The sequence below is a fragment of the Pygocentrus nattereri genome, chromosome 1 (assembly GCF_015220715.1).
Source record: "Pygocentrus nattereri isolate fPygNat1 chromosome 1, fPygNat1.pri, whole genome shotgun sequence".
NCBI classification, from domain to species: domain Eukaryota; kingdom Metazoa; phylum Chordata; class Actinopteri; order Characiformes; family Serrasalmidae; genus Pygocentrus; species Pygocentrus nattereri.
In genome coordinates, this window is record NC_051211.1 from 17,184,668 (window position 1) to 17,322,823 (window position 138,156).

General features: G+C 38.5%; 9 protein-coding genes across 13 annotated transcripts; 4 read left to right on the forward strand and 5 right to left on the reverse strand.

Moving 5' to 3' along the window:
- The first annotated feature begins 12,358 nt into the window (after positions 1–12,358).
- Positions 12,359–19,350, forward strand: LOC108413797. Of its 2 annotated transcripts, XM_037539906.1 has the most exons (4): positions 12,359–12,535; positions 12,798–13,282; positions 13,394–13,701; positions 18,894–19,350. In XM_037539906.1, exons 1-4 carry the CDS (start codon positions 12,513–12,515, stop codon positions 19,104–19,106), a joined length of 1,029 nt encoding a protein of 342 aa, XP_037395803.1. In that variant the 5' UTR covers positions 12,359–12,512; the 3' UTR covers positions 19,107–19,350. The 2 variants fall into 2 exon arrangements, with proteins under 2 accessions (XP_037395803.1, XP_037395801.1); XM_037539904.1 differs by lacking the exon at positions 18,894–19,350 and having other exon boundaries at positions 13,394–14,158.
- Positions 19,351–27,572: 8,222 nt separating this feature from the next.
- Positions 27,573–33,178, reverse strand: LOC108441222. The gene is made up of 2 exons (XM_017720639.2): positions 32,415–33,178; positions 27,573–30,990 (listed from the first exon to the last, which is right to left on the reverse strand). Exon 2 carries the CDS (start codon positions 30,983–30,985, stop codon positions 28,916–28,918), a length of 2,070 nt encoding a protein of 689 aa, XP_017576128.2. The 5' UTR covers positions 30,986–30,990; positions 32,415–33,178; the 3' UTR covers positions 27,573–28,915.
- Positions 33,179–35,791: 2,613 nt separating this feature from the next.
- LOC108441226 lies at positions 35,792–38,517 on the forward strand. Its single transcript, XM_017720643.2, has 3 exons — positions 35,792–35,814; positions 36,487–36,971; positions 37,083–38,517. Exons 1-3 carry the CDS (start codon positions 35,792–35,794, stop codon positions 37,604–37,606), a joined length of 1,032 nt encoding a protein of 343 aa, XP_017576132.1. The 3' UTR covers positions 37,607–38,517.
- A 7,227-nt stretch (positions 38,518–45,744) lies between these two features.
- On the reverse strand, positions 45,745–54,413 carry LOC108441221 (SUMO-conjugating enzyme UBC9-like). The gene is made up of 7 exons (XM_017720638.2): positions 54,063–54,413; positions 53,756–53,836; positions 53,259–53,342; positions 52,494–52,566; positions 50,234–50,343; positions 49,372–49,451; positions 45,745–47,562 (listed from the first exon to the last, which is right to left on the reverse strand). Exons 2-7 carry the CDS (start codon positions 53,819–53,821, stop codon positions 47,499–47,501), a joined length of 477 nt encoding a protein of 158 aa, XP_017576127.1. The 5' UTR covers positions 53,822–53,836; positions 54,063–54,413; the 3' UTR covers positions 45,745–47,498.
- Positions 54,414–56,881: 2,468 nt separating this feature from the next.
- Positions 56,882–61,479, reverse strand: mpst (mercaptopyruvate sulfurtransferase). The gene is made up of 2 exons (XM_017720637.2): positions 60,852–61,479; positions 56,882–57,774 (listed from the first exon to the last, which is right to left on the reverse strand). The coding sequence occupies exons 1-2, from the start codon at positions 61,438–61,440 to the stop codon at positions 57,476–57,478; spliced, it is 888 nt and encodes a 295-aa protein (XP_017576126.1). The 5' UTR covers positions 61,441–61,479; the 3' UTR covers positions 56,882–57,475.
- Positions 61,480–64,343: 2,864 nt separating this feature from the next.
- LOC108441219 lies at positions 64,344–75,056 on the reverse strand. 2 transcript variants are annotated; one of them, XM_017720634.2, is made up of 4 exons: positions 73,620–75,056; positions 70,602–71,052; positions 69,137–69,535; positions 64,344–68,818 (listed from the first exon to the last, which is right to left on the reverse strand). In XM_017720634.2, exons 2-4 carry the CDS (start codon positions 71,049–71,051, stop codon positions 64,925–64,927), a joined length of 4,743 nt encoding a protein of 1,580 aa, XP_017576123.1. In that variant the 5' UTR covers position 71,052; positions 73,620–75,056; the 3' UTR covers positions 64,344–64,924. The 2 variants fall into 2 exon arrangements, with proteins under 2 accessions (XP_017576123.1, XP_017576124.1); XM_017720635.2 differs by lacking the exon at positions 73,620–75,056 and having other exon boundaries at positions 70,602–71,084.
- Positions 75,057–75,514: 458 nt separating this feature from the next.
- mief1 (mitochondrial elongation factor 1) lies at positions 75,515–83,695 on the forward strand. 3 transcript variants are annotated; one of them, XM_017720632.2, is made up of 7 exons: positions 75,515–75,610; positions 78,773–79,095; positions 80,340–80,523; positions 80,795–80,975; positions 81,232–81,267; positions 82,064–82,323; positions 82,483–83,695. In XM_017720632.2, exons 3-7 carry the CDS (start codon positions 80,377–80,379, stop codon positions 83,299–83,301), a joined length of 1,443 nt encoding a protein of 480 aa, XP_017576121.1. In that variant the 5' UTR covers positions 75,515–75,610; positions 78,773–79,095; positions 80,340–80,376; the 3' UTR covers positions 83,302–83,695. The 3 variants fall into 3 exon arrangements, with proteins under 3 accessions (XP_017576121.1, XP_037393088.1, XP_017576122.1); XM_037537191.1 differs by having other exon boundaries at positions 80,376–80,523; XM_017720633.2 differs by lacking the exon at positions 81,232–81,267.
- A 5,204-nt stretch (positions 83,696–88,899) lies between these two features.
- Positions 88,900–98,890, reverse strand: napsa (napsin A aspartic peptidase). The gene is made up of 9 exons (XM_017720631.2): positions 98,681–98,890; positions 98,110–98,314; positions 96,748–96,871; positions 96,219–96,337; positions 94,696–94,895; positions 92,203–92,325; positions 90,894–91,038; positions 89,817–89,915; positions 88,900–89,560 (listed from the first exon to the last, which is right to left on the reverse strand). The coding sequence occupies exons 1-9, from the start codon at positions 98,746–98,748 to the stop codon at positions 89,399–89,401; spliced, it is 1,245 nt and encodes a 414-aa protein (XP_017576120.1). The 5' UTR covers positions 98,749–98,890; the 3' UTR covers positions 88,900–89,398.
- A 28,325-nt stretch (positions 98,891–127,215) lies between these two features.
- LOC108441210 (NLR family CARD domain-containing protein 3-like) lies at positions 127,216–133,886 on the forward strand. Its single transcript, XM_017720622.2, has 6 exons — positions 127,216–127,245; positions 127,749–129,604; positions 130,554–130,727; positions 131,311–131,484; positions 132,198–132,371; positions 133,696–133,886. Exons 1-6 carry the CDS (start codon positions 127,216–127,218, stop codon positions 133,871–133,873), a joined length of 2,586 nt encoding a protein of 861 aa, XP_017576111.2. The 3' UTR covers positions 133,874–133,886.
- Positions 133,887–138,156: the final 4,270 nt, after the last annotated feature.

Below are 138,156 nucleotides of genomic sequence, written 5' to 3' on the forward strand. Positions count from 1 at the left end.
AACCCCATGAGGTAAGGAGTTATGATGACTATTTCCTAGTTTCTCATCATTTGCTTAAAAAAACAGAGTTGAATTAAGAGGTTGAAAGGCTAATATTATTTATCATTTTCTTAATATTGATTTTATTATGATAGCATGAAAAACACACATGCATTGAACTACAACAACATTTGAAATCTTTATTTTACTTGATCTTGACTTGGTCTCGCTCATTCCTGGTCTTGGTCTTGCCTCTCAGTAATACATAATAAGAGCAGTACAAATGCTCTGGATAATACCTGCATAATAATACCTAAAGCTGCACTGTGTAGAATGTAAGGATTTGGAGACCTCTTTGTTGGAAATGGGTAACTGCATACAACATGCTGAGGAATATTTTGTAACATCAGTTGTGGGCCTAGCAAATGAATCTGATCTTTGCGAGGTCATTGAGAGAGTATCGAAAAAGATCTCTGCCAAAATGTAATGAAGGACGTCTTCTGTGGATGTAAGTGAATTATCTACTATTATTATTATTATATCTTAATCAGCAAAATGCTGATTTTGTATTTTAGACCTAACCATCAAGCTGGACCTCATATCTGAGTCTGTGCATGTAACGTTAATACATAAAGATCTTTATGACAAAACTCCTGCAAAATCTGACACGATGCCTCTGACTTCTAAATAAATATTTCAGGCTTCATGAGGCCACTCACAGAAGTACATGCGTCTCCTGTATTTTAGCGTGTTTTTTTTCCTCTTAAATCACAAAGGAGCTTTACAGAACAATCAGTATTACTGAAAGAAAAAGAAAAGAAAAAGAAAAATCCAGGTCCAAGCCCCCATAAGCAAGCCAGCAGCGATGGAGGCTAAAGAGGAAGAAACTTTGAGAGGAACCAAAACTCAGAAGGGGAATCCATCCTCCTCTGGTCGACACTGGATAGTAATGCTAAGGCTAAATCAGAGAGATATAGAAATACTAACATTATCACACTAATGCTTCGTATTTGGTGAAAATGTGCATTTGTCTCACCAGGAAAGATGTCGGTGCGCAGGCAGTGGCCCAGCATGTGATAGTTTCTATGCTGATCAATGAAGACTGAACTGGAGTCAGAGTAATGAGGAACACAGAGCGAAGGAACCAGCGGAGCCTCCATCTTCTGCGCCTTCATACACACAAACACACACAGAGACAGGTGAGCCATTTCACGAGATCCGTGCCAAAGAGGCATGTTTTTTCATGTCAGGAATTAGTTGGCATTGTGGGCTGGAGGTTAGGGAACCAGCCCTGTGACCGGAAGGTTGCCGGTTTGATCCCCTTGGCTGACAGTCCATGACTGAAGTGCCCTTGAGCAAGGCACCTAACCCCCAATTGCTCCCTGGGCGCCATGGATAGGGCTGCCCACTGCTCTGGGCAAGTGTGCTCACTGCCCACTAGTGTGCATGTATGTGGGTGCTTTACTGCACAGATGGGTTAAATACAGAGGTCTAATTTCACAGTGTGCAAACACAGTGACAAATGTTTGTTAATTTTATTCTATAAAAGTTTGTCCTCTATATATTGCTCTACCCAAAAATAGACTTTTTCATTTCAGTAACCAATTTTATACTTTTGTGCAAAATAATAATGAGCATTATGTCCCCATCACTGAACTTTGAAAGACGGAATGTGACAGGATGGAATATTTCAGGCTAGACTAGCTACCATGCTCGCTGTTGAGTTACATCAGTTTTTCAACAGTTAATTACGACTTTTCTGTGAATTCTACAGAAAACCATAAACATAGTCTTCTTCCTCTGTTTTTTGGGTGATGAGGTAAACATGTTATGCATGATGATGAAACAATAATTATAAATAGAGGTGATTCTAAAAGCTCAGACTGACCATGATTTGCGTTCTGCCGGACAGAAGGCCTAAATCTGCTCATAAAGCTTTATATTGTTGCGCCATGCTTGGACATTGACGATCACTGTTTCTAATTTGTGGATGGCCCCAGAGCTCTCCACGGTTTCAGCAGTCCTTTGAGTTTTAAAAGAATGGTGCGAAATGCAGGCTGTCAGGCATCCCCTAACTCACCTCTTTGACCCCCTCTAAATGTCTTTATGTCTATGACCGGGATACCTCTGAAAACTTTATAATATGTCATGGAATATTTGCGAATCTGAATAATTGTCCAAATTTCCCAAAAGACTGGTGAAAAGAATGAACTGTTACTCATTTGTTAAACTGAACATGAAAGAGATGTGTATGATCTCAGTTAATGTGTGGAGGAGCGTATTATTAAACAAGAAAAGAGTATTTCCAAAAGAAGGAATGTTAAGCCAAGCATTTCAAATGCGGTGTTAGAAATGCTTATACATGCCTTTATTTCATCTCATTTAGACTATTGTAATGCTCTTTTTTCTTTGCTGACTATGCTTGCTCTTGCTCGTTTGCAGGTTATTCAGAACGCTGCTGCATGACTACAAGGTCAAATAGAAGGTCCCATATAACCCCCTTACTAAAATGTCTTCATTGGCTTCCTGTTGCATAAAGGATCCAGTTTAAAATTCTTCCTCTCACTTACAGAGCACTGCATGGGCAAGCTCCTGCTTATGTGGCTGATTTACTTCACCCACATTTATCAGCTCGCTCTCTCAGGTCTAATAATCTAAGATTATTGTCTGTGACACATACTCGCTTAAAGAATTGTGGTGATCCAGCATTTGAGGTTATAGCACCTAGATTATGGAATGCTCTGCCCGCTCTTTTAAGGTCTGTCGATTCTGTTGAGACTTATCTTTTTAAACAGGCATTTGGGTCTGTATTAGGTTTCTATCCTATGTGTATTTATTTTATGTTTGTCTTTTGTTTAACGTTATGTTTTTGTAAAGCAGTTTGTGACCTATGCCTGTGAAAAGCGCTGTACAAATAAATTTTACTTACTTACTTACATTTTGTTGCCGTTCAAGCTGGCATTTGAGTTAGCAGCCAGCCAACGCTGGAGCACACAGCCAATATGGGACCACTCCAAATACTAGGGGGTATTTTGCACACGGTTTAAAAGGCAATCTTTGCTTGTTATTTCATGTGAAAACTAGGTGGGAGCTGATTGTTTTATTTACCTACAATCAGGGTCGGGAGGGTTACATTAAAAATGTATTCTATTAGATATTACTGATTACCTGTTAAAAAATGTAACTGTAACCTAATCCAGAGGGTTATCATATTAATGTAATCTGATGACTTTTTTTTGATTACTTCACTTTTTAAAATTGTATAGTTAAATAAAGTCAACAGAAAATCATTCAAACTAATTTTAACAAGACTTTTTTTTTTAAAGAAGAATTTAACTTCAGTGTGTTATGAAATTTCAGTGTATTATGAAGGAGAAGAATAGATTATAGGTGACTTAAATGTTGTGCATCACACAAACGGTCACATCAAGTGAAATGGTCAAATCTATGTGGAGAAATATATGGAAATATTTCAAATACAAGGATAATAAACTTGTTTATGTATACTCATAAGCAGTGAAAAAGGTGCAATTTTCAGAAATCAAGGCAAAATTCCCCAGGCAAAAACTGAGTGACAAGAAAATGAAGACTAAACGGGAACACAGGGCAACAAGTAATCGCTAAAGAATGATCCAGTTCTTTGAGTTCAACATACAAATTCAATACAGTTGAAAACTATATTGAACCCTATATTGATTGCCGTATTTGTTAAAAATCTGTTATTTATCATGCCAAATTCAAAAGACGAGTCTGGCAAAAATCTTTGTTTGAGACGCCTCATCAACAACAATTATAAATACAGACAATGTGTTCTGCCTCTTTAAAGGCCTGCAATGGCTCATAGGGTTTACTGTTCATGAGTTGTGCTGCAGTTTACTGCATTCATTTTACAGGAAAACGAAGTGGAAGCTGATCATCTTAGTTAGAAGTAATGACAATTTATACATATTAACATTTTGCACCCATCATTCAAAACTTACAAGAACAAGAAATTGTTCATGTGAAAACAAAATGAACTACACAGATCAGGAGACGTCACTCTCATTTCAGATTCTGGAACTGTTGGTTAATGTTAGATCACTTCAGCATTAAAACCTATTAAAATCTATCAGGTTAGCATTCACAAAAGCTAAATGTATAACTAGTCAAACTGTAGAATTTCATGGAGCAACATGGAGAATAAAATAGTTTACTCCCAGATCAGATTAGTTTGCTGATGCAGAATCAGGCGATATGTAATACACTAAAAATAAAAAACTTGCTAAAAGTTCTGTTGACCGGCTGAACAAAAGACATTAACTATTGCTGGGGAGGTGGATTCTTCAGAAGCCTCTCCTGTCAGCAGAGGCCTACTTCCCTCCTCTCCTCTTCCCACAGTTAAAAAACTCTTCAATTCTACACAGTTCACAGGACACATTTATCATTAAAATGTCAAATTTCAACAAAAGGCGCTAAGTCTGCATGTATGTGGTAGGAATGTCTTTACATGTATTCTGTGACTACCCAACCCTGCCTATAATGATCCTTTACTCGTATTAAAAGTTTTGTACCCATTGCTCTCAAACTGCTGAAGAGAGAAAGCAATACTAAAACCAATAACTTCACCGCTCATGAGACTCCTTGCCAGTTTTGTGGCTCTTTTCCATGTTATTCTTCTTAGCTCACGTTAGCTAACTTTCAGATATTAGCAAATGTTTAATTTATAGCTACTCATAACTATAACAGCCACAAACAACAATAAATGTCTTTGCTGCTATAGAATCAGACGTTGTGTAAAACCAGGGTAAATGTCTAACAGAAATATCTTTGGGAAAACACTGCAATGAAAATTACTTGCTAAGGTTTTTATAGATTGGAAGAAGAAAATACCAGTAACTGTTTCTAAGAAGATTCTTCTTCAGATTTCTCTTCCCAAAATGAAAAACTCTTCAAATCTCACCTTCAAATGTGACATTTATCATTCAAAATGGCAAATTTCAACAAAAGGCAACAAGTTTGTGTGATTTTAATGTAGTCCTTCCAGTAATCACCCTGTTTATATAATGTACCTGTACTCTGGTAACTGTCTTTTTTGCTGTATTCTGTTAAATTGTACAATTGAGTTTTTATATGTTGATTATATAACAGCGTTACATGTATTTCGTTACTACCCAACCCTACATGTTACATCAAACCACAGCATCTGCTGCCCAGCCCCGATTAGTAAGATATTAACAAAATGCTGTGTGCATATTGTAATTGATCATTATGACTACTTTTTTGGATGACTAGTGGACTAGCAAAATGTTTAGTCGTGCAATCTGACTGAACTGATCTGAAACATTAACTTTGTAAAAATACAATGCTAAGAATAATATTTCACTCTATATCAACCGTTTTCATGTTAATCAATGTCAATCACTGGCTTATTTATGACAGGATGTACTTTATTTTAGAATGCGACTTTTGACCCTGTATTTTTTTAAATCCTGTATTTCCTTCAAACAAAAATAAGGACATTTATATCTAACATTCTGTCATTTTTTTACATAAACTATTTAAGAGTTCCAGGTTTAAAGAAGTCACCAAAGGCTCCTTATGTGTCCCAGGCTCTGGTTGATCTGTAGATGTCATCCTGATGCAGCTGAACTCCAACCCTTTAGATCGGATTCTCCGCAGATTCTCTAGAGGGAGGGCTGAATCCGCTGTGGTGGGTCTACATTGGGTATCACCTGGAATTGAGCACATCAGGTTATATTATAGTTAATAAAGCTTTTGTGCAGTGCTGCCCTCTGGAGGCAACACAGCACACCTACACCACACAACTCCCCACAACTCTGTGTGAAATGATAAAATCAAACAAGCAACACCAAAATATAAAACTTTCTCATGATAATTTTGTAGCTAGCAGTAAACTAGCTGTTCCAGAGAGGAGTTCAAAACCAACATTTCTGCACAAAAAGACTACACTTCACAGATCAAGACACCAAGCAACAGCCAGCAATATTCTTTATTGTTTTTGATTAGAAAGTTCAAAATCAAGTTGGGGGCAGTGAAATTGTGGCTACATTCTGCATGGTTTCTGCTCAAAATTCACCTCTTGATGCAAATTTGCTATTAAAAGTTCTCAGGGCAGTAACCCCATACCCAGGGCCTAGCCACGATGCTGACTACGAGAGGGGAAAAAACTGTAAGAAATCATAACTATAAAAGTTTAATCTGAATCCGAAAATATAAACAAATAACTTAAGAAGGAATTACTCACCCTAGTCTCTAGCGAGGTGGCAGCAGTTTGTGTTTGTCTGCTGAAACTTTACCTGCAGATGAACTCCACATGAATAAATGATAGGATTTCTAAAGCACCTAAAGCATGCTCACATCCAGTGATGTCATAGTGGCAGAATAATGTAATAACAGACAGTGTACAGGTCAACAGAATGATGTCATAATACGTGGATGATGAGTTTCTGTTCTTTAACCTCACACTGAATTTCAAAGTTTTACAAGTCAATATGTCATATTTTATTCAGGTCACACAATTGATATTTATGGCACAAATTATATTCATGGCAAACACACTCTAAAATGAAAACATTAAAAATAAATACATTACATATTGTTTTGAGATCAAGAAAGCTCAAAACAATGCATTTATTATGTATAGGGTTGATCTGCCAGACCCAGATTAAGCCTAAACCAGGATTAAATGAGATTTTTCATGATTAAACTAGGGCTGAACAATTTGGGGTAAAATATCTGACTAGAGTCTTTCCGACTAACATGGTGACAGCAATTAAACATGTAATTGTTTTTCTACAAATGAAGGTACGGGCTTGTTTTTTGCCAAGCTCAGCGTTTTTAAGTACAATTTCCCCAATTATAGCTTGTCAAGGCAACACTGATGATAATGTACGCTATAACGAAGATTGCACTCTTTTTAAATTGTGATTTCCACATAATGAGAATTCATACCACTGACATCACAATTTAATCCAAGCCTAGGCTTAATCCATAACCATAAAATCAGTATCATTCATTGATACTGCTTCCCTTAAATAATAAAAAAAAAGATTAATACATTTTACAACTCATACATTTGTCATATTTATTGTAGTCACACAAAATGTATATTCATGTCATTTAATATATCTTTAGAGTAAACAAATCCCCATATTTATATATTTACACACAAACTCCTTTGATATCTCTTCCACTGGTGGCCCACTGACAGCTGATCTGAAACAATTCACAAATTAAATGCTGATGTCAACCATCAAAAAAAAAAAACCAAACACATACTGTACAAGACCAGCTGCCGATAGCCAATCCTCCTTCCACGTTTGTTGGTGCTATCCAATAAAGATATGATCCACTGGCAACTTTACCAGTGGCTGTTGAACCAAATAATAAAACCACTGCCGTCCACATTGTTTCTTCTGAAGTTTATCCAATGTAGTCCCTGTTGTAGAAGACCGTTTATTTACACAGCTTCAAAGTCTGTATTGTGTACTGACTTCAGGTCATATTCAGGCTTCTCCCAAAGCCAAACCGGAGAAATCCAAACGCAACTCAGACTGTAAAACCAGAACATACACTTAAGAAGTTCTCAAACCTTTTGATACACAATAAAATGAGAGTTCTCAAACAGAATCAGGATTGATGTTCTATTCATGGTTCCAATTCTAGGAGCAGAACACAGATGTGCTCCATCTTGCTGCAGAGTCCAAACTGTAGACTGTGGATGCAAAGCTCTATGCTGGAGCAAATCTTTTGGTTTGAGCCCTCACTCGCTTCTCGTAGTCCATCCTATTCTGACTGTTATGCAAAAAGAGAAAAAAAAAAAAAAACAACATTAAGCAAATAGCTGCTCAACGCAGAACACAGCACATAAGCATTTATGCCATTTATGTACAAGGACATGGACACATTTCAATGAAATTGCTAGAAAACCTTGCATCTGCACAACAGGTGGCTTTCATGTAAAATCTGGCTCCTACCACCATCTAGAAAGCACAAAGGCGGTTGTTTACGTAAAGACAAATAGTGAAAAAAAAAACTAATGCCAGACTCTCTCAGATCTTCCCTTTGGCAAACATTTCCAAAGTATAACAGCGGCATCACCCACCTCAGGAAATGGCTTCTTCTCCCTGGCCATCAGAGCTCTGAAAAGCTAAACACTAAATGACTCCGTCTCCCAATTTCCACCCTGCAAAACCTTTTGCCACTGCACTTGTACATACTGTAGCATAGTCTAACTAACTAGTCAATTGTATATATAGCATCTCATGTATATGTTGTACCATACTCCAGTGAATTGTATATTACAGCATTACACTGTACTTTTCAATAGTTTACTATATACCATGCAGTGTTATTACTGCCTACCTCATTCCTTTACTGATAACAGGCTGAGTGGTTTTTAGCCCAGAGGACACAGTGTCCATGATTTCCAGAAAGAATTTCAAATTCTGATTTGTCGGACCACAGGACACTTTTCCACTTTTTTCCACTTCCCCATTTCTCCAGATTCTCAGAATCTTTTAGTGTTGTTATGTACCGTACACGATGAAAAGCAAACGTTCTTTGCTATTTTACATTGAGAAATGTTATTCTTTGTTATCTTTCTATCACAGAGTGGTGAACCCCTCCTCATCTTTACTTCTGAAAGACTCCACCTCTCTGAGATGCTCTTTTTATACTCAATCATTTTCCAGGGGCGGCACGGTGGCGTGGTGGGTAGTGCTGTCGCCTCACAGCAAGGAGAGGCTAGGTTCGATTCCCCGGCCGGTGTCCTCTCTGTGTGGAGTTTGCATGTTCTCCCCGTGTCTGCGTGGGTTTCCTCCGGGTTCTCCGGTTTCCTCCCACAGGCCAATTGGACATGTTACATTGCCCCTAGGTGTGAGTGACTGTCTGTCTGCCCTGCGATGGACTGGCGACCTGTCCAGGGTGTATCCTGCCTTCCGCCCAAAGACTGCTGGGATAGGCTCCAGCACCCCCCTGCGACCCTGACGGAGAAGTGGCTTAGAAAATGGATGGATGGATAACTGTTCCTGCCTTTTGTTGCCCAAGTCCCAACTTTTTGGAACATACTGTTGGCATCAAATTCAAAATGGGCATATCATTTTCAAAAAACTTTCAAAAACATTTCAATACTTGACGTGTTGTCTTTGTACTATTTTCAACGAAATATATAGGGTTTAAATGATTTGCACATCATTGCATTTTGTTTTTATTTACTTTTTGCACAGCGTCCAACTTTTTTGGAAATGGGGTTGTATGTCGGAGCATGCTACTGTAGCATTTCAATAAGAATTTCATTGCATTTTGCCCTGTATTCTGAATACATATGACAATAAACCATTCTCTCTTAAAGCTCAGGCTCAAGTGCAGCTGCTCCATAACATCCCATTCTATTGGTCATTGCTTTTCTACAGCGATTATACAAGTAGAATGTGCAGAACTAACAACTTGTGTCAGCTGTCTGGATATTTTTGGAAATATAGCGTTTATGGCATGACCGGGGCTAGCTTGAATGCACAGTTTAAACAACAATCATAAAGTCAATAACTTGCAGCTTTTAAGCTTTTTTGTTTAATGTTATAGCACTATTAGCTAATAAACATATTCACAGGTTATAATTTAAGGCTACACCCAACAGAAGTAACTTCAAAACTCCAAAAATATTAAATAAATAAAAATAACAGTTGTAGCCTACCTTACAATCTATTCAAATATCCATCATTTATTGGAAATTAAATGAACCTTTTCACTACCAGCAATGCTTCAATGTCATTAACATTTTTAGTACTTAGTCAACTTTACTTTTCCTGCATATACACAAGAAGGCTTGTGTAATGTGTTCCTGTTATCTTGCCTTCAGACAGTGTAAATGAACAGAATCTTCTCACCACTAAGCCTCAGCCTGTGCTGGGTCCTGTATGTTGGGTTCATTCAGCAGCTCTTGGATGCCCAGTAAAATCTGCCAAAACAAACACATACAGATACTGAGCTGTTCTGCACAAACTGATAATGTTATTGTATAAACCATGAACCATTTAATTCAATTATTTTTGCCCTTTTACAGTATCATCCAATTAAAAGTGGACTTCCAAAATTTCCCTATTTGTTTTGCATTATTCTAAATAAACAAATAAACCATTCACAGTGGTTTGATGTGAAATGGTCTGGAGAACCTTACAAAGTCAGGACTGTTCACAGGACTGTTTAATGCCTCTAAAACCTACACTACATAAAAAGTATTACATGAAATGCTTACAAATACACAGCCTGATGCCTTAGACGACAGTTCAGGATACATTTGGTGAAAAAAAAATGTATGCACTCAAACCCAAATGCTACATACAAGGTATAAAAGGCAAAAGAACAATTTTTGGTCAAAATGAAGAGAAATAACAAAAAAACAAGAAAAAAGAAATATAGTCAGTGCACTGCAATTTTTCAAATGTTGGCCTCAATAACATTTGCAGACATAATACAGCCTTTAAATGTAGAGAAAAATTATGCAATAACTGCTAATGTAGTTTTTTGTTTATGAGGCTACAGATAAATTTTAATCTATGGCTCTTCAGTTAATATAATCAAATAGAACATAATTCGATGGACAGGAGCCAATCTGCCAATAAATATCAAGTTTTTAATTAGCTATGGATCATGGATTTATATGGTGTGGCCTCTTCAGAATTTGTTTAGAACAGTAAAATTTTTTCTTTTAATTGATTGATATTCATCTGCATGTTGCTTAGGCCCTGCAGCCACTTGGAGGCCCCCAAGTAACTCCTGAGTTGTTATTGTACCATTATGTTGTCTGATATGCTTGAGTGAGGGGGAAAACTAGTTAATCCTGGCTCAAAAAAAGTGCACACCTGGAGCCAAAACATGGAGAAGAAAAGAGAAGATGAGGAGAAAATGCTTAAAGATAAAGGGATGTTTTGTTTTGTTATGTTTTGTGTTAATGTTATGCGATTTATTTTGATCAACAAGAAGTAATCAGTTTAGCTGTGTCTAACACAGCACAGGATCAGCTTTGATAGGTTTTCTGGCTGAGTTTCAGCTTCACAAAACCAAACAAACACAGATTCAGTAAACACTTTTCAATGCTAATCCTAAGTTTAGATACGAAGACTTTGAGGAAATATTGTGATCATGCACGTGACAACATGACCTTTATAACAAACAGCCAATCATTTGAAACATAAGGAGAAGTCACCAAAGAAGCACAAATAAATCATACTAAATATGTTGAAAGCAAGGTATTTATAACAATGAAAAAGCTATGCTGTCACCACTGCCATCACGGTAAGCTTAGAATAAATTGTTTAAGCACAAAAAAATACAAGCATGCTGATAAGGTTCCCTGTAACAACGTTAAAATGACAAACGAGTATCTAATCATCAGCAATAAACAAAACAGCCAGTTATGAATTGACATAGTATAGACAGCTTGTGCTTATCTTGGGGAAGATGAGGGGACCCCCAAAAATCCTGCTTAGGGCCCTCAAAAGACTAGAGCTGGCATCTGACTATGTTTTAGTTTTTTTTTTGTTTTGTTTTGTTTTGGTTTTTTTACAAATTTGGAAAAGTGCCTAATCCAGTAACTGACTTTTGATGTATTGCCTCCCCTAACAGCTATCAAACTGTAAGAAAAGTTATTGCTATTAAAGGATGTCAAATTTTGAATCATGTGACCACAGAGCAGTTTGCCATTCTGCCTCTTTACATTTTAAATGAGCTTTGGACCAGAGAAGACAGTATTGTTTCTGGATTGTTTTTGATGTATGGCATCTGCTTTGCATAATTCAACTTTAAGGTTGTGGACTGCATGGCGAACTGCGTTCACAGACAGTGATTTCTGCAAGTGCTCCTAAACCCATGCAGTGATTTCCAGTACAGCATCATGCTGTCCTAACTTTTTAGACATATGTTGCTGCCATCAAGTTCTAAATAGGTTAATGTTTTTAATGAAATGGTCAAATGTTTCACTTTCAACATTATTATATGTTCTATGTTGTATTGTGAATAAAATATGGATCTATGTATATATATATTTGCAAATCAATGCATTCTGTTTTTATTTACATTTATTTCCATTTTACACAGCACCCAATTTTGTGGAATTGGGGTCATAGTTTAATGTTGTATTTTATAATATATTTTGTAAATTATAACATTAAATAAAATAAAGCATAAAAATTCCAGTTTTCAGTTACTTATGATGGAGATTTTGCAGTCTTTTTTGAGAACAATTTTGAGTTTACCTTACCCCAAGACTGAGACAGTGACCATGAATTTACTGTCTTGAGATCAAACTCAAGTAGTACAACACTAAAGAAGGTATTATTTATATGTCAAATTAATTCTAGCGTTTTTTAGTTTTGTTTGTTTTTCAGTTTCCTAAAACATCTTATTAATCTAAATATAACAGATAATGTTACATATTATAATGAGTGTATCTTACTGTGGCCACCAGATGGGCTCAATGTCTCTATTTTTGATAACGCATTTACTTTCTGTTCCTCTTTTTCTGTCAGACCAACATGATCAAACTCCGTCCTTCTAAGTAAGTTAAATAATAACATCCACACATACAAAATAACAGAACATTAACACAAACATTTTATATTAAATAAATTATTTAATTATTTAATTTACATAAATGTTATGTTATGGTTACATTAATGTCCATTTTTTATAGTCACTTTTAAATGCAAATACAAATCATTCTTAGATTTTCTAGGAAATTGGTGTCACAAATGAAATTGCTCAAATGTTGATGAGATTTTAGATTTTCTTCTCTTCTCTTTCTTTCTTTCTTTCTACAGTGTTGTGGTGAAGAACTCAAATGCAGCATTTATTGAGCCTCTACAGGATGGCCTAAACTCCATCAAGAAAGTATGTGAGGCCCTCAGTGAAGCAAATGTAAATGCCTTTAGTGGGCAGTGCTCCAACTACAAGTACATTAGAGAGCAGATTGTGCAGGCCCAGCAGAGCCTGGAGCGGTCAGAACAGGCAGCCGCTACAGTGTTAAGGAGTCTGGATGAAAGAATTGAGATCCTTACACAGGATGAGGGAAAACTTGAACAAGAGATGACTGCTACACAAGAAACCTTAGAAAACCTGAAAATACAACAGTTGTCTAATGAAAAATTACTGAGTGAGTCGAAAGGTGCTCTGGAGCTGGCCAAAACAAATCTGAGCACAGCAAGAGAAGCACTTCAGGAACTGGAAGAAAGGAGAGACTATGCTGAGTCTGTGAGGAATGCTGGGTGGGGAGTGACATTAATACCCATAATCAGATGGATTGCTGGTGAGAATCTCATTGCTCATATAAAAATACAGTAACTGAACTTCAACCGTTTTACATACAGTTTATTTTTTATGACAAACCTAAAATTTTGTTTATTCTCTCTCCATGCAGGTCCCATCATGATTGCTGTTGGAGAAGCAGAAATAGCCCAAGCTACAGAAGCTATTGAAGTGGCTGAAAAGGAAGTGAGAGCATCAAAGAAAGAAAAGAAAAAATACAAAAGAAAAGTCTCAGACTACAAGTCCGAGATTTCTAAAACTGAGCGCAACATCAAACAAAAACATAAAAAGGCAGACCAGATCCATGAAGAGATTGGAAAAGTGAATCAGCAGAGAGACGTCATCGCTGAGTTCCAGGAGAAAGTGAGAAGTGCCGTCCGCGTCCTGAGTCAAATGAGTGGGACGTCCAGAGTGGCTGAGATTCAGACCCGCAGATTCGTCCTCCAGGAGCCAGTGATGAAGGTGATGGAGGATCTGATGAAGGCAGCTGATAGAATCACAGAGAACTGGCTTTGCTTAACTGACTGCGAAGATGAAAATGCAGGCAGGGCCCGTGTACCTTTCTTGAATTGGCTTTACCGTTTATTTTCCCGCAATAAAAGAAAAAGGAGAACAACCCTATTTTCCAATTAAAATAATGTAAATATTATTAAATTACGGAAAGCAAGCTGTCTTCCACAACATACGTTAACTAAACAAGATATTAAAAAAGAATATGAACAAAAACAAATGAAAATATAAAGGTTTTGTAACTTGTTATGGGCTGAGAGGCAGATTGTTGCAAGAGTCCAATGTTTTTAATGGAATTGGGATGCAAGTCTGTCCTAATTTGTGATGATTTCTGTTTCACTGCAATAAAATTGGTTTTATATTGGCATATTCAGATTTTGTTCTTCAGTAACTTGCAAATGGTGCATGCGCAATGGCTAATACTTGCAAATTATTATTGCTGCAAGATATGCAGCTACACCAAATGTATGCCTTTTGAAAGCCATGGAACATGCTGAGTTCTACAGGCTGCCATGAGAGCTAAGGGACTGTCTACAAATTACATTACAGTGAAGACACCCATGACCATCAGTGGGGTCCAAGCACTCCACACTTAGTTTTATTTTTGAGCCTTATGAGCCACAGTAGGTATTTTTGATAATAATAAATGATGAATCCAGAGGTTTTAGAAGTTTTGTTTATAAGTATTGTTTTTTTTAACAAAAAAATAGAGAAAATTCAAATTTAATATTACATTTTTAAAAACAAATACATTTAAACTAATGGTAAAATATTCATAAAAATAAATACTACTTAGTACATCACTTAGACCGGAAACTTTATCTTCTGTTGAATTCTAATGACAATTTTTTATTAAGTAATTTATATAGCTCTGTTGCCCCAAAACAAGTTTAATCTCAGTAGCTTTTGAATGGTTGACCATGTTGACCCAGAACAAGTTGTATGCAATCAAGTGTGACCTACATGACATACTATACTTCTTTTATTAGTAAATATAACTTCTGCTGCTTTTGAAAAAAAAGGTAAGCAATGAAGTGCTACATGTAAATACTGCACTTCTCGGTAACTTGGTAATAGTTTTTTTGTGAATTAATTTTTATAGATTTGAAATTCCTCCGAAACGAATTGTACAGCATCAAGTACAACCCACATTACATACTACAACTCTTATAGTGGCAACTTGAACATGCATCAAATTATGATTTTGTGAATTAATTTAAATAACTTGCCTTCCGCCCGAAGACTGCTGGGATAGGCCCCAGCATCCCCCCGCGACCCTGACGGAGAAGCGGCTTAGAAAATGGATGGATGGATGGATGGAATTTAAATAACTTTTAAAAATAAAACAAAATGTTCAAGAACACAATGAACTCTGTTTTTATGGATTCATTTTAATAGGTTGGCAATGTGGTTCTAAAATATGTTATACTTAATCAAGTGCAACCATGTGACACTATGCCTGTGGTTTTGGCAAATTTAATCAGCTGATTGTGGGGATAATTTTTAAGTTTATTTCATTTTTAAGTTACAACTCCTTTTTTTAGATTGTGACTTTACTAATGTAGTGTGCAAATTTAATGTGCAACTGTTCTTTGGGCAGTAAGTAGGTGCTGCAATTAATTAACTGTATAGAAATTATTTTATTCGTTTACATATACACTCACCGGCCACTTTATTAGGTTCAATTGCTTGGTAAAACAAATAGCTAATCAGCCAATCACATGGCTGCAACTCAATGCATTTAGGCATGTAGAGGTGGTCAAGACAACTTGCTGAAGTGCAGACCGAGTGATGTGAGAGGTCAGAGGAGAATGGGCAAACAGGAACTCAAATAACCAACCAAAATCTCTGAAGATCGTTTCCAACACCTTGTTGAAAGTGTGGCATGAAGAATTAAGGCAGTTCTGAAGGCAAAAGGGGGTCCAAACTTTTACTAGCAAAGTGTACCTAATATAGTGGCCGGTGAGTGTATAGTAAATGAATGTACCTGATTCTTTAGTAAGACCTGTGGTTTTCAAAATGACAACCACAATTTTGTTCCAATCCCAAAACTGGAATGTCTAGCAGGCCCCAAAGTCCAATTTCAGGACAGCTGAATTAGAGAATCTCATGGCATAACAGTACAATTTTGCCTTATCTAAATATCTGGTCTTTTCCAGACTTGCAGACTTGCAGACTTAACATGCCATACCTGGGTTTATTGAAAAATGTTCTCTTCACCCTCACCCTTGTTCATTTTCCTAGTTTCTTTCTGAACATTCTAAACACAACTACAAGCATTGAAATATTAATGTTGTTATATTAATAACAAAGTAGAAGTGATAAGGAATGTCAACAACTCAGCCACGAAGTGGTAGGCCACATAAAATGACAGAACAAAGTCAACGGATGCTGAGGCAGAGAGTCTGTAGAGGTCAGCAACTTCCTGCAGTCAATCACTACAGACCTCCAAACTTCATGTGGCCTTCAGATAAGCTCAAGTACAGTGTAGAGAGCTTCATGGAATGAGTTTCCATGGCCAAGCAGCTGCATCCAAGCCTTACATCACCAAGCACAATCCAAAGCGTTGAATGCAGTGGTGTAAAGTGCTGCCACTGGACACTGGACGTGTTCTCTAGAGTGATGAATCACGCTTCTCCATATAGCAATCCAGTGGAGGAGAACAGTAATTGTCTGACTGCGTTGTGCCAAGTGTAAAGTTTAGTTCGGCCCCTTAGCTCCAGTGAAAGGAACTCATGCTTCAGCAGACCAAGAGATTTTGGACAATTTCATGCTCTCAAAACTTGTTTGTGGACGGCTCCTTCCTGTTCCAACATGACTGCAAACCAGCGCACAAAGCAAGGTCTATAAAGACATGGATGAGCGAGTTTGGTGTGGAAGAACTTTACTGGCCTGCACAGAGTCCTGACCTCAACCCGATAGAACACCTCTGGGATGAATTAGAGTGGAGACTACGAGCCAGGCCTTCTCGTCTAACATTAGTGTCTGACCTCACAAATGTAAGAATGGTCAAAAATTCCCATAAACACACTCCTAAACCTTGTGGAAAGCTTTCCCAGAAAATTTGAAGCTGTTATAGTTGCAAAAGGTGGGCCAACATTATACTAAACCATATAGATTAAGAAGGGGATGAAGTGAATACTTTTGGCACTATAGTGTACTCTGGCCTTATGGCCATAGAGGAAATAAGGTGAGACAAGGGGCCCAAAAATCCTACCAGAACTCCTATTTTAAGATATTTGATTATATTCTGGGTTGTACAGGTATATATTATGGAAAACATTGCTACTGTTTATGGGATGTACACAACACATAGGATTTATAGGGTACCCATGAACTCTGACTTACTTACTTAAGGTAACAAGGATTCTGAGTCTAACTTAGTAATGCTATTGCTAATCTGTTTTATGTTAGTTTTCAGTCACCAGCATAAAAGAAGTTGTCCAGAGATACCGACGCATTCTCCACTGCAAAGAATGCTGTAAAGGGTGCAGCAGCCATTGCAGTTTTGTATCTCACTGAAAGGTTGCTTCTCAGCAGTTTTAAAGGACAGTACAGGACTCTCGGGGCCTGGCCCAACTTTATAAATAAAAATTGAAGAAGCTGATGCTTTTGCTGCAAAGGTAGCTAAAACAACATTGCTGTCAATGTTGAGAGTGAATTTTGAATAAGGGCGGTTGAGCACCTTTCACAAACCCAAGGTCATGTAATTTGAATTGATAACGTAATATTGACACAAAAGGAACGCAAAAGGCGAAACTTTGCCATGTGCGGAAGGGCAGGGTCAGGACAGTCTGTGGCAGCACACTACATTAAAAGCAAGTGCAGGGGTCGCTATCCAAATGTTAATGAGAGTCATTTTTTACTTTCAGCAAAAATCAACCCACCTCTGGAGCCACAACACTTTGAGTCCATTTTACCATCTTGGCTCTGCGTGAGTCTCAATACATGCTAATGTTCTAGTGTAGGCTAAAAATATAATACAAACAAAATTGCACTTACTTTGACTTACCTTGCTCTGCTTTAAGCTTTAGCACAGCTGTAGCCGCTGTACTTGCATTACCATCAGGAAACTTTTCCCCAAATTAGAAAAGCTTTTGTAAAATGTTTCTCAACGTTCTACTTTTTACAAGGCTGAAGTCGCTTCTTGTGCTCCAGCTTCTAATTTGAATTTCCCCATGCCACCTTAAATGATGCCTGAGGCACCAGAATGTAACTGCTGCACTATTTAAGGTGGAACAGCAAAATTCGAACAAGAAGCTGGAGAACGAGGAACTGACTTTGGCGTCATGATTTTATTAGTGTTTAACAGTTTCTCCTTGCAGATTAAACATATATCATCCCCAAATTATCGATGTTCATCTCAAATCTTTCTCTTTGCCTTTTCGTTGGCTACTGTCTAGCTAGTTGAACTAGTAGTTATAGGCTACATTAATTGAATTTATTTTACTGTAAAAGAGGATTATTTTATTTTTGCCTAGAAATCTAACTCTGATGTGGAGCTGCAGGTAGCCGACCCTTAAGCTAGCGTATGGAAGCACTTCTAACCAGTTGAGGTGGAAAACCATATTATATATTTCCACCCGTTTTCCACCTGGTTATAGTTGCTGGCAACCAGAGGACTATCAATCACTTTTATCGCCAAGGATTTGCATCTGTACTCAATCTTTGAGAATCAAGCTTTTGCGCTACATTGCACACTTTGGAGGCGAGAAACAGTGTCCTGGCTCAAAGATATTTTACTGACACAGCGACACCCATCCCCACACACACACACACACACACACACACACACACTGTCTACAACAAGACCATAACCAAAATGATAAAACACTAAAGAAAATTGGTGGTATGGCTATAACGTGTTGCGTGGACATCCATTACCACAGGATCTTATTTCACTGCGACTGTGCATTTTATCCCAGATGAGTGGCAGCAGCATCTCATGTGCTCCAAATAAGAGCAGTGAATGAGAGCCTTCCAGGTCACTTGCCACATCACTTTTATTTGATTTATTAATAAAAGATATTGGGATTAAATTCATTATGGATCATTACAAATACTTCCTGAGTCAAATGAGTGGGACGTCCAGAGTGGCTGAGATTCAGACCCGCAGATTCGTCCTCCAGGAGCCAGTGATGAAGGTGATGGAGGATCTGATGAAGGCAGCTGATAGAATCACAGAGAACTGGCTTTGCTTAACTGACTGCGAAGATGAAAATGCAGGCAGGGCCCGTGTACCTTTCTTGAATTGGCTTTACCGTTTATTTTCCCGCAATAAAAGAAAAAGGAGAACAACCCTATTTTCCAATTAAAATAATGTAAATATTATTAAATTACGGAAAGCAAGCTGTCTTCCACAACATACGTTAACTAAACAAGATATTAAAAAAGAATATGAACAAAAACAAATGAAAATATAAAGGTTTTGTAACTTGTTATGGGCTGAGAGGCAGATTGTTGCAAGAGTCCAATGTTTTTAATGGAATTGGGATGCAAGTCTGTCCTAATTTGTGATGATTTCTGTTTCACTGCAATAAAATTGGTTTTATATTGGCATATTCAGATTTTGTTCTTCAGTAACTTGCAAATGGTGCATGCGCAATGGCTAATACTTGCAAATTATTATTGCTGCAAGATATGCAGCTACACCAAATGTATGCCTTTTGAAAGCCATGGAACATGCTGAGTTCTACAGGCTGCCATGAGAGCTAAGGGACTGTCTACAAATTACATTACAGTGAAGACACCCATGACCATCAGTGGGGTCCAAGCACTCCACACTTAGTTTTATTTTTGAGCCTTATGAGCCACAGTAGGTATTTTTGATAATAATAAATGATGAATCCAGAGGTTTTAGAAGTTTTGTTTATAAGTATTGTTTTTTTTTAACAAAAAAATAGAGAAAATTCAAATTTAATATTACATTTTTAAAAACAAATACATTTAAACTAATGGTAAAATATTCATAAAAATAAATACTACTTAGTACATCACTTAGACCGGAAACTTTATCTTCTGTTGAATTCTAATGACAATTTTTTATTAAGTCATTTATATAGCTCTGTTGCCCCAAAACAAGTTTAATCTCAGTAGCTTTTGAATGGTTGACCATGTTGACCCAGAACAAGTTGTATGCAATCAAGTGTGACCTACATGACATACTATACTTCTTTTATTAGTAAATATAACTTCTGCTGCTTTTGCAAAAAAAAGGTAAGCAATGAAGTGCTACATGTAAATACTGCACTTCTTGGTAACTTGGTAATAGTTTTTTTGTGAATTCATTTTTATAGATTTGAAATTCCTCCGAAACGAATTGTACAGCATCAAGTACAACCCACATTACATACTACACCTCTTATAGTGGCAACTTGAACATGCATCAAATTATGATTTTGTGAATTAATTTAAATAATTTGCCTTCCGCCCGAAGACTGCTGGGATAGGCTCCAGCATTCCCCCGCGACCCTGACGGAGAAGCGGCTTAGAAAATGGATGGATGGATGGATGGAATTTAAATAACTTTTAAAAATAAAACAGAATGTTCAAGAACACAATGAACTCTGTTTTTATGGATTAATTTTAATAGGTTGGCAATGTGGTTCTAAAATATGTTATACTTAATCAAGTGCAACCATGTGACACTATGCCTGTGGTTTTGGCAAATTTAATCAGCTGATTGTGGGGATAATTTTTAAGTTTATTTCATTTTTAAGTTACAACTCCTCTTTTTAGATTGTGACTTTACTAATGTAGTGTGTGTGGGTTGCATTTAATGTGCAACTGTTCTTTGGGCAATAAGTAGGTGCTGCAATTAATTAACTGTATAGAAATTATTTTGTTTGTTTACATATACACTCACCGGCCACTTTATTAGGTTCAATTGCTTGGTAAAACAAATAGCTAATCAGCCAATCACATGGCTGCAACTCAATGCATTTAGGCATGTAGAGGTGGTCAAGACAACTTGCTGAAGTGCAGACCGAGTGATGTGAGAGGTCAGAGGAGAATGGGCAAACAGGAACTCAAATAACCAACCAAAATCTCTGAAGATCGTTTCCAACACCTTGTTGAAAGTGTGGCATGAAGAATTAAGGCAGTTCTGAAGGCAAAAGGGGGTCCAAACTTTTACTAGCAAAGTGTACCTAATATAGTGGCCGGTGAGTGTATAGTAAATGAATGTACCTGATTCTTTAGTAAGACCTGTGGTTTTCAAAATGACAACCACAATTTTGTTCCAATCCCAAAACTGGAATGTCTAGCAGGCCCCAAAGTCCAATTTCAGGACAGCTGAATTAGAGAATCTCATGGCATAAAAGTACAATTTTGCCTTATCTAAATATCTGGTCTTTTCCAGACTTGCAGACTTGCAGACTTAACATGCCATACCTGGGTTTATTGAAAAATGTTCTCTTCACCCTCACCCTTGTTCATTTTCCTTGTTTCTTTCTGAACATTCTAAACACAACTACAAGCATTGAAATATTAATGTTGTTATATTAATAACAAAGTAGAAGTGATAAGGAATGTCAACAACTCAGCCACGAAGTGGTAGGCCACATAAAATGACAGAACAAAGTCAACGGATGCTGAGGCAGAGAGTCTGTAGAGGTCAGCAACTTCCTGCAGTCAATCACTACAGACCTCCATACTTCATGTGGCCTTCAGATAAGCTCAAGTACAGTGTAGAGAGCTTCATGGAATGAGTTTCCATGGCCAAGCAGCTGCATCCAAGCCTTACATCACCAAGCACAATCCAAAGCGTTGAATGCAGTGGTGTAAAGCACTGCCACTGGACACTGGACGTGTTCTCTAGAGTGATGAATCACGCTTCTCCATATAGCAATCCAGTGGAGGAGAACGGTAATTGTCTGACTGCGTTGTGCCAAGTGTAAAGTTTAGTTCGGCCCCTTAGCTCCAGTGAAAGGAACTCATGCTTCAGCAGACCAAGAGATTTTGGACAATTTCATGCTCTCAACTTGTTTGTGGACGGCTCCTTCCTGTTCCAACATGACTGCAAACCAGTGCACAAAGCAAGGTCTATAAAGACATGGATGAGCGAGTTTGGTGTGGAAGAACTTTACTGGCCTGCACCTCTGAGTCCTGACCTCAACCCGATAGAACACCTCTGGGATGAATTAGAGTGGAGACTACGAGCCAGGCCTTCTCGTCTAACATTAGTGTCTGACCTCACAAATGTAAGAATGGTCAAAAATTCCCATAAACACACTCCTAAACCTTGTGGAAAGCTTTCCCAGAAAATCTGAAGCTGTTATAGTTGCAAAAGGTGGGCCAACATTATACTAAACCATATAGATTAAGAAGGGGATGAAGTGAATACTTTTGGCACTATAGTATACTTTGGCCTTATGGCCATAGAGGAAATAAGGTGAGACAAGGGGCCCAAAAATCCTACCAGAACTCTCATTTTAAGATATTTGATTATATTCTGGGTTGTACAGGTATATATTATGGAAAACATTGCTACTGTTTATGGGATGTACACAACCCATAGGATTTATAGGGTACCCATGAACTCTGACTTACTTACTTAAGGTAACAAGGATTCTGAGTCTAACTTAGTAATGCTATTGCTAATCTGTTTTATGTTAGTTTTTTTCAGTCAGCAGCATAAAAGAAGTTGTCCAGAGATACCGACACATTCTCCACTGCAAAGAATGCTGTAAAGGGTACAGCAGCCATTGCAGTTTTGTATCTCACTGAAAGGTTGCTTCTCAGCAGTTTTAAAGGACGGTACAGGACTCTCGGGGCCTGGCCCAACTTTATAAATAAAAATTGAAGAAGCTGATGCTTTTGCTGCAAAGGTAGCTAAAACAACATTGCTGTCAACGTTGAGAGTGAATTTTGAATAAGGGAGGTTGAGTAACAGTTTGTTTTAGGGCTGTTTGAGCTCATTTGAATCTACCTGGTTGAAGAATGACCAGTAATTGAAAAAAATAGTTTCTACTGCATTTAGTCTTTACAGAATGTAAAAAGTTTTGAGAAGTTGTTCAGAGATAGAAATAACGCTGTAGAGAGAATCTCAAGTTTTGCTTTTTTATATTTAACTGACATGTATGTGTGTACATTGAAATGTGGATGCAACCAAACACCTCTTACTTTATTTTAGCAGTTCAGTTGTGCATCTTGATACTATAAGCAAGTGAATTCTCAGAGATTCAGTGGACAGATAACTTATTCTTTGTTGACTGTCAAGAGAAATACAACGTACACCATGTTGAGAGTCTGATCTGTGGTTGTTAATAAATAATATAATGCTGCACTGTTAAGATTGACTGTGTTTTACTTTATTTGGATGGTCCAAATGACAAAAGACACTTAAATGTAGAGGTGTGTGATGGGGGGGGCGGTCGATTCTTAGATGCAGCGGACGTGGACAATTCTGAATCAATTCACAAATGTAAAAAAACAATTTTCTAAATTTTATAATAATATTATACTAATAATAAGTTTCATTTATATAGCGCCTTTCACAAACCCAAGGTCATTTAATTTGAATTGATAATGTAATATTGACACAAAAGGAACGCAAAAGGCAGAACTTTGCCATGTGTGGAAGGGCAGGGCCAGGACAGTCTGTGGCAGCACACTACATTAAAAGGGGTCGCAATCCAAATGCTAATGAGAGTCATTTTTTACTTTCAGCAAAAATCAAACCACCTCTGGAGCCACAACACTTTGAGTCCATTTTACCATCTTGGCTCTGCGTGAGTCTCAATACATGCTAATGTTCTAGTGTAGGCTAAAAATATAATACAAACAAAATTGCACTTATTTTGACTTACCTTGCTCTGCTTTAAGCTTTAGCACAGCTGTAGCCGCTGTACTTGCATTACCAGCAGGAAACTTTTCCCCAAATTAGAAAAGCTTTTGTAAAATGTTTCTCAACGTTTTACTTTTTACAAGGCTGAAGTCGCTTCTTGTGCTCCAGCTTCTAATTTGAATTTCCCCATTCCACCTTAAATGATGCCTGAGGCACCAGAATGTAACTGCTGCACTATTTAAGGTGGAACAGCAAAATTCGAACAAGAAGCTGGAGAACGAGGAACTGACTTTGGCGTCACGATTTTTTTAGTGTTTAACAGTTTCTCCTTGCAGATTAAAAATATATCATCCCCAAATTATCGATGTTCATTTCAAATCTTTCTCTTTGCCTTTTCGTTGGCTACTGTCTTGCTAGGTGAACTAGTAGTTATAGGCTACATTAATTGAATTTATTTTACTGTAAAAGAGGATTATTTTATTTTTACCTAGAAATCTAACTCTGATGTGGAGCTGCAGGTAGCCGACCCTTATGCTAGCGTATGGAAGCACTTCTAGCCAGTTGAGGTGGAAAACCATATTATATATTTCCACCCGTTTTCCACCTGGTTATAGTTGCTGGCAACCAGAGGAGTATCAATCACTTTTATCGCCAAGGATTTGCATCTGTACTCAGTCTTTGAGAATCAAGCTTTTGCGCTATGTTGCACACTTTGGAGGCGAGAAACTGGCCTTAAAGATATTTTACTGACACAGCGACACTCATCCCCACACACCCATCCCCACACACACATACACACACACACACACACTGTCTACAACAAGACCATAACCAAAATTATAAAACACTAAAGAAAATTGGTGGTATGGCTATAACGTGTTGCGTGGATATCCATTAACACAGGATCTTATTTCACTGCGACTGCGCATTTTATCCCAGATGAGTGGCAGCAGCATCTCATGTGCTCCAAATAAGAGCAGTGAATGAGAGCCTTCCAGGTCACTTGCCACATTACTTTTATTTGATTTATTAATAAAAGATATTGGGAGTAAATTCATTATGGGTCATTACAAATACTTGGCTTTAAAAGTTCCCAGTCGTCACACAGTGAGAAAAAAATCCTGTATAGAAAAAAAAGTATCAAAACATCAAAAAAAGCATCAAAATGTATCAATAATCATTTTATAATCGCATTGCAGCCCTCTGATTCGTGAGGTGCATAGAGATTCCCAACCCTACTAAAAAGGTGATCTTTTGAGTCTCAAAAAGCATGAGATACAGTGGAGACATAAAGTTGAGAGTCAACTGACACACATCATATCATAATTATATCAGTTTTATGCCACTAAATATTATATGGAGGTTTAAAAGAGATGCATGGATGTCTTATTGCACTTACTTAAAACTCAACAGACAGAATGTTGCTATATGTGACTGAAAATGTATTGATATACAGCTCACTTGCTATAGAAAAGATGTTGAGAGGTAGTTGACAGTCATCTTACTGTCTGTGCAAATTGTTAACATTTAAGAATGTAGATGTTAGTGTATACTGCCATAAAATAATTGACATTTGATTGATAGTTAACATACAGTCAGTTTAGTGTGAAAAACAGACCATCCAAATAAAGTGTTACTCAGATTTGTCTAGAATGACAAAGCTGTAGATTGTAGACTAAATTTACATAATATCTACAACAAAATTATTTCACTGAATTAATATTCAGAACACCTGGTGTGTCAAAAGCAGTGGTCTAATTCCAACGCAGTAAAATTTCAGAAAATAAATTGAAATAGATCATTTCACTAACCTGTTTATTTCTTATTGTTTCCTAACATATTTAAACACTGAGTAAAACATCTACTAACACACTTTGATGACTAGTATGTGATATTTCAATCATTTTACATTTTTTGTGGATTTCAGCTCAGCTATTAATACTTTTAATCTTTCTTCACCTATGACTGCTTCCCCATTCACTCTACCCCATTCACATTATCAAATTTACAGATGATATCACCATAAAAGAAATGATATCGGACAATGAACAGGCAACCTGCAAGGAGGAGGTTCAGTATCTGACAGAAGGGTTCCATTAACATAACCTGGATTTCTAAAATCTAAGGAAATGCAGCAGGTGATGAGGGCAGCAAAGTGTGCCATTGGTATGACACAACCCCACCTCAGAGACATTTACTCTGGTCAACTCCAAAAAAAAGCCAGCCATATTTCAAAGGACCCCACCCACCCTGGACATAACCTGTTTCCTCCCTGCCATCAGGAAAGAGATTCAGATCAAAGAGCAAAAACAGATTAAAAACAGCCTCTTCTCACAGGCAGTTCTCCCTAAGACTCCTCCCCTCCCTAAGACTAAGACTGAGGTATTTTCATCTTGCACTAGTATGTCTGTATATATTAAATCATTGTGTTTATCTTTGTCTTTTCCTTGCTGTCAACTGACAAAGTATCCCATTTCATATGGCTTCAAATCTTTGAATGGTAGTTTATGGCTTTATAGGTTTCTTGGCATGATTATCACAGCCTGTGCTTATCCTGTGTCAGAAAGCATGTAAAGCTTTCCCAATTATTCTTTAACCAGATAAAAGTGACTGAATCATTGTTATTATTCGTGCTCTTGAAAGTAAAATGTTTATTTCTAATGGGGAAAACATCATGTGGAGTGTTCAAACACTGTGAGAACTGGATTACTATCTAAATGTAGATAAATATAAGGCCCTAGAATACCATATATTAAAAAAAAATGAAATAACAGACTGCGAGTTATTTCAACAAGACCTGTTTCAGTTTAGCACTGTTCACATATCTACCAGGGGGCGATACAGCACAACTACACAGTTTGAGATCTTCTCTGTAGACTCTTGCAGAGGTGGTTTAAAATGTGCTGCCCAACATGTTTTACGTTTGTTCATATTCTGTATTATGTTCAACTGTGTTTAAGCATATTAACCTTATTACATAAAAATGTCTTTGTGGCATGCCCTCTCCGCTTTCTGCCGGCTCTCTCGGCCGTTATTGTCGCGGGGCCCGGGGGGCAGGCGCATGCCACAGTCCTGAAACCTAACAGCAGGGGGTGTTTGGCATAGACGATAACAGTCTCAAACTAAACCAAAATTACTAAATATTCAGCCATGAATGTGGCATTTAATATTTTAATGTCAGCAATTCCCAAATTATAGTTCCTTAACGAGCAGCTTGTTGCCATGTAAGAGTATCGAGCTCTGCAGTTCATTCTCCAGCTCGACACAGACCAACTGACTGTTTGGGAATTTAGTGTAATCTCATCTTAAGAGTCTGACCAAATCGGCTGTGGGTCAAATGTCATCTTAAGTGCACATTTTCTGTTTGTGGCAAAGTAAGAAGTAAAAATGTTCAAATGGTTTGAGCGTCTACTACAGCTGTCAAAGTTGTTGCTTGGCAATGGTCTCTCAGCAGAGTGATAGTGTTTATGAAAAACCTGTGATGTTAAGGTGAAATACCAGCACAGTTAGAACTCTCCTCAACCAATCAGCTTGCGTGGCCAGAACTAACTATTGTATAAAATGAAATGTCCACATTACAGAAGCAGTGTAGCGTGATACCATAATATCAACATGACACTCTTTTAGAGTCTTTGTGCATTTTTAGTTAGTGTTATATCCAACTTTGAACAACACTTTCCTGTTTGAGCTACCTGAATTCCTACCTGGATTTGTCAGTAACACTTACCTCTGCCGTGACACAAGGCTGAAGTTGTCTTCCTATTCAAGTTTCTTATTTGAATTGTCTGTTACACCTTAAACGGCACAGCTGTTACATTCTGGTGCCTGTACAAGTATAGCTAATTACTGCATACATTAGGATCAGAGTCATAATATAATACAAGTCAAATATATTAATTGGTGTTCCGTTCCCCTCAGATGTAGCTAGGGAGAGAGGGGAAATAACATGGCATGTAATGGGAGATGGAAGGAAAGGACACTAGTACACAGTAGCGGCGTTTGCATTAAAGACTTTTACTTTGCTTCCCACTTGCAATAGAGCATTACTTATATGGACAGAGAGGTGGTGCAATACGCTGAGCAAAAACTAAATATAAATCAAAAGAAAAAATAATAAAAAAAAGATGACTAACCATAATCAGTATACAAAATATAAACTAGTGAAGCTTAACCAACCACAAGGGTGGACTATGGACGGTGCCAAAGAAATAAACCAAGCAAACGAATCTAACCTGCCTAGCCGTAAGTCTAATCCTCACCAAAACACAGCGGGTGGCACTCGCCCTTTACCTGATGTGTCTAAACAATCCAGCCACTACAGTGAATGCATATATGTATAAGCGCGCCCAACTTGCCTGTCCACACCTCGCACTGGAGAGGGGAGAAAACAGAGAGCTAGAAAGAGAGAGAGCACAGGAGACTCATGTTACTGGCTACATCTTGACAAATAAAGTAGGACAGTTTTCCACTGAGTCTCAAACACACTAAATGCTCTCTTCTTCATAACTGGCCACAGGTGAGTCCTTTTATCTGCCAAGGCCCATCCCTCAGCAGAAATCAGCCATTCGGATTGGTGGAGAGAAGAGCACTGCCAAGTATTCAAGATCCACATTAGTCCATTATGCGCACAGTTGCACCTGATCTGGTTGGGGAGAAAAAGGAGAGAGAAAAAGAAAAAAAAACAACATACGTGCAATGCTGGCACGTAACAACTGGTTAAATAAATTGTTCAAACATTGCATTGTGTTTATTCAAAGGGACTTTTTTGTATTTGGTCTGTTCTTATTATTGCAGTAAGAAATATTATCTCCATTAAGTTTATATAATTAAGATTAGATTCTCGTTCTATTGTCAATCACAATGCAAAACATTATATAATGTGTTAAAATGTTTGCTTCAAAGGTATATAAGATTGGCAAATTATAATTTCTTTTTAAAATATGTTTAGTAGCATTAAAAACCATGATCAAAACATAAAAACAAGTTGCTATTTTTATATGTTTGTTTAAATCAGTTTTATGTTTTTAGGTGCAGGAAAGTGTACAGGTATATGTTCTGCCATCTGGTGGATCTTCATTTCTTGTACACTATGTAAAACCCTCTGTTTCATATTTACAAAGTAGTGAAAACACTGATTAGATGAAGTTCAACCAATCAAGGAGATTAAAAAGTAAGATGCTTTTGTTGGTGGCAAAAATTAATTAAAAAGATAATTAGAAACGAGATAAAGAAAAGGATAGCATTACGTTTAGCAGGAAAATATCAAGGTGAATTAGTAATTACCATTAACATTAATGTAATTTTGGGATTAAATGACAACCAATTTTTCGAATACACTCAGGAGTATAACGCCTCCTCATCTTCTGTGAATCCACTTTGAACAGCTGCTTGGATGCTCTTCATCTCTTCTGGAGCAGCAGAGGGAAGAATGGCCAACAACTCTGTGTCAATCTTCTCCAGTCTTGAATCAGTCTTCCTTTCAAACTCATCCTTATTTTTGAGGACAAGACGTAAAATACCTTTCTGAGCTTCATTACAGCTGTTTTGTAGCTGCAGACGCTCCTGTTCAAACTCTGGTTTTGTCTTGTCCATGGCCATAAGTTTCCCCAGTGAGCTGACACGATCCATGAGATACTTGTCAGACACTTCAGTGTAGGTTGCTGAGATCATGTGGACGAGGCTGGCGATGTTAGTGGCCTGAAAGGCTTGACTGTAGAGCAGATCTTTGGAGAAGAGCTTTGAGTTGTAGGAAAGTGACTGAGTCTTCTCAGATGTGGAGACAAAATCTTTGAGAGTTGTGGTCAGGCTGACTTTCACAATGTTGGACACCATCTGAAAGAAGCGCACCATCTTCTCCCATTGCTCCTTCACTCTGCCCATGGCATCCATCCCTCTGACCAGCATTTGTATGGTGGTGTTAAAGTCTATCTCTTTTAATTCACATTTTTGCATGGAGATCAATATTTCAGTGAGTTCCTTTTGGTTTTTCTCCATGTTCTCAACACTCTTGTCATAGGTCTCTCTAGTGTTCTTCAGTTGAGCTCGGCTCTGCTCTATGCGGAACCTAGCGGTCTCTGTCACTCTTCCTGAAGCACTTTTCCTCTCTGATTTACTTTCTTCTTTAAATATCATTGGTGGTTTTGGAATCAAGGAAGGATGTTTTGTGACATCTTTGCTTTTGCAGTCAAAACTGCGGGCAGATTCAATCAGTTCTTTGATTTGATCAATTAACTCCTCTGTTTTCTCTTCCTCACATTTCCCATCTGGTGCATATTTTGCCAGTTCTTCACAGATGTTACTTGCTACTTCACATAACATCTGAGCCTTTGTCTTTGGTTTGCATTGTGGAAATTGTTCTAAGTTGCAACTGATTCTTTGGAATTGTTCTTTCACAAAGTCTGTTTTTGTAGATTTGTTCTTCTGATCATACAGACTCTTCCAGTCAATGTCCTTCTTCTGCACATACTGCTGAATATGCCCTGTCCAGGCCAAGATTTCTGCAGACTTGCTGTAGATGTTCATTTCATCAAGTCCATCTGCAGAAGAGGTCATATCTTTTACATCTTTCACTGTCTCTGCAACTTTCTTTGAAGCATTACACATTTGAACCACTGGATGAGTCACTATAGCCGTCAGTCCAGTGACTACAGATGTGAAACTCTCAATCACAGCTCCAAAAAGATCCATAGCCAGCATGTTCCATCCACTGGGAAGGGAACCCATTGCTTTTCTGTATGTGTCATTTGCCTCCTTCAGTTCCTGTTCCATGATTTTAACTGCCTTCTCAGAGCGTTTAGCAGCTTCTTCTGATGACTGTTTCCTAATTTTATTCTCCTCCAGTTTCTTCTTGATTTCTTCCAGCTCTTCTCCATAAAATTGTTGAGCATTTTTACAGGCTTCCAGCAGCTCTTGGATAATATTGATGACATCAGTGAATCTCTTTTCTGTTGATTCGGCCAATGCAAGACAGTCATCTGCAATGACACGAATGTTCTCCAGCTGGTCAGGAAGGTGAGCTTCAACAACTTCATCATTACCTTGAAACAGAATCTTCACTGCAGTCTTCATATAGTCTGGAACAGCCATGGTGTGAAGCCGAATCTGATCCATGTTCTTGTGGGCCTCATTGAAAGCCCACCAGCCAGAGTTACACACTTGCATGAGACAGGCACGAAATGAATCTGGGTATCTGATGTGCTTGTAGCCGTCTTTGGGTGGGTTTTTGTTCATAGAGAAATCTGTTTTAGAAGAGATGAAGACCAGCTCTCCCAGGATGGCTATGGAGAGTGGTGCAGGAGTCAGGTACTCCTCCCAGTTGGCATAAGGCTGCATCACAAGCTTGGTGTGGTTTCTCATGTCCTCAGCTGTGGTGAGGCTTTGACAGGTCTTAGCAATTTTGGAATCCATAGTTCCTATTAAAACAAATATTAGGGAAGAGACGTGTATTAGTAAGTAGTACAAAAAAAATTATATATATATATATATATATATAACAAATAACAACAATATAATAACAGTGCTTAATCCTAATTGGCTAGGTGTTTTGCCAATAACGATAGCATTTGTATCTTTTTTGTTCTAAGCCCTTCAAAAAGCCTGACAGGTGTCTTTCAGCTCCTCTGAGACTGAGAATGGTAAGAAACATCATAGTTTAACATTTTCACTTCGTAGCTGCCAAACTACATTAGCAGTTACATTTGTTGCAAATAACCTACATCTCAAGATGTAGAATATTTATAGTTTCTATAGTAATTCATAGGGACGCCTAGGATCTTACACACCACATTCAACTAGTTTCAGCTTAACAAATGCTACCATGTTAGCTTGTTTTATGATTGCATTGAACAACTCATAACCTCTATCTACAGGTAGAACATCAGCGGTGTTCCACTTAATCTTTTTCAAAATCTTTAAATAATTTGATGTTAAAGCCAAAATAAATGTTATACTGGGGGTCTTTAATTAAAAAAAAAAAAAGGTCCAGTTAGAGAAAATTTCCTCAAGCGAAGGTCTGGAACATCATGATTCGGTGCCGTATACTGTTGACTGAAGTAGCCTAATAGGTATATCAACATCTAATACAGGCAACAACTGAACATCAAATAAAATAAAATACAATTCAGTAATATTTCAACAACATATATTATCAGTTTTCTCTTTTCAGGTCCATATAGGACAGTGTCTGGGTCCGGACTTTGACCACGGTCCGCCTATTAGTTACTTCTGTGTTATGCAGTCATATTTGAAGGTTTGGGCCTCCTGGTTAAATTACAAGTTTTGTCAATTGAAAATAAATTAACACATCCTCTATAGAGAACTCACATCAGCACATTTTAATACACCATACTGTTTATTTGCTGAATTTAACATATTGAAGAAAAAACAATGTATAAAAGACACAATTTTTCAAAATATTATAAAGTCATCACATAAATAGAAATTATGCAATACAATTAGCAGAAAATGCTATATTTGAGTTTGTTTCTGGTAGAGAACTTGTTTTCACACAGGTAATCATTTGACCAGGCATGTTCAAACTTTTGCATGTGATGTGTAGCAAGCATTTGTCTAACACAGTAAAAGTCTTTCTTCTAAATGATTAATAATTACCTGCATGCAGTGCCAACTCTAATATACAACATAACCTCTGCTTAGGGCACTACAGCCACCAGTGGACCCCCTAGCAACTTCTGGGTTATTACTATACTGTTATGTACTGCTAATCTAGTTATTGGACAGAGATGAAGGAATCAATACAAGTGCTGCAAAATGTGACAAAGTAAAAAGCAGTAAAACGCAGTAAATACTAATCTCAGATTTAGATCAGCTGTCCTACCTTGATATCTGAGTAGCTTTCAGTGAAGGTGTGGAAAAAGTTCTCTCTTTTCTCTGCTGATATGAAGGGAAGAGACAGAATGAAGGACAAAATTAATGTCATGGAGTATTTATTACTGGTATGATATAAAAGCCAGCCCACCAACAGCTGCTGCACTTTAAATAGAGGGACTTATTCAGTCTTAGATAGAGAACCATTTTGGGTGAGCTAGATCAGTAAACAATCTAAAAGGACTAATTGGAGGTAAGATTTCTTACTTTAAACTGGCTGTTTGTGATAAAATGTGATAAGGCAATCACTTAACATTGCTCAAGTTTAAATCTTCATAATGACGTGTGTATGTATCTCTACTGTTTCTAAAACGCATGATCTCTTCCACAAATTAATCCACGAAAAGCCACTGGAGAAGATGGGCTGGACCCCTTTTTATTGCGTCTCACAGCCCCGCTTATTTTAGAATACTTTTTATACATTTTTAATCTTTCAGTTGTAGCTTGCAGAATTCCCAGGGTCTGGAAAACAGCTCATGTAATTCCTCTGCATAAAGGTGGTGAGACAACAGATCTGAATAATTATAGGCCAATCTCAAAACTGTTGTGTTTAGCAAAAATGTTAGAATCTCTAGTAAACCAGCAACTGAAATCATTTCTTCATGAAAATTCTGTTTTATCTAAATATCAGTCTGGTTTCAGAGAAGGTCACAGCACTATCTCTGCTATGACATTGGTTTTAAACAGTCTTTATTCAGACATAGACTGTTTTGATGTTTGCTGCGTTGGACTCTGTTTTCTGTTAGTTCTGTTCTGGTTTGTGTCATGTCTGAACCCCATTCTATCCGTGTCGGCTATATGAAATTGGACCGTTATGACCCTGATTCTGGATTTGCCCTTAATAAAAGTCGCTTATCTCAGCGTGTGCGTCCGCCTCCTCGCTCCCCGTCACAGAACGACCGGCCACCACAGGACGCAGCGGGTAAGCGACATACTGGCTTGTGGCAGTTCCGCTGGGACTCCTGGGACTGTTTCCACGCAGCCCGAGTTACCCGCGTCCCAACGCCGCCCCGCCAGTGAGGGCAAATCCCCTGGCGCTGAGGGAACACGAGCGTCTCGTCGGTCTCACAAGAAGGCGAAGGACCTTCCCGCTTTGTGTCCCGACGACGAGCGCTCAGGTAAGCGCCTTGGGTCCGCCCGGCTTGAGCAACGCTGCAGGGAGGGGCGACCTGCAGCGCAACACGTGGTTAGACGGGTGGAACATACAGATAACCCGTTCCATGGTACTCGGCTCGCATTCAAGAGCCACTGTGAGCTGCCAATTGCTCGAGTGAGCCTTGGGAGCAGCCGGTGGGTTCCGTATCTGTGTGTTCCTCCAGGTTGGAACCGCTGTCCCTAGCCGGACCTTCTGATCCCGTTGCCGCGCGCCGCGGCAAGACCGCGCCTCCGGACCCGCCGCCAGTCGCCGAGCCTCCAGACCGCCGCCTGCCCCCGTGGACGTCGTAGCAGGCCCGCCTGCCCCCGTGGATATTACATTCCCTTTGTTCCCGCCCATCCCGCCCTCGCCTGTATCTGTTCCCCGTGGGCCTCCCATTTCTCCTGTCGCTGTTTCCAGATCTTTTAATACTGATTTTAGTACTGTAAATATTAGTACCCTAGCAGGATCCACTATTGAGAGAGTCACGGAATATAAATACCTTGGCATATGGCTGGACGATAAACTGTGTGGTTTTAAACCACACATAAATAAACTAGTCAGTAAATGCAGACAGAAGCTGGGTTATTTTTATAGACATAAGTCCTGTTTTCCCATGCATGCCAGAAAAAGTTAGTTGAAGCAACTTTACTATCAGTGCTGGACTATGGTGACCTTATCTATAAATATGCTCCCTCCAGCCCTCTCAAATTACTGGACCCAGTGTATCACTCTGCTCTGAGGTTCATCACTGGAGATCCGTACAGAACTCACCACTGTAAGCTGTATGCAAAAGTTGGATGGCCCTCTTTAACAGTACGAAGGGAAACACACTGGTTGATTTTTATTTATAAGACACTCTCCGGTCATTTGCCAGAATATATCACTTCATTGATGAATACAAATAACAGTAATTATCAGACTCGCTCTAGTAATTGGATCAGCTGCCAGGTACCAAGAGTTTTTACAGAACTGGGAAAATCTGCTTTTAGTTACAGCACCAGCTGGAATTCACTACAGGAAACACTAAAACTCGGCTCACTGGTGTCACTCAGTCATTTTAAACTTTTAATATCAAACCACCTACAGATAGCCTGTACCTGTTTTACTTAATCATATTTATTCATAACTTTTATTTTTGTTAGTTCTCCTTAGTTCTTTATCTTTTTATTTATTTATTTCCTCTCATTTTATTCTTAAGTTTTTTATCATTACTTTTTTTCATTTGTGATATTGAATTATTACCTTACTAATTTCTTACTACTTTTGATCTTAATTTCTTATCATTTAAATCTCAAGTTCTATTTTTATCTACTTTTATCTTTTATTCACTTATTTAAAATTTTCTTTTAATTTAAAATGATTAAATGTAGTTATTATTTTCTTTGTCATGTCAATCCCTGTTTTTGTAAATGCTCAGCTACATTGAAAATGAGGGTTGCCCTCAATGTACTTCCGAGTCAAAATAAAGATTGATTGATTGATTGATAGTAATTTTTGCCTGAAATGGTTGCATGCCATGTTGAACACTATCCTTGATTTAGTGAAAGTATGAAATAACCATAACGTTGAGAGTAAATGAATTTTTTTAACATTGCTTCCTTGAACAGTCATCTAATTAGAAGAAAAGCCTTTGTTGCTCTAAAACTCTAAATCACCATCTAGAGGTAACTGAATATAAACCAAGTAAAAGGTGTCCTGTGTTTTTTTTATAATTTATAAATTTTGATTACATGTATAAACTTATTTATGTGCATTTTTGTCAGTGCTTATTAGAAAGTCTTCTTCACCACAAACCACTATTACTACTGATATTATTATTATTATTGTAGTATAAATATATAGAGAGTCTAATAAACATTTTCACATTCATTTGAATTAAACAACATAGACGGACACTCAGGTAGTCAAAGACTGTGAAAAGACAGAGATCGTTGATGTACTGTCTTGACCAGACATATTTACTGAGACTGGACTTCAGTATTACAGCACAAGTGAATGTATTTATTTATTTATTTTAATGTATGTATCCGTTTTTTTGTTTTTTCTTGTTATTTTCAAAATGTCTCATTAATCTTCGTATAACACTAATGTAATATTTTATAAAAAATGATGTCTTACTATGACCTCCTGATGGGCTCACTGTCTTTCTTTTTGATAAAACATTTACTTTCTTTTTCTCTCAGATTAACATGAGCAATCTCTGCTCTTCTGGGTAAGTTGAATAATAACATCAACACATTAAAAGTAACACAACAATAAAAATAAACATTTTACATTGTTTTAACCTTTCACTGATACTACTTGCTAAGAGAAAATGTGTCAGGGAGGTGGAGTTATTTCATTGATTATGGATAGACACATGTTGGCAATGACCCTATGTCTTATTCATCTATTATTCTTAAGAAGGAATTTCTTCTCAATATCTGCTTACACAGTTTTTAACAAGATTCTGACATTCACCAATGTTTTGGGATTTGTTCTTAGGTAAGAACAGAATCTATGCACAGTCAAGAGCACAAAGGTGTGAACAGTTCTGCAGTTTAACTAATAGAGTTTGTTGTCTTCTGTTAAGAGGCTATTGTATCTGGTTACCTAGCTGCCCACATGTGTGTATGTATATATATATATATATAATTTTATAAAAGAAATATAATTTTTTTTGTACAGTATTTTGTTTTCTCCTGCTTATTTGTCTACATCATTCTCTCTTTGGTGAATAAACATTGCTGAATTTTACCATTTTTCCCCTCCCCTTGGCCACTCTGACACCACTTTCACTCTACTGCATGTAGTGTACCACAGGAAAGGAAAACTGTAGGTTTTATTTTATTAAACACCTTGTTCATTTTTTTTCTCTTTTACTCTTTTATGTTTGTCCCTGCAGTCTTTTGGCAAAGAACTCAACTGTAGCATTTATTGAGTTTTTGGAAGATGGTCTCTACTCCATCAAGAGAGTACATGAGGTCCTCATTGAAGAAGATGTAGATCTCATTAGTGGGCAGTGCTCCATCTACAACTACATCAGAAAGCAGATTGTGCAGGCCAAGCAGAGCCTTGAGCGGTCAGAACAGGCAGCCTCTGCAGTGTTGAGGATTCTGGATAACAACATTGAGATCTTTACACAAGATGCAGGAAAACTTGAACGAGAGATGAGCAACACAAAACAAACCTTAGACAATCTGAAAATAAAACAGAAATCTAATAAAAAATTACTGAGTGACTCTGAAGGTGCTCTGAGACAGTCCAGAACAAATCTGAGCTCAACAAGAGAGAGACTTCAGAGACAGGAAGTAAGGAGAGAAAACGCTACGACTGTGAGGAATTTTGGACTGCGATTGATATTTATACCAATAGTTGGATGGGTTGTTGGTGAGAATCTTATTACTCATTACAATAATACAATCACTAAACTTGAATCGTTTTACATACACTTTATTTGTTCAGGTAAATTTGAACTTCCTGTTTATTCTCTCCATGCAGGTCCTGCCATGATGATTGCTGGAGCAATAGATATGTCCCAAGCTTCAGATGCTATTAGAGAGGCTGAAACAGAAGTGAGAGCACTTGAGAATGATGTGGAAAAATACAAAAGTAAAGTGTTGGACTATGAGGCTAAGATTTTGCAGAATGAGAGTAACATCAAGCAAAAACATTATAAGGAAAAGCAGATCCATGAAGAGATCTGGAAGGTGAAGCAACAGAGAGAGGCTGTAGCTGAGTTCCAGATGAAAATGAGAAGAGCTGTCTTTATCCTGAGTGGTCTAAGTGGGAAGGCCAGTGTGGCTGAGATTCAGACTCGCAAATCCATCCTCCAGGAACCAGTGAAGAAGGTGATAGAGGATCTGATGAAGGCCGCAGAAGAAATCACAGGGAAGCAGCTTGGCTTTGGTGTATGCAGACCAAGACAGATTCATGCAAATGAGGAAAATCAAAAACAGGATGCACTGCTATCTGTTTGTTTTTTAGTTTTTTTAATGTGGATTATATATATATTTTTTGCATGAAATATGTGAGGACACTTCTTTGACTTTATTCCAACCATACCTTTACTACTTAATAGACATTATTTTGTTCTGATTATTTCATGTAGTTTTTATTTTCATAGGGTTTCCTCATGAAAGGCTAAATGAACATGAAAAATGTCCTTCTGACACTTTTAGTTAACAGTTAATAACAGTTGAGGAGCTGTTCATTTTGAACAAGCCCAATAAGACAAAGAATCCAGATGTACTAAAGTAGGAAAGATTACTGCATTCACTGATGTAGTTCTTAAATGAAAAAGCCAATGAAAGTGAAAATTATAAATAATCTATTTATAGCAATCTGAACACCTGGAATTCATGGGACTGTGCAAACATCTGCATGATGAAAATGGATGTGGTGCAAAAAATGTGTTGATGAAGTGTTAAAAGGAACAAGCCATTCTATACATAATTGCTTTTTATGACTTGCTCTAATATTAGCTATTTTGACATAAAAGACAAAAAAATCAGAATTATATATTTTTTAGTAGCTGTAATTAAAAAGTATATTATGTCTGCAATAACAGTCTTTGATGACAGTTGTTGTTTCTCTCCAACAAATGCCATCAAAGATAGTAATATCTTAGTAATATCTGTGGTATATTTTAAATATGGAATTTTTTTTCCTCATTGTCACTGTCCAAAAAACATGCACCTCCAAAACAGTAACTTTACAGGGGAAGGTCGAAACATTTTAACTTTTAATATAAGATGACATAAAAAAGTTGTATTTCAGGTGATGTTGGAGTATTTCTATTGATCCATTTTCATGTAATTTCACATAATTTAAAGGACATCTGTTGGATAAAATGATGTTTGAATTATATAAGTGAATTTCTGTTTTTGATTTTTTTAAATGATTATTTTGTTTGTACGACACACCAATCAACATTGCTGAAATCCTGCATGATTTGTTGATATGTAAATTCTCATATTAAATAAAAAAAATATGAAAAAAATTTTTTTAGAGCTTAATTGAACCAAATCTGGGTGACAATAATCTAAAACAGTTCTGCAATTATTTTGGGCTGAGCCCTGGCTCTTTACATGCCCAGCCAATACCCCTAGTTTATAGGCCTATAAACTGCAAAATACAGCAGGATGTTGTAAATTGTTTCAAACCTCTGGTTGACAATCAGCCCCACCCCCCTTTCCCTTCAGACAGTGCAGCCCACCAACATTTTTTTGGGAAAACACCGACATCCAAGGGTCATGTTCAGTAAAAGCAATAACTTTTTTTATTACTGCACCCTTTATTTTTAATTGGAGGGCAGAAAGTGGACAGTGAGAGGTCAAACTGAGAGTGTGATTGCATAGTGGGAAGAGACTGCACAACTGACAAGCATGTGTACAAGCATATACTGTATAAACCAAAGCATGTTGCGCATTGTATCCATGTGTGGAAATGTAGTGTGTGTGTGTGTGTGTGTGTGTTTGTGTGTGTGTGTGTGTGTGTGTGTGTGTGTGTGTGTGTGTGTGAGTGTGTATGTGTGCGTGCGTGTGTTGAACATATAAAAGTGTAATAATGGCTGAGTCATTTAGGCATGTTCTTCTGCTCCATTTGCCTCAGAGCCTTTTGCAGCTTCTGGTTTATTATATTCCTCTCAGTCCATCTCACTGTAGAGGAAGCAAGGAAAGAGGACAGTGAGGGCTTGTGTTCTCTATAAATCTGGCTATTCCTTCTTCATAGTTGTGTTGCGTGAGGACCAAAATATAGTTACTCTAAGCATTTAAAACAAATAAGCAGCAGACAAAACTGTGCAAAAGATAAACTGTTCATATACTTCAGCAAAAACAGTTCTATACAATACACTATAGTTATGTAAATATTAGGCAAGGTACAGTATGGAGTTGGGGAACAAAATGAACCAGCTGTCAGTCCATAGCAGATATAGCAGCATGTATTATCAGCCTGCTGGTAATTAGTAATAATAATAATCTTTATCACAATGAATCACATGATTTTGTGTAGTTATTCATGATTAATCACATTTGCCTTGTTTGCTTATATATATTTTTTTAACTTTAAAAAGCACTGCATTTTGCTATATGAGTGGAACAAATCAGTTTCATCAGAATGTACTGCTTACAATAATTCAATGACATTATTTTATATGAACCAGAACATGTAAATCATGTGAACAGAGGACTAACAGGGTGAAAACAGGATGAATGCAGTTTGCATTTTTCATCACCATCCAGTGAGAGCTATGGAGGCAGCAAATCCTCCACAACTGTAGCCTCTCATTTTCATACCACTACATTACATTTTGCTTAGAAAGGTGTTACTTTTCCACTTTACAATTGCTGCTGGTTGATTTATCCATAGTTCTACCATGGGCACTATCAGCACTGCGTTTTGCTTATTTAAGACTCTTTGATGTTATGAAGAGAGCCGTCACTGGAACCTGCTATTTAAACACTGTATTTGAACAAGAAGGTTGCTGTTGGGGAGTCATAGCAACAAATGGTGAGCAGCTTGAATTTCAAAGCGGAGCTATGGATTCTACAAGAACCAGAAAAATATGTTAATGGCATGAAAAATAAAAAAGGGCATTAATAATGTCATAAAGTGCTATTAAAGCATTAAAGTGTTAGTAATAACATGTTAACTTTGAAACCCCGACCTTACATTTAAACACAAAAAACTGAGCTAGTGGTTGGTAAAAGTATCGCTCACTCACTCATATCATCAGTTCTCCGGCCATACCAGCACTGTGGATCGGGGGGCGGAGACTGCAGAGAATAATTGATGTAAGAATCTTTAACCAGGGAGGACCATGGTATAGGGGCTCCTACAATAGAAAAAATATAAGAGAAACAATTTCGTGCTGATCTGTGCCATTTTTAGATAAGAAAGATAAGATAAAATAAGATAAGATAAGATAGTCCTTTATTAGTCCCACATTTAAGTGCTACAGCAGCACCAGGATAGCAAGACACTCAAGAAAAGAAGTAACAAGAACAGAATTAGAGAATTCTTTGAATAGAAACAGCCAAAAGTCACTGAAGAGTCTAATATTATTATCTGCGCTGAGCAGAAAGTGTAATAACAATGCTTCAGTAAAGGAAGACATTATAATGCAGTTAACAAACTAATAGCTGATAATTAATTAGCTGTTTATTAATATATTATTACGCAAAAAAAACTAGGGTGAATAAAGCATTTTCCAGAGCACTTATATAAAGCTCTGAATGAACCCCATGAGGTAAGGAGTTATGATGACTATTTCCTAGTTTCTCATCATTTGCTTAAAAACACAGAGTTGAATTAAGAGGTTGAAAGGCTAATATTATTTATCATTTTCTTAATATTGATTTTATTATGATAGCATGAAAAACACATGTGCATTGAACTACAACAACATTTGAAATATTTATTTCACTTGATCTGGACTTGGTCTCACTCATTCCTGGTCTTGGTCTTGCCTCTCAGTAATACATAATAAGAGCAGTACAAATGCTCTGGATAATACCTAAAGCTGCACTGTGTAGAATGTAAGGATTTGGAGACCTCTTTGTTGGAAATGGGTAACTGCATACTACATGCTGAGGAATATTTTGTAACATCAGTTGTGGGCCTAGCAAGTGAATCTGATCTTTGAGAGGTCATTGAGAGAGTATCGAAAAAGATCTCTGCCAAAACGTAATGAAGGACGTCTTCTGTGGATGTAAGTGAATTATCTACTATTATTATTATATCTTTTTTTTTTTTTTTTAACCTTTATTTTACCAGGTAAAATGTTTGAGAACCAGTTCTCATTTACAAACATGACCTGGCCGAAAGGCCCCAATAAAAATAGGTCCACGGCACATAAAAACAGATACATACAAAAGCAAGTATACATACCAAAAGTAAAACATAACAAAACAAACAAAAAAAAATACAGATTTACATAAAACAAACCAAAAAATATGAAAAAAACAGGAGTAAGGATAGAGAAAAATGAGTTTGTATGAGTATGTGCATTATTTTTATCCATGATTATTAACAAGAGCAACAGTCTACTATTGTATGTTTAATTGTATGTTTGAAAGTGGTAAGAGGTATTAAAATTGCAAGTCTAAGGGTGGTTTGTAAAGTATTCCAATCATTTGCTGCTGAAAAACAAAAGGAATTGCAACCAAAGGTACTGCAGGTTTTGGGAATGGTGAGCTTGATGTATTCACTTGACCTTGTGCGAAATTTATTTTATGAGTTACTGATACAAAAAAAAAAAAAAAAACAGAGACTGATGGGAGACTTTACTCCCCTCTCCCGTTTAAACAGAAGCCACTGGTTGAAGTGATATACAGCAGAAAGATGGTTCATGCTGGTGACTTTTGGTCCGTATTGTTGGATTTGCTGCCTGAGGCTACATTCACAGAAGAGGAGAGCACTACAGGGCTTAGGGAGACGTGGATTCATTGGAAAATCTTAATCAGCATAATGCTGATTTTGTATTTTAGACCTAACTATCATATCTGAGTCTGTGCATGTAACGTTAATACATAAAGATCTTTATGACAAAACTCCTGCAAAATCTGACACGATGTCTCTGACTTCTAAATAAATATTTCAGGCTTCATGAGGCCACTCACAGAAGTACATGCGTCTCCTGTATTTTAGCATGTTTTTTCCCTCTTAAATCACAAAGGAGCTTTACAGAACAATCAGTATTACTGAAAGAAAAAGAAAAGAAAAAGAAAAATCCAGGTCCAAGCCCCCATAAGCAAGCCAGCAGCGATGGTGGCTAAAGAGGAAGAAACTTTGAGAGGAACCAAAACTCAGAAGGGGAATCCATCCTCCTCTGGTCGACACTGGATAGTAATGCTAAGGCTAAATCAGAGAGATATAGAAATACTAACATTATCACACTAATGCTTCGTATTTGGTGAAAATGTGCATTTGTCTCACCAGGAAAGATGTCGGTGCGCAGGCAGTGGCCCAGCATGTGATAGTTTCTATGCTGATCAATGAAGACTGAACTGGAGTCAGAGTAATGAGGAACACAGAGCGAAGGAACCAGCGGAGCCTCCAACTTCTGCGCCTTCATACACACAAACACACACAGAGACAGGTGAGCCATTTCACGAGATCCGTGCCAAAGAGGCATGTTTTTTCATGTCAGGAATTAGTTGGCATTGTGGGCTGGAGGTTAGGGAACCAGCCCTGTGACCGGAAGGTTGCCGGTTTGATCCCCTTGGCTGACAGTCCATGACTGAAGTGCCCTTGAGCAAGGCACCTAACCCCCAATTGCTCCCTGGGCGCCATGGATAGGGCTGCCCACTGCTCTGGGCAAGTGTGCTCACTGCCCACTAGTGTGTGTGTTCACTAGTGTGCATGTATGTGGGTGTTTCACTGTACGGATGGGTTAAATGCAGAGGTCTAATTTCACAGTGTGCAAACACAGTGACAAATGGTTGTTAATTCTATTCTATAAAAGTTTGTCCTCCATATATTGCTCTACCCAAAAATAGACTTTTTCATTTCAGTAACCAATTTTATACTTTTGTGCAAAATAATAATGAGCATTATGTCCCCATCACTGAACTTTGAAAGACGGAATGTGACAGGATGGAATATTTCAGGCTAGACTAGCTACCATGCTCGCTGTTGAGTTACATCAGTTTTTCAACAGCTAATTACGACTTTTCTGTGAATTCTACAGAAATTCTACAGAAACAATTCCTCTGTTTTTTGGGTGATGAGGTGAACATGTTATGCATGATGATAAAACAATAATTATAAATAGAGGTCATTCTAAAAGCTCAGACTGACAATGATTTGTGTTCTGCTGGACAGAAGGCCTAAATCTGCTCATAAAGCTTTATATTGTTGCGCCATGCTTGGACATTGACGATCACTGTTTCTAATCTGTGGATGGTCCCAGAGCTCTCCACGGTTTCAGCAGTCCTTTGAGTTTTAAAAGAATGGTGCGAAATGCAGGCTGTCAGGCATCCCCTAACTCACCTCTAAAGAGGACCCCCTCTAAATGTCTTAAAAAACCTGGGGAGAAGAATAGACTTAAATAGACGAAAAATAGACTTGAATACAAATTCATTGAGAGGTCCTTGTTTAACCTGCTTCATCCACAATCAATAAGCTTCCGTCATTAATATACTTAACTAAGTGTTAAGAGCTAACTAGAGCTGAAGCACTTGTCTGACTCAGGGTGGTGCTGTAGCAAACTGGTTCAGCCAGTTGGAACTTTACATCCTAGTAGCTGTGACTATGACCGGGATACCTCTGAAAACTTTATAATATGTCATGGAATATTTGCGAATCTAAATAATTGTCCAAATTTCCCAAAAGACTGGTGAAAAGAATGAACTGTTACTCATTTGTTAAACTGAACATGAAAGAGATGTGTATGATCTCAGTTAATCTGTGGAGGAGCGTATTATTAAACAAGAAAAGAGTATTTCCAAAAGAAGGAATGTTAAGCCAAGCATTTCAAATGCGGAGTTAGGAATGCTTATACATGCCTTTATTTCATCTCATTTAGACTATTGTAATGCTCTTTTTTCTTTGCTGACTATGCTTGCTCTTGGTCGTTTGCAGGTCATTCAGAACGCTGCTGCATGACTACAAGGTCAAATAGAAGGTCCCACATAACCCCCTTACTAAAATGTCTTCATTGGCTTCCTGTTGCGTATAGGATCCAGTTTAAAATTCTTCCTCTCACTTACAGAGCACTGCATGGGCAAGCTTCTGCTTATGTGGCTGATTTACTTCACCCACATTTATCAGCTCGCTCTCTCAGGTCTAATAATCTAAGATTATTGTCTGCCACATACTCGCTTAAAGACTTGTGGTGATCCAGCAGATCCAGGTTATAGCACCTAAATTATGGAATGATCTGCCCGCTCTTTTAAAGTCTGTCGATTCTGTTGATTCTTTTAAAAAACAGCTGAAGACTTATCTTTTTAAACAGGCATTTGGGTCTGTATTAGGTTTCTATCCTATGTGTATTTATTTTAAGTTTGTCTTTTGTTTAACGTAACGTTACTTACTTACATTTTGTTGCCGTTCAAGCTGGCATTTGAGTTAACTGGTGCTTCTAAGAAGATTCTTCTTCAGATTTCTCTTCCCAAAATGAAAAACTCTTCAAATCTCACCTTCAAATGTGCCATTTATCATTCAAAATGGCAAATTTCAACAAAAGGCAACACGTTTGTGTGATTTTAATGTAGTAATCACCCTGTTTATATAATGTACCTGTACTCTGGTAACTGTCTTTTTTGCTGTATTCTGTTAAATTGTACAATTGAGTTTTTATATGTTGATTATATAACACCGTTACATGTATTTCATTACTACCCAACCCTACATGTTACATCAAACCACAGCATCTGCTGCCCAGCCCTGATTAGTAAGATATTAATAAAATGCTGTGTGCATATAGGTAATTGATCATTATGACTACTTTTTTGGATGACTAGTGGACTAGCAAAATGTTTAGTCATGCAATCTGACTGAACTGATCTGAAACATTAACTTTGTAAATATACAATGCTAAGAATAATATTTCACTCTATATCAACCGTTTTCATGTTAATCAATGTCAATCACTGACTAATTTATGACAGGATGTACTTTATTTTAAAATGCAACTTTTGACCCTGTATTTTTTTAAACCCTGTATTTCCTTCAAACAAAAATAAGGAGATTTATATCTAACATTTTGTTATTTTTTTACATAAACTATTTAAGGGTTCCAGGTTTAAAGAAGTCACCAAAGGCTCCTTATGTGTCCCAGGCTCTGGTTGATCTGTAGATGTCATCCTGATGCAGCTGAACTCCAAAACTTTAGATCGGATTCTCCGCAGATTCTCTAGAGGGAGGGCTGAATCCGCTGTGGTGGGTCTACATTGGGTATCACCTGGAATTGAGCGGCATCAGGTTATATTATAGTTAAAGCTTTTGTGCAGTGCTGCCCTCTGGAGGCAACACAGCTCACCTACACCACACAACTCCCCACAACTCTGTGTGAAACGATAAAATCAAACAAGCAACACCAAAATATAAAACTTTCTCATGATAATTTTGTAGCTAGCAGTAAACTAGCTGTTCTAGAGAGTTCAAAACCAACATTTCTGCACAAAAAGACTACACTTCACAGATCAAGACACCAAGCAACAGCCAGCAATATTCTTTATTGTTTTTGATTAGAAAGTTCAAAATCAAGTTTGGGGCAGTGAAATTGTGGCTACATTCTGAATGGTTTCTGCTCAAAATTCACCTCTTGATGCAAATTTGCTCTTAAAAATTCTCAGGGCAGTAACCCCATACCCAGGGCCTAGCCACGATGCTGACTACGAGAGAGGAAAAAACTGTAAGAAATCATAACTATAAAAGTTTAATCTGAATCTGAAAATGTAAACAAATAACTTAAGAAGGAATTACTCACCCTAGTCTCTAGCGAGGTGGCAGCAGTTTGTGTTTGTCTGCTGAAACTTTACCTGCAGATGAGCTCCACATGAATAAATGATAGGATTTCTAAAGCACCTAAAGCATGCTCACATCCAGTGATGTCATAGTGGCAGAATAATGTAATAATAGACAGTGTACAGGTCAACAGAATGATGTCACAATACGTGGATGATGAGTTTCTGTTCTTTAACCTCACACTGAATTTCAAAGTTTTACAAGTCAATATGTCATATTTATTCAGGTCACACAATTGATATTTATGGCACAAATTATATTCATGGCAAACACACTCTAAAATGAAAACATTAAAAATAAATACATTACATATTGTTTTGAGATCAAGAAAGCTCAAAACAATGCATTTATTATGTATAGGGTTGATCTGCCAGACCCAGATTAAGCCTAAACCAGGATTAAATGAGATTTTTCATGATTAAACTAGGGCTGAACAACTTGGGGTAAAATATCTGACTAGAGTCTTTCCGACTAACATGGTGACAGCAATTAAACATGTAATTGTTTTTCTACAAATGAAGGTACGGGCTTGTTTTTTGCCAAGCTCAGCGTTTTTAAGTACAATTTCCCCAATTATAGCTTGTCAAGGCAACACTGATGATAATGTACGCTATAACGAAGATTGCACTCTTTTTAAATTGTGATTTCCACATAATGAGAATTCATACCACTGACATCACAATTTAATCCAAGCCTAGGCTTAATCCATAACCATAAAATCAGTATCATTCATTGATACTGCTTCCCTTAAATAATAAAAAAAAGATTAATACATTTTACAACTCATACATTTGTCATATTTATTGTAGTCACACAAAATGTATATTCATGTCATTTAATATATCTTTAGAGTAAACAAATCTCCATATTTATATATTTACACACAAACTCCTTTGATATCTCTTCCACTGGTGGCCCACTGACAGCTGATCTGAAACAATTCCCAAATTAAATGCTGATGTCAACCATCAAAAAAAAACCAAACACATACTGTACAAGACCAGCTGCCGATAGCCAATCCTCCTTCCACGTTTGTTGGTGCTATCCAATAAAGATATGATCCACTGGCAACTTTACCAGTGGCTGTTGAACCAAATAATAAAACCACTGCCGTCCACATTGTTTCTTCTGAAGTTTATCCAATCTAGTCCCTGTTGTAGAAGACCGTTTATTTACACAGCTTCAAAGTCTGTATTGTGTACTGACTTCAGGTCATATTCAGGCTTCTCCCAAAGCCAAACCGAAGAAATCCAAACGCAACTCAGACTGTAAAACCAGAACATACACTTAAGAAGTTCTCAAACCTTTTGATACACAATAAAATGAGAGTTCTCAAACAGAATCAGGATTGATGTTCTATTCATGGTTCCAATTCTAGGAGCAGAACACAGATGTGCTCCATCTTGCTGCAGAGTCCAAACTGTAGACTGTGGAGGCAAAGCTCTATGCTGGAGCAAATCTTTTGGCTTGAGCCCTCACTCGCTTCTCGTAGTCCATCCTATTCTGACTGTTATGCAAAAAGAGCAAAAAAAAAAAAACAACATTAAACAAATAGCTGCTCAACGCAGAACACAGCACATGAGCATTTATGCCATTTATGTACAAGGACATGGACACATTTCAATGAAATTGCTAGAAAACCTTGCATCTCCACAACAGGTGGTTTTCATGTAAAATCTGGCTCCTACCACCATCTAGGTAGCACAAAGGCGGTTGTTTACGTAATAATGAATAATGTAATAACAAATAACGGAAAAAAAAACTAATGCCAGACTCTCTCAGGTCTTCCCTTTGGCAAACATTTCCGAAGTATAACAGCGGCATCACCCACCTCAGGAAATGGCTTCTTCTCCCTGGCCATCAGAGCTCTGAAAAGCTGAACACTAAACGACTCCGTCTCCCAATTTCCACCCTGCAAAACCTTTTGCCACTGTACTTGTACATATTGTAGCATAGTCTAACTAGCTAGTCAATTGTATATATAGCATCTCATGTATATGTTGTACTATACTCCAGTGAATTGTATATTACACCATTACACTGTACTTTTCAATAGTTTACTATATACCATGCAGTGTTATTACTGCCTACCTCATTCCTTTACTGATAACAGGCTGAGTGGTCTTTAGCCCAGAGGACACAGTGTCCATGATTTCCAGAAAAAATGTCAAATTCTGATCTGTTGGACCACAGGACACTTTTCCACTTCCCCATTTCTCCAGATTCTCTGAATCTTTTAGTGTTATTATGTACCGTACACGATGAAAAGCAAACGTTCTTTGTTATTTTACATTGAGAAATGTTATTCTTTGTTATCTTTCTATCACAGAGTGGTGAACCCCTCCTCATCTTTACTTCTGAAAGACTCTGCCTCTCTGAGATGCTCTTTTTATACCCAATCATGTTACTGACCTGTTGTCAATCAACCAACAGGTGTTTTATTTTAGCATTACATAACTGTTCCGGCCTTTTGTTGCCCAAGTCCCAACTTTTTGGAACATACTGTTGGCATCAAATTCAAAATCATCATTTTCAAAAAACTTTCAAAAACATATCAATACTTGACGTGTTGTCTTTGTACTATTTTCAACGAAATATATAGGGTTTAAATGATTTGCACATCATTGCATTTTGTTTTTATTTACTTTTTGCACAGCGTCCAACTTTTTTGGAAATGGGGTTGTATGTCGGAGCATGCTACTGTAGCATTTCAATAAGAATTTCATTGCATTTTGCCCTGTATTCTGAATACATATGACAATAAACCATTCTCTCTTAAAGCTCAGGCTCAAGGGCAGCTACTCCATAACATCCCATTCTATTGGTCATTGCTTTTCTACAGCGATTATACAAGTAGAATGTGCAGAACTAACAACTTGTGTCAGCTGTCTGGATATTTTTGGAAATATAGCGTTTATGGCATGACCGGGGCTAGCTTGAATGCACAGTTTAAACAACAATCATAAAGTCAATAACTTGCAGCTTTTAAGCTTTTTTGTTTAATGTTATAGCACTATTAGCTAATTAACATATTCACAGGTTATAATTTAAGGCTACACCCAACAGAAGTAACATCAAAACTCCAAAAATATTAAATAAATAAAAATAACAGTTGTAGCCTACCTTACAATCTATTCAAATATCCATCATTTATTGGAAATTAAATGAACTTTTTCACTACCAGCAATGGTTGAATGTCATTAACATCTTTAGTACTTAGTCAACTTTACTTTTCCTGCATATACACAAGAAGGCTTGTGTAATGTGTTCCTGTTATCTCGCCTTCAGACAGTGTAAATGAACAGAATCTTCTCACCAGTAGATGGTGTAAGCCTCAGCCTGTGCTGGGTCCTGTATGTTGGGTTCATTCAGCAGCTCTTGGATGCCCAGTAAAATCTGCCACCAAAACAAACACATACAGATACTGAGCTGTTCTGCACAAACTGATAATGTTATTGTATAAACCATGAACCATTTCATTCAATTATTTTTGCCCTTTTACAGTATCATCCAATTAAAAGTGGACTTCCAAAATTTCCCTATTTGTTTCGCATTATTCTAAATAAACAAATAAAGCCATTCACAGTGGTTTGATGTGAAATGGTCTGGAGAACCTTACAAAGTCAGGACTGTTCACAGTGGTAATGCTAAACCAGATGTCTGAGGGGTTTAATGCCTCTAAAACCTACACTACATAAAAAGTATTACATGAAATGCTTACAAATACACAGCCTGATGCCTTAGACGACAGTTCATGATACATTAGTGATGAGATTTTGGTGGGGAAAAAAAATGTATGCACTCAAACCCAAATGCTACATACAAGGTATAAAAGGCAAAAGAACAATTTTTGGTCAAAATGAAGAGAAATAACAAAAAACAAGAAAAAAGAAATATAGTCAGTGCACTGCAATTTTTCAAATGTTGGCCTCAATAACATTTGCAGAAATAATACAGCCTTAGAGAAAAATTATGCAATAACTGCTAATGGTGATTTTTTTTGTTTATGAGGCTACAGATAAATTTTAAAACAGAATTTTAAACAGAAAAAAACATGCTTTTCAACCGGCCTGAAATGAAAAGGAACAATATAAAGCCTGAGTTACTACAAAACGCAGTTCACTTCCTGCTCCTCACAAACACAAAAGCGGAATGACAGAATGTGTGTTTGCTTTTACCTGTTTGATGGTGATGGCTGGTCTCCAGTCCTTCTCCTCCTCCAGTATGGACAGACAGACTGTGCCTGATGGATAGACATTCGGATGGAAAATCGGAGGCTCAAACTTACCTGAAGGGGAAAAAAAAAGAAAACATGAGCCAATGCAGATTCTGTAACCCTTCTGTCACACATTAGCTGAGATAATTATTTTGAACAGTTTTCCCAACAGCATCAGTGCCTTAGGAACATTACAAAATGTGAAAAAACTCAAACCTGATATTTATGTAGGGAAGCACTACAATAACGGAATTATACTGGTCATCAGATAATTGCTTTTAAAAAGGAAATAATAAGCACTGGACAGATGTGCCCGCGGCTTAGAAAATGGATGGATGGATGGATGGATGGATGGATGTGTAGATTTGACAGATATCATACTGGTTGTTATTATTACTGGCAGAATGTTATACAATGCTATGCTTAAATATCTGCCCAATTTCCATATCAAAATTATTAGCCATATTTGACCAAATGACCATTAGGCTAGTCAGGATTTTTAAATTTTAGCTTATAATTAATTGTCATAAAAATAATAGCAATTTACCGTTGTTCTTTTTTGTTTACTGTATGTAACTATTAAATTACAAGCCAAACGCAGCCAAATTGGCTGATTAGTTGTCTGGCTTCTAAATTGTCAATACTCAGCTCCCAACTGTCAGAAACAGTTCAAGCTTAAATGAATTAACTGCCACTTTAAGATGTTACAGCACTTTTGTTGTTTTCAAAAGACACATGATGTCTCAATAAACGCGTTTTCTGCATTCTGATAAGAGAAGCACCCAAATCACATTCTGCCTGTTGCAACATATGGTCACATTTAAAGTTAGTGATTTAAGTACACATTCTCTAATATTCTCTGCACATTTTAATGCACAAGTAAATGTTTGTTTCCTGAGTTTAACATATGAAAACAACATATGATGTGGCCTGTGTAAAAGTTATGGAACATTTTATATTTACCAATATGTTAAACAAATAAATAAAAACTGTGTATTAAACTTTGCTGTAAAATGTCATATTTTCTCTGTACAGCATGTGTTCACTTACTTTCAATTAGAAAACCAAATAACCAGAGGTGGACGAAGTACACAAATCATGTACTGGAGTTAAAGTAGAGATACTCAAGGTGAAATATTACTCCAGTAAAAGTACAAGTCCTTACTCTAGACCTCAACTTGAGTAAAAGTACAGAAGTATTTGCCTTCAAATGTACTTAAGTATTGAAAGTAAAAGTAATAAAAGAATAATTATGGCTCTGATGTCCTGTTATAATTTTTATAGTAAGACTTCATGAACTCATTTTAGGTGAACATCCTCCAGCGTCTCTCTTGGTAAACCAGTCTTTTAATAGAACGTCATTAATTAGTGACGCTGATCTCTATTAAAATGATCAGAAGCACAAAACACAGAAGGCAAACTGTTTCCATCAGGGAGACCCGAGTGGCTCTGAAATCACTTTTTACAAACAAGCAAAGTTTCAGTTTAAGATTACTTTGTAAATTAGTTACAAGTTGATTAAAAACTTGCTTTAAACTCAGGATCACAAATAAGTTTTCCTTTACTGTATTTACTGTATTGATCTGTAGGTTTCTGTTCATAAACTAACTGAAAATAATTCATTATAAAATGAAAGTGTTTGTATGAATTCAGAAAAAAAGAAACATGCCAGTCAAACTGCATGTGTGTACATATTTCTATATTGTGGTCTATTTACACAAAGTTAGGTTAGTTCATCATTTAGGTGACGAATGCGCTCCCAAACTTTTATGCTGCTGCACTGACGTTGAACCGCGTGCTGCACTGGGTCGGTATGGCCAACAGGTCAAAACAAGCTCAGAACAAAGTGACCGCTGCGCCCCGATTGGTGTTCTGGCTTTGCGCTTATGTCGTTTTGACATGTTATGTCATACACTAAAAAACTACTTAAGTACAGTAACGAATTACATTTACTTAGTTACTGTCCACCACTGCAAATAACCATTTCAATTGACTGGGCCGTTCAAAGTTTTGCACAATTGTGAAAAATAGGCCTCAAATAATAGTGATCAAGAAACTATGGAATAATTGTGAGGGGCCTAATTACTGCTTGAGCACAGACACTGTCAGAAATTTTTTTTGGTTGGTTTTTTACATAGAAATGTAGACGTCAGCCAACATGATTTACATCTGGAGAACTTCATACAGAATGCGCAGTGAGTATTCTGAATGTACACACTTACATTTAGGAGGGGATGATGGGTAGTCATCCTTGAAGAGCATTCTCAGTTTGTACAAGCCTCCTTCCCAAAGTGTCTATGACAAAAATACAGTGATGTGATGCATCATGAACAAATAACCAAAACAATAAATTTAGCTCAATTTTTACAGAGCATTTAAAACATTTTTTCCACCTGAATTCTGAATATGCATGCATACTGACTCCATATATACACGTTATCTGGCTGCTTTCACGTCACCACATTCACACTGTGGACACACAAATCTGATCTTTTCAAATCTGACATGAACACTTTCATATGTGGTCCTAGATCCGATATGTATGTGATTCGTTGCCACGCGACCTTAATGTGAACGCTCATATCAGAAGTCAGGTGCGTCATCATTCAGTGTTACCATGGCGGCAGCGCCGAACAGAAGTTAAAGCCTGTAAACAGTGAAAAGCAACACATCTCACTCTTTTTGCCTTCAATCTGATAATGAACGATTAAGAGCTGTTCAGAGTTATCTTAGCAGCTAAGGCTTATTTTGCTCATTAGTGTGTTTCCTGTTTATGAGGCTGGTTCAACCACATTAATGACAGAATTGAGTCACTGACCCAAATGAGTATGAACCATCATGTCAAAGAGACCAGATCTGAGCAAAAAATCGGATTTGAGCAAAGAGTCTCGTAATGTGTCTTCTGATGTGTAACGTAGCCCTAGTGTTGTGATGTAACTGCCTTAACCAGACAGCAGACATGCTGTCCTCACTGCTTCGCTGCTTACCCCTTTCTTTCCCGGGATGGCACACTCCCAGTTCATCAGATTCATAGTGCCATCTGGGTTCTTGGTTGGTACAGCAACAAAGCCCTAAGGGAATGAATAATTACACTTACATTCAATTTACAGAGAGTACACAAATGGTGGGGGAAATATTTATTAATTATTAATAGTACTGTTATTATTACATACATGGAACTTTATTTGAAGTATGGAAAATACATATATGCAAAGTGTATTTATCAAATACATTTGGAAATGTCTGAAACTGATTTTCTTCCCCTCAATGACCTTCAGTGCTTGGGATAAAAATTTCAATTAGCAATATTTTTAAAAAATATTTCAGCTACAGTCTTAATACTCATTAATAATCATTAAAATAATGATAATATAATAACGAAGTTACCAAAAGAAGAGTTCTGTTTCGGAGTCCTATACTACCACAACACCTCGACACCTTTTCAACATTTCATTAATAATCACTGATATTAAATGTGTCTTACAAACGGGTGATCTTTCCTCCAGGCTTTGCGCTCCTGAGACAGCCTACTCAGAGCAATGCCAGACATGACTCATTGGCGCCCCTATGTGGACACACAAAGAAATACAACAACAACCATCATCAAAGACGCACATCTGAAACGCAGACCTATTACAGGCGGTAAAAACAGTTTTATATGTTTAAATGAGTAACCTGTAACTACACGTCTGTAATATTACAACCATCGCCTTGCTTAAATGATGTAGATCAGTCAGCTATCTAACTGTATAACATGGTGAGTCTTCATTACAGGCGTTGGCTTAACTTACCTAGTAACAGCAAATGGACTACAAAAATGACTCCCACTAGCCAGATGAGAACAAACTGCCTCGGTTTTTCAAATCACCAGCGAATTAAAATGAATTTAAATGCCCGCAGAGTACACGAGAACATCTGTAGCTGCGACTGGATAGCAGTTATAGCCGTTAGCTTTAGCCAGTAAGAAAGCATCTGCCTCAAACAGCGTGAATGTTTAAAATCTTCCGATTGAGGCAGTCGAAGATGGATTTTAATGAACCTGAGAGAATATATAACAGCTTGTTTGACGAGGAAGCCTGGAGCGAGCTGCCTGCCTTTCGGTTTCAGGTCCCTTCAGGCATAATATGGGGCAACTAGTTAGCTGCCTAGCTAACACCGTCCACCGCGTTCTGCCATTAAAAGCGTGGCAAACGCACAGCCTCACCGGGTTAAAGGGGAAGTCCACCGAACCCAAAATTTTCTACATTTTGGCATAATTTGTCACTCAGACATAAACATATTGATTTGATTGGATTTGAATGGTGCATTGTGAAGAAACTGACCCATTCAGATTTCCTTTACAGTAGTCGTGGTAGGAACCAGGGGCCTCAGTCAGGGGTGGGGCTTCAGGGGGGGCTGGGAGGACGGCACGCCCCCGGTCCGGGCTTAGAGGGGGCTCGGATGGGAGAGAGGATAAGATTTCAAGCAGCCAGGCCTCGACTATGCCCTAAGAGAGCTGGAGAAGGCAGGCCCTCTCCTGAATGTGTCCAGATGAGCACGGTATACGTCCAAAGGCATAGCCTTCCTTACATCACCCATCATTCAAGTTTTACACGGGGCTTTTAAAGGTTGCAACTGTCAGGACTGAGTCATGGTTTCTAAAAACTTTACACGACCGACTGACTTTAGTGATGTAGTAGGTGTAAAATATTGAATAAAATGTTGTTCTGCATGACTGGCTTTGTTTTCACTCTTACATTTAACTTTATGACATGCAAATATTGGTGCATAAAACCACAAAGAATATTATAGCTGGACCTCAATGGAAAATTAAAACAGGTAGAAGAAAGGGTAAGATGTTGTCCCTTTAAATATATTGGACGTCTGGTTCCTACCACTACCACTGTGAAAAATTCAGGCTTGTATGTTACTCCCAGAAAAAACGTTTGACATCAAACCACTCTGAATGACTTCATTTAGACCTCGATGAGTTAATTACGCAGAATATTTTATGGAAAATCAGTGGAATATGTGTGTGTGTAAAAATTACAAATCTCAAAGACTGGGAAATCTGGGAAAGTTTTTCTCATCACAGTCACTTGAGTTCTGTTTTGGTATTATTTAAACAATCATTCTAAATGTTAAAAAAAAAAAAAAAAAAAAGTATACCACCTCTTATTCACCAAACTACACACCTGGGATTTTAACAAAGAACTCATACTCTCCCTTAACTATGCTAAGTCAGTCAGTCACTTAGGGTGAAAATTCTAAGGTGAAATAAGGTATCACTTAACTTAATAACACTGTCAGAGTTGGAAAAAGTACAAAGACAAACAAGCACAGCACCTGGGAAATACACTTCCACTGTAAGATAACATTACAGTGGAAAAACCCAATGCAGATTATTTTTCCCTGCTAGCTTTTATCATCAGTCAGGAAATGAAAGTTACCAGTCCTCACAAATTGGACCTGGCTGAGTTGGCAAACAAGTCAAGATGCAAAACCTGATTTTGAACACAAAGAAGACACTACAATTTGTGTGTGCCACTTATAATTTATTTAAATGAAGAAAACAGCAACATCAGATCTTTCTGATGATGTAAACCGTTAACACTGCAGACAGCGATAGATGTTATAACTGTACTCTAACCGTTTAATGTGCAGAAGACTATAAAAGGCACTTAGCAGAAAAAGTTAATCTTCCATACATTATAATCTATTCTTTGAAAAGCTTGTTCAATACCTCGCTCATATCACTAGCTTAGGAGTTAGCCTAGACTCTACTATAATGTAGCAGGCTGCTGTTACTTTCATACATACAGAATACTAGAGAACATAACCACTCTGCAATCAGTAATCATTCATTTTTTAATATTGCTCCAAGTGACAGTGACCGAGATCACTGGGGTCAAAAAGGTAATTCTCCTCTGAGGCAGGGTTGGGCAGCAACCACTTGTTTCACACCTTCAGATATTTCCACAGTATGCAGCATTACCAGTGGGGTAATATGTCTCATCCTGCACTCTTTCAATATTGAAAAAGAATTTAAATGGTTTGCTTTCATGGTCAACAAGCCATCAATCTAACAATTCCCAAATGTTAAACAGTGCTGCTAACCAGAAGAGAGGAGCTGGTTAGCATCAGCCCAGCGAGTATGAGAACAACTCTGCTCACCACAGAACTGATTCTGGCTGACTAAAGCACCTACACAAAGTTAGATAATAATGATTCACATCTGAGGGAGTGAAGCCTCAAGCAACTGGAGCTGAATGGACAGAAAGGTGAAAACTTGTGATTGGTTAATTTAACGTAAGCTTGGTGACCAGGCCAAACAGTGCCACAAACTACAGTACTGAGTTGATTCTGACTAACTACCGTCAGTGAGAGCAAATCGGCGCTGTCCAAAGAAAAACAAGCATCTCCAAAACAGTAACTTCACGGGAAAGTGGGGGCGGCATGATGGCTAGCGTTGTCGCCTCACAGCAAGTAGGGCCTGGGTTCGATTCCTCTCTTTGTGGAGTTTGCATGTTCTCCCCGTGTCTGCGTGTGTTTCCTCCGGGTACTCCGGTTTCCCCCCACAGTCCAAAGGACATGGTTAATTGCCCCTAGGTGTGAATGTGTCTGTCTGTCTGCCCTGCGATGGACTGGTGACCTGTCCAGGGTGTATCCTGCCTTCCGCCCGATGACCGCTGGGATAGGCTCCATCACCCCCGCGACCCAGAAGGAGAAGCGGCTAGGAAGATGTGTGTGTATATACAGGAAAGGGCATAAACATTCATTGCTTTCAATGCAAGTTAATAGAAAGAGGTTTTATTCTAGGCAATGTTGTAGCATTTTTACTGGTCCAATCATCATGAAATTTTCACATGATGTTAAGAACAGCTGCTGAGCTCAAATGAAGCACACACACACACACACACTTTCTAAGCCGCTTCTCCCTCAGGATCGCAGGTCAAATGAAGCATAAAAGTAAAAATCGCAAAAAAAAAAAAAGGAGATGCATGTTTTTCATTGGACAGCGATGAAATGCCAAATGAATGGTGTTGGAGTAACAGAAAACTGAATCTGTTCCTTTGTGTTTGGTGTTTTGAATTTTAAAAGTCTACAGTAATGTTGTACTTTATTATTGCTATGCTGCCCAACCCTACTCAAATTATTTTAAAAGTAATTCTTTAATTGTCAAAGCCTACAAGAGGCTTTTTCCCCCCATCCAAAACAGGCGCTCTCACACCTGTTTGCCTTTACCCTCAGAAATGACATGTTCAGGTGCAGCCTTGGCAAACCACTCAGACCACGACCCATCATACAGACAGACATCCTGATGTCCACAAAGGTAGGCAGCGAGGGTGATGTGGCAGGCGGTCACACCTGAGCCACAGCTGACCCAGAAGGGTTTCTGCAGGTGAACACCTGCCTGCTCAAACAGCTTGGTCAGCTCCTCCACCGGCAGTTCGAGTCCAGACGGGTCCATGAAGGAGGGGAACGGCATGTTAATGGCACCAGGGATATGGCCAGGTTCAGTATCTGAGAGAGAGAATGAAGGGAAGGTTTAGACTTCCTTTAACATCATCTTATACTTTTATTATCAAAATTGCAATTTGAGTATAGCTTTCAAATTGCAAGAGCTGATATGCTAATGAGATTTTCATTATTCACAGTCGCCTCAAGTGTTAAATGAAGAAATGTAACCTAACAAAGGTGGTAAACTGGCAGTCTGACACACTTTATTCATCACTCAAGCCTCATGCCCAAAAAAATAAATGTGCTGATCTTCTTGGCCCAAAAAAAGCCTGGAACCTAATATACAGAAAATCATTGCATCTAATCATAACTGCGATACTGGTCACATTAATTGCAATGATATATTTTTCACATATCATTTAGCCTTACCTGCTGGCACTGATAAAATTCAAAATTTTTCAAATATATTACAGTATCATGTGATATTTAAGTTTGCACTAATAAATTCATAAATGACCCTATTATTCCGGAGTACTGCTACTCTATGCTAACATGGCTGGCATCGCAACATGCCTCTTCAGGAACTCCAGGTTTAAGCCTATGTTATTCTTTGTGTAAACAAAAAGGCTTTAAGAAAGGCTTTTCCTCCAAATATCACCGGGTGTCCTGAATTACGAAGTCACTAAAGAGTAAAAATACAAGTATTGCTACAGGCCAGCTAACACAGCTGCTCTAATATTCCTTCTAAACAAATAAGGTTAGCCAAATGTTGTAGTTCTACCAAATGTGGCAGTAGCAGGTTACTGTGAGTATCTAGTGTTATTCTATAACAGAGATGAAGCACAGTATTACTGTCAAATTGTTATAATTGTTGTTCAGCAAGAGTGAGTAACACACTTACTGATACTGATACTTAACATTCACAGTAAGTAGGCCTGTGCTAATCACTTTGCGTAATTGCGATAGTTCAGTAGAACAGGTTGTGTACATAAGTACAAAGTTCAGTGGAAACAGGTTACATAAGGCCAGTGTATCCCTCTTCTGTTCCTGGAGCTTGTGCAGCACGCCCTGTGCACTGAAACACGCACAAAGCGTATCTAGAGAGAAAAATGAGGGCCTGGTGATGATGATCCATGAATCTCAGATTGTACAGATTATTCTATAGAGTCAATCAGTTCAGGTTGTTCAATGTAAAAACGTTTTAAGTGAGTGAAAGTTCAGTGTCCCCCACGTTCATTCACCTTCCCTGCTCTATACTACACAAACCACATACGTATGCAGTACAGAGGGCATTTCACAGTGAACTATTTTGCATGTCCATTTCCACCATGTTTTAAGTAAATCTGTCATAAAACTGTCTCAGGCATCGGGCAGCGTATTTGTAACCATTTCATTTAATAACTTTATATGTGGCGGATTTCAGAGGCATTAAATGGCACTTTCCGTGAAAACGGTCATTTTAGGACTCATAAAACTCTTTTCTCCTTTACTGTTCCCTTTGCCGGTTTTTGAGAAAGTATTAATCAAAGTAAGTGCTAAAACCGTCAAAAAATGTCATGCTCCCACCTCAAATCAGAGACTATATGAGCCGTTATTTCTGAAATGTGCAGCATTTTTTGAGACTCTGTTACCAGTTTTTAGGAAGACGTGTAAATGGCATTTAAAAGCCTGTGTCAACTGCATTCACTTTGTCCTAGCAAGAAATACATGAATTTATGAGATGCTTTAAAAACCTTTCAAATGAATAATAATAATAATAATAATAATAATAAAATCATCATCATCATCATCATCATCATCCAAAGTTTTCTTGTGTTCCCTATATTTCTTGTATCTGTTACTTAAAGCCCTTTAAAAAGTTTTTTTTCTTTCTAAACAAACAATAGTGCACTTTTTTGGTATATTTTAACTAGAGTCTTGATACCAAATGGACACATCTAGTAATATAACATACTAAATTTAATGTTTTCACCACAAATGAGTGAATAACAGCATTTGAGAAACAGGGTCGAACACCAATCTCATATTCACCCATAAAGCTGATATTAATGCAGTAAGAAAATATATAGTATATAATGGTGAGAAATATTTTAATTAAAATGTTTTCATTCAAATCTTTGTTTCAAGCAGTTTTCATTTCATTTTGATTTTAAATAACTGAAGGTTATAAACAGGTAACAGGGTTTAAAGTAAGAGGGCTGCGCAATTAGCCTAAAATAAGCAGCATTCAGAGGTGGAAAGCCTGACAGGGCACATACGCTGCATGCAAACTACAAAGACCAATATAGCTTACATGAATATTATATATATTCTATTTGCTAAGAACACTTTTGGTCACGGTTAAATGATCAAGCTTTACCCATCAGCCCAATCAGTATTTCAGAGAAAACAAGGTGAACATTCCTGCCATAAGAAACGGAATGTTCCATTTTTCATGAGGGTGAGCAGGTTCGTTAACAGGGTTTAGGTTGAGCAGACAATGTGGGACACGAGTTAAAAAGTTGAATGAATTAAATTAACAGGGAGAAATAATTATTTCAATACTAAATTGCATGAAAAAGAACCAAAATACCATTACAAAGTTACTGGAAGATTTTAATGCCTACATTTCGTAGAGAAGGTCAACGTCAGTGAGGTGGGACAGCCCAAAATCACCATATTAAAAAGGTGAATATAGACACTTAAGAGTGTTTGTGATCATTTTAATCCCTTTATTTTAAGTTAAAGTAAAGATCCCTTAAGATTTCACAAAAATAAGAAAAAACAGCCACTTTATTGCTTTAAAAAGGGTAATGGGACATAAACTGAACTCTGTGAGTGGAAAGCGCAAGATGCTTTAGATGTTTGGTTCCCATCACCTGTGATATCTGCAGCAGGGAATTCTTAAGAATGGAAATATGATGACGTTTTGGGAAATCAATGCTATTCCAGTTCAAGTCGTGTGGCTAACTGAGAAAATACTGATATACAACTACCGGGTCAGATACTGAACTGTCGACCATCAAACACGTCTGCACTGAAAACACGACCTCCTGAATTAACAGGCCGTTCAAATCAAAACGCGCTGTTTTGCGCTCAGTGTTCGTATCTTGTTCTGCAGATAAACACCTTCTGGAATCTGCTGCACTTCATTTATTTACCTTCTCTCGGTTCCGGTTCGAGCCCGCGAAACCGCCCCTCCACTCTGGCGTCCACGAGCTGAACCTTCTTGCTGGCCAGGTTCTCCAGAACGTCTTCATATGTTTTCACCCAGGAGGAGTTTATCTGTGCCTTAAACTCGCTCCTCTCCGGTTTGGTGTACCGGTCGGCGGTGGGGTGACCCTCCCGCAGCCAGGTTTTGAGCCCACCGTTCAAGACGGATACGGAGTTATGACCGAACAGCCTGAACATCCACCACACCCGGGGCGCCGAGAACGAGCCGAAGTCGCTGCCATCGTAAACGACGACGTGAGTCTGATTCCCGATCCCCAGATCCCCTACATAGTCCGCGAACTCGCTCGCGGCGGGCAGCATGTGGTCAAACGGAGACGATTTATCGCAGCAGTCGTCGATGTCGAAGAACGAGGCTCCGGGGATGTGGCGCTGCCTGAACTCTTCCTGTGCATTGCGGTTCAGTTTCGGCAGGTACCAGGAGGCGTCCAGAATCCGCAGGCTTGGCCCTACTTGGTTGTTTTTGACTGCCTCGGCTAACCACTTCGCAGCTACAAGAGCCTTGACTTGTCCAGCCATGTCAGCGGCTGATCTGAGGGTACAGCTGTCTGCATCAGGCGCCCCCTAACGGAGGACTCCATGTACTGCACGCATTCTCACATACAGTTATACAGTTTTGCATGGAAGCCTCTTTCAGCCATTTGGAAAAAAGTTTATATTTATCATAGTTGCGCATTGCATCGATTTATATTTTTATTATTATTGTTGTTGTTGTTGTTGTTGTTGTTGTTGTTATTATTGTTTTATTTATTTTTTATATTTTTTCTGCCGGATTTTACTAGTCCCGCAGTTTTCGAGATATTGACGCCGTTCCAACTCCAGATTGTCCGGCCCGGTTGTGTGATGCGTGCTTGTATGCCGCTGTTTGATCGGATGCGCGGATCCCAAACAGGAGCCCAAAATCTGGGAATTTTTGTCCCATTGAAAATGAAAGGGGAGGCTGTTGGCAGACTGCCAAACATGATGTCACAATGGCCCCCTCTCACACAACACATACAAACCACGCACGGAGCTCAATGTCTCACCTGCTCCCAGCCTGATATACTCAGCCTTACTAGGAACTGCACTTAGGTAGCACTGAATCTTAAGGTGGAACTTCTTTTAAGGTAGCACTGAGTTTACACTGAGAATGAATGGGGTGAAAAATTGCATGATGATCTACTGTATTTCTGCTTGCCCGAACGACACATTTTCGCATGCACTACCTCAGGGCAGGCCCCCAAGCACGAATTCACTGATGTTCTTTACCGCACTCGTCCATTTGTCGTTTTTTCATCCCTCGTTCCTTCCATTGAGTCCCATTCATTTTCGCCACCACTCAAACTATTACTTCTTTGCCCGACAACCACCAAAGAGAATGTCCTCATTCAGCGCAGGTCCACAAGATCAAAACCACCGCGTTACTGACCCGCACGCTTCCATATGTAGTTTTTTCATCCCTCGTTCCTTGTATCTACTTTCATAGTATCCGCTGTGCAACTATCCTGCGTTTCCTTCAGGAAAGGCACGTTTCTAGTTATATTTATTACCTCATATTTATTACTTAATGTCTAATAATAGTGACGTACTATCTCATTTGTAGAGACACTTAAAGACTCAGATTTCTTTACAGTGGTGATGATGGGAACCAGGGGTCATCATGTATACAAATATAGCCGTTTATTTACTGGTCAAAACCACCAGTCAACCTACACCTGTTTTCTGAATTTTTATATGTAATGTTGATGATGGTAATTAGCATATTAAGCAGGGAACTGCTTTATTTATCTGTTGCAGTGGTACACATATAAAATATCCTGCTTGATAGTTTAAAGATTTAAGTTAATTTTATGTATTTGCATTACTTTATTTGACAGAGGGGAACAACAAATGAGTCAAATAGAGATGTCACTGTTCCCTGTAGAGAGAGAAATAAACCACTAAACACACCACAAATTACCATTTAATAAGCACTTATATGTATGAGGAACATGTTAGCTGCTGTCTTTTTAATCATCCGTCATAAAGAGTCTGCAAGGGAGGATTTTTTTCCTTTGAATACAAAACCCAATGACAAAAATATAATAATGCATATAACAATGCACAGTGTCTGGAAAGAAACCAAGTAAATGATGGAATTGGAAAGTAAAAGATTAAAATAATAAAAAAAAACTTACACCAATAAAGTCAGTCCAATGTACAATTACACATTACAGTACTTAATGTGCGAGTGTATATATTAGTAAATAGTAAATAGTGGGGTGGAAAATACCTGAGTGTTTATACTAGTGTTACTTTTCATCATCATCACTTTTATTTATATAGCGCCTTTCTCATGCTCAAGGATGCTTTACAATCAAAGAACACCAACACATTAAACAACACCACATTAAAGGATAATACAGGTAAACATTATAAACGGATCAATGAAAACACAGTGAAAACATCCATTGAAGTCCATTTAAATCTAGGACCATGAAGGAGGCCTAGATTTTGCGATCTCAAAGTCTGGGATGGGACATATAGATGAATATAGACATATAGATGAAAGCTCTAATTTTGGTAGATTTACACAAATATTATTGAAATTGAATACTTCCACTTTTGTTTCAGTAACATTGACACAGTACCATACTTTCATACGGCTTCTTTGTACTTTCTATAACTCTGGTAGATAGTAAATGGCCCATCAGAGATGTTTTAAGGAGGACAATTTTCTGCGCACATAAAGAAACGCCCCTTGTGTTGTCATAGAGTCTGATAGGTGATTTATACACTCACTCAAGTACGCATCCCAAAGTACTTCTGGAACTCTCCAAGCGCTTGGCAGCTCTTAAACTGATGTGAAATGTGAAACAGCATGATAAAGTCTGTTTTCTCACCAGCCTGCTTTATCCTTCTGCCAGCTTGTGAGTTATTTCAGTAGTGCTACGTTGTCATGAGGTTTCATTCTGTGCCGTAGTCATGTGAACATGATAAGGCCACTTTGAAACTCTGTGTTAATGTTGTCTGTATGCCTTATTTAAGTCTGGACATCAGCAATTGAGTACTAATGACCGGATGCCTCTTTGTGTTATGATAAAATGGATTAAACTGATGATGTTCTTTTTCATATTAAATGTGACACAATTTGCAGGCTATCAAAGACTTTAAAAAAGCTTTTAAGATGACAATAAATGCAAATAAAACATATTCTTGTACTGCTAAATCTATCTGACAGACTAAAAATCTCTAATGCTCTTTCCCTTTTAGACTCTTTTTAACTGGCTTATTGAGTGCAGTTCACTATCCTGTGCCTTGTTTGATAAGAGGCCACTGCTTTGAGTGACTCTGATTAGAGCCGCACCCATATAATTGCCACCACCAAGCACTAATTTGAACTGATCTCTGTTCAATTTAAACAGCTTACATAGAAGAGAGAGAGACACAAATTTTAAGGTTGCCATGTGTAGTTTTTATTGTAGTCTTTATTTTCCGTTATTCAAAGAATGGATATGAAAAAAAACAAAAGGTCAAGCAGAAGAAACTTGCCATGAAATAAGTATATGTATATATGAAATGTGTATATAAAATCAGAAATGTTAATACATCTGTCAGCTGATTTACTTGTGAAAACCCAGGATACAGAAAAATGCTGCATTGTCTTATTTGCTGATCAGACTTTAAAATGACATGCAGTATACTTATAGAAAGGTAGCAGAAAACAACATATTAATGCTTAAGAAACAAGAAAACCAGTATGTCATGATTTGGTAGACAACTGCAATATTTTGAAGTCTAAAATACATTCCATGTTCTCATCATTTCTACTTATCTGAATATTACTGTATGGAATAGTCAGTAAAACCCTTTCAGTAAAGAAAAAAAACAATCATAATCAAGATCATAAACATAAATTTCCTGAATCATAAGTTTAAAACATGATCCTCAGAATGTTTTATTTTTCCCCCTAATGTTGCCTTTGGCTGTCAAGATGGTCTCAAGTTTTCAAAACTCATAAGTTGCTTTGATGAAAGTCTGTAATTTAAGGCATGTATTTTTTTGCCTTCAACCTGGGAATGATCTGCATATCTCTCACATCATTGTGCTGTAGCAGCCAACAGAGGTATCTTTCTGTGCCCATACCCCATCCACTTGTAGACAGAGGTATGATTTGCCTCATGTTCATGTACCATTTGTATGACTCTTCTGGTACAGCATGGTGTCTTAAGGCCTCTTGTACCATCTCAGGGGTAGAGTGTCTTTCCCCAAGCCCCACTGTCTCCCCCAACCCCAAGAGCAGATCAGCTGCCTTTGCTTTCTTTCTGCCAGAGCCTTCAACGTAAGCTTGGTAGAAAGGCACACCAAGGTGATCCATTTCAGTCAACCAAACAGCACCACCATATTTTTCAATCAGAACTCTTTCTCCTTTGCGGGTTAGCTTTCTTCCAAACTGTGGCTGCCCCTCTTGTACCCATTCAAGACAGTCAGCAGAGGGCAACACTGTAATGGCCTGGTCCAGAGTCACTCTCGGAAGTGGTTCCTCCAGCTGCTTTAGCATGGCTTGTACATGGGACAGTGTTCCTGCTGAACTCTCAATGATCTTAGAGTGGTTTCTTAACATTGCCTGAGTCAAGTGAGCCACAAAACTTTCTGCTATATTGATAGCCTCATCCATGTCACCAAGTAGCTCACACTCTATATGGTAGAACTGATTCAGATGAGTAGAATCAGGATCCTCTCCTCTGAAACTGGGAGACAAATAGTATGTCCCTGGAAGTCCTTCCTGGAAACGCAAGAAATATTCCAGCACAAACTGCATTGAGTCTGCCAAGTACACATCTTGGCCTAGCATATTGACAAACACAGGCTCTGAGTCTGACCCCAGGCCCATTGGTGATGAAATGGTATCAGTTGTGATGGGTGTAAGAGCATATGCATACCTGCATTTGTTACTAAAGTACTCAACTGTGCTGTGGAACAGGGTATTTTGGATCTGAAAGAGATTGCGGTACCACTGGCTCTTGATGGCTAATGTGGAGTGGCTTTGGGGTTGTTCCCAGGTGCGAGGTGGTGTGGTCCTTGTGATCTTGGTGTGAATGTCTTTCAGAGCCTCTGCAGATGCTGGAGGACCATCTGCTGAAGTTACATATCCAGGGTAGGTTGGACAGAACTCAAGGGGCACTGCAGGCAGCATATCTCCAGGCTTTGTGACAAGTGGAATCAGCTTGGCGTGGGCATAGTCAATTTCAAAGCCCTCAAATATTAGAGCCACTCCGTGAGCACCCATACCTTCTTGTAGAAGCTGAGCCATCTTCTGTGTTGCCAAGATCAGTGCTGTGTAGTCACTCCTGTCTAGACGGAAGATATCACTTGTTAGTGGCCTTCTTGGCACCAAAACTGTAAGGCCAGGTGTATTAGGGAAGGGGGTCAAAAAGGCTACATGTTCAGTGTCTTCCCACACACGCCACTGTTGCTCCTCTCCTCTTACAATGCGTGAAAAAAGGCCATCATTTGATGGATCTCCATAAAAATCATAGCTGGATGGAGCATTGGGTGTTGGGAGGCAAGCCCTTATCTTTGACTGGACCTGGTCGAGGTACGCATCCTCACAGCGTGGGCCACTCTTGGAACTGCAGTAACCAGGATCATGTATGTGGAATTGTTCTTCCTCAGCAAGATGAGGCTTCCAGTTGGGTTCAAGCCCATGGATAGGCAAGATTTTAATATGAGCAGGTTTGTCGGGCTTGGGCATGGACACGAGGGCACAGCGGTACACACCAAGTTTCTCACAAAGCAAATTAGCAACTGTTTGTGCCCCAAGTAACATTGCCATATAATCAGGCATCGGTAACTGAAAGATGCTATTTGGTCCATTTAAAGCCTTTCGAGTGAGAATTGTAGTTCCTGGAGTCCAGGGTTCAGGATGCAAGTGCGCTATTAATTCATCAGTTTCCCAGATCACATTTGCAAAGCTCATAACAGGTCTATAGACTTCAGCTCGAGCAACCCCATCAACCATGGAAGCAACAAACATCACTCCAGCATTAGTTTCGACTGCAGCTTCACCTTTATGGTCAACTGCAATGATTCCAGCACAATTTGCCCCTAAATCCTCATAAATCACTTCTCGACAGGCCTGTGCTAAAGTGTAGCCTTTGAGGTTGTATAGACTAGCCACTTTATGAGCAACTGTTTCACGTAAGAATGCATCGCCATCTCCTGAGCATGTCACGGCAAGTTTCTTGTCAGCATATATTCCAGCTCCAACAATTGCTGTGTCACCAACTCTTCCTTTCCACTTGCCTACTAACCCCCCAGTTGATGTGGCTGCTGCTAGTTTTCCCCAGCAATCCAGAGCAACTGCACCTACAGTTTGAGGATGGTTGTTTTTACTGCTGTTTAGTTTTATAGCAAGCTCCTTGTATCTGACATCAGTGTGAAAGTACTCTGGTGTCACTGGTTTTTCTCTTTCCTGGAGAGTCTCTAGAAATTCCTCAGCTCCATCTCCTGTCAGTAATGAGTGTACACTTTTTTCCATCACATGGCGGGCTGCTTTGACTGGGTTTTTCACACAACGCACGCAAGCTACTGATCCAGAATTCTTTTCATGTCCATCGACAATGGTGGCCTCCATCTCGTGTTCACCACTTCGGTTGTATACAGATCCCTTTCCTGCATTGAATAGGAAACAGTCTTCTAAGGCAGATACACTTCTCTGTACAGCATCCAGACTGCTGCCTCCATGGCTGAGCACTTGTGCTCCCAGAGTTAGTGCTGTTTCAAGGGCAAATTCAATGACCTCTACCACCTTATGGCTCAGTATCATTTCCACCCCAGCTCCACCATGAATGACTAAGGTGAAAGATGACTTTTCTGCAGCTGAAGAATCCAAGCATCCTTTTTGCTTGACTTTCTTTCCTCCTTTTGGATCTACAACTTTGGTGTCCACTGTAGTGCTATTGATTGATTGTTCTTCTTTTTGCAAGAGGCACTCAATGGCTCCCATCTGCCCTGCAATTGCATACCTTACTGCTAGAAGCATCACCAGCTTAAGGTTTAGTTCAAGACACATTGCAAGTTTTCCTAAGATGCTGGAAAAGGTACCTTTTCCATTCAGCACTAGACGGACCTTGTCCTTCTTTCCCAGGTAGGTGACAGCTAGCTGATTAGTAGCATACACATTGCCCACAGCACACTCCACACCTTCCATTAGATCTGAGCCAGTGAGGTAGATGGATGGGCATCCAAAAAGATCCAGATATTTTTTGAGTGGGTTGTCTTGAGACATACTCCTGCGTAAGACAGCTAAATGAGGCCCTACACCATGACCATTTTTTGTCATTTTGATAAGATTTTTGTGCTCCAGGAATGCCAGGTGGAACTGGCAGAAGAGCTCCTTGGTGTACCGGGGAACATTGTCTGGCCCAACGCAGGATTCCAAGGCTGTTACAAGTTTACGAGACTGCATTGTGATCGAATAAGTTGGATCACAGCGCCCATGTTTGTAGTGTCGCATATGAGTGGGAGTCACCATGATGTAGCTGGCAGCTGTTTCTCCAAGGATTTGCTTAAGAGAGAGCTGCAGAGTGAAATTGATCCATGCATCATATAAACCCCTGTGACCCCTTAGGGTGGTGAAAACGTCTGGAAAAGATGAAACCTCAAATGTGATGACAGGGTTACTCACTTGTAGATAGCTATTAAGAGGTTGACTTGGCACGTTTATACCTCCTAGCGGAAATTTTAGAGCTTTTGGGTGTGAGGACGCAACATCTGACCCATTTATCAGTGTCTGAGTTTTCATATGCTCTATGTTTTGGGACTCTGAAAGGTGCCACATTCTTTCAACTACAAGGCCAGCCACCATGCCATCCAGGGCACTATGTTCAAACACCATGCCAGCGACGCTGTCTTTGAACACCACCATGTTTACCACCTGTGGAGTAAAAAAATGATAAAAACTGTGGTAATAGTTTAGCATCTGGGTATCAATGAATTCAAACAATTCAAAGGCTCTGGACATGAGAGACGCTTGTGCTATAGTACTGTATAGATATTTCAGAATTTTATGTGCAAAATCGGCAAATGTGCTTCAGTGTACATGTAAGAACAATCTTGTACATATAAGAACGAATTTTGGGGATTTAATTGATTAACAAATTAATTCCTTTTTTAAATAAATTTATTTATTTCCTTGTACACTAATCCCATTTTATAGCTAATTACCAAGATTTATTATTTTTTTTACACATACCTTGTCATAGTACCTCAGGCACTGTCCGTCAGCCCCTCCCAAACGGACAGCATTAAGAATATCAGCCAGATTGGTTGGTGCAGGGCAGTCTTCCAGTGAAACAGCCATAATGGCACTCTCTATCACTTCAAGAGATTCTGCTGCCTCACCGCCACCCTTCAGTATCTCTTTTCTGATGGCATGCCAAGTTTGGCGATGGAGAACAGATAATCCACAGACTGTGGATGGATCCTGCACAGCTTCTGCAGCTGGCAGACTATACACATGAGCTAGCTGGGTGTAGATATCAAGTAGGGGTAAGGCGGTGACTGTGCCCTCTGCTCCTGGGTTCCTTAGTATTTGAATGGGAAATATACCTCCTTTGCAGGTCACAATGGCATGGAGGCTTTCTGGATACACCTGAAAAAAAAACCAGACAGCTAGAGGAAATGACGAAACCCATGCTAACAGGCTAACATAAATGGCCAATAGTGAAAGCCACAGACCAGCTCTGTGTGGGATATCATGCTATCTGTTTCCTACTAAATTTGCTTCTTTTTAGCAATCTTAGCATTTTTGGAATTGCTTTTTGAGGAGTCAGGTGAATACAGTTGTATGCAAAAGTTTGAACAGTCCCTGACATATTTTGTTTATTTTCTATATGAAAATAAGCCAAGGCATCCATTACACAGAACAAATTTAAATATGCCATTTTTCTGAAGGTTTTAGTGCACAATTTCGATTGTTTTGCTGATATTGAAGAAAACATAAAATATTAAATAACATTTGCAAACACAACATTTGATGCTTTCTGATTTGTTAAATTCAGCAAACAAACGGTAATTCTGTGTTAAAATGTGCTGATGTGTTTGGCCCGGGGCCCCCAACCTTTTGCACACGACTGTATTTAAAGGGAGATAAGTCATTAGGTTGTTCAGAGTGGACTGGTGTGAAATGCAGTTGTTCACAGTGGTGGTGAAAGGAACCAGACATCTAAAGAGTTTAAAACCTCTTAAAGCTACTTCACACAAAATTATTACATGAAATGATTAGGAATATGCAGCCCAATCTCTGAAACATTGTTTTATGATTATTTTGAGATAAGGGTCTGGTCTGAAACTATATTTATGTAGTTTTGTAAACTAGCAGTGCATTCAAAGGCAAATTAATCCCCAGATTTATCACTTTTTTTTTTATCAGCATTACATACACTCAGAAGACCTGTCTATGCTACTTAAAGTTTTAAATTGTAAATAAACTGCCTACATTTTTGTTGTTGATGTTACAAGTTCTGGTTCCATGCCCCACCACTGTACAGAAATCTGAGTCTGTAAGTTTCTTTATACTTCACCATTTCACATAAAACCAATCTGAATTTACATTTTGAAGACTGAATTATGCAAGATTTTTCAAAAGACAGTGAAATTTCCCTTTAAGGTACATATTTATACACTGTGGGTGTATTAATGTGAAGTCACTGACGTACTTTTAATTGATCCTGGTTCTCTCCTGGTAGGCGGCTGGAAGCAAAGACCTCCGACTGTTGAGTGCGCTCTGTTGGTACATCACCCTCAATAAGCCAAGGCTCACTGTACAGCTTGGCTGCAGCCCATAGCAGAGTTGAAGCCCTCTCTAGCTGTGCACTCTCTCCCTTGGACTTGGATGGAGGCAAGACAGAGGGGATGGCTGTAGAGGTGGGCAGAGGGTCACAGCAGGAGAGGAGTCGCTTTTTGAACTGCTCGGTCACCCAGTTCTCATTGCCACTGGCGCTGGCTTGCAGCTTCTCCTGGGCCTCCTGAAGTGCCTCTCTCTGCTGGGAGAGGGCATTTTTATACTGGACGTACTCCTCAGGGCTCAGAATGAGCTGAAGCACACGGCCGGCTTCTTTTATGGTGGTGTCCAACTCTGGAATGGGGTAATCGAGTAATTGTGCCATCCTGAAGAGAAGAGAAGAATTTGATTAATTGCCCCGACATGAGGTTTTCTGTGGAAGCTCATTATCACCAGGCACATAGAAAGACACAGTAATTTCACTAACTTCATTTTTCTTTGTTAAAATTAGTATTGTCATGTTAAATGTGAAGCTTGATTGCATTTTACATTCTGTTGTTTTTCTTTCCCTGATGGTGATTTGTGTTCAGGTTTAACAGTTCAGGCTATCACTACAAATGCTTAAAGAATGGTAAATATGCATTTAGCTATCAGAGTCAGAAATGAGTGATTCTAGTCTTATTTATGCTCTTTATTTGTCACTGTACAAAACAGGCCATTAAATATAACAAAGTTGTCTTAACTGATGGTAATACATAACACAAAGAAGAATACAGAGTAGTATTTAAACTTGAACCTGTTAAATAACTTATTTTCCTTTCTTTGAGGCAATACGTTTGCATGATTTTTAAAGTCAAAGTAAGAGTAAATTTAAAAAATTATTGTTTTCTCAAATTTCTGACCTATGTTGGACTAATAACTTATTATGTCCAACTAATTAATTCATTAAATAGTATTTTAAAGTTATTTATTTTTTATATATTTTTTATAATTTTGACATGCCATACTAAAATAATGATTTAGAATATTGATATTAAGTCAATATTTTCAGAAAATAAGTCAATTCAAAATAATCAATATATTGACAAAATAGTCATTACTTCTACATGTAAAGTCACAATTTTAAGAGAATATGTCTTTAGTTTAAGATATTAAATCAATATTTTAAGAAAATAACTTATTAATTATTTTGAGACACTAAGTCAAACTTTGACACACTGCTGCCAGGAACAAAGAAGCCCTGGTGGTAATGGGCCTCCGTCCTTCTCTGTGTCCTACCAGATTCTTTTTTTCTGTCAGTTTAAAATGCAGCATGCATATTAAAATAGAAAAGGAGCTTAAAAGTCAGAAATACAAAGAATATTCAATAAGAGGCTTCTGACATCTATTAAGTCCCCATCTTTTCTATTCATATATGTATTTGTCAAAATGTAATACAGTTAAAAGGTCATGTGCTACAACTGACAGCAGCAGTAAATGTCTTTGTACTGTAGGTTCATCAAGGTTGAACATACTATATAATGGAGGAAAATGTGACTGAATTATAAAGCATGTGTACATTATTAGAGCTGTCTTTTCAGAGCACACGTGACCTGCTGCGTCTTCATTGTTCAGGCTTTAATTCAATCAGTTCATTACTGGAAAGGAATGCATCCTGGATTTTGCAAAATGGGATAGAAAACCTCTGTGGTCACTACCTATAATTTTTTTAACCAACCAGTATGGTATTTGTGTTGCCAGTTGTCATGGAAACAGGTCTCATGCCGCCTGACCCAAGTAGTATAATGTGATTTTGTCTGATTGACCGTAATAGCCCTCTCCATGATACTTATAATAATACTTTTTTCCCCCCATATTTTAGCTACTCATTCACAAGTTCATTAGCAAGTTCAGCCTGGGTTATGACTGTAATCAGGTGAGGTTACTGCTTGTTACTGTATATAATCTTTATTGTGGTTCTCTTTTCCGCACTACTTAATTTCTCACAGCATGAGAGGTACCACTTATTAAGGACCTCCATTCGCACTCTTTCTTATTTTTAAACTTTTTACAGAAATCAGTAACCAAGAACAAATCTCTCAGATTCTAGAGCTGCAATTGCAATTTCCCCGATTTCATTCAACTTGCTTTATAGCAAAAAAGAAATTTCGTCTTACATATTATTAAAATTCCACATATACATAGAATTCTTTCATAACATGTAACATTAATGATAATGTATATCATTGTTTTTAGAGCAACTCCCTGTATCCCTGTAATCTGTAACATTTTTAGGAGGCTCAGTAAACACTTTTATCAATATATATTTATAAAAAACTATAAAAAATGTAAGGCACACATATGTAATTGCACATATAGCATATGTTTCATTTCTATTGGTCCGTCAGTTGTGATGTTTGCACACAGTTTAAAGGACAACTAACAATTTCAAATAATGTAAAAAAAGCCAAGAAAAGTTTTGTTCCCACTGCCGCAATATAATAAATGATGCCTTATTACATATAATATCATTTTAAACCATTTCACACCACCAGGCTTCAGCTTTGAGGGTGTCTAAGAGTCAAATGCACATTAATGTACCTATGTAGTAAGTAGACTATAGTTGACTTTGAGTGTCCAAAACATGCCGTAAGTCCACTTTTTTTCTTTCTAACAACCCAAACGTGACAGTAGTTTGCACATCGGTTGGGCATTTCTTCAGAATAAACATTTACTATAATAGACAGCACTCTAGAACCTTATTAATGTTTATTGATGGGTTTCATACAGTGCAAAACTGCCTACAGTTCTGCTTTCCATATTCGATGTACATTGTGATCTTTAGTCACTGATTTCCCATGTTACAACTAAAAAAGATCTGTCATATTGTTGATCAGTATGGTAGAAGGAATACTGAAATATAACTCCATATGCATGCATTATAAACCACTGAAGTGTATGAATTTCCACTCACCTCAGATCAGAAGCGACTCACAGAAGCGTATGGTGTGCTGAAAGAAACTCTGTGCAATAAGTTTTCTTGCGGTGAACAAACAAGAAGAGGGCTGTAATACGGACCCAGTGATTCCAATTAAGGAATTCAATTTCCCTTCTCCTGATAGAGGCTCACTGTGTCATTGGCCAGGCTGTCACACTGGCATTCTTCTCCCCTACCACAAGCTACTTTAGAGAACAAGTCTAGAACTTAGTAAAGCTAAGCTGGGCTCACTAGTTACTAACATTCACAATCCACGAACAATCTACTACATTGTTTTATCACTGCATCAATGCAAAGTATAGATGAACCTCTTGAAGAGTGAAACACTAAGCTGGAACATATCCAGGCAGAATTATTTTATAACTGATGTGCTCCAGTGTTATTGATAAAGAATGAATATTCCTATTACTGCATACTTCCAGTAACATGTTTTTTTTTTTTCAGTACCATACAGGCTGTGATCCTTTGAAGCCATGAGCTGTGGATCTGAACCTTATCATTTATACGTTAGGAAATCCTCAAGGTCATCTCAATTGTAGCCTAACAGTTTAATGCAATACAGGCTATTTGCCCTTTTTGGAGCACTCTGTAATCAAGTTTCCAGTAAAGTTTGCTTAAGTATTATTATTCCACTCAAACATGTAAGCTGTTAGAAGCCAAATTGGTTGGGGAGATATAAAAACCTCATGTGACTAACTGTAGGGCTGTTAGTCTGCTCTTTCATTGTCATCATGTGATCCAGTGCCTGGGAACTGGCTGCAGTTTTCCGTGACTGATTTAAGCATTGATTGTATCTTTGTATCTTGTATCTTAAATTGGCTTAGGCAGCTGTGCGAGGCCTGAATGTGCTGCTGACTCTGTGTGAGGCTATTCTGACTTTTTCTATGCTGTAAATTAAGACGCCAAATAGTAAGTATTTAGTTGGCAGGATTTTGGTTTGTAAGAAAAGGCGTAGACGGTCTTTAGAGGCCTGTTAATTGAATTTGTCTGTTTAGTGTTAACTCTCAATAGCCTTACATTACGATAACCTTACGTATTGTGTGATTATATAGCTGTTGGTTTGTGTGCAAGAGTTCTGTTGTCTTAGAACTCACCACCACTGGACAGGCTCACAATGTATACCCCTCTAGTCAACTCATTTGGCATGGTGACCTTCTGGCAGCACGTCTGTTCATTTATATATTTATTTATTTATTTCATTTTTGACCTCGTGACCTTGTGAGTTCACATCACTATCCATGTTAGGCACGGTTTATCATACCATACCACTTAAACAACATAAATATGGTTTTCCTGCTGTCCTGATTGAAGTGTTATGACGTGTCCTGCCTCAAAAACATTCACAGTTGTAGTTCCATCACCGTGTAGAAGTATACAGGGATAAATACCATTAACTAGTATTATCTTATTTCATCTCCCCTTTCTATCACCGCTATTATTGTTATTATTACCTGCACCTATACTTATATCAATGCTTAAAAGTCTCCTAAGCCCAATCTCAGTTGACTCGCCTCTCCCTACGTAGTGCATACCGACTTCTACACTCAAATAGAGCCTTTCGGAATTCACCATAAGCTTCTCCTCGTTTACGCTTTATTGCACTAGTTTAGTGTAGAAGCCATCCATTTCTCGCTGTAGGGTCCAGGATACACCCTGGACAGGTCGCCAGTCCATCGCAGGGCAGACAGACAGACACAGACTGTCACTCACACCCAGGGGCAATTCAGCATGTCCAACTGGCCTGACTGCATGTCTTTGGACCGCGGGAAACCCACACAGACACGGGGAGAACATGCGAACTCCACACCTACCTAGTGCCCTACGTAGGGCGTAGGGTGCTATCTGTATGCCCCCGGAAGTAAGTAAGTCTTTCCGTCAGGAAGGCGTTCCCGTTCCTGTGTGCTCAGTAACGACCCCGCGGCTGAAGCGGTGAAAGTCGCTGCTTTAAAAACACCGATTTATCAAACGTAAGTTTTCAGACAACATCATTTAAAACGTCTACATGTCCCACCTTTACAGCGTAGCTGCGGTTTGTTGTGTGCCCCGGTTTCTTTAAGTGTCGGAGGTCATTTGAACGCGCTGCTCTGTGTTAGCGGGTTAGCCGGTTAGCGGTCCGGGGCGAGGTGGAGCTGCAGGGTGACTGGCTTTACGTGGTAAAGGAGATGTTTTACCGTATAGATATTTAGTCGGAAAGCTGCGTTATGTAGGTTCGTTTGTGTAGTAAGTCCGGTTTGTGGAAGGTTTTTGCTTTGTGGAAAACCCAAAGCGCTTTAGCAAAACTGAGGGTGTTTCCACGAGTTTCTTCTCAGGAGAGGAGTCCAGGCCAGATTGATGAGCGGTCACCACAGTGGAAAAACGAGAAATGCCGTGCACGCATGGCGTTACTTTTCACCTAGCTTGACGTCTTTGCTGGAAAAAAAGACTGCTTGATGATTTGCGTATTGGCGCGAAATGCTGAGTCCATGTCAGAGTCCAGTCGACTCCAGAGTGTAGTGAAGGCAAGGCTGTGTAATTCCTCTCACGGTGCAGCGCTTAAAACAGCGTTAAATCAGTGGAATGGATCTTTGCGTTTAGGCACGTTTTACGCACGTTATCCTTGTGCATTGCATTTCACAGTTTTAGGTGCATTTCAGTGATGTAAATACATTTGAAGTACAAAAAAGAGGCTAAAGATCTAATCGATCCCCAGAGCCGACAGCACGTGACTGAGGTGTCCTTGAGCAAGACACCTAACCCCCAACTGCTCCCCAGGCGCTGCGGATTGGGCTGCCCACCTCTCCGGGCAAGTGTGCTCACTGCCCCCTAGTGTGTGTGTGCTCACTAGAGTGCATGTGGTGTTTCACTTCACGGATGGGTTAAATGCGGAGGTGAAATTTCCCTGTTGTGGGATTAATAAGGGTCTCTTAATAATAATAATAATAATAATCATCGTCATCATCAGATATAACATTTCAAGCAGCTGTCACTTGACTTAGCTGTCCATAAATCTCAAAGTGATGTGTTGCTAATGCCACTGCTGAGTAAGATCCTTAAAGGTTAACTGACCGGACCCAAAGGTTGCGTTGTCTGTAACACAAGCATAGCTGTTATATATGTGATGTTGATAAACAGTGGTGAATCTAAATTAATGTTGTTGTTGGTTTTTTTTTGGGGTACTATTTTGCATTCCCTGCATGTAAACCATGCTCTCTAAAGTGGCAATATATGCGTGTCTAGTACATTATAGGGCCCAAAGTATTTGGACTCACTCATAATTTGTGTGTGTGTGTGTATAAAGGTACTGTACACTTGTGTATATGTATAATTGTACTGTGCATGTATGTATAATAGGATGAACTTCATGCCAAGAAATATGGATTGTTTTTCAGATTCATTCATCACATGGCTCTGATATGTATGTGAATGGCAAAGAAGATCCATTCTAAGTGTAAATCCAACTTCATGTTGTTGGAGATTTTAATGTTTTCTATTTGGTACTTTTAGGGCTTGCCTGAATAATACTCGAGTCTTTGTCCAGTATGTAGATGTGTTTTCTTAGCTTTGTCTTGAGTTCTGAGTATTGAGAATGAGTATTCGAGTACTTTTTCCGAAACGTATAGTATTCAAAGACTGTAAAATGCTGTTAGATACGTTAGACACATTGCTTTGTATTGTGCTGCATTTGGTTAAACAGAGGTCATCTTAACACTGTTGTTTTCATTAAAGGGGTAATAACATCCACTCATTAATTTAAATCATGTTTAGTGCAAATATGCAATAAAAAGTATAAGAAAGATGTTTTTGAAAATCTCTGTAAACAAGACCTTTGGTAACCCAGTTACTTTGTTATGCAACCTTTGGATTTCTTAATCCGACTTAAACTTTAGGCGGTCTGCACCTTTGAAGGGCCCATATACTGTTCTTAAGACATGGGGTTATTAATACCAGTCCTGGCAACCCCATGCTGTGCACATTTTATTATGTTTTCACTACTCTATATACATGAGCCAGCTAATCAAGAACTTGTTAATTAGATGATGCATTGAATCAGGTAGATGAGACAGAGCACAAAAACATGCATGATGTGGGATCGCCTGGACTGGGAGTGTGAACCTCTGACTTAACACACTTGTAGCTTTTGCATATTTAAAATGAAAATTATTTTTTTACATGACCATTTTCTAACCTGTCTGTAACCCTTAGAAATCAGCAGGGGGTTTTGTTGCTATGCTTTCAAGATTGACTGCATGCAAAAGTTCTTAATGGCTAAATGGCTGCACAGTGTTGCACTGACTTGGGCGTTTTCATGCCTGAAATTCCAGACCAAAGCTTATGTTTTTGTTGCATTGTATACATTTGATCCAATTAGTTTTAGTGCAAGAGCGCTAACTTTGGATGATGCATCTATGTCCTGTCGCCATCACCTATGTTGGCTGTGTCTCCCTATACTTGTCATTGATTGGTTTATAGAGGAGCATATGTCTTCTTCTAATAGGTGATGGCTAATACCTTTTGGATGGCTTGTACATGCTGCCAATATTTCCTGTAATTGTTCTGAAGGTCCAAACCATCCAAGAAGTGTTTTCACACTGAAAACTAACCAAACCATTATTCAGTTTGATTCAGGCTGAGACCATCTGTTTTGGTCCTTTGGTTTGGACTGTGATCCAAGGCACCTTTCACACCTGCTATTTTGGGTTGGAACAAACGAGGCAGGTGTGAATGTAAATCAAGTCACTTAAAGCGGCTTGATGTGAAAAAGTGCTCCTTACTCAAGAAAATTTCAGAGTCAGAATTGTTCACAGTGGTGGTGATAGGAACCAGGAAGTTTCTCCTAAAACCTTTTTTAAGTGGAAGGTGGAAAGGTACATGCATGCATGGAGAATGGGCTGGGCTGGATTGATGTAGGCTGATAAGGCAGATATTTGTAAATCTGTTGGTTTTGAGATGTCACAAAATTTATATTCAAAATGGGCTATTTCTTTGCAAACCGGCTGTAGAATGGTTTTAGAACAGTTAGCAGTGCTATTAAAGAAGAAGTGAGTAATGCAGTTTGTTGTGATATGAACCCTTTAACTTCTCTCAACAACATTTATACTAAATTCACATGCTTCATGTTTCTGATCCGTACTGATTCATGAATCCTGTAGGTGTGTGAGTGAGACGCTCGTCTCTGCCCAGTGTGAGCTCTCCCTGATGGGCGGCTGGTCTCGCAGTGCCGTGCTGGAGCTGTACAGAGCGCTGCTCCGTGCAGGGCGCCAACTACAGTACACTGACCGCAACTACTATCAGCGTGCTGTGACCCAGGAGTTCAGACGCTGCCAGGCCCTCAGCGCTCCGGGAGAGAAGGAGGACGCCCTGAAGAGAGGCCAGTTCTTTCTCAGCAGTCGCTTGGGGGGGCTGGTGTAGCAGTGTGGAGAGGAACACAAAACCCAGCCAGCACCACTATACACCAGGGCCAAAACAGCAGAAGGTATGCTGGATTATGCTGTAAAGCTCTTGTCCATGAAGTGTGGTCATAAACAAAGTCTGCATCCTGAGGCAATATTGGGTGATATTTCTTCTCAAAAAGGTGTTTAAATAACTTCATACTATTATCATTTACACAAGTAAACAATGGACAGTTTCTTCAAAGAATCTAGGATTGTGGGGTTTACACACACACACATATATATATATATATATATATATATATATATATATATATATATATATATATATATATATATATATATATATATATGAACTCTGAAGATCTCTGAAAGTGCATAAGATCTCTGAAAGTGCCCTGTGGTATCTGGCATCAAGACATTATCTGTGGAGCCATCAGAGTTGTTGCAGCACATCCCGCCAGTGCTCGATTAGATTGATTCCTGGGGAATTTGAATGCCAACAAATTGGCATGGGGGGCAGTCGTTGGCTGGAGGTTAGGGAATTAGCCCTGTGACCGGAAGGTTGCTGGTTCGATCCCCTTGGCTGACAGTCCATGACTGAAGTGCCCTTGAGCAAGGCACCTAACCCCCAATTGCTCCCCTGGTGCTGTGGATAGGGCTGCCCACTGCTCTGGGCAAGTGTGCTCACTGCCCCCTAGTGTGTGTGTTCACTAGTGTGCATGTATGTGAGTGTTTCACTGCACGGATGGGTTAAATGCAGAGGTCTAATTTCACAGTGTGCAAACACAGTGACAAATGTTTGTTAATTCTATTCTATTCTTGAGCTCTGTATCATGTTCCTCAAACCATTCCCAAACAATGCAGTACGGCAGTGTGCATTACTCTGCTGAAAGAGGCCAATGCTATCTGGGAGTTTGCCTACTGTTTAATATATCTCAAACTTTGCCATTATTATGAGATACCATTATTTGCATAATCTGAGAGTGGTCAGAATGTTTTGACTTATCATGTAGGTTGGAATGCATTACAGAAACCCGTTGTTCAGTGTTGGGTTTGGTACATGACTACATTGGATCATTCTTCTTATTGAAAATATACCTGGCAAAGTATGTCTTTTGTTTATTGTGATCATGCCACAATATGAAAGCTCTCAGCGTCAGCCTGTACAGTGCAAAAAGTTTAACAGAGCAGAAGTTGATTTGAGTTGGTTTTTATTCAAAATGGTAAAAAGAATTAGTTTTGTTCATGTTAACTGAAATTTTGCATTGCAGTGTTTTAAAGTATTTGAGTTGAATAATTCTAGATAAATTGCTTTGTCCTGCAGGACAAGTTTTTTTTAACGCTTGCGGTGTGAATAAAGGATGGCTGGAGTAAACGGGGATCGGAAAGGGAAGAAAGACGACAATGGCATCGGCTCGGCCATCGATTTTGTGCTGTCCAACGCTAAGCTAGTGCTGGGGGTTGGAGGAGCAGCCATGCTGGGCATTGCCACACTAGCAGTTAAGAGAGTGAGTAACTGACATTAGCCTTGTTTCATCAACAGTGTTACTTGTTTATGTTTACTTTCTTTACTCTTGTTTAGAAGTAATTTTATGTAAAGTACTGTTAATTAATGTGCCTAATTTTAATTTATAATGGGCAAAATCTGCACTTTTGTCATTTATGGCTGTTAGGCTTTCTATTTACTAACAGGCTAAGAATTACTGTAACACGGATAAATAGTATGTCTCGTGTTTGAACTCCTCTCATGTGGTTTCCATTTTTTATCATTTCTCTCAGATGTACGATCGAGCCCTCAGTGCTCCCTCCAGCCCCACTAAAGCCACACAGTCGGGTAAGAGGAGCTGGGAGGAGCCAAGCTGGCTAGGATCGTCGCCACGGACACTAAACCGCGACATGAAACAGAATGTCAGCCGCTCTCTCCAAACGCTCCCCACCTCTTCCAACTCGTTTAAGCCAGGTAACTACTCTGCCTACACGGTGATGTAGTTGGAGCTGCTGTTTAAGTGTGAGGATAATACTATGAAACAGAGCTATTTGATTAGTGAACTAACTTGAGATCTGATTTAAGGTGGATCCATTGCTAAATTAGTGAGAATAGATTCTCCTTCTAGCATCTTTCTTGATGTGTATGAAATGGTTTGGTCACTGTTTTGTGGCAGGGTTTGAGTAAAGTGTTGCAGATTCTTCTAATGTATGTCTATATTTACTGCTAGGTTTGAGCACAAAGGAATGGCTGTTCTACATTTACAGTGGGTATTTAAACCCATATGTTGTTTGGTTTATAGTATAGCACTCTGTAGCTGTATTAGTGAATAAAAGTTTGTGTTTTTATGCATTGTGATAGTCATTTTGTGAGTTTTGTCTGTATTTGGAGAGTTAAACTGACTTCCCCGATTTTGCCCTCTTTGTGTAGTTTTTATGTTTGTACATAATACTACATTTCATCTTTCTAATTTTTGTGGGGCAGTCATGGGCTGGAGGTTAGTGAACCAGCCTCATGACCGGAAGGTCGCCGGTTTGATCCCCAGAGCCGACAGCACATGAATGAGGTGTCCTTGAGCAAGACACCTAACCCCCAACTGCTCCACGGGTGCTACAGTTTGGGCTGCCCACCAGGGTTCTCACTACCCCCTAGTATGTGTGTGCTCACTAGAGTGTATGTGGTGTTTCATTTCACGGATGGGTTAAATGCAGAGGTGAAATTTCCCCGTTGTGGGACTAATAAAGGTCACTTAATCTTAATGTACTGTAGTTATGCTGCATATAGTTTTAGCAAGTTATACCATGAATACATGTTTTTTCTTCTGTGCTTAAGAGTAGGTTCTGCACAATTTTGCTGGTTTCTAGAGCTCTAAAATGCTTGATTCTGCCTATTGATACCTTGCTTATGAGATAAATTAGGCATGTTAAATAAGAGAAAGCACGGATTACAGGTTTGGAATGAGAACCACTGGGATAGAAATTCTCTGGCTTTTTAAACCTGTGCTGCAGGCCTTATATTTCAAGCACAGTCCATGTTTTATGCTGTGTGTATTGTATCCTCAGATTATCTGCGGCGGGCTGTGGGTCGTGAAGGCAGCACCAGTAAAGCTGACCTACAGAGGGCGCGGTTGCGCCTGTCATTGCAGGAGCACCTCTGGGCTTTTTTCCATGAACGTGTGGCCATTCCTGCTGAGGAGCAGGCAATGGCCAAACGGGCCGCCCTGGACATTTGTGCTGAGCTCCGTGTCTTCCTCCATGCCAAGCTTCCTGACATGCCCCTCCGGGAGATGTACCTCAGCGGCAGCCTGTATGATGACCTACAGGTGAGGAAAGCAGAAGACAAACTTTTAGTTGTTGTTATTATTATTATTATTATTATTGTTGTTGTTGTGTTGTTATTGTTGTTATTATAATTATCATCATCAACATCATGGCTGTAATCTGTGTTAACATGTATAATGGGCCACTTGTTCTTTTTGTAGGTGGTAACAGCAGATCACGCTCAGCTCATGGTTCCCATGATCCTAGAAAAGAACCTGTGGTCATCCATCCCTGGCGAAGACACCATCATGAATATTCCTGGTTTCTGGCTCGTCCGTCGAGAAAACCTGGAGTACTTCCCCCGGGGCAGCAGCTACTGGGATCGTTGCATGGTGGGTGGGTACCTTTCCCCCAAAAGTGTTCTGGAGGTTTTTGAGAAACTTGTTGCTGGTTCCATTAATTGGCCAGCGATTGGTAGCGTTCTGGATTACATCATTCGACCCGTGGTTCCCTCAGAAACGTTAACACTGGAGGTGCAATATGAGACAGAACGGCGGTTGTATGTGGACTTCCTTCCGTTGCTCGTCATGGAGGACGGTGTTTCGTTGATTGCCAAACCACACCGGCTGGCTGCCGAGCGGCATGAAAACCTGTGGCGGCAGAGTTTCCGTGTGGCAGAAACAGCAAAGCTTCGCGCTCTTGATCAGGAGGATGGTGGGTGTCGCTCTGCATGTCTGAAAGTCGCTAAAGCCGTTTGTAAGCTAAATCCGGCACTAACACGGCTGAACGCCAGTCAACTCACCAACACAATCCTCCTCCTCAGTGAGCGAGAGGGTGACTGGACTCAGGAAGCACTAGCGGACCGTTTTACACAGCTGCTGCGTACACTAGTGGGACACCTAGAGGCTGGAATGCTACCCTCTGCCCTCAACCAAAAAGTGAACCTGTTCTGTGAGCTAACCCCACATGAAATAGATGAACTCGGATACACGCTCTACTGTGCGCTTTCAGACCCGGAAAGCTTGCTGAGGACTGTATAACATGCACCCACACGTTACTTTAGCCCCTCTCTGCTAAAGTAAGATGCTGCTTGCCTCATCAGTGTTGAACAGCTTTGCACATTCATTGTATCTTGTTTTTCTATATAAACATGGCTGTTCATAAACCAGAGAAAAAAAGACCAGAGGTGTCCAGTTCTGACTTTGGAAGGCCAGTATTTAGCACATTTTGGTGATTGCCCTCTTCAAATATGTGTTTAGGCTCAGACCTATCTGCTTAGTTAAATCATATATGGAGAAGCAGGGAAATCAGCAAGCTGTGCCAGAAATGGAGCCGGACTCCCCTGCCATAAACCCTTACCTTGTCCGTGGTAGCATGTCTGTCAGGTCTGCTTAAAGGAATTGTTTGGGGAATCACCCCCCCCCCCCCCCCCCCCGCCCCCAACACACACACACACACACACACACCTAGATGTAGTTGACCAGTCAAGTTCATGTTTTGGATGATGTTGTTAAACATTAGAAGTCAATAGTCACCTAAATCATTTCTGTAAATGAATCCTCAAAACCTCTTAACCAAACCCAGTTGTGCTGTAGTTCGACCACCCATTGTGTGCAAACATCACACAGGCATACAGATGCTATGCAGTGCATTTGTGATTTCTGTTGTTTCTCTATATGAATAACTGTTCCTTTAATTTTCTAATGTAGAATATGTGTTTATAAATAGACACAACAGACAACAACAAATCACGTGTGTGTGCAAATGCGAACAGGATTCTGAGGGGAAGCATGATGCCATTCTCTTGTCTAAAATGGGTGAGTGGGTTGAGAGAAGTTTTGGGGATATATTTACATAAAAGATTTAGGTGACTATTAACTTGTAGTGTTTGTTAGCGCGGTTAGTTTCATAGCATTAAATAAAAAATTGATGCAAAATTTGGACACCAAACGTCATGGTTGATTGCCTACATCTGTAAGAAAATGTGCAAATTTGATTTTAAACAGTACAATAGTCAGTTACCATAGACAATTTTAAAGTATTCAGACAAGAACAAGAAACACACTGACTCAAAACACCTGTCCATGAACTATTCTGTGTTTTGGGGGAGTAGGTTTTCTGTTCTTTTACTAAATTACAGGGAATAGCATCAGAATTATGGTGTGTGCTAGTGGACCACATGTTAGCAATGTGGAAATTAGAGATTAGGTTAAACACCAAAGCATGACCTCAACCCCTTAAGACTTTGCTTGGTCAGACCCATTTCATTTTTCAATGCCCTGCTGTCATTTGTCGTTTTGCTCCATGGCTCACAAATATTGCTTCTCTACTCTCATCACCTGTCAAAGCCTTTAGGTAATGTCCGCACGGCAGGATCTCACCGTTGAGGCTCATAATTATTAACTGTTGATTGTGCTTTGTTTTAAAATGAGTTTTGTCTCACTGTTTAGGTGATGTGGTCTCTGAAGTATTTATTCTGCTTGTCTGAGAGATTTTAGCCCACATAACCACTCAGGAGAAGCTTGTGTGTCTCTGTTTATTAATTTTACATAGCTTTATTTTCTACATTGAGCACATGTAGCAGAGATGCAGTCATTTTGGATAGCTTTTGTATGGGAGGGTGGGGCAGGTATAGAAAATGGCCTTAGTTTTGGAAGTAAGGAAAGAGTCCTAATTTACCAGGGTGTTGTAGCACAACAGTCACCATTATGCAAATGTCACTGTCGAGATTCTGGCCTCCTTATTAGAGTGCTGTAATGCTTATGGTGAACCCCAACCTAGAAACTGTTGCCGCAGTTCTTTCTGGAATGATATTGAAAGGACTTTTAGGATTTTTAGGAATTTGTTGCCAAAAATGTCTTGAATGAATAAAACAATCATAATGGATTCTTGTGTAAACATCTCATTTTCACCATGAGCCTGTGAAGAACATTGAATCTTGTAGGGTTGTGTGCATAGGCTGTTTGTGTGTAATAGTATGCCTTGGTGTTCAAATACTTATTTATGAAATGATTAAACTATATATCTTAATTTGGATAAGCTTATGGGACTGTTTTTTAAATAATAAAATGCATTTTTCAACATGAAAATCATCAAACTCAGGCAGACCCAAGAGGGTTTCGCATTAGAGGTCTGCTGGCAAAATATTGGGCTTCGGGCCACTTTTGTACTTATCTGAACTTTTTTTTAAGAAACAGTGTGGATTGAAAAGAAACAAACAGCTAATAAACAGTGTTTTAAAAGTCACGAAAAGTAAGTAAGTCCAATGTCCAGTCACGTTGCTGTTAAATCTGGCAGGCAATTTATGTGTATCTTGTGGTTGTACTTAACGGCAGTTTGGCTCTCCTAAAAATAGAAATGCTCTGGGGACCCATGTTAGAGCAGCAATTTGTAATAGAATAAGCATTAGGTAATAAAGTATTTATAATATTTGAACTGTACTACAATGGTCACCAACCCTTCTTCTGGTGGGCTGCTTTCCTGTTCAGTTTAATTCCATCCTGCATCTAACATGCCCTAACCCTCTTTTCCTAATACTAATGCATTTAATCCTGCCAATCAAGGACTTCTGAGATTCATTAAACTGGTGCAGGTGTGACAGATTGTGGTTCGAGCTACATGCAGCAGGAAGGAGTATACCTAGGACCAGGGTTTTTGACCAATACTGTACTACATAAGAGCAACTGCTGTGCTAGAAAAGATTCAGTCTCAGCCTGATGATACTCCAGGATGATGTAGAGTGATTGACTATGATGAAACTGTTGCAGTACCTGAAGATGATGATACGGTGTTGTTTGCACAGTTTGAGCAAGCTGAAGTTGTTAAGGTTTTCAAGCCAAGGAAGTGCAAGGCTTTTTCTGATTGGCTAGTTGTGTTGAAACTCACCTACTATATCTGGCAACCAACTGCTGAATTAAATCTGTTACACACTTTAATACCATTGGGCAACGAAACAGAACTGTGTATTGAAAGATTCTTCAGGGAACCAGAAGAGGTTCTTTTATGGCATCATGCAAGGAACACTTTATGACATCTGTCATTTTGAGTAGATGTTTGTAAATCACCAAACTGCTGGACTCCAGCCCTCCAGGATGACCTTTTCATTAAAGCTTGTAAGGCAAATTCAAATCTCTTCAGTTTTATTGCTTTTATGTTTTATTATATAGTTAGGACTGAAGGTCTGACTTCCTAGCTGCATGATTAATCCTCTGTGGCGGAAAAAAAAAATAGCAAAGTATGATGGGAATGTTGGCTGGAAATCACCGGTTTGTTTCTAGAGTTTGGCTGGACTGTTCCCTTAAGGGTGCAAGATACGGAACGGCTCTAAAGAAGCAGCTGTTATCTTTAGTGTATGAAAGAGAGGAAGTGCTAAAAGGTTTCATTCCTGTCTCTGTTGACCACAGGCTTTGGTCTGCTTCCACACGGTTTCATGAAGTGCACCATGTCTGCATGGAGCAGGGCAGATTTTGGCTCATTTAGTGTATGAAATGAGACCTGCTGTGTGCCACTAAACATAGCCTTAGTTTTCCACATTTTTTGCAAGGATGAAATGGGAAATGTGTGGTTAAACAGCAACGTGGTGTACGGATCAGCACAGAAAAAAATGGAAATGTAACAGACGTTTTAGTATTTTTATATGTACAGGCAACCAAAACAATACAGTATTCCCTGTACAGTTTTTGTGTCATACCTTCTTTGTCTGAAATGTCTGTTGTTAAGGGAAAAAAAGACTATCCTCTGCAAACGGGGCTGTTTCTGAACATCTGAGGCTCCTTAGTGATGTCTAGCTTATGGCTCCCACCCACTCATATCGTATTAATCTTTATTTTTAAAAAAAAAATGGAAAAACAAAGTGTTAACAATGTTAAACACTACATACTTGTGGGGTACTGGTGGCTCAGAGGGGGGGGTTCCTAGCCACTCCTTTTAGCACCAGTAGAAAGAAACGGTCCTGTCTCCAATGGTTTCACAGTGACTTTGTACTGGAGTCTTGATTATTATTTTTTTTCCTCTTTGCTTGCAATTTCAAACCTGAACACCACTGTCTACCTATGCTGTTCTGCCAGCAGTTGTTTTTGTACAAATGCCGTTTCACAAGCACGATCAAAGACTTCTACCTCCACCTTGTTCTCTGCCATGTGCTTATATGCAAAGTGTGTGCATTTATTTCATTTGTTTCCTTCAGTTTTTTTTTTTGTTTCTTGATAGAAATGGTACACAATGCACTTTGTACATCCAATCTCTGTGGTGGAGTTGTTTTCCAGTGAGGCACTGTGCAATGCATCAGGTAGAAATAAAACACAGATTGAGCATCAGTGTGGATTTGGTGTTTCATAATGGTCTATGTAAAGTTCACCACTTTCCATCAAATCAAGATTGTGGAGGCCTGAAATACTTGGCTGGGGAGTCCCTGCTGATGCATGAAATTTAACATTAATGTTAAAAGCTAAATTCATTTATTACAGAAATTTGAATAGACAAACATGGATGTGTGACTTTTCATTGTTAGTTGACAGTTAGCTGACCTTTTTTGACCATGGCAGGCAAATGCTTGAGGAGAAACATGTGTCTGAAAGGCCTTTAGTTAGTTCTGGTTCAAATTGAATTAGTGTCATGTTGGCTGTCATGTGATGTACTCTGTGTCTCAGAGAAGACTAAAATAATTTGGGGGAAATGGAAAACGTGACTGATCAGGGCATGCGAGGGAGAGAACTCAAACAGCCGTCACTTTACCATCACACCATTGGCCACATTAACCCTATTGAAGTTGGGCTGAAATCCTGCAAATTATTTTTTTTTTACTTTGTTAATTCATTACCATGTTATGTGTGGCTCGTCTCATCATTTGAGACACTGGGCCTCATTCACCAAATTTTTTTTTTTTGTTCTTGAGAAAAGTTAAACTGCAAAATAGTTCACACCTCTATGCTCCTGAATGTGTGTAATTCTATTCTTACCTAAGAACAAATCCCAAGGAAGAAAAGATTTAGATTGTGTCCCTTATTAGTCCCACAACGGGGAAATTTCACCTCCGCATTTAATCCATCAGTGAAGTGAAACACCACATACACTCTAGTGAGCACTAGGGGGCAGTGAGCACACTTGCCTGGAGCAGTGGGCAGCCCAATCCGCAGCGCCCAGGGAGCAGCTGGGGGTTAGGTGTCTTGCTGGAGATCGAACCAGCGACCTTCCGGTCACGAGGCTGGTTCCCTAACCTCCAGCCCATGACTGCCCCTAAAACACTGGTGAATTCTTTATGATTCTTTATGATTAAGATTTTTTTTTAAAATCAACTTACACAATCTTGGTTAGTGATCAAGGCCGTACATTCTTTTCCTGTAATCTATTAAATGCAAAGACTCTTGTTCACCTCAAATATATTCCGACTGCCTCATCATGCATCAGTGGATATGGAAAAAAAAAAAAAAAAAAAAATATGAACGTCTTCCTGCAGGCTCACAACAAACAGAAGCTAGTAGATTCCACCAGCTAGCATCTATCCCCTATATTTTCACTCCTTAAGGAAGCAAATTAGCTATGTTAGCCAAGTGCTAATTTTACAACTAAAGCTTTCAAAGCCAAGCTGTCAAACAAATACTGATTTAGTCACAGAGGGGTTTTACAAAACGGCCACAAAGTGTTTGAAATCTTCAACTCTTTATTTCAATTTCACAGCTGAAAGCCATTACAGTGCAAATCCTGGATCCAGTGTTCAAAAATTAGCGAAGATATAAAAATTAAATGGTTTTGACATTGATAAAGGCTGCAGGATTAGAACAGTAATCAGTAATTCTGCAAACTTATGATCGAATCTAAAACTGAAAAAACACGGACTTCATTAATAAACTTTTTCCAGCGTTTATAACATGAAACTAATACTTCATTTGATATCTAAATTACAAAAAAGTACAAACAAAGAACAGCTCAATAAAAAAATGCATAGTTAAGAAAAATGTACACAAAAAGCTTTACTTAAAGTTAGTCTGATCACTGAGGATCAGTTTCTCTTTCTCTAAAGTTTGGTTCCGGCTTCGTTATGCTTTCTCAATCAGTCTATAGTCCAACAGCTCTGTAACCCTGCTCTCCCTTCATGTTTCGTTTAGGCTTTGGTAATGCAAGCTGACAATATTCCTTGGTTTATTTGGAAGGAGCGAATCCTACTTGGTCGTTGTCTCGGTCAAAGACTGTGTAATAACGGCCAATGAAGACATCCCCCAGGATCCAAAGCGGGCCAGCAGGGGGCGGCACGTCCATCGCCATGAAACCAGACAGGCAGATGCTCACACCCATCTGGGTAGACTAAGCGAGAAATGAGAGAATGACTGTTTGTTGGGTGACAAACTGACAAATGAAGACCTGATCTTGACGCCTGAATTTTGGCTCTAGCTTTGTCCATTTTTTATAGACAGTACATCATACAGTGTCGGAAACCAAAACATCAGTCCCACTGATATTCTAATGATCTTTATCCTGGAAACATCACAATTCTCTTTTCATACTGTACCATCCGTTTTAGAGGACTACAAAGGGCAGTGAAGCTAACAGAGCATGTTACCTTCACAACATAGTCTTTTCCTGTCAGGTTGAACATCTTTCCTCCCAGACTCAGTGAAACCGTGGGGAGAGAAGGAATTTTCTTGCAGTCAATCCAGTACTACAGAAAGGAAGTAGAGACAGAAACATTACTCATGCAAACATAATATCCACCAACTGTTCATGCACACTTCAGTTAAAATAAGCCAGATGCTGATGAACACAGTAAGGGAATGCAATAGCAGACATGTACATTGTTTGGTAGACTTTGGTACTGTTCTATTTGCAGGCTTAAAGTAAATGGGTGACCAGAAAGTGTTCCTCTGTTGCTACAAGCTTGTAACAATAACAGAACCCTTTTTAATAAAGTTATAATTATATAACCACATAAAACACATTCTCCCTCAATATGAAGAACAGTTTCTGGATGCAAAGAGACAAAGTGTTTGAGTGTTTATAGTTCTATATAGAACCATTTGCTTTACCACAGAACTGTTGAATGGCCAACTTATTTTTATAAATTAAATGTGTACTCTTTAAAAGATCATTCCCCACAATCTCTACAAAACACAATGGTGCATGGTTACTCTATAGGAACCAACAAAGTGACAGGAAATCCACGACTTTACAAATTCTAGCAAAGAAAAGTAAATGTTTAGTGTATATGCACCAATACTGCCACAATTATACGTACAATGGTTTCCCTTATTTAAGGTTCCACATAGTGGGCTGCATTGCATCCACTTAAGCAGTGCTAATAATGCTCCTGACATTTGAAACAAACTCTTTAGGGAAAACCATAAACAACTAAACCTACTGTGAGCCTCCTTTATTAAAAGATTACTGAGAGACATTTTTTTTAATATGCTGGGATAGGCTCCAGCTCCCCCCCGCGACCCTGACGGAGAAGCGGCTTAGAAAATGGATGGATGGATGGATGGATGTTACATATCACCCGTACAAACCATGCTAACATCCTGTCTACTATCTCTAATTGAGAGAAAGTGACCAACTCTCAACCAGCTGCTCAAGTGCACTTGAACCGTGCAATATGGAGACGATACAACAGACTGTGTGTGTGTGTGTGTGTTCCACTTGCCTCCCCCATCAGCAGAGGGATGGCTCCGATGACTCTGTGCAGTGCTCGAATCTCCTGAACTGGCCCCACGATCATTGATGTTCCTGTGTCAACAATGGCCTGGCAACCCCCTTTGCAGAGCGTCAGGGTGCCTCCTACCTGAACTCTGCAGGCCAGATAGCACAGTTATCAGTGGTTGTGTTTACATGCAACAATTTTTACCAATCTGATTGAATACATTCCGATTACAGATTCAGACTGAGTGTTTGTGCTCACTCTATTCAACAATTTGATGGAAAATCTTCGTTTACATGCGCACTACAAGTAATCCGATGAAAAATGACGCACATGTGTGGAGCAGAGCTTAGAGTAAACATTACCATGACAGCGAACATCACGTGATGTCCAGTCGGCGAGAGAGGAGTTTCCAGTTGGGGCGCTTGTGTTTTTAATTGCTTTAAAATATCACTCAGAAAAACGTCCTTCACATTTACTTATAAAGGAAGTGTGAGAGGAAGACGTCGTGCTCCGAGACACAGGAGGGGACGTCAGTCCCACCGCCGTCTTTTAAAGATCAGATCATAAACTTCGTCTCCTCTGCAGACTAGTTTCTGCTCTGCCATTTGGAACATTATAAACTTTTGTTATGACTCGACGCACATGTGCAGAACGTACTTGCATGTCCCGATTGGAAAGTAATCGTATTCAGGCGTTTATATGGCTATTATTCTTCTATTTAACAAATAATTTACAGGATTACCCTCCTCATTCAATCAGACAGAAATTGTATTCCAAATGGCCTCAATCTGAATATTCCGATTGAGGTGTTTACATAGACATATTCTATTCCGACTGAGCCAATGGTCGGATTATTTTTGAAATATTAGATTGCATGTAAACGTGGCTAATGTGAATCAGCACAGCTGCGTCTGAATATGCAAAGCATGCACTAAACTCTGACATCCACAATAAAAAAGTAACAAACATATATTTAGGCTTATGTTTTCTCAAAAGAATCCACAAAGTCCTGGGGGTCAACGTGACTGCAATGCTTCATATGTGAACATACATCAAAGGCTTAATATGATTTGTTTGATCAAGAAAAGTCAAAAGTGAAACCCTCAAAAGGTGATACACATTTTATCCCATTTTAACCCCAGAATTCTTAATGAGCAAATTCTTTAAAAAAAAAAAAAGAAAAAAAAGAATAATTAACTACCAAGATTAAACTGTCATGTAAAAAGTCATGTGTGGCACTCTCAACTACTAGGTGGTAATGTTTACATACAACTGCAATGAATGAGAAGTAGTGGTGTGCAAGACTACATACTGATCCATCTGGATCTGCCAGTAGGCTTTACGAGTGACTTTAACATAGTGAAGGTCTCCTTCAAAGTACTGCTGATCAAAACCACCCAGCATCAGTTCACCCCCGATCTCCGCTGCAGTGTCCCTAAACAAACACAGAACACAAAAGTGCAGTATGAGGTGGGGCTGCATAATATATTTCTTGTTAATCATTATTGCGATACTGGCCTGCAATATGCAAACGCAATATCCTAAAAAGAAAATATTTTGGTCAAAATAATGATGATTAATCTTTAACCACATCAAGGAGTAATCATGTTATAGCTGTCAAACAATTAAAAATGATTGATTTCTTTCAATTTTGAAGTAAATACACAGACAGCCTTTTACAAAAAGAAGAGTCAGTATTTTGATGGCTTCAAATAATTGAAAAACACTACCAAGCCAGTTTGCGTTAAAATGAGAACAGATCATCTTTATAGGGTTTAAATCTGGACTCTGACCAGGCCGAAACCATCAGTAAAAACGAATAGTATTTTAGGCTCGGTCCATTTTATTTTTTGCATGGGAGCGTACATCATACACTGTACAAAGCCAAATAATATGTGTCTTACAGCTACAGCTGATGCATTCTTGTTATAGTGGAGTCTCTCATGAGGAACTGTAGCCCACAGGGAAACACTGTGATCACAGTTTGTAATAATGCAATCGCAGTGTGATATTTTGGCAATATCCTGCAGCCCAAGTATGAAGTAACTATTCAGTATGAAGAAATAATAGGCTACACTTCAACCAGTGTAAACACTAACACACAACAGGACGGGAGCATTACTGCCAAAAAGTTTTGCTCATATTAGGTACTTGGTATGTGTATGGGTACTTGATTATTCTAATGACTATAAGAGCTGCCAATAGTCAAAAACTGAAATCACTATTTTGGTGTTTACATGAACTTTTATGTTTTGATGAGACTGTAAAACATTATGGTTTTATCGCTAAGTAACTACATTACACTTTGCAACTCCGAATCAACTGCATTAACATGAGCACACTGCCAAGGACGCATTGCTATGGTTGTGATCAAGAAGACAGAGGCAGCATGGCATTGTTACCTACTAGACTAACTAATCTAATTAAATGTTAGCTCCAGAAACAGTGAAAACATTATCTGAGTACCTAAACTGTGGCACAATGTCTACTGAGAAAAGACGTCATGTAAGAAAAGATGAGTGCTCATCGGCATCCAGTGTTATACCTGGCACCTGTAGTTATTGCTCACATCTGAAGAGACAGTCTCTGCTAAAACAACAAAACTACAGACTTTCCTCAGCTTTTTTAAATATACAACATATCTTTAAATGTCTTCCTCTGGATGCTTCAACATTTTTGAGCTACTGATACTTACGCTCTTATTTTTATTGCTGTCACTTAAAAAAGACTGCCCTATGTTAATTCCAGCTAAAGTACTTTGTCTTTTCCTTCCCCAAGGACAACTGGATACCTCTTCATTAACTTTTGCAGATACTCGAATATTAGAATTAGTCAGAATGCACATCCCTAGAGCATACAATACAGGTCAGGTCAGGTCAGGTCAAGCAGTTTATACTCCAGCACAAATCACTTGAATAGCAAGGTTTAAATAACTGATGTACATTGTTAGTGTTGTTACTAAAACTGCCATTTCTGCACATATTTCCACTATTTTCCCATTAATTTCATCAGCTAGTCAAGAGACAGACATGCCCCCTATTATAAACTGGCAGCAGCCATTGTACTCAAAAAGCTGTACTATCAGTCAGTCACATGTCTCTCTCACAAGACCAAAGTCACATGTCTGTGGCATAACAACATTCTTTCTACACTTGTCCCTCAGAAAATGCAATAGCAAATAGCCTGAGAGGAGACAGGAGGAACAACAAGGGTTATAAAAGAGTATTTCTCCTTCACTCCTTCACTGTTCAACTGTTTTTTTTTTTGTTTGTTTTTTTTGAAAGCTCAGATTAAGGTCAAGTTAAAATAAGACTGGATGATGGTCAACCACAAGCCATTTTCCTCTTTAAACAACCTATGTCTGTTTCCTAATAATATATACCAATATGGTGTAGGTATTCAAATTGTGGGGAGCACCACAATAGGAACTGCAACAAGGCAGGGGTGAGGGGTTAGATGAAAAATAGCCTGATAGTAACAATAAAGCTTTTTTATGCATATTTAAATGGCTTTATTAAAAGATTGTTTCTTTTGCAATCTGGAATTTTCCACAGTCTAATTTGAGAATCATGCTTTATTTTATGGAGTTGAAAGCCTCATGATATGGAGTATAGAATTTGAATAACAGAATCTCAAAAAGGCACAAAAAGAAGGGAAATGCCTAAAAAGCCTATCCTAGGAGTAAATTTTGATTTCCAGTCCTATTGGATATTTCCGAAAGATATAATTTGGGTGGGCTGGTTTAACTCTGTGTGACATCAGGGCTAGGCAGCTTGTTCTTCCAGTACGTTGGTTAAGAACAGACCTGTTTATGTAGAAAGAGAAGACGTTCCGTGGAAGGAGTTTGGCAGCCATAGCAGAGTCGAACACTGGTGTCACTCTGTCCACAGAGATGGCGGGGTAGGCCATGCCGAGAACCCCGTCAAAACGCGCCACAGCGAACACAATGCCAGGCTGCTTCACCGCCTCAGCAAACTGCTGCCCAGTAACGTCCAACCCTGCCAGCTATATGAACACAAACATGTTAGAGCAGGTATGTCACAATCACTAACTTTTAGGTGACGATCAATTGCCACATTATTACTTGCAATTAATGACATTTTTTTTGACAATCATTTTTTGTGTACTGTATGCAACTATTAAATTATCGACCTAAAGTAACCAAATAATGTTTTTATATATATCTTTCTATAGTGTCAGATGGCCAAAACAAAGAGAAATTAAAGTTTGTGCGTGCTGCTGCTCCTTGCCACGGACAGCCAATGTAAGAGGCTATTGATTAACACAGGAGGGTTTCCATTTTCTTTAGGGACACACTGTATGTAGTAGGAAGAAAGCAGATCAGCAGATTTCCTAAATAAGTAGACCCTTGATTTGTTGTACAGTGAATCACACTCTTGTTGATTCTCTCCTGAATCTACCGCATTTTCTTTGACTTTCTGATTCGTAGTTGAATCAACTGCACCACTCTAAACAGACCCTGACTTTTAAACAGCACTGCAAACATTTTTAGTCAAGATAAACTTTCCATAATGCACTCTCATAATGCAGTTCTCACAGTGTGCATAATCCTTCATCTGCTTAATCCTAAACCTTTTGGGAAAAAAGAGAAAATAAGGCAAATTAAAGCGGCAGGAAATGCTGGGTAAAATCTGTCAACACTGGGGTGTTAGGACCCGCCTAACCCAAGCCAGACATTAGGAAATGGCACTCCAACCCGAGGTTAGCAATGGGGTCTACATCAGGTTTGGGCAAATGTTTCAATCTCTAGTGCACATACATACAGAAGGGTTAGATATAAAAACATATTGACAGGCTTGCTCAGCAAACAGTAGCATTAGACTTTTCTTTTTTAAATAGGCTGCTGACTTTGTGATACACAACCTCTTTTCTGCTTTTTATAATACATTCCCCACATCAGTTTGATCAAAATGAACTATCAATTTCAACAGTTCAAACCCTTAAACTCCAGAAATATTTAATTTTCACCCTTAAAGCTTATTAGAAACTACTTTAAATAATTTGATAGCTACTACAATACATGATGATCTGAAAGTAAAGAACTGAAGTGTTGTTACACAGCAGACCTTTAGTGTAAGAAGTAAATGATGTATTTATTATCTGTACACTGAAATTGGTCAATCTAACAGGATGAGCTGGATGCTATTTGTCTCTACACTGTTCATTAAGTGTCACTATGATAAATCGGAGCATGTACAGAGTGATTTGAGTGGAGAGGTGATGCATTTAGTGTGACTGGATCATATACAGGATGCTTGGAGTTTTGTTATTTACAGGATTTACTAAGCATCACTCTAGGTGACTTACATTGACTGTGTCTTGACTGATGAAGCCAGACAGACTCCCTCTACCATACCGGATGGAGAATGCGGTCCCATTCTTCACAAACGTGCTAGACTTCTTCGAGTTATAACGATGGTGTAACCCTGAGAGAAGACAGAGAGAGAAAATGTGAGAAAAAAATTAAATATGGTTAGGCATGAGGTAGTTTCAGCTCACAGACGTACAGAGTCTGATATCTACAGTATGCCAAGCTGGCCATAAGTACTGGTATTTGGTAGCTGCAATTCAACTGGCTATCACACACTATCACTGTTTGCTCCCATGTCCACTTCAGTGCCAGGGGGTGTCTTAAAATTATTCACATCTACTACAACTGTGTTCAAGGACTAGGTTGAAATTACTATCTATGGTAATCGATCATTCAATACAGCTGATAGATGCAGATGATTCAATGCAGCTGATAGACATTAGGTTGGACTTCACTGGAGTATTTCTTTAAGCTGTCAAATGGCAGAGAAAATGAAACATTTCATTAGAGCCCAATCTTACTCACAGCAGGCCAGATCGAAGAAGGAGCAGTGAATGGAGGGCACCCACAGGTTAGAGGAGCCCGTATCAAAAAGCACAGTGAACTCTTGAGGGGGTGTGCCAATGCTGATCCTGCCAAAGTACTGAGCCTGGCAAAGCGAAGCAAAAACCAATCTTAGGAACAAGTCATGAAGACAGGGGTAAGCAATCTTATCCTTGAAATGCTAAAATAAACAAGAAAAATAAGGAGTTGCATACAAACCAGGACTGGTCTGTAGCTTACACTTAATACTCACAAAAATGGGTGGTGTGTGGATTAGATTTTAAGAATAAACACAAAAGACAGAATAAACCTAACCCTGGGTTTAGATACACTATGATCTTGACCAACATACACCCAGACATGTCATCAGAAGCATCACAATATTAGGCCGGACCCATTTTTTCAAAAGCATCTTAATCTTAAGATCATCTTAACTAGTGTTAAGATCGGAGTGTACTCTGCGATACTCACTCTACCAGTTAAGAACTGTCTGTGTGTTAAATGCTTTTAGGAACTCCAGCCCAGAAGAGTTACATTTACGGCATTTGGCTGACTCTCAGATCCAGAGCGACTTACAGTTTGATTATTCTACACAGGTAGGCGAAGGCGGTGTTAGGAGTCTTGCCCAAGGACTCTTATTGGTATAGTGTAGGGGGCTTGTCCAAACAGGGGATTGAACCTGTCTACAGCATAGAGGTGTTACCCACTACACTATACCAACCACGTTAGTAGAAAAGTTAGTTTAGAAAAATAAATTTCAAAAAATTCTGTATAATTGAAATAGTTGAGAGTCATTCAGAGTGGTTTAATGTGAAATGCTCTGCTCTAGGGAAACCTACCGATGCTCTATTGTTTACAGTAGTGGTGAAATGAACCAGATGTTTGAAGCATTTAAGGCCAATTACAGCCAAACTAATGAAACATATCCAATGAAATGGTTATGATTATACATCTGATGGCTGAGATATTGTTTTACGATTGCCTGGTCGAGGTTGCGGCTTAAAATTAAAATGTAAAAGTCCAAAAGTGCCATCATGAGGCAACATCGTTTCCAAAGAACTACGCTATACTGCTACTGTCAACATTACATATGAAAAATCAGAGGACAAAAACAGGTTCATCTGTCAATTAGTGTGGCAAATAAAATGGTTATATCAGTGTTGTAGTCACTGTGACTCCCATCACAATCACTGCTGAGAAAAAGATTAAGTAAGTTTCTCTACATTGCTCCCTTCTACATGAAGCCACTATGAACCACTGTTTACATCTCAACGATTTCCCTTTTAGTGGCTGTCTGTCTGAGGACGTTGCTTGCATGGGTTTGTCTGGAGAACTGCAGCTTACATCCATGAAATTGGTGAGTTTCTCCACAGGGGAAGGTGCGGTGGGGGCAGGAGCTGTAGTAGGGGCGGTGGTGGTGGCGTTTGAAGAGGCGGTGGTGGTCACAAACTGCTGGGAAGTTTCTTCGGCCCTTGCCTTCAGCTCTTCAATAGTCATACCGTTGTCAGCCAGCAGGCGGCGCACTGTCCGCGCTTTGTGCAGGGGGATTCTAGCGTCGGGGCAGAATAAAAAGGGAAACTACAGCTCACTGCAGCCTCGGCAAACAAAACCAGTCACACATTAACCACTTTTTCAGAAGTGACATCTTAACAGGCTTCGTCACTGAAATGTCCGCTGAACAGCGAGTCACTTTTCAACTGCAAGACAGCGAAAAGTGCGCTGGGGCCTCTGAATCGGACACAAACTGGATTTGCCGCCGTCTAACCACATCAATGTTTAATCAGGTTACACTAAAGCTCTTAAAACAAAATGAACATCTGGTGTAAAGCAGAACGCAATGTTTAAGTGCAAACTGCTAAACGGCAGCCGCTACTTGCAGCTCGCTTTGACCAAATACAGAGAAGCATAACGTTACCTGATGACTGCATCGCTGTTCGCAATAAACAGCAGCATTAAACCCAGGAGCAGACGGAGTTTAGTCATGTTTCTAACGTTGACTAAATAAAAGTGGAGGCTTCTTCCGTGAATTCTACCAAAACTGAAGGAAGTTGGCCTCTAACCGCCACCTCCTCTCTCGACGCCCTGTTGCGTACAAGCAAATGCGTCTGTTGATCCGCTACAGCCTCTCGGACAACGTCGTCTATTCTCGGCTTTCTTCGTGCTCCTCAAAGCTGATTGGCTTGTAATGCGTATCTCGTCTGTGATTGGCTTAGGGAAAAGCCAAATAAAAGTCAGCCTCTCATCAACAAACGTCTCCAGACAGTGGCCGCGTCCCAACAGTTGAAACGTTGTTTCCGATTTACTTTTTTCCTGATCTGAGCACAAGCGGCATTTTACACACACACACACACACACACACACACACATTATATATATATATATATATATATATATATATATATATATATATATATATATATTGGCAGAGCACACTTGCAAGTGGACCCCCATGGCTACCAGATGACCACTTTATGAGCTTCACCTATCATATAGGTCGACAGGACTACATAGGTGTACAATAACGGACTGCAGCCCACCTATTGACCACCCCTTTTATTACTGGCAGCGGTGTAACCACTGGTGACATAGAGGTGGGCAATGTGGTACAAATATTATATCAATAGGCATCACAATGTTTACTGTTCCTGAGATTTAATAAATTGGAACAGACAAAATAGAACCAGTAGAGCCACAACAACAACAATAATAATAATTATTATTATAATAATAATAATACCAACTACAGTTATTTGTATTCAACGTTTCACAAACTATGCTGCACTAAATCAAATGAAACAGGCCTGTGCTCACTTTGTAATGAAACATGTAGTTACTGTTCTGACAACACCCAAAATGATTAGAACAGTGTTTTATGTCAGAGATTATCTCAGTAACAATAGAATATCATTACACAGGGTGAGTCAAAAGTCACAGGACAGGTTTTATTTTATTTGATTTTTTATTTTATTATCAACTTTTATCTCTGGGGTCATCTCTGTATGCTGAGAAAATCCGCAACAAACACTAACAAACACCTTCAGCACCGCATCATGGAGGCTTGTGACAGCCTAAAAAATAAAATCAGATAAAACAGTGTCCTATGACTTTTGACTCACCCTGTATTTCTCTCTCCTACTGGCGCCCGTGATGGAGGGGGCCCCCTGCAACCGAACCCCCAAAATCTTTATTGGACTGACACAATTATGTCCATATCTAAGAGAAAGATTCAATTTCCTAGAAACACAGACAGGCTTCTATTTATCTGCCTTTTATTTGTAATGGCTCTAATTTAAGGTAACTGTTTTCAAATGGATCTTTCACAGCCTGCAGCATGGTGTACATGTATATAAATTAATTACATAAGTTAGAATCTTTACATACTCAGTATAAGCTAAACATTAAGGTAAATATTAGACGCGACTGGGTAGAATGGCATGCACTGAGAGCATGAACATAGCTATAGGGATTAAGCAATCAAATTACAGTGTAATTTCTCATTCATCAATAGCAGGAGTGGATTTAGGAATTCTTGATAGGTGTTTTATTAAAATTACTAAAAAAAAAGAATTGCAACAATCACAAATTAAAAGCTATTTTTAATATTTCAGGTAACGTCTTACTGTCTGTTCAAACGTGAGTTTCTAGGGTATTATACTGGCAGAGACATTATAAAAGAGGAGATTGGTCACTGGTTGAAATATGAATGGAAAAGCTAAACACTCAGCGTGGTGTCTGTTTGCAAAGAAAGGCAAGAAAAGGAGCCAGTCCACTTGCTAGTTATGCTGATTGGTGAAAGACCCCCTTATTGTCAAGGTCTGCACAAGCCTGATTAACCTGAAAAAACATGCATTACTGAGCCAAAAGCTACAACTTACTTAAGAAGTTTTTGTCATTTTTTATTAGTGATTTCAAATATTTTTTTTAAATATAATTTGACCTTCAGTTTTGAGTATTTAGGTCTCTCCTCATTCAAAGAGAGAGGAGTCTGGTCTTGTATGGCTGGAAATAACTGCCTAGCAGTGTTGCAAAAATGACTGCTGAGTGATTCACACTTATGAGTACGCTTGACTCCTTCCCATTTAATTACCATTAAGTTCTAAGGTATACATTGTGTGTGTGTGTGTAAACACCAGCACTGTTTATGAATAGAGTTATTGGTATATTGTGACACATTGTGTTATTATAGCCTTGATATATGCTATATGTCCTACAGAAAAGGCTAGTTTTAGATATACTGTCACTGGTTCAGTTGAGTGCACTGTTAGAAATAAAGGTACTGTACAAGTAAATTTTTCCATTCATCGAGGTGCAAACAATGTAAATGTACCCTCAAAGGTACAACAGTGGTTTTAAGGTCCAATTGTGTTCCTTAAAGAAGTTTGTCCCAGGTGAAAAATATGTATTTGTTCCTTTTCATAACCTAACCTAGCCTTTTCATAACCTAACCTATCGTGGGGTGTGTGGAGTCAATACAATTTAGAAAATATAATTTCAGTGGATTATTGTACAGCAATATTCCCTCTGCAAAGGTACTGAGAAGTACCCTTGAGGGTACCAATTCAGTGACAAGGGGCACTGCCCCAGTGACAGTTTTGTACCTTTATTTCAGAGAGTGTAGGTGCATTAAGTTACTATATGGTGAATTAAGCTACCAAAGCCGGTTTAAGGGGAGCATAACTGCAAAATGCCAGAGAGCACATGCCAACATGCCTTGTGGTGTGAATGGAGCTAAATGGCAAAAGCGAAAAATGTGAACATGCTTCTATGCACCTGTGCAATAAGAAAGTACAAAGGTGTATCAGCTTCAAAGTTCTGACAAACCCAGAAAACATTAGGCTTGTTTGACTGATTGCTGCCTGTCTTGTTGTGCATGCTGGTTAGTTCTTTCATCCGACTTGCATCACATCATGATGACATACATTGCTATAATCTCATGGGAGAGAGGCAGCTGAACTTTCTAGAGCCAGTCAGGGTAGTTGCTCACCACAAAGCTGAGACACAGCTTGATAACAATAGAGCTTATCCTCATTGGCTAGAAGTCCAACGGACAACTGTGTAGACACAAACTGGAAAACAGTTCACAGCCTATTAACATATGTAGTGTTGTGTTTTTTTTTTCACGTGTAAAGTTTGAATTCATATTTTTAAAGAAATGTAATGTAAATATCACATGTGAATGCTGAGAGAGCTGCTGGCTCACATGAAGTGCTGCCGGTAAAACCATCCAGCTTAACAGCTCTCGTCTCAGTTCCTCCCTCAACTGCAACTGGCTGCTCTTGCTGACCGTCAAGGTGAGGTGCAGTTCATCTCAAACAAGCCTAATATTGAAAGGCAATTTTCCTCACTACACATTCACTGGTTTTACCGCCTCTTACTGAGTTAGACTTCAGAAGAACATAAGAAAATATTTGTGCATCCTTGCCATCCCTGACCCACATGCAAATAAATCCCTTCAGTGAGGAGTCCTTGTGAACATGTGACTTTGGTGAATCTGCTACAAGTTCCATTTGTGCAGAGTGCTTCTCAAAAAGAAGCAGAGCATGTTCATCCAGTTCTCTATTTTGAGTGTCAGCAACGCCCCATTTCATGTTTCTGTATTAAATGCAATGAGGAATTCAACACAGTATGCCCTATATGAAGTTAAGTAAGAGCATTTTTTTGTCTGCAGTCATATTCCCTGACTACAGCTAAACCAACCCATTGCTGAAATGTCTACAGACAGTTAGCAGAAGCGGCTTAACTACTGTAAGACATGAGTAATTAGATTTTGCCAGAAAATAATAAGCAACATAATTTCTTTACATTTTGAGAGAAGTATTTATTCATTGATAATGGATTTTGTTTTTGAGTAATTGCCCCAACATTAGAGTTATCTACTAACATTACTAACATTAATGCATTATACATAACACAGCATTATGTAGTGCTAAGCCTGTGCAGCTCTCTGTTCTGAATGAAAAAATGAAGTTAGCTTTGGGAGTTTGGTAAACTTTTTGCATTTTATTGCTACACCTGTAAAACTTTTTTAGAGTTTCCTTTTCAATTTCCAGAAAAACACACCAAAAAATGGTACAGATTATCATTTAACTGCCTTGTTCATATGCAGTTGTGTCATCGTGTACCAACATTGAATAGTCCAGTATAACAATGACTGTGTTATATTGGAATATTCAGTGTTGTTACACGATGATGTTGTTACATCTTTGCTACCTCTGCTGTAAACTCTGTGTAAGTAAAGAAAAGCAACTCCTAACTGACTGAGTGCCTCAGCACTCTATCTGATCATTTTGTTCTTCCTGTTGGAGAAGGCAATTACATGAAATTTGTCTTTAGTTAGAGATGATCCTTTAGGTCGTGTACCAAATTGAACCAGTAGAGGATGTGGATCAATTACGACTCCGTAGATGTCATTAAAGGTCTTAAATATGGTCCTCCAGAACTCCTCTCGTCTATGGCATGACCAAAACATATGGGCTAAGGTGGCTGGCATTTGCTTACATCTATTGCACACCGAGTTGGTATTAAGAAATATTTTAGCCAAATTGGAATTAGTGAAATGGACCCTGTGGAGTATTTTAAACTGTATCAACCCATGTCTTGCACAAGGGGATGATGAGTGCACCTGGTGAAGAATGCCCTCCCATTCAGCATCAGAAAAATCTATAGTTAAGTCCTGCTGTCATGCAACCCTAGGATGCCCTAGCATCTAAGGATTATAGAGCTAATAGTAAAATATATATGGGAAATAGTGCCATGTTTATGTGGATTTAAGTTCAAAAACATATCAACTATTGACAATGGAGGTAAACTAGGAAAAGAGCTGAATGCTTTTTTAGTAAAGCTCCTTATCTGAAAATAGCTGAAAAAGTGGCTTCTCGGTTAAGGTTGGTTAGCTTAAATCTTTGGGAAAGGTTTGTGAAGGATAGGAATGAGTTGTCCGAAAACAAATCCTTTAAGCTTCTAATTCCGTTCTTGTACCATATGCAAAAAGCTGAGTTAGAATAGGAAGGCACGAACAAGTAGTTTCACACTATAGGACTCAAAACTGAAATGGATTGTAACCCAAAGTGTTTCTGGAATTGCAACCAAAATTTTAAGGTGTGGGTGACTACATGATTACAAGATTACAGGACGAAGAGAGGTACCTCCAGTTGTGGGAAGAGAAGTGTATACCAGAGAGCTTAAACAGAATTGGCTGTAAGACCTCTCTTCTTGCACCCATACTGGAATAAAAGGGGAGTCTTCTGGGGACATCCAAGAAGCTATCTTTTGAATATTGCATGCCCAGTAGTAAAATAAGAGATTTGGTAGTGCCATTCCATCCTGCTGCCAGTCTCTGCAAAAAGGTTTTCCTAATGCGGCAATATTTATTCCCCCATAGAAATGCAGTAACCAATTTATCTACATTGTTAAAGAAACCTTTTCTGATAAAAACAGGGATATTGGAAAATTCTAAAGTATAGAAAACAGGGTAGAATTGTCATTTTAACTAAATTTACTCACCCTACTAAAGAGAGTGGCAGTGCGGATCATAAGTTTAGTTTGTAGCCAGAGAATTTCCCAAAGTTCCCAAAAGTAAGATGGAGAGAATTGGGGGACTGATGAAAGGGGGTTTGAAACATAAAGAAGGAGGTCGTCTGCATACAGCGAGATCTTGTGCTCAATATCCTTACGGCGAATACCTCTGAAGTCAGAACATTGTCTCAGAGCCATGGCCAATGGTTCTATAGCCATAGTGAACAATCAAGCAGATAGGGGGCACCCTTGCCTCATGCCTCTCTCTAAGTGGATACACCGTGAATGGAAGTTGTTAGTACATACAGATGCTACCAGGGACACATATAACAATTTGATCCAAGCAATAAACTTTTCAGGAGTATGAAAGAGATAAGGCCATTCTACTCTATCAAAGGACATTCTGTATAAATTACATTAAATAAGCACCTCAAATAACTAAAAGAGTTGCATCTTCTTATAAGACCTGTTTGATCCATCAAGAAGATTGAGGGTAAAGCTATTTAGAGTTGCAATGCAAGAGCTTTAGCCAATATTTTTAAATCTACATTTAAAAGTGAAATACGTCTGTATGAATCACAGAGAGTAGGGTCCTTATTTTCTTTGGCCAAGAGAGATATTGATGCTTGTGTTCGAGTAGGTGGTAGACAGTTGTTAGAAAAGGATTTATTAAATACAGAGAGAAGTAACAGAGCTAACAGGGTTGAGAACTTCTTATAGTACTCTAGAGGGAAGCTTTCTGGTCCTGGAGACTTGCCACTCTGCATAGTCATTATTGCAGTAGTGATTTCAGGCAAGTCAAGCAGGTCTCCGAGATTAGGATTGTGGTTTTCACTTTTGTCACACTTCTGGGCTCTCCTCCCTTGCCTAGCATGCTCCAGGACTCCATTTCCCATGATTCCAGTCCCGATGATGCCATCCTTCCCTCCAATCACGCTCAATGAATTCTAATTCTGTTCACCTGTGTCTGTTTGTCTCAGGCTTTAAATAGTCTCTGGTTTGTTTTACTCATTCATCATTCACCGTTTCCCTGGACTACTGAGCATGCTTTCTCTGATTCATTGAGTTGTGTTTTGAACCCTTTGAAACCCTTAAACAGGCTTTCATTTTCAAGATCCACAAGCTTGTGCTTGTGCAGCGCTACACTTTTGTTTTTTTTTCTTGGTAAGACTTACTGGCCTGAATAGTAATCTGATCAGATGTTGTATGCAGACAAAATGAATATCCCTGACATGAATAATGAGTCATTAAAAAACATCAAAGAGTCACTGGCCAGAATTAAGAGTTGTGCTGTAATATTCAGACCATTAATTTGGTCTGACTGTACAACATATGTTAAGGTCTCTGACTGTCACCTATTCAAATGTGCATTTGCAGAGATGCATTTAGTTGTCAGCCCCACCTTACAGATCATACTACATCATCAGAAATGTTCTTATTCTGTCAGTTCATCAGAGAACTCTTGTCACGATTGGCCCCTCTCAGTCCAGTCCATGTGTTTTGGTTTACCCTTGTGTGTTTGTTTTGTGCCAGCCCCCTCATTTCATGACTACACCCTTGATTGTTTCCACCTGTTTTCCACCTGTGCCTCGTTTTCCCTGTGTATTTAAGCACTGTGTTTGCCCTTTGTGTTGGCTGGTCTTTGTTGCTTGAATCTTTGTTTGTTATTTGCTGTGTTGTATGGTCTGCTTGTTCTGTTGCATTCTGGTGTCTGTTATGTCTGCCCCCCAGTCTCTCCGTATTGATTACTTGAACCTCGATTGTTACAACGATGACCCTGGATTTGCCCTTAATAAATCTCGCTTATCTCAGCACATGTGTCCGCCTCCTTGCTCCCTGTTACATAAAGACCAGCCACCAAAGGACGCAGCAAGTAAGCGAGACTCTGGTATGTGGTTGTTCCGTTGGGACGAAACTCCGGCTGTTTATAAGCAGCCCGAGTTCAACATGTCCCAACGCCACCAAGCCGGAGACAGCAAATCCCCTGGCGCTGAGGGACACGAGCGTCTCGTCGGACCTTTCCGCCTTATGTCCGGATGACAAGAGCTCAGGTAAGCGCCTTGGGCCTGCCCGTCTTGAGCAAGACGTGGTTAGACAGACGGAGCATTCAGAAAACCCGTACTGTGGTACTCGGCTCGTTCGCAAGCGCCACTGCGAGCTACCTATAGCTCGAGTGAGCCTTGGGAACGGCCGAGTGGGTCTCGTTTCTGTTTGTTCCTCCAGGTTGGAGCTACTGTCCCCAGCCCGAGTTCCTGATCCCAGCGACAAGCCTGCCCCTCCAGACCTGCTGCCAGTACTTGAACCTGGACGACGATGACCCTGGATTTGCCCTTAATAAATCTTGCTTATCTCAGCACGTGCGTCCGCCTCCTTGCTTCCCGTTACAACTCTGTGCTCTCTTACTCTCTCTGTCCAAATGCCTTTAACTGTGTAAGGGACTGTATAATAGACAGTCAAACTGAAATCCAACATTTTTTTTGTATCTAATGAAACTTAATTTGAATTTTGATGAAGTGAATTTGCATCTTGTCTGACATCTCTGAACTATTCATTTAAAAAAATGTGATGGGATGGTGTTCATGCCCATCAATGTGAATTTATATGAATCACTGAAGAACTGTTCTTCAAAATACAAATCCAGATGAAGAGATCAGATTCACCAGAACCCATGAAGAGAGACTGGTTGATGGATCATTCCCTGAAGTTTGTAGATGGAGACCCCTCATCTGCACACAGGTAACAGCTCCTCACACATCTGCCACTGAATTTTAAGCCAAAAGTGAAACTACTGCAGGAGAAGTCTGTGGTGAGTTGTAGCTCTTTCTGTCAGTGGATTTTAGTCTCAGCTGGTCATCAGCTGTATGTCATGTGCATTAATGTATATTATTCTAATTACTACTTTCAGATATGCACATGAGGTAAGACAAAACACTGTAGAATGCTTTTTGTGATTTCATCATAACAGCAGAGCTGTAGTTTAGATCCAAGTGGGTAAATATGATGCTAGCGATAGGTCATCTTATTAACCATAACATTATCATTCATACCTTTAAATGAGAACTCCATCTACTTTTCAACATTGCTGTATAATTCAGTCAGTAACATGTAAACAAATTCGGAGTGGTTTGATATGAAATGATCATTGTTGAGACACTTATTGGTTCCACAGCTGTGAACAATTCTGAAACAGTTGTGGTAAGTAACTCCAGATGTGTGCATCTCATGTCAAACCCCACTGAATGACATTGTTTACATAATTGGTTAAAATGTATACATTTTGAAAAATCAGTTGAATTCTCTTCTAAGGATCACCAAACTATTAGGTATTTACTGTATAAATGTATTTTGTCCTCCTGTTCCTGAGTATGTTCTTTAAAATATAAAGAATATATATAAATTAGTGGAGCAATGGCTGTGTTTTTTGAAAAGTCAAATCCAGATAAAGAGGTCAGATGCTTCAGAACCCAGCTGTACCTCCCTAAAGAGTGATGTCTGTTGATCCTCTAATACATTTTAGAATACACGGTCCCTGAACTGAGCAGTGACCAATTGGATTGTTGATGTATAATGGATTGTTACTACTATAGTCATATGGTAACTATATGATAATGCTTGATAAAACGTTCTTATGTTAGATGATTTAAGTTAAAAACCTCTCATGACAGTGTGGCCTGTGGTGAATACCAAACAGTTCCACTTTCATCCATCCTGGCAGCCCACAAAGTCTCTGAGGTGTGCAGATTGAGGCCTGTCCAACATCCTAGCCAGCACAAATGTAACAGGGAGCCCGCTCCTCATCAGCAGGTGCCCATAGTCCTTTCTTGGGGCCATGTCCTCAGCACAGCAGCTCCCCGTTGTACCCTGCTCCCAGTACGCTGTCTTTCTCTGCCCCTGGTGGGTAGCCAGACAGCAGCTCCATGAGTGTCCTCTACACCCGTGCACCAAAGCTAAAACAGTGAGTGCAGTATCCTCCTCCTGGGTGTAGCAGAACTACTCACAGCTCAGTGTCAAGTCCAGTGCTACTGGGGTAAACGACAGCAGCAACAGCACTCCTCTCGGATGTCTTCTACTTTCTCCATTGTCCACTGTGTTGTCGATGCTGATGAGGGCGCTGCTCATGTGTACTGTCCACAGCCCTAGTGTTTTGTTTGTCTAACTTTATATATTTTATGAATATGATTGGACTGTTGTGCTTGTTAATATAACTTTACATAAATCACTGAAGAAATGTCTTCTAAAGACAAACCCAGATATAGAGATCACTCATTAGTGTTTCTGGCACCACTTGCTTGGAGGCTGCCGGCACACCATCTCCTCAAGCTCCTCCACCATGTAACACTGCTGCTTGCTGCAGTGTTCACACAATGAGTGAGTTCTGCCCTGTCTGCCTCAGTGGCAATGGTTTAAAGGCTGGCTCAACTCCTCCAGCAGCAGTGCATTTCAGAAGTGCTCCAGTGCTAATTCTTCCTGTGCAGCCTGTTTGAGCTCCACACATGCACAGTTTCCTTCACTGTCTGAACTCGGCCAGGTGGCTTGCTCTTAACTGGGAGGACCCGCCTGGGAGAGGGTAGGCATATCGTTCAGTATCCCCTCATGCAAGCCTCTGTCTTCTTCGCCATCAGCCAAATGTGCCGCTCAACTTCTCGCCACTTGCTGGTGCTATCCCACTTCTGACACCACTGTGGCACTAGCCTAGACATAGGTGCAGAAAACATGGTGCATATAGGCAATTGCTCTTTTTTTTTTAAAAACAGGCACTTCAAAGATCTACCTAGTTCACTACTCCCTAACACAAAGCACAAGGAAGTAAGATGGACATGTGCATCTATCTACAGTCCTCAGAAGTTTACTCTCCTAGGACACATTCTTCAATGGTCAGCACTTCTGATTTTTAAATTATTTGTTTTTACAAGGGGACTTGTATTAACACACAGACCTGATGTTAGCATGTTTTTTTCTCTCCTGAACCAGTAATGCCTCTGTTCAATTTTACCAAAAAGTCTTAAAGTTCAGCTTTAATGTAACTGGATTAGATTCACATCAAAATGTTTTTCATCAAGAAAAATACTGGAAAAGCTTTACTAATCCGAATTCCAAAAAAATTGGTACCACAGATGAAATGCAAATACAGAAAATGGTGCTTTTTAAACTGTCTTTTACAGGTACTCATTTGAAAACAGCACAAAGAAGGGATTTAATATGTTACCTCATCAATTTTATTGATTTTTTAAAAATATATGCAAAGTCCAAGTTTGATGGTTGCAAAACATTCCAAAATAATTTGGGACAAAAACTATGTAAGACCGTGAAATAAACTAAAGGAGGACTTCAAATTAAATCTGAAAAAGAAGTTTCAATGTTTGAATGAGTTGATAACAAACCAGGGAAACCCAACATTTTCTGACTGAGATCTACACAGAGCTCTACATCAGAGGGAGACAGTGGAGATGTCAAAAATGAACATGAGGTCAGACAGATCGAGGCAGCATCCAGGAGGACAGCAACAGAGGAAACGCCAATCAAATGCAATGAGATCTTTTAAGCCCTTTTCAGAACAAGACAAGCCTATCAGAACTGTGCTGACATAGGGAGTCACTGGTATTGGACAAACAGTCTGTACAGAAGTTCATTCTGGTCTGGGCTGAAGAAATCAGTATGTCCAGTTCATATTTCCACTTCCTTTCAAAGAACTGAATTAGATGAACAACTAAAAATCAGTTTGATAGATCTTCTTCATAATTGCCTTAAGGACATATACAAAATGGACATGGCCAGCTACAGAAAGCTCTGTTAATTTTTGATGTTTTAGATGAGTGTCATTTACCTCTTGATTTTCAGAGCACTGAGTTTGTGTGATGTAACTGAATCAGCATCAGTGGATGTGCTGCTGACAAACCTGATCAAGGGGAATCTGCTTCCATCTGCTCTCATCTGGATAACCTCCTGAAGTGCAGTAGCTGATCAAATCCCCTCTGAGTGTGTGAATCAAGTGACAGAAGTATGAGGATTTATTCACCCACAGAAGGAGTATTTCAGGAGAAGAAGCAGTGATGAGAGTGTGGCGACCAGAATTATCAAACACCTGAAGATATCAAGAAGCCTCTTCATCATGTGCCACGTACCTGTGTTCTGCTGGATTTCAGCCACTGTTCTAAAGAGGATGTTGGGTGAAGCAGAGTGGAGAGACCCCCAAAAAAAAAATCATAAAAAATACATAGAGAACCATAAGACAAATGAAGACATACTTCTCAAACTGGGACAACTGGCTTTTCAGCAGCTGATGAATGGAAACTTGATCTTCTACGAGGATGATATAAAGTGTGGCCTCGATGTTGAAGAAGCCTCAGTGTACTCTGGTGTGAGTACACAGATCTTCGTAGAGGAATCTGGGCTGCTCCAGAGTAAAGTGTACTGCTTTGTTCATTTGAGTGTTCAGGAACATCTTGCAGCTCTATATGTGCACCTGACCTTCACCAGAAGAGAAATGTGCTTCAACAGAGTGTGTTCTATGTTCAGAGTGACAGAACTATGAGGGTTTACTGACCCACAGAAGGAGGAGTACTTTAGGAAGAGAATCAGTGATCATTCACTGGATGATCATTCTCTAGTTAAGGAAGTTCAACTTTACCTGCAATCTGGAGATCTACAAAGCACCACACTCTCTCATTCACAGTGGTCAGCTGTGGTCTTTTGTTACTGACATCACAGGAGATGGATGTATCTCACCTCAGTAAATACATCAAATCTTACAGCAGATAAGAAAAAGTTCTTCTAAAGCTGCTACATGTGGTCACGGAATCCAGAACAGCTCAGTAAGGAACGCTGAACACTTTTACTCTGACATAGAAAAACGGATAGATGCAGAACCCTACCATAACATGGAAGTTAGTCAAAGCTTTGTTTATATGTTGGATTTTCCACTGATCTTGGTTTATTTTCAAAGCCTGGGGCAGCCATTTTTTTCTGAGCATATATTAAGAGCTGCCAAAATGTGGAGTTTTCTAGAATGATTATTGTGAAGGATTAATTATTACAGAAAGTGTTTTGACAAAGACAGCAACACCTTTAAATCAAATATGTTTTGTATTAAGATTCTATGTCTTGTGTCCAGGGTTTATTGCACGTGTTATAGAATGCATGACATAGGATATTGTAACATATCCTGGTTCAAGTTGTTAGATTATGCATGTGTACATCTAAACTTGAAGTTTGAATTACATTTAGAATCAGTTTGCCATTGTGACAATATAATTTTACCGTTCTGTGTTTTTTTTTTGTTGTTGTTGTTGTTTTCAAAACTGCAGTCTGAAAAACAAGCTTTGCAGCTCTGGCCTAAGTGCTCAGCTCAGAATTGTCCAATTTAAGAGAGCTGGATCTGTCTAAGAAAGAAATAGGAGATTCAGGAGTGAAGCTGATTTCTGCTGGTCTGGGGAATCCTCACTGTAAACTGGAGACACTGAGGTAAGAGGATTCTACACCCACTTTCCAAAAAAGCAAGGCACAAATTCGAAGTCGAAAAATCCAACAACACAGTCCAATATATCCATCCATCTATTTTCTGCCGCTTGTAACTGTCAGAGTGACATGTTTATTATTTTTTGTTTATCGTTATAAATTCATGTCATTTAATTTCATAGGGTTATTAAAAGTGCTAAAAACTAATAAGAACATGTTTAAAGATGAGAGTAAAATCTAAAAACCTCTGGTTAAAAAATGAGTACTTTAATTATGCCATTTTACTGTGGAGTGTAATGGGTCATGTGACACTAGTTAGTTACGCGGGTAATTGAGGAATTGTGGGCCAGAACTAACTTGGCGGCAGAGAGACAACTAGTTTGGAGCAGAGAGGGAACGAACTACCATAGCTAACACAAGGTCTAAGAGATGAACATGGTAAATATTTCTTTGTTTATATTGTGTGTTGATGTACATTTTTATATGCCTTTTGAATGAATCTTATATTTGTGTGTTTATATACGGCACTGTTTGTACTAGCTAACTTGTTCACAGCGTAAAACTAGTAATGGACACTAGCTCAAAGGACATTGAAACGAGAGAAATGCATATCTTGAAAGAATGCTTTGTTTCTGTTATAGTTTTCACGGTGTCTGATGAAGAGAGAGAGAGAGAGAGAGAGAGAATAAATCTTCAAAAGACATCAGTATGATTAGTGGCCATTATTTCATTAGACCGGTGTAGCTACACCGCTTCTCCCTCAGGGTCGCGGGGGGGTGCTGGAGCCTATCCCAGCGGTCATTGGATGGAAGGCAGGACAGGTCAGTCCAATATATAGGAAGGCAAAATAAACACACTGAGAACCACTTGTTAGCCCAAATGAATAAAGCAGAACCTTGCAAAGACTACACTAAAGCCCAGTCTTTAAATACGATCTATCACAAGTCATATTACAAACAAGACAGGTGAAAGAGATTTGTATTCGGGTGAAAGAGAGTAACAATTGACTGTGGATGGTGGTTTAATAGTCATGTGATCATCAAAGGAGTTCTAGGAATTGGAGTTCTGCAAAGAGTCAGTTCTAGAGAGATATGTGACTTGTTTCTTCTTTGGGTTTTGTGTGTGTCCAATTTTTTTAATCACACACACAGAGAACAACATACACACAGACTAAACTATATTAGCAAGTTGTGTCATTTTAATTTTTTAGCTCTTAAAAAATCTAAAAATTACTTCAGACAGGGGCATTGCCTAGCCTGGCCTTCTGTGTTTTTTTTTTTTTTTTTGTTTGTTTTGTTTTGTTTTTTTTTATTTTTAACCAATCCTGATCCTTATAACTTATCACACATTTCACCCTGACTCATTTACATGTCACTCTCATCATCCAGAGTTTCATTCAGAGGCAAAGTTTCATGCATTCATCCCTCAAACTCAGAGAGAGAAAGAAGGAGAGCAATAGAGAAAAAAAGATTATGTGTGCCAGAGATAGTATGCAAGCGAGAATATAATTGCCTGGCATTTATATTACAAGTTTACCACTCTACAATACAAATAGTAATAAATGTTGAGGATTAACTTTTGCATCAACAATTCTCAGGATTTATTAACCATAATAAGAAAAGGAGTGCTCAGGAAGACTCATAAAAGATGGGTATTTCTATGAACCCAGCCAAAAAATTTGAAAGTTTTTGTACTTCTACTTGATAACAATGGAATCAACAACAAAACATTAAATATAGATTTGTTACCAGATAATGTTCTTTTTCACTCTACAGGTTATATAACTGTAATATCAGAGATGAAGGTTGTACTGCTCTGGCTTCAGCTCTGAAATCAAACTGAGGGAGCTGGATCTGAATTGGAATGAACTTAAAGATTCAGGAGTGAAGCTGCTCTCTGCTGTATTGGAAAATCCTCACTGTAAATTGGAGACACTGAGGTAAGACGAGTTCTCTGAGTCACACATGATCTGTTACTCAGTAAGGCATATTCTCTAAAGGTGAGATTGAGGCATTATTCAGTATTATTATTCTTTAGATTCAGATTTACCACTATTTGAAAGACTGCACCGGCGAATAGTGCAACAATTCAACAATAACATTTCTCAGACCTTTTTGCTTTTCATCATCTATGGTACATAATAACAGAATCTGGAGAAATATCTTTACACAAGGGACAAATCCAAAAACCAGTATTTACTGGCCATGATATCTGGGTCCTCAACAGAAATAAAAAAAACAGACATGATACTGTAGAGGAATTCATTGCAAAGTTTCAGAAACACTTCTGAAAACCACTGTTTGTGAAAAGTTTGTCACTGCATCCACAAATGCAAGCTAAAACTCTAAAACACAAAGAAGAAACCATATATAAACAGGATCCAGAAACAGTAAATAGTAAACATACCCATGCTTTTTGGAACATGCTGTTGGCATCAAATTTAAAATGGGCATATACACTACTCAAAAAAATAAAAGGAACACTTAAACAACACAATATAACTCCAATTAAATCAAACATCTGTGAAATCAAACTGTCCACTTAGTAAGCAACACTGATTGACAATCAATTTCACATGCTCTTGTGCAAATAGAATAGACAACAGGTGGAAATCATTGGCGATTAGCAAGACACACTCAATAAAGGAGTGGTTCTGCAGGTGGGGACCACAGACCACTTCTCAGTACCTTTCTGCTTTCTGGCTGATGTTTTGGTCACTTTTGAAAGTTGGTGGTGCTTTCACACTTGTCGTAGCATGAGACGGACTCTACAACCCACAAGTGGCTCAGGTAGTGCAGTTCATCCAGGATGGCACATCAATGCGAGCTGTGGCAAGGTTTGCTGTGTCTGTCAGCGTAGTGTCCAGAGGCTGGAGGCGCTACCAGGAGACGTGGAAGAGGCCGTAAGAGGGCAACAACCCAGCAGCAAGACCGCTACCTCTGCCTTTGTGCAAGGAGGAACAGGAGGAGCACTGCCAGAGCCCTGCAAAATGACCTCCAGCAGGCCACAAATGTGCATGTGTCTGCACAAACGGTTAGAAACCGACTCCATGAGGATGGTATGAGGGCCCAACGTCCACAGATGGGGGTTGTGCTCACAGCCCAATACTGTGCAGGGCGCTTGGCATTTGCCAGAGAACACCAGGACTGGCAAATTCGCCACTGGCGCCCTGTGCTCTTCACAGATGAAAGCAGGTTCACACTGAGCACATGTGACAGATTTGACAGAGTCTGGAGATGCTGTGGAGAGCAATCTGCTGCCTGCAACATCCTTCAGCATGACCAGTTTGGCAGTGGGTCAGTAATGGTGTGGGGTGGCATTTCTTTGGAGGGCCGCACAGCCCTCCATGTGCTCAAAAGAGGTAGCCTGACTGCCATTAGGTACCGAGATGAGATCCTCAGACCCCTTGTGCCCTGGGTTCCTCCTAATGCAGGACAATGCTAGACCTCATGTGGCTGGAGTGTGTCAGCAGTTCCTGCGAGATGAAGGCATTGAAGCTATGGACTGGCCCGCCCGTTCCCCAGACCTGAATCCGATTGAACACATCTGGGACATCATGTCTCGCTCCATCCACCAATGCCACGTCCAGGTCTGGGAGGAGATCCCTCAGGAGACCATCCGCCACCTCATCAGGAGCATGCCCAGACATTGTAGGGAGGTCATACAGGCACGTGGAGGCCACACACAATACTGAGCCTCATTTTGACTTGTTTTAAGGACATTACATCAAAGTTGGATCAGCCTGTAGTGTGTTTTTCCACTTCAATTTTGTGTGTGACTCCAAATCCAGGCCTCCATTGGTTAATAAATTTGATTTCCATTGATGATTTTTGTGTGATTTTGTTGTCAGCACATTCAACTTTGTACAGAACAAAGTATTCAATGAGTATTTCTTTCATTCAGATATATTTTATAGACTCTATTTTTTTGAGCAGTGTATTTTTCAAAAAGCAATACAATTTCTGTTTCAACACTTGATATGCTGTCTTTGTACTATTAAACATACTAATAAATACACAATTTAAATGATTTGCCCCTCATTGCATTCTATTTATATTTTTACAGGGAATACCCTAATAGGGCAAATGTGTAGTTTTTATAAAAAACTTGGCTTCATAAAACAATGTAAAAACTAAAAATAAACAGCACAACAGCATATATTGGCATTTGGAAAGTTACTGTAGCTGTATACAAAATGAGAGTGGCAAAAGCTCAGCCCTGAATGAATTCTCCGTCTCTCTCACGTACACACGTTGTGAGGGGAAAAAAAGACGCCATTTAAGCCTAAATGGTAGCTGTACATTCATTGGTAAAGAAAAAACTGCTGCACTCAATAAAACACTCTCAAACGCTCAATACAAGTCACAGAATCAAAGCTGTTTTGCTCTTAGTAACTTTAAACATCTTAACTAAGCATTTGAATGCATGAAATGTGATCTGAACAACTTTAAAAACATCTACCTATCCTCTCAATTTTACCGCGAACTGAGGATAGCGAGCAGTCCAACGCCAATAACATCGCCAATCGAGCCCCACTATTTCAAAATAAAAGTTCGCTGCAAGCGTTGATTCACATAAATTGTCCCTGATGTAAAATCAACCAAAAAACGTGGAAAAATAAAGAAGATAATAAAGGATATTTACCAAAATAATAGACAAAAGTATAGAAGGATTTTATGTGAAATAAAAAAATAAATCTTCTTCCACATCCATTACATATATACCATCTATTATAATCAGTGTGTCATCAGATTATCATCGGATTAGCACCAGAGTTTTTAATCTAATGTGAGCATCTTCAGGAACCCAGTAAAGGGAATGCAGCAGAAAAACACTCATAGGACATCTAGCAGTATCCAAGTAGGACTAAAAAACTACCTGAGTAGACTCTGGAGAGAAAGGGTCAGATCTGACTAAGGGTCAGTTCTCTATTTGTAGGAAAATGAATGAACGGCAACATTAGTTTGATGCTAATACAACACAATCAATATTCATTGATCTCGTTACAGGTTGTATAATTGTAATATCAGAAAAGAGGGCTGTGCTGCTCTGGCTTCAGCTCTAAAAACAAACCCCTTACACCTGAGACAGCTGGATTTAATTTGGAATGAGCTTGAAGATTCAGGTGTGAAGCTGCTCTCTGCTGCACTGGAGAATCCTCTCTGTAAACTGTAAACATTGAAGTAAGATTACTTCTCTGAGTATCACAAATAACCCAGTCCTCAGTAAGGCATACCGGCTAATTGAAAGGCAGAATTCTCTTAGTTATGAATATGCTATAAGTTCAGTGTAAATATTCTGAGGTGAATATTATTTCATTACACTGCATATGGATGTTTCCTTAGAGATTCTGATTTCTTGTCATTCAGTGTAAACTGTAAAATAAAATCAATCAAGGTGTCACCTTCCAACATCATAGAAAACCTTTCTCCAAGCTGTCAATTTCTGACCCCTTGACCATGCTCAAGGCACTAAAATAAAATACAAGTCTAAATTAATTTATTTGAATCTTCATTTTTATTATTGAATCTTTATTAGGTTTTCACAGGTTTTCAATTATATGAATATAAAAAGTTATTGCATATAGTGATGTAATGTGAGACATGACACATTAGGGATTATATAGTTTTAGTTTGCCTCTAGCTGTGCATGAAGTGCGGACTGCTGTATAACTTTTGCAGTGTAACTGCAAACTGTGAATGTTCAATTGGTATGCACAATATGGACATGAATGATTACTATTGTGTGATGTTAGTTTATGAATATTTGTTTGTGTGTTATTGGTTGAAGCACATTTTGTTCAGGCACTTGATACAAATGAAGAACACACATACACACACATTTTCTTAGCCGCTTCTCCCTCAGGGTCACTGGAACCTAATCCAGCAGTCATCGGGTGGAAGGCAATAAACACCCTGGAAAGGTTGACAGTCCAGACAGACAGACATACATAATCACACCTAGGGGCAATTTACCATGTCCATTTGGCTTAACTGCATGTCTGTAGACTGTGGGAGGAAACCAGAGAACCCAGAGGAAACCCATGTAGACACAGGGAGAACATGCAAACTCCACACAGGGAGGACTGTGGTCACCCAGCTAGGGAATCAAACCCAGGCCCTCCTTGCTGTGAGGCAACAGTGCTACACACCGCACCACCATGCCGCCCAAATGAAGAACAATTAATGCCAAAAATGTGTAATTCCTAAGATTTGCGCCTATATTCATTGTGTTTATTGTTCACTCTGCAGGTTATGTAAGTGTAAAATCACAGATGAAGGCTGTGTTGCTCTGGCTTTAGCTATAAAATTAAATACCTCACACTTGAGAGATCTGTATCTGTCCAGCAAGAAATTAAGGGATTCAGGAGTGAAGCTGCTGTCTGCTCTCAAAGATGATAATCATTACAAACTACAGAAACTATTGTAATTCATATTCTTTTTTCCAAAAGAAATTCCACATCTGAACCATGAGAAATCTGCCTGTGACTAATTTTGCAAAGCAGAGATGCAGCTAAGCAAGTTCTTATAGATGGGAGGCTCAATGTCATGTCACACTAGAAACAAGTAGAATGACAGAAAGAAATTACAGTGAAATAAAATATATTTAAGTGCTGAATATTTGTTTAGATCATACAAGAGAGCAAACATGTCTAAATTTTATGGTCCAATATGACCTGCTCCAGTATAACCAGTCTTAGGCACGTATGGTTGTTACTTTGGCTGGTTTATCTCTAATAATGTGATCATTGAGTGGAGCTGTTCTTTTATTTAATTGCTTTGTTTTCTTACAGCATCAAGGTGCGCACATCTGTCTGGGAAAGGGCAAAATGTGAAGAAGTTAAACAGCCCTGATTTCCTAGTCATGGTGGCTGGATAAGTAACTCCTCTAATATGGAACTATCCCTGCTGTTGTGGGGACTGAAAAGTCTTAAAAAAATACTTGTTTACATTCTTTTTATGACTACGAGCCTCAAAGTGACATCTGTGTCATCCATGTGCACCTTATCTATTACGCTGTAAATTGTATTTTGGATAGTTGAACTGTTGGTAACATTGCTGTTGTTAATCTATATTTTTATTTTGCATTGTTTGGTTTTAAAGTCATTTTATTTGATGACATCACTAGCATATCACTTTCATACCATTTTTCTGTTTTGTATGTAGTAAAGTATGAGAAAATGAATTTGTGGAGCTGTTTTCAAATGGGAACAAATGTAGCATTTGCAATATTTGTGAAAATATGTTTTTTTACATCTGTTATTGTCATTATTTGTTATTATTTGAAAATACTACTTGTCCTTTATGTTGTGTTAAGAATTTATGATGGATGGATCAAATTAAGTAGTTTAAAATTACTTCTAATAAAATGCTACATTAAAAGTTAGAAATGTTTTTTTCCCTATAAATGTACAGAGATGCACTCCATATCCATTAGCAGACATCCACTCATTTAACATTTTTTTTTCTGAAATCAAGGATATTAACATTAAATCCTTTGCTGCCTCTGCTCTTCTGAGTAGGCTTTCCACTAAATGTTGGAACTGTAATGTAAGGAGCTGATTGCATTCAGATGCAGTTCCACTGCTCCACAGCTCAATTTTGAGATGGCTTTGTACCTCTTTAGCTGAAGATTAGCATTGGGCATGGTTATCTTGTGAGCATGTGGCTGCCCCAGAACGTCAAATTCTTTTGAAAGTTCTTTTTCTAGGTAGATTATATAAGTTATGCATGCACCATTGAATGGCCATATCAGTAATAGGTGTACCTTAAAGGTTAAAATTAGGTTCTAATATTTGCAATTTGCATCTTTTCAAGAGCCTGCCAGATGTTATGTTTGGCAAAAAATGTTCTGACTCCTTAAAACTTAACATTTTCTAGACACCAAAGATACACATAAATGTGTATATGTGTGCTGATATTTCAACAAATATTAAAACTAGATAAAAATTGTACTGCTTGCAGTGTTTGAAGCTGCTGGCTTACACTGAAGAAAAAGATTCTCTAACCAGTACACAAATGGGCTACACGATAGGACTGCATTGCAGGTTGACTATAGTCACTAACTGTAGCCCAGCAAATAGAAGTTTTAATATGTAGCTAGAGAACAAATATGTGCACAGTCACATACAGTAAACTCTACATTTGAGTGCATTTTATATTTTATACACATAAGCAAAAAATACATATGTGCATTTATACTTTTTACATACACAGTGAAAAGGATTCTTTAGCCAGTCTATAAAAGCAGTTCACTGAGACTGATGTTGTTTTTGCAAGTTTGTGAAGGATGCTTTAAGGATTAAAACTGGAGGAAAAAAAAGGTTTGAATCCCAGTATGTTAAAAGGGAGAAATGGGGAAATATGACTCAGTAGTAATGATACTATATTATTTATTTTAAGAATAGACCGGTTTAGCCTGCCACACCCTGAGGATTACGTTAAAACCGGTTTATATACTAGGGGGAATGGGACACACTGAAAAAATAAGCAGTATTCTTCTACTTAATGTGTAATGTAGAGTAAACCTATCGCCTCCCACGTCCAGAATAAGAAAAAAACTAAACAAAACAAACAAAACCCAGGTCTGATTTTGTTTTGCACAATTTTGTTTTCTGCAACATATTTAAAATAAATGAGCTCTGTTCTAATTCACTGTCTTGTATTGAGTCTCATTCAAAAATCTCATAGAGCTGAAGCATTCCTTAGAACTTAAATGTGACTGGGTGGAGCTAAATTGCTGTAATTTACTATTTGGAAATGCATTGGTGCTCATAACATCACAGAAACAATAAATTCATAACAGGTTTTACAGCTTTATTTATATGTATGCACTGCATGAACTGTGTACTGAATGGTACCTTTTGAAACTTCAAAATAGTGTTTATACTTTATTTTAGAATCCATTGTTTAAAAAATGCAAATGAAATTTAGTTTTCTATGATATGGTCTCTTTAATCTTGGTTGCAGATTACACTGTAGTATTGGTACAATGCCATATCAAAACATATCAAATGTTTAAAAAGTATTGATGCTAATAATCATAATAATAAATGTAATAGTAAAAAATCTATCAAATCAGAATAAACTGTTAAAATTACAAAAATGAAAATAACGAATAAATGTGATAAAATAGCTGAAACATGAAATAAAATAGTTGAGTGGAGGTGGTTCAGGTACAATGTTAATGTGACACTCCTGTAATAGATTCCAGCTTGGGCGGCACGGTGGTGTGGTGGGTAGCGCTGTCGCCTCACAGCAAGGAGGGCCTTGGTTCGATTCCCCAGCCGGGTGACCAGGGTCCTCTCTGTGTGGGGTTTGCATGTTCTGTCTGTGTGGGTTTCCTCCGGGTTCTCCGGTTTCCTCCCACAGTCCAAAGACATGCAGTCAGGCCAATTGGACATGCTAAGTTGCCCCTAGGTTGAGTGTGTGAGTGACTGTCTGTCTGTGTCTGTCTGTCTGCCCTGCAATATCCAATTGCTGGGATAGGCTCCAGCACCCCTTCGCGACCCTGATGGAGAAGTGGCTTAGAAAATGGATGGATTCCAGCTTGCTGGTGCAATGCAGCTAAAAGCAGATTTTCCTAGTTCAGTAAAAGCTCCGCCCTGTAAAGGGTGATCTGGTAAAATGCTTTATTTACATTGGGGATCGAACCTTGAGGATCCCTCTTAGTTACTGATAGTAGTTCTGATTTACTTCTCCCAATGGCACACATTGCTGTCAATCAGAGATAATTTCTAATCCAGTTGGTAGCTCTGTGGGCAGTATTTTGTAGACATTCTAGTAAGGAATGATAAACTGTAGATAAACATGACTCCACAATGTTTCTATTTATGGAACTGAAAATATATGTTTTCAATTACATAAAAATATATAGAGTTGCATGCAAATATTTGGACACCACTGTTCAAACTACATGTTGTTGGTTTTCTAAGCGAAAATAAGTTAACTACAAAGTATCATCTACAAAACATAAAGGATAAAATGTGCCCTGTGCAAATTTATGACATTTCATATTTCACTACGTTAAATTGAGACAATGAAAGTGCAAAAATAAAGAAAGCAAGTTTGTACCTTTGAGAAGGAAACATCAACTTATTTTCACTCAGAAAATCTACAAAACACAGTATTCAAATTTTTGCTTAACTGTTTGTGTGGTGTATGTGGTTGTATGATATCATGTGTCCCTGTAATGACTGATCTTGGGTTTAAGAAATACATTATAATTATCATTATTATTATTAGTAGCAGTATTCTGCAGATAAACTAAACTTATTGTACAAACCTTTTTTTCTTCAAGCATACTAAAAGCAGTGAAATGCGTAATAATCTATGCATGTATGAATTTGAGTTACAATAATAAGTAATAATAGGAATCACTGTTTAAATGTGTGAGTGAGGAAATATAATTAGAGAACTAGAATATTGTGTTAGAACTGTATGTGAACCAGGAATGTACACAGTGCAAGGACATGAAATTTGATATCTGATCTGACACTGGGGTGGAGCTACAGGCATGTTTATACAAGTAAAACTAAAAGTATTTCTCTCTCAGCTCCACTCAGTGGCTTGACATGGGAATCTTTCACTGTCAGAGTTAAGATGACACATCAGCATTTACAGCACACGAAACACTTGAGAATTTTATTCTAAAGTGTCATTTATAGAGGTAAGAGCTCTATGTGAATGGTTTTAGTAGCATTTACAGAGCACCAAAGCAGGAAACAGAACAACTAAAACAGTATAGATCTAGAGATCGCTATCATTTTTTGCTTCTCTAAAAATGTCAACATATACAGGTATTTTTTTCACAGTTTTTTTCTTTGTGTACCCTCTGCAGAGCACTTACTTGTATGAAAGTATAATTATTGTGGTGTTCTGTCACTGGCTTTGCAGTCACTGGTGTGCTTAAGCTTGAGGCAAAATAGGGCTCATGGGAAATGCACCATTTGCACCAGTTAAGAAAAAAACTATTGTTGCTGTTAGTGTTGTTGACTGGCTAAGAAACATGTGTTTATGTGTTTGTGCTAATTTGTGCCAGGCTGAGGTTAGAGTGAGTCTATGTTTTTGTAACCACCAAGAGAAAGAGTAAGGCTAAGAGTGATCTGCCTCTGTTTTCTATTGATAGTATCAGTGTTTTGTTATTTTAATAAACAGCTATTTCTGAGCAGACATTATGGTATCACTTTATTCTGCCACAGTATAATATGTGTAAAGCTGCTTTTGAATGGAGTTTTTCACCTTGAAGGTAATTAACACATCATGTATAAATAATTATGGCTGTGTTCCATTTTTTATATTTGCTTGTTATGTAAAGGATTTGGATTTGGATTTACCAAACTAGCAGGATGAACCTCTCCGAAGAATGTGAGGAAGACATTTCTGCTTCCTTAAAACATTTGGAGTAAGAGCTTTAGTCTCTTTACTAGTTTAAAAAAGCCTTCTGCTACGATGTCTTTATCATTACATGTTATTATTTTGAATTAACACAACATACATAGCTGACAACTTATTTCTATTGGATTCCAGTCCAACCCTACAGGAGAGATTAGACTCTCCAGAACCCAGCTGTGTGTCCATGAAGAGTGATGTATCTATGAATATTTCACTACACTTCAGTGATGGAGGGTCTACATCTGGACACAGGTAATTGTTCTCACAGTTTAGCCATCAGTCTCAACAGTACTCAGTTGGTGCATTTTTCTTTTGTTGTTGGTGCATTTTACTCAAAACAATCACTCAGGCAATTGAAATGCTGAAATACCTCTTTCATTATGTGATCTAGACTGTAAAATATGCAGTGCCCAGATATTTTACTAAGAAGATGTTAAAATACTTAGCTAGCTCAAAATGAATGGTTGATGGCTGGCGAGTCAGAAGTTGAAATTGTAATGATTTTTAAAGTTAATGTTATAGATTAACATTGTCTTACCTAATTGTGCAACTTATTTGCAATCCACAGAAACTGATTATTAAAATATCTATGATCTTTTTGTGATATCTAACAGAAATAAAAAGACTGAGGGTTATAATGAAGGTTTAATGAGGGGTAAAAATATAATCATTGCAGCTAGATTTCTGTTGTGTTGTAGTTCTTTGCAGGCTAAAAGAAATGATCAAAGTCACACTGCAAACCTACTAAGAGTTCATGGAGCTCTTTACAATTATTAAATATTTCCGATGATTATATGTTTTGTTTTTTAACAAAAACTAGCAAACAAAATAAAAATAGCTGATGGAATATCTCTCTTGGGTTCTAGTCCATTCCAGCAGGAGAGATCAGACTCTCCAGAACCCAGCTGTGTGCCCATGAAGAGTGATGCATCAATGGTTCCACTAATGTTCAATGACGGAGACTCTAAATATGGACACAGGTAACAGCTCTTCACAGTTCAGCCATTAGACTCACTAATTGCCAGCTCTATTATGTATTATTTGCAGGGAATATTAAGCATCATAGCCTAAAATCATGTAATTTTCAGTGCATTCAGAAACTATTCACACTTGACTTTTTACACAGGATTTAATTTTGAATGGATGTAACTGTAATTTGCCCATCACACACAAACTTCAGTTAATCATCCATAATAACACAGTAAACACATTTTTATAGTTTTTCTAATACTGATGAAAAATACTTAATGATGGTATTTGTACTGTGGGCAGGAATACAGTCATGGGTGATGAGAGTACAGAAGTGGGCTCAGTACACAGCCCTGAAGAGCACCAGTGTTCAGTATCAGTTGTGAGGAATGGTATACCCTGACTGTTCAGAAAAAGTGCAGAGGTGCTGACTGAGACCCAGGTTCTGAAGCTTGGAGGCCAGTTTGGGGGGGCGGAGGGATTATTGAGGATTGGATGATTTGTAAGCATCTTTAATGAGGTCTAAAGTGTTTTCGCCTCTTGTGGGAAAATCAACATATTGGTGAAATTCTGACAGTGCAGTCCTGAGGTTAATGTGGTTGGCATCTCCAGTGATGATAAAAACCCTGTCCAGATGCTTGTTCTGTTGTTGTGTGTGTTTTGGCCAGAAGTAGCTTGTCTAGCACTAGCCTAGCATTAGCTTGTGGTGGTATATAAACAGTAGTAATCACAGTAAACAGATAGTAAAACAGATAATCACAGTAGTGAAGTCTCTAGGCAAGTTGAATGGTCTACAAGTTGAATCTTTGGATTAAATATTCCAGGTAAGGGGAGCAGTGTTGGTTGTTAGCCTTCATGTCTTTGCACCAGCTGTTATGTCTGTATATGAGACCCCCACCATTGTTCTTACTGGAGTATGTGGTCCAATTTGCCCAGTGTAGCGTGTGGCCTGCTAGCTCAAGTGCTATATCTGGAATCATGGAGCATAACCATGTCTAGCTGAAAATCTACACAATTCTTCTACATGCAGGAGTTTTTGATGGGTATATGACAACAATGCATATCCATTAAGTGTCAGAAAGCTTACACAGAAAAAGAGGGGAAAGAGGAGGCGACTTTGGTTGAGAGAGCACTGAGTCGCTGTATCTTGATGCACCACTGTCATGTTGAACCTAGGAATGAACCTAGGTACACTGCAGTCATTCAAAGTGCTTTAAAAATTCTAAATGAAGATAATAATTATCATTTTAAGAGTAACAACATAAGAAGAGAATAGAAATTAAGGAGAATAGAAATTAAAAGCATGATTAAAATTATAGATTTTACAAGAGAAGAATCATAAAAATAAAATTTTTAAATTAATTTAAAATTGAAATTAGAATAATAAAGTGCCATTACAGAAGAGAAATGCAGTATAGCTAGCAGTATTTTATTCTAAGATGAAAGCTGCCCAAATAGCAATGATTTCAGCCCAGATTTAAAAATGTCTTGTGTCAGGGCTCTCCTGATGCTCTCTGTCAACTGGTTAGCAGCTGGACTTTAAATCAACTGAAGATGTTGGGTTTTTTTGGGGAGTCCAATGAAAAGACCAGTATAGTAATCAGTCCTGCTAGTATTTAAGGCAGAGCTGAGATCAAGCAGTAGTAAAACATATTTTTCCAGAATTTGTACTTAAATGAATGTCATTAAGAACCTTAATTAGAGCAGTCTTGAAATTTGTCTAGAGAGCTTTTTAAGAAGAGACAGCCAGTAAGTTGCTTGAAGACAATTATTTCAATTGTTTTTCCAATGAAGGTAGATTTGAAATCAGTCTGTAACAACAGCTGTAGTTTTCAATATGTTAGGAAGAATGCCTGAAATGAGTGAGGTGTTTACTATCTGAAGTATGTCCACCATGTGTATGACACATATTATTTAAAAAGGTGTTTGACAACATATATGGATAATTTGATATAACTTACTGTATCACTTAAAATTTAATTATTAATAGCACTAAACTGGGAAATTTTAGCCATAATATCTTCACATGGTAATGGAGAGAACAGATGCTTTTTATGTTTTTGGCTTGACTGATATTATTGATTTTAGTGTTAAAAATTATCCAAATGCATCAAATTTGTCAGTTAAAGCTAGTTCAGGGGTCATACAGTATCTCACAAAAGTGAGTACACCCCTCACATTTCTGCAAATGTTTTATATTTTTTCATGGGACAACGCTATAGAAATGAAACTTTGATATAACTTAAACTAGTCAGCTTGTATAGCAGTGTAGATTTACTGTCCTCTGAAAATAACTCAACACACAGCCATTAATGTCTAAACAAGTGAGTACACCTCAAAGTGAATATGTCTGAATTGTGCTCAAAGTGTCAATATTATGTGTGACCACCGTTATTGTCTAGCACTGCCTTAATGCTCTTGGGCATGGAATTCACCAGAGCTTCACAGGGTGCTACTGGAATCCTCTTCCACTCTTCCATGATGACATCCTGGAGCTGGTGGATGTTAGACACCTTGTGCTCTTCCTACTTCTGCTTGAGGATGCCCCACAGGTGCTCAGTTTGGTTTAGGTCTAGAGACATACTTGGCCAGTCCATCACCTTTACCTTTTTTTGTTTGTTTACCAAGTCAAGATTTTGTATTTGTTGATATTATTGTTGATGATGCTAGAGAAAAAGGATTAACTTTGCACATTTTTGTATTGTAATGTATTTTTGTGGATCTGAAACTTGGTTTCATGCCATCTGTGTTTAGCCTTCCTACGTTCTTTTTTTTAGGAGTTGAACTGCAGTAGCATTCCTCCAAGGTGCTGTCTATTGGAATGACAAAGTTTTAGCATAAACTGCTGCAAACTCATTCATAAGACTGACAATGTTTGAGTTGAAGCTATCAAATAAAGCATCAACAGAATCTGATTGTTTGCATGGTGCATTTTATAAATAAAAGTGTAGCTGTGTTGTAATTTATAAACCTTTTCTTAAAGCAAATGTGTCTGGTCTTAGGATTTAGTGACATCCTCATTTCAAAGAAAACACAGTAATGGTCTAACAAATTGACATCCAATCCAACAGTGGCTGATATGTTATTACCCTTTGAGATAACCACACCCAGTGTGACCATGATAGTGATGCTGAGAGAGTCCAAAAGAGTGCAATATAAAGAGTTCTTTGGCATAAATATGATTGGGATTTTCAATATGTATGTTAAAATCACCAGCAATAACAAAATGTTTGCACTGAAAAGAATCATAAAACAGAGCAGTTATGCCTCCACCTTTCTTGATTGCACAAGACATTTATAAAGTTTGGTTGAGCCTTTTTAAATAATATGGTTTCAGCACTACTTTTAACTAACCTTGTTTCTTTTACAAGCAGAAAATCAAGCCCATTGGCTATAATACTATAATGAATCAAATAAGGCTTGTTTGTGGGAGATCTTATATTTAGAAGAGCTAATTTAGTAACCTGTGCACTTTGCTCCTGATGGTGTGACTCACATTTTACTAAAAATTGGATTTATTCACATTGAATGTACCTTTTGTTCTTTTAATTTCTGATAAATCCTGGAATGGGAGAGATTTTCGGCACACAGGGTCTGATCTCATTTTGAAAAGTTTGTTTTGTAAAAACAAACTAATTTGTTTTTTATTAGCATAAAGAAGATCATGAAAATCAAAATGCTCCTCATAATGCTTTACTTTTGCCATCTCACCGATCTGATGCTACATCTAATGAAACTGAACCTGAACCTCAGAAGGACTTGAAATTAAATTTGAAAAAGAAGCTTAAGTTTTTAAATGAAGTGATAAACCAGGGAAACCCAACACTTCTCAGGGAAATCTACACAGATCTCCACATCACAGAGGGAGCAGAGGTCAGTAATGAACATGAATTCAGACAGATAGAGGCAGCATCCAGGAGAACAGCAAGAGAGGAGACACCAATCAAATGCACAGACATATATAAGCCCTTACCAGAACAAGACAAACCCATCAGAACTGTGCTGACAAAGGGAGTTGCTGGCATTGGAAAAACAGTCTCTGTGCAGAAGTTCATTCTGGACTGGGCTGAAGACAAAGCAAACCAGGATGTCCAGTTCATATTTCCACTTCCTTTCAGAGAACTGAATTTGATGAATGATCAAAAACTCAGTCTCATGGATCTTCTTCATAAGTACTTTAAGGAAACACAAGACCTAAGAATACCCACCTGGCACAAAGCTCTGTTCATTTTTGATGGTTTCGATGAGTGTCGTTTAGATCTAGATTTTCAGAGCAGAGTGAACTTGTGTGATGTGACTGAATCGGCATCAGTGGAGGTGCTGCTGACAAACCTGATCAAGGGGAATTTGCTTCCCTCTGCTCTCATCTGGTTAACTTCCCGACCTGCAGCAGCTGATCAAATCCCCTCTGAATTTGTGGATCGAATGACAGAAATACGAGGGTTTACTGACCCACAGAAGGAGGAGTACTTCAGGAAGAGAATCCATGATCAGAGCCTGTCAAACAGAATCATCTCACACCTTAAGGCATCAAGAAGCCTCTTCATAATGTGTCACATACCTGTGTTCTGCTGGATTTCAGGCACTGTTCTAGAGAGAATGTTGGGTGAAGCAGAGAGTGGAGAGATCCCCAAAACTTTGACTCAAATGTACACTCTCTTCCTCATCATTCAGACAAAAAGAAAAAAAGAAAAGTTCCCAAAGAACCAGAAGACAGATGAAGACATGCTTCTCTGGGGGCAACTGGGGCAACTGGCTTTTCAGCAGCTGATGAAAGGAAACCTGATCTTCTACAAGAAAGATCTGAAAGAGTGTGGCATCGATGTTGAAGAAGCATCAGTTTACTCAGGTGTGTGTACACAGATCTTCAGAGAGGAATCTGGACTGCTCCAGAGTAAAGTGTACTGCTTTGTTCATCTGAGTGTTCAGGAACATCTTGCAGCTCTATATGTGCACTTGACATATATGAACCAGAAGAGAAATGTGCTTAAAAAGTCTTCTAAAGTGGGGATTCCAATGAGAAAAGAAATGACAATCTCAGATGTACACAAGAGTGCTGTGGATCAGGCCTTACAGAGTAAGAATGGACATCTGGATCTTTTCCTTCGTTTTCTTCTGGGTCTCTCACTGGAATCCATTCAGAATCTCTTACAAGATTTAGTGTCACAGAAAGGAAGTGTTTCCCACAACAACAAGGAAACAGTTCAATACATCAAGAGGAAGATCAGAGAGAATTCATCTACAGAGAAATCCATCAATCTGTTCCACTGTCTCAATGAACTGGATGATCATTCTCTAGTTGAGGACATTCAACAATACCTGCAATCTGGAGATCTACAAAGCAACAAATTTTCTGCTACACAGTGGTCAGCTGTGGTCTTTGTGTTACTGACATCATCACAAGCAGTGGATGTTTTTGACCTGAGTAAATACACTAAATCCCACCACAGATCAGACGAAGTTCTTCTAAAGCTAATGCCTGTGGTTGCAGCCTCCAGAAAAGCTCAGTAAGTAACGCTGAATACATATGCAACAATAGAAACAGAGAGAAGATAAAAGCACTTGTCAAAACATGATCATGTATCATGTACAACCCCAATTTCAGTGGTGAACCTCACCCCATCCTTGCTTGTGAACAACTGAGCCTTTCAGGGATGCTCCAATTAATTTCCAATTAACCTGTTCACCTGTGGAATGTTCCAAACAGGTGTTTTTTGAGCATTCCTCAACTTTCCCAGTCTTTTGTTGCCCCTGTCCCAACTGCTTTGGAATGTGTTGCAGGCATCAAATTCAAAATGAGTGAATATTTGCAAAAAACAAAGTTTATCCATTTGAACAATAAATATCTTGTCTTTGTAGTGTATTCAATTGAATTAAGGTTGAAAAGGATTTGCAAATCATTGTATTCTGTTTTATATATGTTTTACACAACGTCCCAACTTCACTGGAATTGGGGTTCTACTATAGTTAAAACGTATGTTGTAAGTAGACTGAATATCTTCTATCTACATCTCATTGCATGTTATGCAATACATTATGCAGTATTTTGTCACATATCCTAACAGCTTTAATTAGATATTTGTACATATATGTGTTATAAAAATGCTTTAAAGTCACAGAGAACATAAGTCTGTGCTTATTTTCTACAGAAATTAACCCCTTAAAGTCCCAGGCTTATTACATACTAAGGCTTATTATTCAGTAAATACAAGGATTTAAAGATGAACTGGCTGTGCTTTTCTGAAGTTATAAAAGTGTGTAATAAAATTTTTGCCCAGCAGGCCCTGGCCATTCAAGCAGTTAATCTTGCTCTCATGGACACACAATGTATATATGTACATTGAATTGAATAAATTTCCAATGGCCAGTAAATGGCTGATATATTTTGCCAAAATTCTCATCTTTTATTGTAAACTGGGTAGTTCTAATCTTGGTTCTAATATATTTATTCTTCAGGCTTTATAGTTGTAATCTGAAAAAGAAAAGCTGTACAACTCTTGCTTCAGTGATCATCTCAGAATCGTCCAGTCTGAGAGAGGTGGATCTGTCTGAGAATGACCTAGGAGATTCAGGAGTGAAACTGCTCTCTGTTGGACTGGAGAATCCTCTCTGTAAACTGCAGATACTGAAGTAAGAATCTTATACTTTCCGCTCGTCAGGAAAATGACAGTCAAACATGAAACAGAATGAACAGCAGGAATAAACCACACTTTAGTAGGACAAGATAATCTAAACACTTTGTCCTTTCAATTCAGAAGATACACACCCCATATTTTGGAACAAAAATGAGGCAGCAACAATTGCAAAGTTATAAATAGTTTAATTTATAAAAGGTTTGTTTCCAAGTAAGTGATATTCAACTGAGATGTTTACAGGACAAAGATAAAATCTTTATAATGTGTTGGCCAGTGTGATGACTGTGGTGTTCCCTCAATGAGCTGACATGCTCTTATGTCATAATACAAAATGATGCTTGAGGTTCTTATTCTCTGGTTACAGCATTGAATTAATTATCTAGATTGTGATGTTTTAAATTAGGTTTTGAACATAGTAGCAAATTCTCAAATTAGATGTGTTTTTAGCTATTTTTTATTTAACAGGTTTATAACATACTAGGGCTTATTATTCATTAACTATTGCATGCTTTGACAGCTAGCTTATTTTATACCTATTCAGAGGTATTCAGAGTGTGAATAAATGTGTCTTGTTGCAGGTTGCAGTGTTGTAATATCACAGGTGCAGGCTGTGCTGCTCTAGCTTCAGCTCTGAAATCAAACCCCTCACACCTCAAAGAGCTGGTTCTGTCTGCAAATAATCTAGGAGACTCAGGAGTGAAAATGCTATCTGCTGGACTGGAGAACCCTCTCTGTAAACTGGAGACCCTGAAGTAAGTTCATCTCTCTGAGACAACTATCCTAATGTTTTATTAATTATATTATTATGAATTATTTATTGTTTAATCTTTTACCACACTCATATGATTTTTTGTGCAAAAGTTCAGTTTTAAAAACATGTCCTTACAAACACACACACACACACACACACACTTATATCAAGTTGTTTTTATTTGTTGGCTGTATAATATGCCTGATCTTGATAAACTGAGTTTCACTACAGCAAGATGGTAGGAACTAATGTAGATTATGTTAGTAACATTTACATGTAACTCTTTTGTTTCACTGCAAAGTTTTTGAAAAGCAAAAACAGAAGAATTTGCAAGATACAAAAACCCATCCAATCTGTCATATTATTTAGACATCATCAAACGAACATCTTCATCTATTTCATACTATTGTCCAGATCATCTTAGAGTTGTGGCACAGAACCTCTTCAGAGGTTTCATCAAAATCCCAACAATACAGTAAAGTCAATTTAAGGCAAAAAAGTAGCACAGACACAAACTGCATTTCTAGCAGTCTAAATGGAATTGGATAAATCTTACCTGGACATCCATGGAAACTCAAATTATTTTGAATACATATGTAGTTACAATTAAGTTTTAAACAGCATAGTTGCTAGCATCATTGCTCAACACATGGGAAACTGACCAGTGTGTTCTGAACTGAGGGAATAAAGAGTTTGTCATTGTTCTCTCTGCAGGTTACAGTATTGTAAGATCACTACTATAGGCTGTGCTGCTCTGACGTCAGCTCTGAAGTCAAACCTCTCACACCTGAGAGAGCTGGATCTGTCTAGGAATAAACTAAGGGATTCAGGAGTAAGGCTGCTTTCTGCTGTACTAGAGAATCATCTTTGTAAAATGGAGACACTGAGGTAAGATCACACATGACCTGGTCCTCAGTAAAGCATATTCTCTAATATTGACTCCAGCTGCGTATTGTCAATATTCTAAATAGGATGATCATTATTTTATGGCAGATTGATAATTCAAAGACTCTTATACTGATTCATATTTATATTTTCTACTCACTTGGAATTTAACATTTTATATTTCACATTTGTTACCATAACCACTAGTAGTTTTGCAAATTGTGTATACAAAGGTTTCACCCTACACAAATGCACACACACACACTTTGAATTTGACCTTCTTAGCTTTTTAACTGTTGTACAATGATCCCTTGCCATAATATATTCAGTTTCCAGTTCACACCACACATATAAAACCAATGAAGATATTTTTATGCAATTTTTACATGTTGGCTTTTCAAAAATTTACATGACACTCCAAACAAAACTATTGGTATCTATGTCATAGTTGGCATGTGCCTGATCTCAGTAAATTAACTGCAGAATCACACTATTTTAATGGTAAAATGTTAAATTTGCTGGTAAAAGTAATTTATTTATTCATTGCACACAAACCACATAAAGATGTCAGTGTAATATTCCAACAGGACACATTTAAACAACAGAAACTTTCAGTTTCAAGTTTGTCATTTCCACAACATGTCAGGACATTCATGCATTGAAATGCTTCTGATGAGGCACATGTAATTTTAAACATGTTGGGTGGACTCACCTACATGATGACATGCCCAGACTACCCACAACCATCTGCTAGCAATGCCCTTCTATGCACTCGCATACACCAATCCATCACCTTCACAGTCAGATGCAACAGAAACTGCTGCCAGAATTTATGATGGTTTTATGAGAACTAAAAATTCTCATAAAAATTATCCACACAATAATGGTTTTCTAAATTTAATGAAACATGATTAGTTGCTCTGCATCATTTTTTCCCAAACCTCCTGCAAATGTGTATGTCTGAGAAGAGGAAATGCATTTGTGCACATGCAGAGTTCTGCAGAATGTTTTCTATTTCTAAAACTTTAATTCTTCTTAATCTTTGCACAATAATCTTGGTACATTAAGTTACATTTTGTGGAGTTTTCATATCTCAGACACAGAAAGGTACACATATTAAATAACGTCATTAATAATCATTTTATTGTTCTCTTATAACTTTTTTTGCTATTTTTAACAACATTGTACACTCCAGAAATAGCTAAAGTACTTCAAAGTAGGACAGAGTGATTAAAAATTGTTGTCACTCTGTGAAAAAGCTTCTGCTAATCTGAGCTGTATGTCCTGAACTGAGAGAGTGATGAGTGTGTCATTGTTCTCTTTGCAGCTTACAGGAGTGTAATATCTCAGATGAAGGCTGTGCTGCTCTGGCTTCAGCTCTGAAATCAAACTCCTCTCACTTGAGAAAGCTGGATCTGACATGGAATGAATTAGGAGATGCAGGATTGAAGCTACTCTCTGCTGTCAATGCTCATACAGATTATGAATGTGAAATTCTGCTGTAAACATTGCAAATAAAATTCTGTATATTATGTAAAAAATAAAACCTTCATTTATATTTTAATGTTATATATTTGAATATGTTTAATACTGTTTTTACATAATACAACTTTGCTGTTTTGAAACATTCTCCATTTCAATGCAGAATTCCTAAACATCATGTTAGAACAAAATTTTATGCATTATGCATTTATGTAGTCTTGTTATTTAGTTGAGATTTTCAGTAAAAAAGCAAATTGTTCTGGAGTATTTTCTGGATTGTACTACATATGTAAAACCTTATGTGTATGCCTATTGTGTATGGCTGTTAGTGAAATTCATTCAACTTTATTGGTGTTGCTTTGATTGATTCATTCATTGGTTTAGCTCTCAGGTGCTAATGAATGCCTATATGATGAATACAGTGGGTACACTGTCATAATTTCTACATAGCTATACGTATGATTTGGAGTCAAGCTTCTAGAGATCATGAAAATGAAACTGCACTCTGCTTGATGCATAGACCACTGCAGTTATGCATCATTCTGTAGTCCCAATGATGCCCATCTTAGGAACTTCAGATCTTAGCTCCATTTCTCTATGGACAGAATCAATAGGGTTTTCAAAAAATCCTCAGTGTCCTCAGAAAATGTTACAAGCATTAAAACAATATTTGGGGTATTTAGGGAGCCTAAATCAGTTTATCAGGGGGTCAGCAGTAATATTAAGCTGAGTCTGTACAGAATTATAGCCTGAGTGCAGGTAAGTTTGTACAGCTTTTCAAATCAAACTGTGTACAGAACGGAAAGATCTGTCATGTTTCAGTGAGCATCAGATGAAGAACAGAGAACTGCAGAGAAACCTGCTTCTTTTGTTCTGATTTCTTTTCATCTGCCCTCAATCTTTACATGAAAGTGTACGCTGACAATGCCTCCTTCAGGAGGCTGTCAGTCTAATGATGTGAATTCAGTGTGCAGTAGCTTTAGCTTACATGTAGCAATATTCATATTTCAACTCTTTAACAACACCGTAATTCAGAGGATCCAGTGATTTTCGAGAGAAGAATGTTCACAGGGCAAAACGTATCAGGTTCTGAACAATTTTATTTAACACAGTGTATGATTGAGGTGATATTTTGAAAACTCTATCCATTTTGGCCAAACAGAAATCAGTCTCAGACCCGGAATTCCTAATATGGTCATAGGAGCATGGCGCCGAATGCAAAATGATGACACCACAACTACAGTTTTGCCACAGAATGAGCACAGTAGGTGAAAATATGCAATTGCAAAGAGGAGGTGCTGTTTCCCGTTTACATTTATGTCATCTTTCTAGCCTGGTGTTCTCTTTGATAATCCTATTTAAATGAACTGTTAGAGAATAAAAATACATATAAATTACATTTAAATTAACATTTGACACACTCATTGCATAATCACACAAAGCATAATTATTCAGTTCTGGAAATGCATTTTAATTTAAATAAAGCTACTCGTAAAGCTTCTAAAACCATTGCATAAATGAAATGTCAAAAATAGTGTTCCTAATGGCAGATTAAAATCACAGCACTGAATTTGAAATTTCATTTTGAACTCAAGATTGCACGAGAGGGAAAATTTAATGTAAAAACGCCATGATGACTTAATGATGATGATGATAATTTAATTAATGTTGATGATAAGATAATCATAATGCTATTTGCTGTAATGCTATAAGCTATTTGGCACTGTATGTGTTGCTAGCATAGCTCCTTCATTCAGCTGCAATTCCGTCTGACTGTTTTAACATTATCTAGTTCTACTAAGATTATTTAGTTTAGCTTTTGGTAGGTAATGTTCCCCCTTAGATAAAGGCAGCAGATCCAGGGGTCCATGGACACAGGGAATTATAGTAAACTGAGACGCTGGTGCTGTCGTCCCGCTGCTCGCACGCGGTCACTCAGGTTTGTGGACGGTGGAGCGGAGGGATGCCAAACTGTTTCTGAGTGCTGCCGTGTCTGTGTGTCCTTCTGGTTCGCTCCTTTTAGCTAAGCTGTCATAGTCAGATCTGTCGGAGTCGTTAGCCACACTCTGTAAATGTTCACACTCCCTGTTTTACATACAACAGAAAGAATAAAACTAATTCCCTCTCCCTGCCTTTTTTCCGAGTATACAACCCCCCACATTTCCGGCCGGACACTGATGGACAACTGACTGTTGAGCCCTCCTGCTACCCACTTCAGACCAGCTGCCCACGCCCCAGCTACCGCCACCTACCTTGGACCAACTGCCCACCCTACACTGATATTCTCATAGACTCCTAGCTGTTACTATTACTAATACTACTGCTATTAATATTAGTAGTATAATCATTTGTAGGTAGTTTGACCAGAGGAGGATGGATCCCCCCTGGTGAGCCTGGTCCCTCCCAGGTTTCTTCCTTAGTTGTGAGGGAGTTTTTCCTTGCCACTGTCGCCCCTGGCTTGCTCACCTGGGTTTTTTTTACACTTCTTGTTAAAACTCTGTCTTTTCTGGAATTCTGTGAAGCTGCTTTGCGACAACATCTGTTCTAAAAAGCGCTATACAAATAAATTTGATTTATTTTGTCAACTTCACATTGGCTAAGCCCATGCTGCTGTCAGTACCCCTCTATCTACAATAAGATCAAAATGTTTGGTCATTCAGCATGCACCTTCATGTGACTTACCACTCAGCTTTGTGGTGATTTGTAGGGAACAGTATAATAGGTACTCCAGAGAAGACCAGAGAAGACGTTACGACCCAAAAAACACAAATCATCAGACCTGCTTTTTTACTGAGATGTAACAGGATTAAGTTTACAGCTTTAAATTCCAAGCATTTCAGGCAGAGATTAAATGTATACATGTTACACAATGGCAAAATATATGTATATATGGCAACATCATTTAATCATGTATATATATATATATATATATATATACTTAAAATGCAGATTTGTATTAATTTAACTAATACAGCACACATTTTGACTGTACAACTTAAATCACAAAGAAAAAACAAAGAAAAAATGGGTGCAAATCAGAAATGACTTTAAGGGAAAAAAGTGAGGTCTCCTTTGACCTTTCTTTGTGCTCCCTCACCTCTGTCTTTGGCAAGTTTGTTCTCCCTCTCTTTCTCTCCCTCTCTTTCTTTCTCTCTCTCTCTCTCTCCCTCTCTTTCTCTCTCTCTCTCCAGCACAACTAACAAAACTAGTACAAACGAGTACAAAGAACTCAATATAACTGACACGTTGACTTGGTTATTACATTCCCATCATAACTGAAACTCACATTGTGGCAGCAAAGCCAAATGAATGAGTGGTATTATAAGCTCAACTCAAATGATATAGTACCTCTACATTTTAAATATGAGATACAAATATAACTAATGTTAGTAATCTTGCTTGGGAATGTTACAGAATCAAAGGTGATTGTATTTAAAAACGTCAAGTGTGCCTAAGCTGGCATGATGAAGGCACAGAGATACATTAATCTTCTGCTTTGGTGGGAGCCTTCGGCTCATGTATGCTAACCAGTCGGCATCTCCTTTGAACAAGTTTCATTCAGTGAGGACTAAAACAAATCTAATTGGCCTTGGTCTAAAATGATCATCGGTCGGCAACTTTTAGTCCACTGTGCTAAACCAACTACTACTGCAAACTGTCCCAGCAACTAACATGGGCGTTCAACATACAGACTGGTCTAGCAATCAGCTCCTCTAACTGGTCACTGCAGCATCTGAAACCAGTTTTACCATTTCTCTTATACTGGGTTGGTTCAGGATTTGCTTAAAACGGTGGTAGTCTATGTGGGTAAAATGGCAACTTCTAACCAACTGTTCTAAGCAAAAGTTGAACCAAATCTGGGTAATGGACAATTTTAAAACATAAAACAGGACAAAAAAAGCAACAGCAATCATATGAGGTACATGAATTATAAAGGACAGAGGGCAGAACAGCTCAGTGGTACAAAAAAATTCACAAATAAATTAATAAAATGTAGTGTTGGAGCAAATTTAGCATATGGCAGCTACAGAACAACAGACTGAACAGTGATATGAAGACCTACAAAATATGACAGGAGCTCAAACTGGACTATAAAGCCCAAAGGTGTTCACTAAAGACTTAGAGGTCTGACATGTAAAACTGTATTTTTTACTATTAATATTACATTAAAAATCCAAGTAATAACCCATGTAATAATAATAAGCTCTTTAATTGGTTGCACATATTAAATGGCTGTCACCAACTGTATCTTATGTTGATTCTAAATTGTCATGCACAGTCCAGTTTGATCAAAATACAACAAAAG

Coding starts and splice junctions, on each gene's coding strand:
- LOC108441219 (XM_017720634.2), bottom strand. CDS start 71,051: ATGGCACAATTACTCGATTACCCCATTCCAGAGTTGGACACCACCATA. Junction 69,536..70,601: donor AGAACCAGGATCAATTAAAA/GTACGTCAGTGA, acceptor TTTTTTTTTCAG/GTGTATCCAGAAAGCCTCCA. Junction 68,819..69,136: donor GCCTGAGGTACTATGACAAG/GTATGTGTAAAA, acceptor TTTACTCCACAG/GTGGTAAACATGGTGGTGTT.
- mief1 (XM_017720632.2), top strand. CDS start 80,377: ATGGCTGGAGTAAACGGGGATCGGAAAGGGAAGAAAGACGACAATGGC. Junction 80,976..81,231: donor TTCCAACTCGTTTAAGCCAG/GTAACTACTCTG, acceptor ATTTACTGCTAG/GTTTGAGCACAAAGGAATGG. Junction 82,324..82,482: donor GCCTGTATGATGACCTACAG/GTGAGGAAAGCA, acceptor TTCTTTTTGTAG/GTGGTAACAGCAGATCACGC.
- LOC108441222 (XM_017720639.2), bottom strand. CDS start 30,985: ATGGATTCCAAAATTGCTAAGACCTGTCAAAGCCTCACCACAGCTGAG.
- LOC108441210 (XM_017720622.2), top strand. CDS start 127,216: ATGATAGTGATGCTGAGAGAGTCCAAAAGA. Junction 131,485..132,197: donor TGTAAACTGGAGACCCTGAA/GTAAGTTCATCT, acceptor TTCTCTCTGCAG/GTTACAGTATTGTAAGATCA. Junction 132,372..133,695: donor TGTAAAATGGAGACACTGAG/GTAAGATCACAC, acceptor TTCTCTTTGCAG/CTTACAGGAGTGTAATATCT.
- mpst (XM_017720637.2), bottom strand. CDS start 61,440: ATGGCTGGACAAGTCAAGGCTCTTGTAGCTGCGAAGTGGTTAGCCGAG. Junction 57,775..60,851: donor CGAACCGGAACCGAGAGAAG/GTAAATAAATGA, acceptor TCTCTCTCTCAG/ATACTGAACCTGGCCATATC.
- LOC108441221 (XM_017720638.2), bottom strand. CDS start 53,821: ATGTCTGGCATTGCTCTGAGTAGGCTGTCTCAGGAGCGCAAAGCCTGG. Junction 53,343..53,755: donor GGAGGAAAGATCACCCGTTT/GTAAGACACATT, acceptor TCATTCCCTTAG/GGCTTTGTTGCTGTACCAAC. Junction 50,344..52,493: donor CCCATCATCCCCTCCTAAAT/GTAAGTGTGTAC, acceptor TTTCCCCTTCAG/GTAAGTTTGAGCCTCCGATT.
- LOC108441226 (XM_017720643.2), top strand. CDS start 35,792: ATGAGCAATCTCTGCTCTTCTGG. Junction 35,815..36,486: donor AGCAATCTCTGCTCTTCTGG/GTAAGTTGAATA, acceptor TTGTCCCTGCAG/TCTTTTGGCAAAGAACTCAA. Junction 36,972..37,082: donor AATAGTTGGATGGGTTGTTG/GTGAGAATCTTA, acceptor CTCTCCATGCAG/GTCCTGCCATGATGATTGCT.
- LOC108413797 (XM_037539906.1), top strand. CDS start 12,513: ATGATCAAACTCCGTCCTTCTAA. Junction 12,536..12,797: donor ATCAAACTCCGTCCTTCTAA/GTAAGTTAAATA, acceptor TTCTTTCTACAG/TGTTGTGGTGAAGAACTCAA. Junction 13,283..13,393: donor CATAATCAGATGGATTGCTG/GTGAGAATCTCA, acceptor CTCTCCATGCAG/GTCCCATCATGATTGCTGTT.
- napsa (XM_017720631.2), bottom strand. CDS start 98,748: ATGACTAAACTCCGTCTGCTCCTGGGTTTAATGCTGCTGTTTATTGCG. Junction 96,338..96,747: donor CTTCTTCGATCTGGCCTGCT/GTGAGTAAGATT, acceptor GTCTTCTCTCAG/GGTTACACCATCGTTATAAC. Junction 94,896..96,218: donor TCAGTCAAGACACAGTCAAT/GTAAGTCACCTA, acceptor GTGTTCATATAG/CTGGCAGGGTTGGACGTTAC.